At 39.8% G+C, this 142,104-nt stretch overlaps 10 protein-coding genes across 14 annotated transcripts; all 10 read right to left on the minus strand.

Annotated features, from left to right (window-relative positions):
* Positions 1 to 5,905: 5,905 nt before the first annotated feature.
* On the minus strand, positions 5,906 to 7,790 carry LOC118455912 (C-type mannose receptor 2-like). The gene is made up of 4 exons (XM_087839284.1): positions 7,757 to 7,790; positions 7,251 to 7,619; positions 6,742 to 7,092; positions 5,906 to 6,249 (listed from the first exon to the last, which is right to left on the minus strand). The coding sequence occupies exons 1-4, from the start codon at positions 7,788 to 7,790 to the stop codon at positions 5,906 to 5,908; spliced, it is 1,098 nt and encodes a 365-aa protein (XP_087695410.1).
* Positions 7,791 to 19,161: 11,371 nt separating this feature from the next.
* Positions 19,162 to 27,208, minus strand: LOC102784050 (uncharacterized). The gene is made up of 14 exons (XM_087835820.1): positions 27,194 to 27,208; positions 24,410 to 24,638; positions 24,027 to 24,214; positions 23,865 to 23,949; positions 23,693 to 23,775; positions 23,510 to 23,597; positions 23,344 to 23,432; positions 23,095 to 23,211; positions 22,722 to 22,817; positions 22,541 to 22,644; positions 22,347 to 22,455; positions 22,056 to 22,200; positions 21,946 to 21,972; positions 19,162 to 20,689 (listed from the first exon to the last, which is right to left on the minus strand). The coding sequence occupies exons 2-14, from the start codon at positions 24,618 to 24,620 to the stop codon at positions 20,145 to 20,147; spliced, it is 1,887 nt and encodes a 628-aa protein (XP_087691946.1). The 5' UTR covers positions 24,621 to 24,638; positions 27,194 to 27,208; the 3' UTR covers positions 19,162 to 20,144.
* A 3,336-nt stretch (positions 27,209 to 30,544) lies between these two features.
* On the minus strand, positions 30,545 to 44,215 carry LOC102785574 (uncharacterized). The gene is made up of 11 exons (XM_087835810.1): positions 44,164 to 44,215; positions 41,834 to 42,052; positions 41,631 to 41,722; positions 40,729 to 40,948; positions 40,421 to 40,512; positions 33,616 to 33,711; positions 33,423 to 33,526; positions 33,177 to 33,285; positions 32,885 to 33,026; positions 32,777 to 32,803; positions 30,545 to 32,118 (listed from the first exon to the last, which is right to left on the minus strand). The coding sequence occupies exons 2-11, from the start codon at positions 42,033 to 42,035 to the stop codon at positions 31,574 to 31,576; spliced, it is 1,629 nt and encodes a 542-aa protein (XP_087691936.1). The 5' UTR covers positions 42,036 to 42,052; positions 44,164 to 44,215; the 3' UTR covers positions 30,545 to 31,573.
* A 986-nt stretch (positions 44,216 to 45,201) lies between these two features.
* Positions 45,202 to 56,593, minus strand: LOC102784330 (uncharacterized). The gene is made up of 31 exons (XM_087835817.1): positions 56,511 to 56,593; positions 56,089 to 56,150; positions 55,417 to 55,631; positions 54,603 to 54,817; positions 54,174 to 54,252; positions 54,003 to 54,085; positions 53,827 to 53,904; positions 53,644 to 53,740; positions 53,450 to 53,526; positions 53,241 to 53,324; positions 52,917 to 53,012; positions 52,744 to 52,840; positions 52,598 to 52,653; positions 52,420 to 52,476; positions 51,985 to 52,060; positions 51,834 to 51,916; positions 51,666 to 51,761; positions 51,490 to 51,586; positions 51,306 to 51,379; positions 51,093 to 51,182; positions 50,911 to 50,991; positions 50,451 to 50,618; positions 50,175 to 50,256; positions 49,869 to 49,909; positions 49,692 to 49,778; positions 48,779 to 48,874; positions 48,010 to 48,097; positions 47,876 to 47,919; positions 47,614 to 47,712; positions 46,348 to 46,440; positions 45,202 to 45,587 (listed from the first exon to the last, which is right to left on the minus strand). The coding sequence occupies exons 2-31, from the start codon at positions 56,091 to 56,093 to the stop codon at positions 45,579 to 45,581; spliced, it is 2,643 nt and encodes an 880-aa protein (XP_087691943.1). The 5' UTR covers positions 56,094 to 56,150; positions 56,511 to 56,593; the 3' UTR covers positions 45,202 to 45,578.
* Positions 56,594 to 57,650: 1,057 nt separating this feature from the next.
* On the minus strand, positions 57,651 to 60,761 carry LOC102785863 (E3 ubiquitin-protein ligase TRIM21-like). Its single transcript, XM_006809191.3, has 6 exons — positions 60,186 to 60,761; positions 59,916 to 60,011; positions 59,209 to 59,442; positions 58,931 to 59,078; positions 58,821 to 58,847; positions 57,651 to 58,734 (listed from the first exon to the last, which is right to left on the minus strand). The coding sequence occupies exons 1-6, from the start codon at positions 60,759 to 60,761 to the stop codon at positions 58,184 to 58,186; spliced, it is 1,632 nt and encodes a 543-aa protein (XP_006809254.3). The 3' UTR covers positions 57,651 to 58,183.
* A 2,134-nt stretch (positions 60,762 to 62,895) lies between these two features.
* Positions 62,896 to 64,522, minus strand: LOC102786146 (E3 ubiquitin-protein ligase TRIM8-like). The gene is made up of 2 exons (XM_087838256.1): positions 63,851 to 64,522; positions 62,896 to 63,312 (listed from the first exon to the last, which is right to left on the minus strand). Exons 1-2 carry the CDS (start codon positions 64,520 to 64,522, stop codon positions 62,896 to 62,898), a joined length of 1,089 nt encoding a protein of 362 aa, XP_087694382.1.
* A 3,687-nt stretch (positions 64,523 to 68,209) lies between these two features.
* LOC102786434 (E3 ubiquitin-protein ligase TRIM39-like) lies at positions 68,210 to 74,042 on the minus strand. Its single transcript, XM_087839285.1, has 7 exons — positions 73,950 to 74,042; positions 73,057 to 73,640; positions 72,852 to 72,947; positions 72,510 to 72,743; positions 72,170 to 72,317; positions 70,633 to 70,659; positions 68,210 to 70,529 (listed from the first exon to the last, which is right to left on the minus strand). Exons 2-7 carry the CDS (start codon positions 73,633 to 73,635, stop codon positions 69,997 to 69,999), a joined length of 1,617 nt encoding a protein of 538 aa, XP_087695411.1. The 5' UTR covers positions 73,636 to 73,640; positions 73,950 to 74,042; the 3' UTR covers positions 68,210 to 69,996.
* A 5,458-nt stretch (positions 74,043 to 79,500) lies between these two features.
* LOC148104136 (E3 ubiquitin-protein ligase TRIM39-like) lies at positions 79,501 to 80,439 on the minus strand. The gene is given in 3 exon segments (XM_087838257.1): positions 79,501 to 80,057; positions 80,060 to 80,299; positions 80,424 to 80,439. Coding segments are annotated over 3 exon segments (531 nt in total). The 3' UTR covers positions 79,501 to 79,782.
* Positions 80,440 to 82,317: 1,878 nt separating this feature from the next.
* Positions 82,318 to 91,488, minus strand: LOC102779064 (E3 ubiquitin-protein ligase TRIM39). 5 transcript variants are annotated; one of them, XM_087835835.1, is made up of 7 exons: positions 91,413 to 91,488; positions 89,450 to 90,524; positions 86,113 to 86,208; positions 85,795 to 86,025; positions 85,097 to 85,244; positions 84,948 to 84,974; positions 82,318 to 84,853 (listed from the first exon to the last, which is right to left on the minus strand). In XM_087835835.1, exons 2-7 carry the CDS (start codon positions 90,416 to 90,418, stop codon positions 84,300 to 84,302), a joined length of 2,025 nt encoding a protein of 674 aa, XP_087691961.1. In that variant the 5' UTR covers positions 90,419 to 90,524; positions 91,413 to 91,488; the 3' UTR covers positions 82,318 to 84,299. The 5 variants fall into 5 exon arrangements, with proteins under 5 accessions (XP_087691961.1, XP_087691957.1, XP_087691954.1 ...); XM_087835831.1 differs by having other exon boundaries at positions 89,450 to 90,461; positions 91,413 to 91,483; XM_087835828.1 differs by having other exon boundaries at positions 89,450 to 90,393; positions 91,413 to 91,475.
* A 4,324-nt stretch (positions 91,489 to 95,812) lies between these two features.
* On the minus strand, positions 95,813 to 107,207 carry LOC102787045 (E3 ubiquitin-protein ligase TRIM39-like). Its single transcript, XM_006809195.3, has 8 exons — positions 107,135 to 107,207; positions 104,921 to 105,363; positions 104,616 to 104,807; positions 104,411 to 104,506; positions 100,451 to 100,684; positions 99,437 to 99,584; positions 97,444 to 97,470; positions 95,813 to 97,101 (listed from the first exon to the last, which is right to left on the minus strand). Exons 1-8 carry the CDS (start codon positions 107,136 to 107,138, stop codon positions 96,563 to 96,565), a joined length of 1,683 nt encoding a protein of 560 aa, XP_006809258.2. The 5' UTR covers positions 107,139 to 107,207; the 3' UTR covers positions 95,813 to 96,562.
* Positions 107,208 to 142,104: the final 34,897 nt, after the last annotated feature.

Below are 142,104 nucleotides of genomic sequence, written 5' to 3' on the forward strand. Positions count from 1 at the left end.
TTTTCATAATTCTTGTAACCCTACAGCTGCTGGTGTTCACTTCAACATCATATATCTTAAAGGTTGAGGTACTGATGCATAAGTTATCACGAACACGCCTGCCGGAGCCATTACAGATCTTCACCACACGTTTCTCATCCTTCTTCTTGATGAAGGACTGCAGAGGTCTTTTGCAGAGTCTTTCATTCTCCAAGTACCTGAAGAGTCATATCAATGTCCTATGTTAATGTAAAGAACACATTAACCTTTTTTTCTTAAAAAAAACAAACGAAAAAAACCCCATAACACTTACAATAATATAAATAATATTAATAATATTATAGTTATTTTTAGTAAATGCTAAACAGCTCTTACTGGCTATTTTGTTGAGTACACCTGTTCAAAACAAATATAGTCAGTCAGTCACATAGCAGCAACTAAGTGAATTTAAATATGTAATATGGTCAAGATGACGCCCTGAAGTTCAAAACAAACATCAAAATGGTGAAGAAAGGTGATTTAAGTGACTCAAAATGTGGTAATGTTGTGGTTGCCAGAGTAACTGGTTCAAGTATTTAAAAAAAAAGTGCTACAGGTGTTTTCTCATTCAACCATCTCTATGGTTTACAGAGAATGGTCTGAAAAAGAGAAAATAACCAGTGAGTGTCGGGTCATTGCGCAGAAATGCCTTATTTATGTCAGAGCTCAGAGGAGACTAGTCAGACTGCTCAAACTAGATTTTTGAACTAACACTGAGTTCAGTGGGCTTAAATGTCCTCCATAATCACCACATCTCAATCCAACAGATTACCTTTGGGATTTTGGTGAAATGGGAGATTTGCATTATAAATCTGCATCTACTGTGATGCTGTCATGTCTACATGGATCAAAATCTCAGAGGAATGTTTCCAGCACCTTGTTGAATCTATGCCAAGAAGAATGTAAGCATATGGTTTGTTGAAAGCGTACTTGTGTACTGGATCCCATTGTGCTTTGCCAGTTGCACTTTTAAGGAAAAGACAGCATTCTATCGTTCTACCTATCTATAAGCCTTTAACTCACATTTGCCATGCCTCCTTTGATTTTCTGTTGAAGTTTTGCTGAAGGATGTGCTTCTGAACAAATCTGTTGAATCCATTATTGTTCCAGGTCCTCTGACATGGACGATTGTTGTACTTGTTCCGTGGGTTGGAGTTTTGGCTTGGATTGTAAACCATTGCATTCCATTCATGCAGAAGTGCGAGAGTGCACAAGATAGTCGGAAGGACAGCGTTCATTTTATCTAGTGTGTATGAAAAAAACATTGTGAGTACATTTATTCACACATTCAGAAACAATGTAATACATGTCTAACACTACAAAGGTCTGTATTAATCAACTTTGACGTTTTCTTGTTGTTTTTTTAAACAAGCCATTATTTGACTATTAATCAAATTATAGACAAAGATGCTAACGTGTCATGTAACTACTAATTATAGAGCACTAAAGGCTCAGCAATAACCATTTTCATACAAATATTTAAAGGTGGTTATATTTGGCATAAAACTTGCTGCTTCCCTTCCTCTTTTCATTCTATATTTCCTGTCTTTATCTAAGTGTGCATGACTGTTGGACTTTATGTCTTCCGCCAGTCTTTTAGTGCACATGTGTGCACTTACACATAAATTATTGGAAATCCTACTGGTGCTACTGTAAAAGCTCCAGTGCTTCCCATCGTTCTTCAGCAGATCATCCTGCCAGTTAAAACACTTAAACTGTAAACTTAACCATCTCAGGTATAAAGTAGTTCTTTATTGCTTATTGTGAGATTTATGTAACAAAACTGGTGGAAATAAATTAAAACAAATCCACTGTAAGTCTAATATCTACTTTTTCACATCAGGGTCATCATTATCATTGTAGTGGTTTTACTACAATGTTGGAAAATTAAAGGTTTTCAAAAGACTGTTTACTTGATAAATGATAAAAGATTGTCTTTATATGTATTGTTAGAGGCAGAAACTGTGCGTGTGTGTGTGAAGAGGTCTTACGTGATCACATGAACTTCCTATGTTGTCAGTGTAGCTGTTTTAGTATGGAGGAGAAAAACAACTGAGGTTTGAGTCTATGAAATGTTTCCTTCTTTTAAACCAGCATCTTCTCTGGTGTGAACTATAACAACCAGTCATCTCAAATTTCCACTTTCTATAAAGTATATGTTATTGATCATTTCAAGGAAAATAAGTAATGTGTAAATGTTTTTTGACACAAACTGATAGCACACCCTTCTGTTTCTGTAAATGAAGAAGTTCACACTTGTGTCTGGTGTTAGTGTGAAATTTTCCATTTTACACTCACAGTGGGTGGACAACAAATAAACTGAAGTATAGAAAAACAGAAAAAGAACACAAAGCGCACTGGCCACGGAGCTAAAATATTTCACTAGACTGTCATTGAACACCTTTATTATGAATCCATCATATTCCACATGATTGGCAATCAATAAGCAAAATATGGTTGAAGTGTTTTGCTTTGTACGGCATTCACAGTGAGTTACAACAAATTTAATGTGAAGTATTGAATTGTTTTTAACATTATCATGAAATAACACACGCTCACTCAAATGTATACAAGTGACATTAAATAGCAAATTCACTCATTGCACTCCTTTCTAAACTCATGTTTTATTTAAAGAAAATAACTTTTGTTTACAGCAACTAAATTCTTTTCACGAATAATGTGTGACAGAGTCATTGTGGTAGCTATAAAATAAATTGAGTAAAAATGTCTAACATGTTATAGAAATCACACAGTACAGTATCCTTTGCTTATCTTTTGATGTTTTGATCATTTTGTACAATTTTTAGAGCTCTTTTTTAAATCTAGTACCCAGAGCAGATTTTTCTCATATTTTACAAAGCATTGCCTCTTCATAACACTGACACAATGTAACAATCTGTCTTATTTTTATACAAACCTGGAAAAAATTCCGAATTTTTTAGGCTTTAGAAACAAGCAGAAAGCAGAAAGTCAAACTCACTGGTAACATCTAGTGGACGATTGAGGAATAACAGTCTGGAAGAACTACAATGTCAAACATGTTTTATTGTATTATTGGAACCAACATCTTGACAAAAAATATAAAGTTGAAAAAAAAAAAGGTTCTGTAAATGACAGTTTTATTGATTTAAATACATCATATATAATGATCACAACTGTTGCGGACTTTAAACGAAAACAGTTAAGAAAAAGAGAAGAACTCATCATCTTTTTACATATAAATATAATGAATAGCATTTATAGTCAGAGCTTAGAGAAGGGCCTAACGGTTGCTCAAGTATGTGTGTGTCTCTTGTGACTTCAAAAGCATGTCAGTCTTGCAGCTATAAGCTCTCCTAAGAAAGGGCAGACAGTACAGTATAAACTTATTTACACAAAACTGTGTTTCTAACACATTTTTGCAATTCTCACAATTATTGGGACGTAGAGCAGGTCAATTAATTAGAAGGTCAGTAGATTGATCCCTGGCTCCTCAAACCTGTGTGTCAACGTATCTTTGGGCAAGATGCTGACGCCTGAGTTGACTCATGTGCTCCCCCTGGAGGGTGAATGCCAGGGTTAAAGCTTAGACACTGGGGAAAAAAGCACTTGTGTCAATGAATGAATGAGGCTTGTAGTAAGAAACTCAGAGGTTTTGGCTTCAAATTTACTCATGGCATTTACAAAGGACATTGTCCAAATTTTATCAGGGACAGGTGAGTGGGTCTCTTCTGCTTAATCCTGGAGTGTAAACACATTTTTAATTCCAAGTTGGAGAATGACCGGGATACAACAACACAGGGATAATGCCAAGCAAGGGCGTAGATTTGGCATGGACGGAAGGGACATGTCCCCACCAATATCCAGCGATTATTGAATTGTCCCCACCAATAATTTGATCTCTTCGAGTAAAGAAAAACAAAACCCATAGAAATAAAAAAAAAAGCGATCTGTCAGCGTCTCATTCACCCAGCGGTGCAGAAAGAGTTAAATTACGTTCTCTACTGGAGTCCTACGTCATGTGACAAATATGGCCAATGTGATTGGCTGTGCCTTTCAGGGAGCTCTGTTTAGTTTTAGCAGCTGCAAGCCTGTGCTGCGAGGACCTGCACGGAGGAGAGGAGGATGGCAGCAAAAAGAACCTGGATATAAGAAAGTATTTTTCAAAGAAACCTGTAAGTCACTTAAAGTCAAGTTCACTCATAAAATCCGTCCATCATAATAACGTTACAGGCTATGCAACGCAATACATGCCAACCCTCCCGTTTTTTCTCGGACAATCCCGAATTTCAGTGCCCCTCTTATTACTCTTTATGGGTTGCAAAATAAACTTTTAAAAAAAATTTCAGGCGAGAATGTAGCTGTGCAAACTTCAAATATCTGAACCGGGGAGAACAGCAAACTCCCGGCACATCGTTTTAGGCTTGGTCCACATCAGTCTAAAATTGTATGTAACCATGAATAACGTGTTGCCATGTCCACCAGGAGAGACTGGACAGTATAGATGTAAAACAAATATGCCACCAGTTCATCTCAGTTAATGAGAGGAGAAAGCATGTGTGTGGCTCCTTCACATAGTGGGCATTTAGTTGTTGTGTGGGACACCAGTAGTCCATGTCTGTTGCTGTAACAGTAGTTCATGTTTAGAGTAAAACATCTCAGCTCACTGACTTGATCGGGGCAATAGTGCCTAAAATGCTGCATAATTTTGCTAAGAGATCTGTTACTTTGTGGTAATCTTAGATGAGTAGTTTTATGGACAAAAACCAGCAGGTCATTCAGTGTTCCCTTAGAGCTAATGTATAAGAGATGTTGGTGTAACTGAAGTAAGGTTGTTAAGTCCTTAAAGTCATATTCTTTTATTGTCATAACTGTATTTGAAGCTATTTTTATTTTTGTATGATACCTGATTTATATGGAATATGGTTGAAGTAAACTAAAGTATAAAATACTTAGTCGGTCATTTGTTTAATAGTAACTTAACATTATATAATTCACATATAAAACTATGAATTGTAATTTTAAATGGTTTAAAAGCATGTAGAATAGCATATGTAGGCAAGTATATTTCTCCTTTTTTTATCAAGAAAAAAAAGGAAACAGGGCAGAGTTCGGCGGTTGAATCATCCGTCCCCACCAATGCCAAAACCAAATCTACGCCCTTGATGCCAAGAGTTGTCAGGTGAATGAAGCATTTTTGAGAAAGTGACATTTTGTCTCATTAGGGTCGAATGGGTGAGAATTTTAAAGGATTTCCTGTATGCACCAAGAACTACTGTAAGGAGTGTCGACTGTTACACTGGCAACACAGTATTTATTTATCCTGACAGACACAGGTCATCGGTTTACAGCATGTCACTTTAAATAATACATCATTATGAAAAAAGTAGTTAAGTGGTTTTGTGAAAGTTTACAATATAAATACTCTGGTTTGTCACATTAGCTTTTAATATTTATTAACCATTAAAGACTGGAAATATTATCACAAAGGCCAGTTTATAAGTTCATAAAGACTAAAAGATTACAAAGATTAAAAAAAATAAACAACAAACATAAAAACTAAAACAGACTTTTTTTTCTGACATCTATCAACAAAAGTGTAATAATGAAGTAATGCAGCAATAATGAAGAAAGCAATTATGATATCACTGAAACGGAATGTCAAGTAGAACATGAGGAAACCATAATTACCTTAGCGAAGATCAGATTTTACCAATATTGTATCGTTTACAGCTATAGATTTGTTTTTCACTCTTAGTTGAAATTTTGCCATCACAAAAACACCCCAGTGACTCACAGTAGAGAACTACATAAATCACAATTCACTCCAGAATGAAATCTGTAATTAATGGAGATAAGATAAATCTTACTTTGCCTCGTGTCTAAATTCTAAAATAGTTCTGAAGTCTTATTTAAAACAAAGAAAATTGTATTTCTCATTCTCTCTCTGACTGAACCACTCATACTGTCCTCCACTCTGCATGCCCACAGCCCTGCCACACTCCTCAGTCTTTCCCTCTCTGCTCCACTTCTCATAACAGACCAGCTTGTCATTGATCCAGAACCACAGATCCAGAGTGCAGGAGTAGCGCAGGCCGAGCCAGACAAAAGGACTCGAGGCATTCTTGGCTCTCACCTCCGCCCATCTCTGTTGGTAACGGTTAGTGATGGAGACCAGACCCCCGTGAGACTCTCTGCAGTAATCCAAGGCCTCCTCCCAGGTCTTGTTTTCTTTGATCAGGATCAATTTATCTGCCATAAAAACAAAATAACACGCTCAATTGAAGTGAGCTGTAAACATGAGAAACTCTCTATGCTATTTATTTTGTTATAATAAAAAAAAACAAAAAAACAAACAAACCTAGAAAAAGCTTGTGTGTTACTCTGCCCTCAGTAGAAAACAGTATAATGATGTTAATGAACTTTGTGCAGACAGGTCAACAACATCCTCAAATATTTGTGTTTTTAAACTATTAGGAATCCAAAACAACTTCTCTCCATATTTACAGACAACAGAGACTTTAAAACGTTGGTTGAACCTAAAAGTAGCTCAAAGTTATCCCACAGATATTTAAAGTCATCTGACTGTTAAGTAAGTGTATTCATGTTTATGAGATTAATTCAGCATACATGCAGATGTAGGTGGAGGAAAAATATACAACATGTTTAGTTGGATGTTGTCAGTGATTCCAGTGATCCTCCTCTTAGAGAAAACCAGTCAGACACATGTTGATAAAAACTCACCATCATAACAGAAGAATGGTTTTTCTTTGTCACATTCATCAAAGCTCCATTTTCCTGATCTGTTTAACAGAGTCATAGCACATTTCTTGTTGCTTTGTTCATCATTGAATAACTGCATATCCCAGTATCTGAAAGAGAAATCACTCCCATCTGACCACCTCCAGCTGTCTCTGAACAGACCCATCCACACACTCATGGGACCGCCATTGAACAGGGTCTTCATTTCTTCTCCATCTACCTGATCGAGTCCACTGGCCAAGTCAGTGTGATGGTATCTGCAGTAGCTCTGAGCCTCTCTCCAGTTCATTTGTGTTTGTATCAAATACAATGTTTTATTGTCTTTCTTCATTTCTGTGAAACAAACAAAAAAACACACAAAGACATCCCTCAATTATTTCTCACCTGAAATTCTGTCTGTCTCTGTCTTCTCACTTCACAATTATGTGATTGCATTATATTTTTATATCATGATATTATAATATTATTTAATATTATTCACATCTCCTCACCATCATAGCAAATGAACCACATAGGATGGTTACATGAAACATCTACCAGTTTGTCTCTTTTCCTCCCACAGTTTCCAGGTGGCTCATTATCAGTTCTTCCATTCAGATTCCAGCTGCTGTCATTTTGAATGTATTTCACTCCTGGCAGAGACCAATGCCACATCCTGTTTCCACCTGTGTTGTTCAGTCCAATCCAGGCTTCTCCTTGATTCTGTGTGGAGTTACGGAGTCTGCTCATGTCTGTCATGTCAAACACTTTGGCCAGGTCTGTATATTTCTCTCTGCAGTATCTCTGTGCTTCAGACCAGCTCTTGTTTTCTTTAATAAAGTGGTACTCATACAGGCGGCATGTAAAGAAGCAACACTGACCTGAAATACAGAAATATGATATAGAGATTATATGAGATTATTGAATTCACTTAAAAAACAACAACAAAACGTGTGAGGTCATAATCTCATTTTAATTTTAATTAAAAACAGTATATTTGGTAAAACAATCCACTTACCCATCAGAATAAGCAGATACAGACTCCACTGCATCTTTGATCTGACAGATGAAAGAGATATTTTATTGCTCAAGGAAACAAAGATTTGAACAGAACTTCTTTTTTCACTTTATGTCAGGAAAGAAAAGATAGATCAATACAAGATGGTAGGAAACATAAAATACACGTGAAAAAGACCAACATACTTAAAGAAAAATAGTGTGAACTATTATGAACCAGGACAGAAACTATTTTTTGAAAAATTCAGCAGCTCATGAACAAACTGAAAAAATTAATGATTTTACTAATCTTGGAATCTCTTTTTTATTTGATGCTAGTTCATCTTTTCAGTAAGAGTTGAGGTAACAGATATTTTAGTTTTGTTTTTTTTAGTATAACACCTGACAAGATATTTCAGATATTCTCTACACGTCACCTCTACACCACATACATAAAATATATTACAGGTTTTAAACTTACATGTTATAATTTCTTCTCTATTCGGTGTGTTCATGGAGACAGCTCTCAAGTAGATATTGATATACAGTAAAGAGAGCTCTTTTTTGTCAAGGTTAGGATTTGAATATCCAAATACAAGAGTGGGACTATTTTCCCTGAATGAATGGTCCACTGATGAGAGGGATTTGTATATTCCAGTCATAAAAGGTGTCATTTACTTTATGAGTAAACAGGAAAAAAGGGGAAGAACGCACTGCACTACTAACTGTCCACCAAGCAAGAACGTATAAACATATCGTCCTTATGTGTGTTGCTTAATAACTTCATCCATTATCTTGAACTGGGTGTGAGGCACAGTTAGAAATTGATCTGCTCTAGAAAGTACAGGGTATCACTGCTTCAGCTGCAGCTATTCAGACATCATAGCAGGAGACTGCAACCAACAAATGAAGGCATTTATCCAATCCAGTCTACTAATTTTTAATCCAAACCACACCTAAAACTGTGTTTCCTTTTTTTTTTTTTTTTTCTTTGCCTGTCCCATTTGGTTCTTTAGCCGTCAGAATTGTTGTCTGAAGACCAACAAGGATACCCAATGAATTTATTTTGCCAAATGGATCATCATGGCATTGCCGTATTGGTCCATTTGATCGACCTTTGTTTTTATTATTTATTTTATTTTATTTTCAGTTGTTACAGACGGGACAGACATGAGTGAGGGATAGGAAAGGGAGAAAGAAAGAGGAAGGAAAAGAAAGACAGAAGGGGAGAGGGACAGTGAGAAAGGGGGGGGGGGGGGAATATCTCCGGGATCACCTGTTGAGAGAAAAAGAATAGAAAACAAGCAAAAAAAAACAAAGCAACTTACTAAACACAACACCATCGCATTAATCTAGCTAAGTGTAAACAGCAGTAAATACTAAATATTGAATGTTGTTGTGCAGCACGCAGGACAGACAGCGCACAATGTGCTTTGGAGTAGCAGCCAAGAAAGGTGTGATTTAAGTCTACGAACAGTGAACACCTGTGTGCACACCTGTGTGGATCGGTGCGCTTGTATTCAAATGGTTTCCCCATGTAATGGTCTGCAAGAGGATGTAGAGAGCCATAGCCCTGTCCCCCAGGGCATGAAGCAGGCATGGGGGAGATCCAGGCCCCAGACATCCAGAGGCCCCAGAGTGCAAGAGCCCAAGGAGGACCACCGGAGGGGCATCCGTGCCACCTTCATGGGAAGGGCTGAGGATCCCCAGACGAGGGGTCACCCAGTAGCCACCGGGCAGAAGCTAGAGGGGGCTGCTCCGCCGGCAGCCAGCTGTGCCAGAGTGAACCGAGCTGCAGGCACAGAGGCCCGAGGGCCCCCCGCGCCCCGGAAGAGGCCTGACCGAGCAACAGGTGCCAGGCCCCGAAAAGTAGCCACCGGGAGTGAGCTGGTACATACCTGAGCGCCCAGCCCCGGACACCAAGAACCACCAATGCACCGACCCCTGAGGGCATCAGTCACCGGCAGGGAGTGTGGTGAGGGGAGATAGGCCTCCACACTTTGGAGGCCCTGGGAGTTCCCAGAGAGGTGGAGCCTAAGACCCGACCTGACATATAGACACAGACAAACAGGCACACACAGACACAGACATGCATTCCCACCCTCATGCACACATATACAAACACTCAGCACTCACCCAACGTAGGAATAAACGTAAATGGACATGTACACACAATCATACTCCCCAAACATACTCTATACCCCGGGTCCAGGTACCCTCGCCCCCAGAGGGGGAAACGGCACCCAGACCCAAGAGATGTTACCCTTCCCTCCGGGGTGGAGGCAAGCAGACCGTCCCAGGCTCCGCAGCAGCAGGGAGGCCAATCGGACAGCCAGCATCTCCTCCCAGCCCCCCCGCCCCGATGGCTAGTAGAGAACGGGGGTGTGTGAAGACCCCATACCTCCCTCCTCCCGCTCAAGTGTAGTGTTGCTGCGTGTTGCTCTAAAGTGCATTTAAAACAAGGGAGAGCATGGTGCTGCTGCCAGAGAGCAGCAGGTGTTAGCACGGCCCCTCCCGAGAACCCTCAATGTCTACATGGATTTAAAATTGAGAGGTGGGCACCGGCGCCAGAGGTAGGTTTGAATACACAGACCGTGCACTGGACGCCGTTAACGTGCCCACCCTCAAGGCCCTATATATATGTGTGTGTTATGAGAGTGTAAGTAATGTGGATGTTGTTGTGAGATAAAATTGAGGCACAGGTGGCCAGAAGAGGACGGGGGGGGGGGGGGGGGGGGGGGGTGTTTCTAGGTACATTATTTTTTTATATACAGTTACTGGTGTTATCAGTTTATTCAATTTAGGTTATTAGCCCCATAGAAATGAGTCCGATAAGATCTAAAGCAGGTGTATGTAACGATCACTGCTGAGTGATTGTCACTCTAACTGTCAAACAAATCACAAAATTAGTTGAGCCAGCAGATAGACTCATAGACCCGAATAAAGAAAACTGAATGGAATTTCTGCTCTGCTTCAAGTTTTCAGATTTGCTTTGATTGAGATAATCATCTTGTACTTGGTGAAATGATACAGGATTCTTGGATTACCTGGATAAAATTTCAGCTTCCAACATGTAATTTTAATAAAATTGTGAATGGAGGCACGCTAGACTGAGTATCTAATTTTACTTCTGCTTTTGGTTATGTGCAAATTGGAAGCAAATACTATGCTCAGTGAAATAATGACCTTATATTTTGTGGCATGCTTTTATTGTTGTTTTGTTTGTTGTTTTGACTGTGTTGCTGTATGGACTATGCAGTGGAAATGTAAAGAGTGATGAGTGGTGAGAGTTTTGCCTGGGCGTTGATCCATTGGTAGTGCCTCAAGGTAATGCTTCGCGCGTCTCCTCCTTCACTCAATACAGACGAATGAGAGCAAGAGCTGTGTGTCAGTATTATTCATTCATTTCTCCTCACTGCTTCCCCTGTTTAAGGTAACTGCCATCCACAGAACTCTATAAACGTGGCAGCATGTGTTACTGTTAACTGTTAGCCCATTATCATTGTTCATCATAAGGAAAGAGGTGAATTGTGGACTGTTTTTGCTGAGTTGAACTCTGTTGCTGTGTATGCTAGCTTTCTCTATTGCTCCACCATATTGTGTCATGATTTTTCTGTTACTGTCTGTATACGATAACTACTGGAAGACATACAGTACTTTAAGTATTATTTAGTTTCTGTGGAAAGTCAGTGACTTTGTCAGCTAAAATATCTGAGTTAACAAGATTCATTTATCCAATGTTACAGTTCATGTTGTGTACTGTCTAAAGTATTCTCATCAGCTACTACAGAGAATAAGAGTAACTTAGTTTGGAAACTATTGTCCTGAGACTGTGTATCAATACAAGGAGAATGTGGTTTTGATTGTGTTATTTTTGTAAGACTCAATACAGACGAGGGGGTGAGAACTGCATGTCAGTACCATTTATTCCTCCTCATTTCTTCCCCTGTTGAAGGGCAAAACATCTCTAGTGAAGGTTTAGTTCTGTTTTCTTGTTCTTCTCATTTAGTCTCTGTGTGTTTTGTTTTCTTGGTTCCTTACCTGTCATGTCCGACGTCTCTGTGTCAAGTCTGCTTATGTCTCATGCTTCCTGTTTTATTTTGATAGTCCTTGTCCCATGTTAGTGTACCTAGTTTTGCTTCCCCTTGTCTCTTTGTGTCTGATTAGTCCCAGGTGTGTTTCCACCTGTTCCCCATCCTCTCGTTATCTTGCCTGTGTCTTTTAGTCCTCAGTCTTCCCCTGTTTGTTGTCACCTCGTAAACCCTCACGATGCTGTGTGTTATCGCCATGCTCCCCTTTTCCTAGTCTTTTCCTAGTCCATTTCTGTAACCTATTATGGTTATACCCCTAGGATCAGAGACACTGGCCCTTTGAACAGAGAGCCAGTCCAGACTTCTGTACTGACGTAACTGTGATCTTTACAGTAGTTAACAAAAAACTCCAACAGAGTGACTCTAGGAGCCTGTGAGGGGATTAAGGACAATAACGGATTACAAAGAACCAACAACTGGTATGACGAACGCGGACGTGACTCTGGCAAACGAGCTGAACACTTTCTATGCTTGCTTCGAGGCTGCAGCTAAATACGCTAATGATGCTAATGCTAGTGGCGCTAACGGCTGCAGACAGGAAGATACTGCCAATACCGGAAACGTGCTCATCATCTCCGAGCATGACATGAGGAGATCCTTAAAGAGAGTGAACACCAGGAAAGCAGCAGGACCAGACGGCATCTCAGGTCGTATCCTCAGAAACTGCGCATACCAGCTAGCACCTGTGTTCATTGAGATATTCAACATCTCTTTATCTCAGTCGGTGATCCCCACATGCTTCAAAGAGTCCATCACTGTTCCTGTCCCGAAGAAACCCCACCCTGCTTCTCTCAATGACTATCGCCCTATAGCCCTCACCTCAGTAGTGATGAAGTGCTTTGAACGCCTGGTCAGAGACTTCATCATTTCTTCACTACCAGACACACTGGACCCGCTACAGTTCGCTTACCATCCAAATCGTTCCACAGACGATGCCATCTCTCATCTCCTCCACACATCACTTACTCACTTGGACACTAGAAGGGGGAATTATGTTAAAATGCTCTTCATCGACTACAGCTCTGCATTTAATACCATAATTCCCTCCACACTCACCACCAAGCTGGAGCACCTGGGACTCAGCTCATCTATGTGTCTGTGGATCTCCAACTTCCTAACTGGCAGACCACAGGCAGTAAGGATGGGCAGACATGTCTCAGCCTCCATCACTCTCAGCACTGGAGCCCCCCAGGGGTGTGTTCTGAGCCCCCTGCTGTACTCTTTGTACACATATGACTGTGTGGCCACTACAGGCTCCTCCACCACCATCATTAAGTTTGCTGACGACACCGTCATGGTGTGCCTGATCTCTGATAACAACGAGACGGCCTACTTGAAGGAGATTAGGAATCTGGAGAACTGGTGCCAGAGGAACAACCTCCTTCTAAACGTCAGTAAGACAGCTTCAAATACCTCGGAGTTCACATTACACAGGACCTGTCATGGTCCTGTCACATCAACACCGTGGTGAAAAAGGCCCAACAGCGTCTCTACCACCTCAGACGCTTGAAAGACTTCCGACTGCCCTCCAAGGTGCTCAGGAACTTTTACTCATGCACCATAGAGAGCATCCTGATGGGAAACCTGGTTCGGGAACAGCACCATGCAGGACAGACGAGCTCTACAGAGGGTTGTGGGATCAGCTGAGTGCACCATCCGCTTCGAGCTCCCTGACCTGCACTCAATCTACAGCAGGCGGTGCTGGACCAAGGCCAGGAAGATCGTGAAGGACCTCAGCCATCCCCACAACGGACTGTTCTCTCTGTTTAGGTCAGGAAAGCGATTCCGCTCCCTGAAGACCAACACAGAGAGACTGAGGAGGAGCTTCTTCCCGCAGGCGATACGGTCTCTCAATCACACCACCACATAGTACTGACCCACACATATGGTTTTTACACACACACTGAACATTCTTTCATTCATACACTAGTGGCCACTGCACAACTACACTGCGTGGTCATCTAATCGAATCACTTTATCACAAGTCACTTAAATAAATCATAATTCATTCTGTGCTTATAAGTCAAAGTTATATAATGTTGACAGGCTCAAAACAGAGGGACCTTCACATAGGTATAAATACATGGCTGCTTTTGACAAACGTGACATATTTTAAGGTATCAGTTTGTTACCAAAAGCAGCTTGAATGTCCCAGTTTATCCTCCGCACTCCTAAAAATGCTTATAAGTTACTCCCATTTATTTGTACCCCAACAATTATTTAGTATACATTGTCAACACATAATTGTGGAGTAGGAATGGAGGTGATCCCTGTATGCTTCAATTAAATTATTTATTTCAATTTTATCCATTGATCTCACATATTCATATTCACGATTAAGCAGGAAAAAAAGCAAAACAATATTGTTTATAAAGCAATACACTTTAATCATTCAAAGCATTTTAATAAAGATTTTTTTTAAAAGGTATTAAAATACAGTTAATACTAGGCAATGCAATGAAACTCAAATTTGTTAAATTAACATAAACATATGTCTTAAAATGATATCAAATTCAAGAGTGATAATAAAATTAAATACTACAACTTGCCAAAAAGAAAACAAAGGATTTTGTATTAAGCACATCTGAATGTTACAGAAATTGGCTCAATTTGTGTGAAGCATCATATTTAAAAGAAACTCTGGCCTGTCATCCTAAGCAGACATACATTTACTTTTTCTTACGTTTGCATTACCAAAAAGCCACCAAAAGTTGTGTGGTTGGCTCCCCAAACATATTAATTTCAGTGGTATTAGTGCCACTGTGGACCAAAGTCAAGCCACAAAAGAAGAAAATAGAGCGTAAAATGGTAAAATTAATTTTCCAAGCTGTTTTAGCACCGCTCACTCTCTAGACCAAACTGGCTGTTTTGATGTTGTTTAATAATAAAATGTTCTCATCTGTATCTCTTATCTGTTTGTACCAGTTGGACTCTGCAAAGCACAATGAGGAAATTGTTTTTCTACTTCCTGACACAGGTGCTTGATTGGAGGACAGTTTAAGACATTGAACTTGAACATTGTAGGCTGTAAAAGTAACGTTTATTTAGGAACCCGATAATATCCTTTACATTAAATGTATGGTATGATACAGTAAAGGAGTTCAGAATTGGTAAAGAGCTTGGTTTGCTAAAATGGATAGCCTTCGGTGAAGAATTTAGACTAGGAAAATTGGATCTTGGTTTTAAAAATTGGAATGAAAAGGGAATCACAGCAATTTGTTTATTAATCAAAAAAGGAGAAATTAAAAGTTTTGAAGAATTAAAATGGGAATACAACTTAAAAAACAAGGATTTTTTTCAGACACTTACAGGTGAGAGATTATTTTAATTAAAAAAAATAAAAATAAAGGAAGACAAAATCCATCCTATTATAAAAATAATTATACTGGCATATAAAAGTGTTATTCCAAGAACAGTGTCTACCCTATACAAATGTTTGATGGAATCAAGACAGGAATCAACTGTATATGTTAAAGTAAAATGGGAAAGAGAGCTGAGTGAAGAAATCACTGAGAGGGTGTGGTATGAAACATGGAAAGAACATAAGAATACAACTCACTCATTGAGGTGGAAAGAATTTATCTGGAAAAATCAAATTCGCTATTTTATTACACCTAAGATTAAAAATAAGCAAACCAATACACAACAACAATGTTGGAGGTTGTGTGGATGGGATGAACCAGACCATACACACATTTTCTGGAAATGCAAAAAAATTCACACTTTCTGGGTTAAAATTCACTCAGCTCTCTGTGATATATTAGGTTATATAATTCCTAGAACTTGCCTTGTTTTGTATCTAGGGTACTTGGAAGGTACTGTAGATGTAAAGGATCGTTACCTGGCTAAGATTCTCATTTTGGCAGCAAAGAAGGCCATCACCAAAAACTGGCTTAAGACAGAAACACCAGGAAAGCAGCAGTGGGTAGCAATTGTGGAGGACATTATGGAGATGGAGAACCTTACATATAAACTGAAATTAAAGGAAGAATGCTTTTTGAAGGACTGGGGAAAATGGTTGACGTACAACGGAAGAAAAAAAAAAGACTGAACTGAATGAAGATGGGCATACAAAAAAAAAGAGAAAAGAATGTGAAATGAACTATGAAAATGTTTGACACCACAGGCATGTTTCCTTTTTTTTCTTTTTTCTTTTGTTTTACTTTAACTTATTTTTCTAATTATTATTATATATGTATTTATATTTTTATACATATATATATTTCTTTGTTCCTTTTTCTTTCTAATTTCACTGTCTTGAGTTTGTGACTCTCTTTGTATTCTGTTATTCTGAAGAAACTGTATGCGTAATGGACAGGTGAGTTGTTCAAATAAATAAAATAAAAAGTAAAAAAAAAGAAAAAAAGTAACGTTTATTTGAATGGCAGAAATGCCCTGCAGAGCACAAAAGCTATGACAAGGCTTTAAGTGGTTTTTAGGAACTTTAAATCACTAAAATAAATTTATTATGTCAAAGGCAAGGTTAATATGCTTTTTGCAACACTACAGAATTCAGCAAATCTGGTCTACATAAAATATATCATATATTATCTTATTCTCACTCTTTGGGTAATCTAGGAAGGTCAGACTCAGCTTTTGATTTTTTGTTTTATGAGGTTTTTTGTGTTCCTTGGAGCTCAGTTTGATTTTGTTTGTTGTTTTGCCCTTGGCTTACTCTGAGTTTAAAGGGGACATGAAACGCTGCACGTATAGAGTCAATTTACGTTATTGAGCCCTGCTCTCAAAAACTGGCAAGGGTGTAACTCTGTCTGTGAAACTGGATTTAAGAAGTAACTGTTATAGGTCCTGTGTCTTATTAAACACCATTAATTCCGTTATCAACCCTTCACCTACCACACACTTACCAGTGTCTCCAGCTACCTGTGAAACCTTTTTACAGTTTCTTGTTAAAGATAAGATAAGATAAGCCTTTATTAGTCACACATGTGAGAAATGTGTTGTGTCACAGCAGAAAGTGGAGAGTGCAGAGTTACAGTAGCAAAAATTAAGAAAAACACTGGAATAGAACAAGAGAAAAAAGAATACCATATGTCACAACCCGGCTCAAAGGATGTGACAAGTAAGTGGGAGACCACACACAGGCTTTTAAAGGCTGTAAGATATTTTAATGAAATAAAGTAAAGAAACTCAAACACAGGTTAAATGATACAACAGTCATAACTGAACATAACCAAAGGAGCATAATGAGCCCCAGATGAAGAGAAAAAGAGAAACAGAGGTTCATTCAAGGTAGCTTTATAACTGGGACTGGCCTTTTCAGGTGTGCTGTATCCATAATTGGGTCAGCTCCACCAACCACATATCTGAAAGAGACAGTCAACAAGAAAACAGCCCACTGGCTGTCACACATGCTATATACAACAGAATAAAATGCTACGTTGTCAGAAAAAAAATTACACTTAGTGTTATTGCACATGTGTAGATGTGTGTGTTTGGTCAGCTGCGAAGTCTTTGTTGTAGAGTGTGACAGCAGTGGGTAGGAAAGACCTGCGGAGTCTCTCCATCCCACATCGTGGGTGCCGCAGCCTGCTACTGAAGGAGCTGCTCAGTGCTGTCAGAGTCTCCTGCAGCACTGAGCCCCAACAGGGATGACAGCTTAGCCACCATTCTCCTGTCACTCACCACCTCCACTGGGTCCAGAGACACCACAGAGTCACAGAAGGTCCTCAGCAGTGGGTCCTCCACTCCAAAAGACCTGAGTCTCTGCAGCAGGTACAGCCGGCTCTGCCCTTTTCTGTAGAGACCATCTGAATTATGAGTCCAGTCCCATTTGTTGTTCAGATGAACACCAAGGTATCTGTAGCTATCCACAGCCTCAATGTCCATATCTTGGATGTTTAGTGGTTGCAGTGGAGGACATTTGTGCCTGCGGAAGTCTACCACCAGCTTGGCCTTGGGTGAGTTCTCTGTACTCCCTGTCGTCCATGTCAGTGATGAGGCCGACTATTGCAGAGTCATCAGAGAACTTCTGCAGGAAGCATAATCCTCTTCAATGCCAGGTTGGTAGGCAAACTGAAGTGGATCCAGTGATGAGCTGACCATGGGCCAAAGCTTATAATCTTTCTGTTCCAGCAGATTTCTCAGCTGTTTTTGAACACTTTGAGCCTGTTTCTCTGTGCACTTTGGCTGGAGTGGGACCCTCTGTCCAGAAGTCCAGAAGTCCTGTTGCAAAAAATCTGGGAGTGTTCTTTGATGCCATTTTTTTATTTGAGAGAAACAAATAAATCCTGTTGTAAAAGCCAGCTTCTTCCAGCTCAGGCCCCTTACAAAAATTAAGAACATTTGGTCATCTGTTGACTTCAAGAAAGTGATTTATGCATTTATTTTATCCAAGTTGACTACTGTAATAGTCTTTATTTTGGTATCAGCCAGGCTCTGCTCTCCCATCTTGTTCAGAATGCTGCAGCCCGACACTTTACAGGCACTCATAAACACAACCATATTTCCCCAGTGTTTCTCATTCACATTGGCTTCCAGTATGTTATAGAATTGATTTTAAGAGTTCATTGCTTGTTTTTAAGTCTCTAAATGGACCCTCCTACCACTTTGATTTTTAAACTAAAAATACTCCAAATAGAACTCTTAGGTCAACTGAAAAGTTGCTTCTGATTGTTCCTAGCAGCAGAGTAAAACCCAGAGTAAACTGGGACTTTGCAATTGCTGCGCCTAAACTGGAATAGTCTGCTTCTTCAAATTATTACCTCTCCAAAACTCAGCATTTGTAAACCTCGTCCATAAACGCATCTTTATTCCCTAGCTTTTAATTGTTAATGAGCCTTGTTTTGTTCTTTCTCTGTGTATTTGTTTTACTTTTTACTATGTACAGCACTTTGGTCGACCTGTGTTGTTGTTAAATGTGCTTATAAATAAACTGATTGATTGACTGAAACTGACCATCATGAGAGTATTCCAAAGAGGACATGAAATATTTACTTTAACTTTCCATCCATTATCCAGGACTCTCTTCTACATAGCACAAAACAACAATGAAGAATGTGTGCATCCAATTCACTAATGGCATCTAGTGGACAAATAAGAAATGACAGTCTTGATGTCATTTTATTATTATTATTATTATTATTATTATTATTATTATTATTATTATTATTATTATTATTATTATTATTATTATTATTAATAATAATAATAATAATAATAATAATAGTTGATATTTTATGTTCTATTTATATTTTATATTTTTAAAATCTAGTTATAGATTTTAAAGATATCTACTTATCAAATATATTTGTGTTAACACCATGACAAAAAATGCAAAAAAAAAGTTCCTAAATGATAGTTTCTTTAAATTTCTGTCCATTTAATGTCATAGATTATATTACACACATCTTTTAAATGACATACAGCGATTCCTGACCACCACAATATAAGAAGTCTGAGTAGAAAAAGTACAAAATGAAACAAATGGTTGAACAGAAGGAAATAATTACAAAAAGGATCTGTAAAACAGAGCTACAAAGAGTAAGTAAGTAAACAGTTTGTTGATACTATAAGTGATGGACAATCAGCAAAAACACGACAAACAAGCAGGACTTGTAATCCATCCTTTGGTCAACAATTATAACAAACAGCATTTATAGTTAGAGCTGTGGGAAGGGGGTGCTGTATGTGTTTATATGGCGGTGGAGTGGACTACAGCTGTACACAGCAGAAAAGAATCAGCAGAGTCCAAATGTCACAGGCACAGAGATTTCAAGTATTCCAGTCTTGCAACTCTTAGGACATCAGTCAAGACATATGATGTAAGCTAATATTTTAAAGTCAACTTTCAAAAACAGGGCCCCTGTGGCTTAGTTGCTAGAGCAGGCCATTTGCTAATGGTAAGGTTGGTGGTTTGATCCCTGGCTCCCCGTGTGTCATAGATCCTGAGTCCTGAATAACCCTTTTACTTTTACTTTTCAAATGTTAAAAGTTAGAAAATATAGTACATAAAAAATAAAACTCTAAAATTGATGCCTCAGTCAGAGGATCTTCATTAATGCATGTTATAAGAAAAATGTTGAAATTTGACCGATCAAATGCCCGATGGGCAGGTGAGCAAACTGTTACTGCACACTGAATAGAGCATATGGTACATAAAAACTTGAGTCAGGTGATCTTTATGCATGTTATAATAAAAAATGTAGAAAAATGAAAAATGTTGAAATTTGGACAATCTTGGAAAATCTAAGAAAACTCTGTTTGCACACAGAAAAAACATTAAACTGTTACTGCACACCTGGACACATATATTGCTTACCAGTGATGCATTCACTGCACCAGATCCAGTGCTTGTGATTACTACTGCTTTTGCACAGCAGTGATAATCAAAGGATTGCTGTTTTTCTCATTTTGTTTCAGATGTGGACTGAAGTATGGAAGGATCTCACCACCGAACGAACACTCAGTAAATGAGTAGATGTGAGACTGAGACGTCACATCGTAAAAGGACACGAGACCTTCCTCGTAATCTACAAACACCCCGACTTTTTGAGGTTTCCTTTTAGGTGAAAGGCTCACTGGTGGTGTTGTCAGGGCTGAATATTTCTGGTCTTCATAATGTACAGTAGCCCAGTAACCATTGTCAGGACTGATTGAGAGTTTCCCCTTGCGGTTTGCGTCTCGTCTCGCCACACCCAGATCCCACCCGGTCTTTTTGCTGACCTCCACCTCCCAGTATGCCCTGCCAGAGGACAGCCTGTTGAGCCCCAGGATACTTCCAAACATATTAAACCTCTGTGGAGAATCAGGATCTTTCGACATCTTTCCACTATCTCTCACTTTTTTCCCATTATCAGAAATTTCAAGGCTTTGGTGTGCGGTCGCCGGGTCCAGCTTCACGTCCACTGCAGTCAAAAGAACACAAGTGATTAAAAAAACAGAACCGTGTGGTGGGTAGAAGTGTAGAAGCATCACAAGAGTAATGGATAAACTACAATAGAAGACTCCCCTTTCTTTATTTACTTTTCCTATTAAACATTTCAGCCAAAGCTTAGGATTAAACCCAAACATGGTGGTAAGTATTGCTATGGAAACATTAGTAACAACAGGTTTGTCCTCAGTAAGAAATAATATTTGTATATGAAATCTTAAGGAGATGAGATATGAGCATGCATGATACATTAACTGTTCCCTCAACTTTTTTTCACATCTTCCTCCGGATAAAGCAATAAAGAGAGGTTTCACACTATCGACAAGCAGCTAGGCTAACAAAAGAGCATCAGGGCATTGTGTTCGCCATGCTGACCCCTTGAGGTCTTGTCATCATAACAAGTAAACACTACTTACTTATGTTAGCTAACTCACTATTTAATTTTTTCATTGGTAAATAAACAATATATTAATATTTTTTAGCTAATAACTGTGCTAATTTTCCAATATTTTATTCACATAACTCCTGAAATCTTACATTACTGAATCACAGTGCATTCATTTTGTTGAGTTTGCTGCTCTCCTAGAGGTGTCAAATATTGTTCATGTGACATAATTTGAGAGTAATAAAATGTGCCCGAGCTAAACGTGTTCATATCTTCAAAAATAATTATTCATGTTTTTCCATAGACCCTTTTTTCAAGGGGGGAAGTGATTGCAGTTAAGTGAGCAGTTTTAGAAATATATAAGCAGACAAATTACTGTGGGGCAATTTGTTTCCACAGTGACACAGTTACAGTTGAGGAGGAGAAACTTTATGCCTTTGTGTTTAAATAGGAGAAAACTGAAATAACATGTTAAAACTTATCTTTGCCATTTGTTTCTTAAATAACTTTGAAAGAGTACATTAGAAAATTATATTTTATTTTGGAAATCTACATATTAATTTTGACTGCATCCAACTAAACCTTAACAAGACGAGTTCAATTCTGAAAAACAATAAGAGCTAATAAATAACTGGAGGCTTTTTTTATTTTGGAATTTGAGAGAATCCTGCTAAATTTCTATAAAGCTTTGGTTTTTATTTTAAAAATTTTACAACTTTTAAAGCTTATTAATTTTCCATTACAAGGCCTACTGCTGTTCATCAGTATGTATCTGTATTAAACATCAAAATGCAAAACAATCACATTTTTTCATTTAAATAAGGTTTTTATTTTGAAATACACACCTGCAAATTTAGTAATCCTCCTGAGCTCTGTGGAAACAAACATTTTAATAAGTGGCAATAAATCAGAAAATACAGATTTTAATATAAGTATAACAAAATGATGGGCGCACCGATGGATGAGAGTTTTTCCAGTTTGTCGTGAATTTGCTTCATCATGGCTGAAGTCGTAGTTCTCAGTGTGCCAAAGGAGAGTGAAGTGTCAACTTGTACATTTTTCCAGTCAGTAGATTCATTCAGGCCTGTTAGTGGCGAAACCTGTGTTTGCACACAGTAAACATCAGCGTATGACAAGATTAGATTTAATGAGTTTAAGGAAACAGAATTACCAAAGTGCAGAAATGCACTTTTATGCTGAGATGTTAAAAAGACCAGAAGATAGACTTCAGGTCCTCAAAGCTCACCTCCAAGTCTGGGTTTTTGGGTGCTTCAGCAATGGCCTTTTTGAGCACATCAATTTCTCTTTGCAGCTTCTGGATGATATCCTGAGCATCTCCTTTCACTTTCTGTCTCCTAAACAGTATACAAGAGAGTAAAATGTACAGCTCTATAACAGCACACTGGCAATGTTCAGCTGCTCTCCACTGACAGTACTAACCTCTCCTCCAGAGGCTTAAGGGCTTTCTTTCGAGCATCTTCCACAACTCTGATAGCCTCTGAGAAGAAATGATTGACTTCCAACCATTCAGCATCCAGAGTACCCTGAAAAGAGAGTGGATGTGTTAAAGTAACATCAAAGCAAGAAACCAAACAAAGGAAAAATAAATAAACATCCTTACCTTGCAGTCTATTTCCGATGATCTGACTTCTGCCATCTTGAGCTCTCTTATGTGAATTTTCTGCTGCAAATCAGATTTCATCTTTTCCTGTTTTGCCTTGAAAGAGAACAAGTGGTTCAGAGTCAAAAGTCTGATGATAGAAGGACATATCCTGGTCAAAAATGACTCTAAGGTCCACACAGTGGTGTAACACTCTGTGAGGCTTTACTTCCACTACTATGAGTGTCTGAACTGGACCTCCAAGCAGTGTTTGTGCTGTTGGCACCTTTTGGAGCATTTTTAGAATTTCTTCAGTTTTAGTGATTGAAAATTCTACTAATTATTACATTGTTACTCAGAACCACTATTTTAACAACTATTAAAACTGCATTACCTTTTGTAGTTTTTTAGTCTTCTTCTCTTTCAGCTTATCTATCTCCTTTTCTTTTTCTTCGGGGCAGATTGCTGCGTGCTGGGCTGCTTTCCCAGGAAGCTCCAAGAGTTGTACCACCTAAAATATGAAAGCAGTAAATAATGAAATTAATCTTTATACAGTTTAACTCTTAGCAAAATTGTTTCACATTTATACTAAAACCATATTTTACATGCATCTGAAAAACTGTACTTAAGAAATCTGCAGTACCTGCTGTCCACCAGTAGAGAAGTCCAGAGCTCGACGGGCTTTGTCTGAGCTCACGGTGCTTTGATGAGAGCGCTGAGGAGTCTCAAAGACTGCAGAGGAACAAGAGAGTTATTACCAAGCAAAGCTAGCTTGAATTGACATCAGCTGTGAAGATTGTAATGCGTACATGATGTGTCTGTCTCCATCTTTGTGGTTGTGTTGTCTGTGTGATCACTGTGGTTGCTGAAGGTCTGTGACACAGACATGAACACAGACTGTAAAAGGAAAGTAGAAGTGGGGATTCAGTGGGTGTCACTTGACATGTTATCCTAACACTTCTTTGATATGTTTGAAAAGAAAATCTGTGTACCTGTGCACCAGAGGCAAAATCAAGCCCCTGATATGCGCCCATGTTTGAACCTGTTGGCACAGACTGTTGCTGAGTTTCAACCACTGTAACAAAAGAGGATTAATGGTTAAATTAAGCCACCTTGCTTTTTGGGAGTGCTGTCATTATGAACTAACTAAATTAAAATGCGTACATGATTTAATTATCTCTACAGCAGAGGCTTGTCTGACTGGAGAATCGATTTGGGGGATGAAGCTTGATGGCAGAAACATATTCTGCTGGAGAAAACAGATGTGATTATACAGTTCGATGCTGATCCAGTGTAATTTCTCATATTTCTGTGAAAAAGCCATACCTCCTCCTTGACTGAAGGACTGAAAGTTGGTCTGCTGCACTTTTGATGAGATTCTTCCTGATGATTTCTCCAGAGTTGAACTTTGTTCTCCTCCAGTTGATTTTGTGTCGATCTCATCCCTCCCTGGAGATCTCTGAGGTCCTGATCAACTGTGATTCTGGGCCAGCTGTAGTAGCTTGCGTTTGAATCTGTTGTGTTTGTGTGACACATTAAGGAATGATTATTTTAACTCTTCCTGCATATTCTTTGTTTATTTTTTAGTAAATCATTCCTTAACAATGTGAGAATACACTGTAACAAACTGTCAAAGTGACAAATTTATCCTCGGCCTCTGCAGCTGCACAAAGTGTAACTAGGGGCAGCAGTGCAATCAGCGCACTCACCAGACTTCACAGAATTCTTGAAAATATCCATAAATGGGTCTGTTAATTTGATCTGAGGACTCAGGATAGTCACTGTAGGAAGGTAACTGAATTTTTCATGTTCAGGGATCCTCATTCCCTTTGGTGTACATCCCATCTTTCCCTGGTGAACCCTGAGGCCCTGGTAACTTGTGTTTTTGGACCAGCCACAGTGGCAAACCTGAAGACTCATTTTGGATGAGTTGAGTATCTGAAGTAGACAGAAAAGGGTGTAAACAACAGGGAAACCAGTAAGAGTTCAATTATTAAAAATACATGCACTGTTTAGAAAATGTGGTTTTAGATTTTAGCAGGAATAATATGAGTAATGTGTGACTTATCAGTGAGGGTAGTTTATCATTAGTTTGCATTAATAATTGATTTTAATGCTATTCTTTCCAAACAATTTGGTTATTATTGTTTGTCTTCTGCTAATGAGATTAAAAAAAATAAATTTTCTTCTCTCATGATCCCAGAGTTTTGAGTTTTGGGGTGTTTTGCAGGTTTTTAATTTATTTATCTGTATTACAGTTCTGTATTGTTGACATTCTGGCATTTTTATGGTTCACATCTTAGTCCTGTTCTCAGTGTTTGTTGCCTCATGTTTAATTTTGATAGTCCACGTATCAAGAGTGTTTTTGCTTCCCACTTTCCAGCCCGTTAGTCTGATTCCATTCAGCTGTGTTCCCTGGTGTTTTGCATCTCCCTGATTTCCTAGTATGTAAACAATGTCTGAGTCCTCCTTTGTTCTTTGTCATTTTCTCCCTCAAGGTGTGTTTCCTGTGTGGTTCCAGCTTATCTTGTTAAAGGCTTGTTGTGTGTTCATAGTTTCTACTATGGTGTATACTCTACACCGGCACTGTGTGGAACTTTTAGAGGAGTTTTTTTACTATGTTGTGCTTTTCAGGTTAAAAGTAACCTTTCAAGGCATTACTGTTATGATATCCTGATGTCCTTATATCAGAAAGAAATGATGACCATATTGTTTTTGCCCCTCAGTTACCCACCATTTCTCTGTTCCACTTTACAAGACAGACATATAAAATACTAAGACGAATATCTTACCCCTTACATAAAAATACTTTTTTAAAAAAGTGAAACTGTCAAAAATTACACCTTGGACTCCCTTGTGTTAAACAGTGATTAGGCGCCCTCTAGTGGCACTGAATGTGCAGCAAAAAAAACACTGATATTACAGTTTTGTGTCTTAGTGTGGAGAGTTCATGTCAGTAAAGATATACATTGAAAATGTCACCATTCCACTGAGATTTTAAAAAACATTATCAAGCTACAACATGTATGTACTTATACATAATATTGAATAATTTAATTCAATTCAATTTTTATTTATATATCACAACAACAGTAGCCTCAAGACGCTTTATATTGTAAGGTACAATAATACATACAGAAATCAATCATATGACCCTTATGACGAGCAAGCACTTTGGCGACAGTGGAAAGGAAAAACTCCCTTTTAACAGGAAGAAACCTCCCACAGAGCCAGGCTGGGGAAGGGTGGCCATCTGCCTAAATAAAGCATAAATGTGGTGAAATATCGATCCTATACATAACACATAAATGTAATTAGTGTTTTATTATTTTTAATAAACCTTAAACGTTAATTTTAAAACGCATCTCCCTTTCAAACTTTGACCACACATAACACATAATTATAGGCAAACACTCACGTCCTGACATTTAATCTGGACTAGAAGGAGTTAAAGTGACTCTCCAAGAGTAGTATTTGCATTTCAGGTTGGATTTGTTTATTCCTGTCATGGAAAGAAAAGCAGCCTAGTGGAAAAAAAGCTTAGCACACACCCTGCAACCTGCGGTTTAATTTTATAACCATGACAGCTTCCTTATCCTGAAAAGATCTGTGTAATTAACTGAAGTTTTGTTGTATAAGTTTCGGCTTATATAGGGTTTTTTTTTCTGGGATTTCGCGCAACCCAGGAAAAAAAAATTAATACATAATGAGCTTGGAGTGACAATATTATGAAGGAAATGATCTTTATCTGGAAGCAACACCCCCCCATTCGACAGGTTGTGTGTGAAACTTCAGCGCAGCAGCAGCAGCAAGTAGGCGCACCGAGGGCCCTCGCGCTCAGTTTTCGAGTGTGTGTGACAGAATTTAGAAAACACATCGGTGCAAATTATAAATCTGGTGTTTTTGTGTCCGTTGGTTTGTTTTTGTTTTGTGAGCTGGTTATTAGATACCGCTACACCGAGTCAGAGAATACCTTGCCGCCCCGCCCCTCTCCTCCCTGTGCAGCAAGCAACAGGCGCACCTCGCAAACGGAGGGCGCCCTTACTCGCCACAAATGGGCAATAGAAAACTGACTGGTACCCATGCAAGCACAAAAATGCGTTGGCAGCATTGGTGCCAGCAACTATTTTTGCCGATGCCCATAATCCCGCCCCCACCACGTCGCCCATATCAAACCCCCCAACTGTATGTGTCTATATAACGTTGTGTGCTGCACTCTACAAAATACGAGTTACCTAACAACTTTTTAGATTTTATTTCACACGCAAGATGACGTCACAGCATCTACACAAAATAAAATACATATAAAACATATATATAATACTTATAGTATTATACAAAGGAGTAATGATTTAATATTATCTGATTCTTCTACAAACAAGGCTTTCATTCATGCAGGCACGAGAGTGAGTGGGTCAGTGAGACTGCCGTGTTATTTTATCATGAAGCATTTCAAAAAGTTCAAAGTAACACCAAAGTGCAGAGCAGCCTACCTGCGCTCCTGCGTATCTCGATGCTCCTCTGTGAGATCTGCTGCTTTCTCCACACTCTGCTCCTCTCTAATAAAGATTCAGCAGTTTCAGTTTCCTTTCGGCAAAATCAATCCCGAAACTGTGAGGAGTTGCGACATATCACTGCAAAATACTTGGTTACTGCAACGTCATGGAAAAGAAACAAACAAATAAACGTTATGAGGGGGAAAAAAGGAACAACGTTCATTCATTCTTTAAGAAAAACGAGAGAGAGAGAAAAACAAATACAAACAGTTGACATATAGATGCTAAAATCTATTTTTGATACCTAAAGTGTAAAAGTGGAGGTGTTTATCAGGTGGGGCTTTGTGTGCAAAGGACACTCCTCATTTAGCACGCAGGTCATTTAAAAAATGTTTTTTTAAGCTGAACACATAAAAGTGTCATATCCTCCTCACTGGACGATAAAGAAGAGAGAGGCAGAGAGATAGATGAGTTTATTTATTTTCCATTTCCAGCATGAAGCAAAAGCAATATGTGACAGCAGACTGGGACTGAATGATTTACCATTAACACCCGGGTAGAACCCCCGCACGTGCTTCAAACATGGCACTTAAAGAAAAAATATAATAATAACAAATGCACATATACACAAATCAGTTCACAAAAAATACCACACCCATGCATAGTTACACAACTAACTTGACATGACTCATGGAACACAGAGGAGGCACAGTAACAAAGCCTGAAGATTAGAAACTAACAAATATAACAGGGGAGAATTAAGGAAAATATAAATACAAATAACAATGCCAAGAACAATGCTAAATCAAAAAATTATTCAAAACCAGAAACACGTAAACACTGGGTCCCCAGACTCAGAGCAATGAAAATTTTGATCTGTGTTAACTACAATAGGATTATCACTTGCCCCTGCATACACTTCAAAAACTTTATAGAGCCCATAAGCCAATGCTTCCTTCTCCGCTATCGAGTAGTGTGGACCGCAGAAGCCACCACAGCCCTACAGGACTGTTTTGACAACACGGTTTGGGGTATATTTGGAGAAGGAACAGAATTGGAGGGCCACACACCTCTCATACTCTCACACATACTGAGAGTGTAACAACAACAAAGACTGTTAAAGTGTTCTCATCACCATCTTCAACCTCTCACTGCTACAGTCTATTATACCATCCTGCTTTAAGTCACCCACTATCGCTCAAGTGCCCAAGAAGAACATGGTGAGCTGCCTGAATGACTATCGTCCAGTTGCATAAATGCTTTGAGAAACTTATCGGCGGCCTTACTCCCAGCAAATGGGCGATAGAAAACATGAGTATGAGCAATTTTTTTTACATTTTGTTTTGCTGATGCCCGTGATGCCACCCCCCACCATGATGCTGCCCCAGGCAACCGCCCGTGTCGCCCGTATCAAAAACCGCTACTGCCTGCATCTGAACACAGCCAGTAACCTTTTAACAAGTCAAATTTACTGACAAATTTTGCTGAGACTATCCCGTCCACACAGTCATTGACACGTGACAATGGAAAGAATCCATCTTTGTGACCTGGTTAACTTTACGACAATCGGTACAGGGTTGAAAGGTCAGATCTGGTTTTTGTACAAGCATGGGGATGATCAATTTGAACATGAAGTTACGGCATTACAACAACAACAACAACAAACTTTATTTATAGAGCATATTTAAAAACCAGCGGTATACCAAAGTGCTTAACATAAGAGACAGAGAAGTAACACGAGTATTATAAGGCCTTAGCAAAGTATCAAATATACTCACAGTCACAGGTCAATGCCACTAATACACGGGGGTAATATAAAATGCATATCAAAATAAAAAAAATAATAAAAGCACAAGCCATAAAAAAATATGTATAAGAAAAAATAGAGTAAGTCTAAAAGTCAGGTGTTGATTATTATCAACATGTACTTCACATCAGACTTCAGTTGATCTTATTTTTCCAGTAAAGTGTGATAGAAACGCTGCCAAACATTCCTCCCCAGTTTCAACCCTCCCACTAACCAACCCCTTTGAAAGAGCTGCCACAACAATTGATGTCACATCCTCTGCACCACATACAGGAACATGATAGAGATTTAACAGGTTTACATTAAAAAGTTGTGATTTCCTTCTGTGTTCAAGAGTAGCAACCAGGTAATTTTGATCTGACACCTGCTGCAGTACAGAATATGGACACATTAATAACAGAAAGCAGTACCAACACTTTGTCCCCTGAACTAAACGCAAGTGTTTCAGCTCTACAGTAAAACAGTTTTTTCATCTGTGTTCAGTTGAATTTTTGCCTGTTTTACAGCTTCATACAACCTCCTTCTAAAGCCATTAACATAGTCTGCCAGATTTACAGGAGGTGGGAGGATCTTCCAATCATCCTGTAAAACTGCTCCTGCCCTGAACAGTGTGAACAAAAACCAATTCATATGGGCTGAACCCAGTACTACCTTGGGTGACTTCTCTTGCTGCTAGCATGAGCTACGGCAGTCTCTCCTCCCAGTCAGGATCCAGTTCTGTATAATAAGCATGCAACAAGAACATCAGGGTTTGATGGAGTCTTTCAATAACTCCCTGCCTTTGTGGATGGTTCTAAGGAGAACCTGCTACACGATAATAGAGAGGACCAGGTGAAGGGGAACTGTTTGATGAGAATCACAGGTCAGAATGAAGCTTATAATGGTTCAAGGAGCCTTATTCTAGGCACATCTGATCAAGCAAGATATCTAAAAAAATAACTATGAGAAAATTAGGTAAGTGTTTGTGACAGAAACAAATAAAAGGGCAGTAAAGTCAGAAGTGAATATTGTAAAGATAAACTGTGGTTATTGGGACACATTTCAATTCAAAGGAGATGAAAGCAGCATCACCCTGTTGTTACTGCCACGTTTACCTAAATGAGATCATTATTATTATTATTATTATTATTATTATTATTATTATTATAGTTATTATTATTGTTATATTATTATTATTATTATTATTATTATTATTATTATTATTATTATTATTATTAATAATAATAATAATAATAATAATAATAATAATAATAATAATAATAATAATAATAATAATGATACATTATATGTATATGCCAAAAAACCTATTTGTGGTAACATCATGACAAAAAAATGCAAAACAAATGTTCCTAAATGACAATTTTATTCATTTCTGTACATCTGATGTCATAAAATATATTACACACATCTATTAAATGGCATATAGTGACTCCTGAAGACCACAATGTAAGAAGTCTGACTAGCAAAACTACAAAATGAAACAAATGATTGAGCAGATTGAAATAGTTACAAAAAGGATCTGTAAAACAGAGGTACAAAGAGTAAGTAAGTAAACATTTTGTTGACTCAGTAAGTGATGGGCAATCAGCCAAACACAACAAGAAGAACCCGTAATCCATCCTTTGTTATACAATTAAAACAAACAGCGTTTATAGTCAGAGCTGTGGGAAGAGAGTGCTGAAGTGTCTGGGTGTGTGCATGTTTAGACACCTTTTTAGCACATGAGATTGGCATGCTACTGTACTTGTGGGGACCAACAGATCACTCAAGGGGTCAAAATGCCCAAAGCACCTAGGATTAGGTATTAATTTTTCATGGTTATAAATATTTTTTGATTTTTTTTATATGAAAATGAGTATGTGTGCATGTATGGCGGTGGAAGGGATCACAGCTGTACACAGCAGAGTCCAAATGTCACAGGCACACAGAGATTTCAAGTCTCGCAACTCTTAAGAAAGCACACATATGATATAACCCTAATTGCACAAAGTTAACTTAACATTTTAAAGGCCCCTGTGGCTTAGTTGGTAAGCCAGGCCATCTGCTATTGGCATAGTTGGTGGTTTGATCCCTGGCTCCCCTGTGTGTCACAGATCCTGAGTCCTGAATTACCCCAGTTACTGGTGATCAGTACGTAACATCATTTGATCATAATATGTCCTAATGTTTTTTCTTAAAGAAACAGGAATGGTGTCTAAAGTGTTTTAACAGCTTTATCTTTATAAAATATTTTGTCATTTCTGTCTTTTGCAAAAGGTGTTTCAACACGCATGTTAACAATTGTTTCTGTAAATTCATACATTTGCACTGCTGTATGTAAGACTTAGTTTTTACTTTTCAAATGAAAATAAAAGTGAGAAAATATAGTACATAAAAACCTGAGTCAGGAGATCTTCATCAATGCATGTTATAATGAATAATGTTGAAAATTGGGCAAGCAAAAGCCTGGTAGAGAGGTAAGAAAACTCTGTTTAAACACAGAAAAAACATTAAACTGTTACTGCACACCTGGACACATATATTGCTTACCAGTGATGCATTCACTGCACCAGATCCAGTGCTTGTGATTACTACTGCTTTTGCACAGCAGTGATAATCAAAGGATTGCTGTTTTTCTCATTTTGTTTCAGATGTGGACTGAAGTATGGAAGGATCTCACCACCGAACAAACACTCAGTAAATGAGTAGATGTGAGACTGAGACGTCACATTGTAAAAGGACACGAGACCTTCCTCGTAATCTACAAACACCCCGACTTTCTGAGGTTTCTTTTTAGGTGAAAGGCTCACTGGTGGTGTTGTCAGGGCTGCATATTTCTGGTCTTCATAATGTACAACAACCCAGTAACCATTGTCAGGATTGATTGAGAGTTTCCCCTTGCGGTTTGCGTCACGTCTCGCCACACCCAGATCCCACCCGGGCTTATTCCTGACCTCCACCTCCCAGTATGCCCTGCCAGAGGACAGCCTGTTGAGCCCCAGGACACTTCCAAATACATCAAACCTCTGCAGAGAATCAGGATCTGTCGACATATTTCCACTATCTCTCACTTTTTTCCCATTATCAGAAATTTCAAGTCTTTGGTGTGCGGTGGTAGGGTCCAGCTTCACGTCCACTGCAGTCAAAGGAATACAAGTGATTAAAAAGATGATTTTATTGTTACAGTACGACTAGAAAGAGATCATCAACAGAAAAAAATATAACTCATGTCATACAGTTTCAACACCTCACCAGCTACTTGTATTAACTGGATAAAAAGATAACAAGTGAGAAAATATTAAAATTGGTAATCTTAAAATGATCTTTTACATTGTTTTCTAAATGACCTTTGAATATTACATAAGAAAATTAGATTTTAGTTTAGTAAACTACATATGAATTTTCATATCTAACAAAAACTTAGCAAGAAGAGTCCAATTCTGGACAATAAAAACTTTTATTACATCTAATACATCACAAGAGGTTTTTATTTTAAATGCCGGAGTTTAAAGAATCTAAATACCTATACTGTAAGTATCATGGGGATTTTATTTTGAAATCAGTTATAACTTAGGTCAAACATGATAATTTCCCAAAGGATTTTTTCCAATAAGAAACTGAGGATCCATCCTTTCAACATTTGAGCCGCACCTGTTTCCTTCTGTTAGTCAGTGTCAACATCTGGGACTCGTCTGTTGTCCATCAGTGTGTGTCTTGTGTGTATTTACAATGAAAATTTGGAACAATTGCCATTTCTTTCTATTTTAATACTGTTTTTAATTTGACATACACACCTGCAAATGTAGGAATCCTCTTGAATTCTGTGGAAGTAGAAATCTGAGTAAGATGCAGCAAATCAAGTATAGATTTTAACACAAGTCATGATGAATCAAAAGACTCACCGATAGTTGAGAGTTTATCCAGTTCCTTGTGAATTTGCTTCATCATTGTTGAAGTCGTAGCTCTCAGTGTGCCGAAGGACAGTAAAGTGTCAACATGTACATTTTTCCAGTTAGAGTCATTCAGGCCTGTTAGAGGAGAAACCTGTATATGTGTGCAGACATCATTAAATGTAATGATTTTAAATGAAGCAGAACTGACACAGAATAGAAATTAAATGTTTCCTATTTTAAGTGCTTTTATGCTCCAGTATTCAAAAGACCAGAAGATGGACTTCAGGTCCTCAAAGCTCACCTCCAAGTCTGGGTTTTTGTTTGACTCATCAATGGCCTTTTTGAGCACATCAATTTCTCTCTGAAGCTTCTGGAGGAGATCCTGAGTGTCCCTTTTGACTTTCCGTCTCCTAGAGTGTGCACAAGAGAGCCTGTTTTATTCAAATGTACTGCACCATAGCAACACAAAGGATCTCCGTGGTGATGTTAAGCTGTTCCTCACTGATGAACTGAGAGACTAACTGCAACATAATCTCATAGGACCAACCTTTCCTCCAGAGGCTGAAGGGCTTGCTGCCGAGCATCCTCCACAACTTTTATTATGTCTGAGAAGAAATCGTTGACTTCCAGCCACTCTGCATCCAAAATAGCCTGAAAGCCGTCAAACAGAATGGAGGATTTTGAGCAAAGATATTAAAGCAAACAAAACAAAAAAATCAAACATATGTTACAGTCTTTACCTTGCAGTCTGTTACTGATGATCTGACTTCTGCCATTTTGTGCTCTCTGATATGAATTTGTTGCTGTAAATGAGCTTTCCGTTTTTCTTGTTTAGCCTTGGAAGAGGACAAAGGACACGTATAATATTTACAAGTTATAATGAGATTAAAAAAAAGAGAGTCGACTGTTATGCTGAGATTTGCTGGCACGAGTTTTGTGTTTTTCAGGTTTGCGAGCATTTTTTTTGCCTGTATTTGTATAGCACTTTTAAAAGAGTTCCTGCTTTGAGCTTGTACCAGAGATGATAGCACACATGAAGCATGTCACTGGACACTGCAAATGTTAATGTAATGGTGGATAAACAATCCAATCATTAATCAACCTGTGAACTGATTAATATTGGGCTGGAAAATGAATTCTCATAAACAGCAGTTCCTCAAGCTGTCACTTGGTGTTCGCTCGCTCTGTGGTATAGTATCGCTTCCTGTTCCTGCTCAAACACAGTGGTGTTTCTGAGTAGCTTATTTGCTTAGCAGTTTAATTAACAACTTTTAAATACATTCTTTTTTTTCCCACAGTATAATCTTCACGTGCTTCATCCGAAGCACACTTTCTGTGTACTCACTACCTAATTTATAGCCAAAGTATTCACTCACTGTCTCTGTACTGTTTCGCTAGCTTAGCTCGTAGCCGACCCGTTAGCACCATGGCTACTTCACCTGTCCCTTCTGCACTTTCTTGCTCATTGTGTCAGATGTTTAGTTACTCCTCGGCCTCCTTTAGCAGTAATGATATCTGTAACAAATGTAGCATATTTGCAGGTCTGGAGGCCAGGATTACTGATCTGGAGACTCGGCTTTGCACCCTTCTCTCACCCTTAGCTAGCCAGGCCCCTGTAGCTGGTGCAGCCGAAGATAGCGTAGGCCCCGCTAGCTGTTCCCCGGCAAATCCCAAGCAGCTGCGGAAAGAAGGCGGCTGGGTAACGGTGAGGAGGAAGCATAGTCCTAAACAGAAGCCCCAGGTACACCACCAACCCGTTCATGTGTCTAACCGTTTTTCCCCACTCGGTGACACACCCGCTGGGGGTCAAACTCTGGTAATTGGTGATTCTGTTCTCAGACATGTGAAGCTAGAGACACCGGCAACCATAGTCAATTGTCTTCCAGGGGCCAGAGCAGGCGACATTGAAGGAAATTTAAAACTGCTGGCTAAGGGTAAACGTAAATTCAGTAAAATCATAATTCACGTCGGCAGTAATGACACCCGGTTACGCCAATCGGAGGTCACTAAAATCAATATTGAATCGGTGTGTAACTTTGCCAAAACAATGTCGGACTCTGTAGTTTTCTCTGGTCCCCTCCCCAATCAGACCAGGAGTGACATGTTTAGCCGCATGTTCTCCTTAAATTGCTGGCTGTCTGAGTGGTGTCCCAGAAATGATGTGGGCTTCATAGATAATTGGCAAACCTTCTGGAGGAAACCTGGTCTTGTTAGGAGAGATGGCATCCATCCCACTTTGGATGGAGCAGCTCTCATTTCTAGAAATATCGACAAATTTATTAAACCCCTCAAAACATGACTATCCAGAGTTGGGACCAGGAAGCAGAGTTGCAGTCTTACACGCCTCTCTGCAGCTTCTCTCCTCCTGCTACCCCCCCAAAAACCCATCTCCATAGAGACTGTGTCTGCTTCCAAAAAGACAAAAAACAAACTAAAAACCAGCAACAAACAACTTAAACATTTACAAAGAAAGAACAATACAGTATCCACATCTGAACCAAAGAGTAAAACAGTGAAATGTGGATTATTAAATATTAGGTCTCTCTCCTCCAAGTCTCTGTTAGTACATGACTTAATAATTGATCAACAAATTGATTTACTCTGCCTTACAGAAACCTGGTTGCAGCAGGATGATTATGTTAGTTTAAATGAATCAACACCCCCGAGTCATTCTAACTACCAGAAATCTCGAAGCACAGGTCGAGGGGGCGGTGTGGCAGCAATTTTTCACACCAGTCTATTAATTAATGAAAGACCAAGACAGACTTTTAATTCATTTGAAAGCCTGATGCTTAACATTGTCCACCCCAGCTGTGAAACTCAGAAACCAGTCTTACTTGTTATCATCTATCGTCCACCTGGGCCTTACACAGAGTTTCTGTCTGATTTCTCAGACTTTATATCTAATTTAGTTCTGAGCTCAGATAAAATAATTATTGTGGGTGATTTTAACATCCATGTTGATGCTAAAAATGACAGCCTCAACATGGCATTTAATCTGTTGTTAGACTCAATTGGTTTCTCTCAAAATGTAAAAGAACCCACCCACCACTTTAATCACACTCTAGATCTTGTTTTAACATATGGCATAGAAACTGAACATTTAACAGTGTTTCCTGAAAACCCTCTCCTGTCTGATCATTTCTTGATAACATTTACATTTACAATAATTGATTACGCAGCAGTGGAGAGTGGACTTTATCAAAGTAGATGTCTTTCTGAAAGCGCTGTAACTAAGTTTAAGAATATAATCCAGCCACTGTTATCATCGTCAATGCCCTGTACCAACACAGAGCAGAGCAGCTATCTGAACGCTACCCCAACAGAGGTCGATTATCTTGTTAATAATTTCACCTCCTCACTACGTACGACTCTGGATACTGTAGCTCCGGTGAAAACTAAGGTCTCTAATCAGAAGTACCTGACCCCGTGGTATAATTCTCAAACACGTACCCTAAAGCAGATGACTCGTAATCTGGAGAGGAAATGGCGTGTCACAAATTTAGAGGATCATCATTTAGCCTGGAGAAATAGTTTGTTGCTTTATAAGAAAGCCCTCCGCAAAGCCAGGACAGCTTACTACTCATCACTGATTGAAGAAAATAAGAACAACCCCAGGTTTCTCTTCAGCACTGTAGCCAGGCTGACAAAAAGTCAGAGCTCTTTTGAGCCAACCATCCCTTTAACGTTAACTAGTGATGACTTCATGAACTTCTTCACAAATAAAATTTTTATCATTAGAGAAAAAATTACCAATAATCATCCCACAGATGTAATATTATCTACAGCTACTCTTAGTACCATTGATGTTAAGTTAGACTCTTTTTCTCCAATCGATCTTTCTGAGTTAACTTCAATAATTACTTCCTCCAAACCATCAACGTGTCTTTTAGACCCCATTCCTTCAAAACTGCTCAAAGAAGTCCTGCCATTGATTAATTCTTCGATCTTATATATGATCAACCTATCTCTAATAATCGGCTATGTACCACAGGCCTTCAAGGTGGCTGCAGTTAAACCTTTACTCAAAAAGCCATCTCTAGACCCAGCAGTCTTAGCTAATTATAGGCCAATCTCCAACCTTCCTTTCATATCAAAAATCCTTGAAAGAGTAGTTGTCAAACAGCTAACAGATCATCTGCAGAGGAATGGTTTATTTGAAGAGTTTCAGTCAGGTTTCAGAGTTCATCACAGCACAGAAACAGCTTTAGTGAAGGTTACAAATGATCTTCTTATGGCCTCTGACAGTGGACTCATCTCTGTGCTTGTCCTTCTTGACCTTAGTGCAGCATTCGATACTGTTGACCATAATATCCTGTTAGAGCGATTAGAACATGCTGTAGGTATTACAGGTATTGCACTGCAGTGGTTTGTATCATATCTATCTAATAGACTCCAATTTGTGCATGTAAATGGAGAGTCCTTTTCACACACTGAGGTTAATTATGGAGTTCCACAGGGTTCAGTGCTAGGACCAATTCTGTTTACATTATACATGCTTCCCCTAGGCAGCATCATTAGAAGACATAGCATACATTTTCACTGCTATGCAGATGACACCCAGCTCTATCTGTCCATAAAGCCAGATAACACACACCAATTAGTTAAACTGCAGGAATGTCTTAAAGACATAAAGACTTGGATGGCCACTAACTTTCTGCTTCTTAACTCAGATAAAACTGAGGTCATTGTACTCGGCGCTGAAAAGCTTAGAAATATGGTATCTAACCTGATTCTTACTCTGGATGGCATTACCTTGGCCTCCAGTAACACTGTGAGGAACCTTGGAGTCATTTTTGACCAGGATATGTCCTTCAACGCACATATTAAACAAATATGTAAGACTGCGTTCTTCCATTTGCGCAACATCTCTAAAATTAGAAATATCCTGTCTCAGAGTGACGCTGAAAAACTAGTTCATGCATTTATTACTTCCAGGCTGGACTACTGCAATTCATTATTATCAGGATGTCCAAAAAACTCACTGAAAAGCCTTCAGTTAATCCAAAATGCTGCAGCAAGAGTACTGACAGGGACTAGAAAGAGAGAGCATATTTCTCCTGTTTTGGCTTCCCTTCATTGGCTTCCTGTTAAATCCAGAATTGAATTCAAAATCCTGCTCCTCACATACAAGGTCTTAAATAATCATGCCCCATCTTATCTTAATGACCTTGTAGTACCATATTACCCTATTAGAGCACTTCGCTCCCACTCTGCAGGCCTACTTGTTGTTCCTAGAGTATTTAAAAGTAGAATGGGAGGGAGAGCCTTCAGTTTTCAGGCCCCTCTTCTGTGGAACCAGCTTCCAGTTTGGATTCGGGAGACAGACACTATCTCTACTTTTAAGATTAGGCTTAAAACTTTCCTTTTTGCTAAAGCATATAGTTAGGGCTGGACCAGGTGACCCTGAATCCTCCCTTAGTTATGCTGCAATAGATGTAGGCTGCCGGGGGATTCCCATGATGCATTGAGTTTTTCCTTTCCAGTCACCATTCTCACTCACTATGTGTTAATAGACCTCTCTGTATTGAATCATATCTGTTATTAATCTCTGTCTCTCTTCCACAGCATGTCTTTTATCCTGTCTTCCTTCTCTCACCCCAACCGGTCGCAGCAGATGGCCGCCCCTCCCTGAGCCTGGTTCTGCCGGAGGTTTCTTCCTGTTAAAAGGGAGTTTTTCCTTCCCACTGTCGCCAAAGTGCTTGCTCATAGGGGGTCATATGATTGTTGGGCTTTTCTCTGTATCTATGAAGCGCCTTGAGGCGACATTTGTTGTGATTTGGCGGTATATAAATAAATTGAAATCTAGTGGCCACTGGAGGATGGCTCCGAAAGTGATTCAGTCCCAACAGACAGACTCTAGTGTCAAAATGTCAGGCTAAATAGGATTAAAAGACATGTTTAAAACCAGGTACAAAACTACAATAGTTGCCCCCTTCCTAACAGTTTTCCTGTTAAAAAATTGGCTATATGATCTATCTATGTGGATATTAATAAGGGCCTAAAGTTAGGGGTGTGGTGGCTTTGACTGAGCTGTATGCAAACACAGAGCTTTCTGTTTAAGACTGATTGCTGCTTACTGAGCTGTGAGCTGTGCCAACTATAAGCTACAACAAGAGCAACAGAGCGCAAGGGTCAACTTTGACCTTACGCTCAAACAAAGAAGGTCAAGGTAAAATGCTTAGTCATCCTAGTTGCTCATGTCCTCCAAGGCCTATTGTAGTGAAGTTCTGTTCACCAAAATGAAATCGGCTGGAGCTGTTATTGGTATCAACCATCACACAAAATTTGAAAATGATATTGAAAACTAACATCTTGCTAAGAAACAGAAAGACAGGAAGACAAACAAACAAATGGAACTCGTTACATTGTCTTTACCTTTGGAGGAAGAATGAAACTAATGTTTATGTAGTTTTACTTTGAAGTCAGCAATGAATCTGTTGAACGATGCAGCCAAAGGCCTGGTAAATTCTTAGCAAATGAGCAAAATGATGCCTTTGGCCACCTTGTGCTCTTTAATGAGTCCATTTTACATGCATCTGAATGGTCGTCCACTGGAAGTCCCAGGCTTTTCTAACCCAAGTCAGCCAAGTGGAAGCTAAATCGGCTAATCTTTTAGCATCAATTCATATGTAAATTAGGTTGTTACTTGAGAAGTGGGGGAGTGGGGGTGTGTGAATGATTGCTGATTTCTAACTGCCAACTGCCTCTTTGTTAGTGTGTGGGGGTGGGGAGCTGCTAAAAGCTGTGAACTTCCTTTTGTGTTGAGGTCAATGAAATTGTCATCTTGCGGGGTTTACTAGGGTTCCATCACTACATGACTGCTGGTCAGCAAACCTGGGAAACCCACAGTATACACCCATGTGTGTTGATTTCTCCCTAAGATGGCAAACTGAAATGTACTCACTTTTTATTATTATTTGTAATAAGCTTGCAAGAGAGTTGGCTCTCACTAAAAAGTGAGTACATTTCAACATTTTCAGCAAGAGAGCCAACTCTCTTGCAAGCTCCACCAGGAAGTCCACCTGTCCGAGATTTATTGATAAAAACAATAAATCCAGGGCTAGGTGTGGAGGGTTGTGTGTTTCAGTGGACCATTGATCAGTGGTCCATTGTGGTATCAATCAGACCACTGGTCTTTGATAATTATGTTGAAATGTACTCACTCACTTTTTATTATTATTTGTAAATATGTGTACAAATGGTTGGGGTTTTTTTGTACTGTTTTTATCAATAAATCTCAGCAACAAAGGAAATACACCCATGTGTGTTGATTTCTCTCTAAGATGGCAAACAGAAACACAAGTTTCCTTGTGGGTTATGGTTAGGGTAACCCAAACCAACCCTAACCCTAACCCTCCAAGTGGCTCAGCACCACCTTATTTACATAACAAAAGCAGCAGTTCACAGTTCAGTTCAGTTCAGTTCAGTTCAGGATATTAGCTAAAATCCTACCAGCCATTTGGCTGGTAGGCGGGTTTTAAATGTAGAAAAGCCAAACGGCTGCTCTCTGGGAGTCTAGGTGTTTTAAGAAATATTCAGTACCTGCTGTCCACCAATAGAAAAGTCCAGAACTCGGCGAGCTCTGGAATCTTCAAGTTCAGTAGTTAGACGAGAGCGATGTGGAGTCTCAAAGACTGTAGAGAAAGAAGACTGTCACTGTAAACTGTTCTATGCCTGTTATCAGTTATAAATGGTTTAAGCGTGATGTTGGGGTCACTATACTGCTAAAATACATAAAATGCTGAAATACATCAATTGTCACTGTAAACTGGGATGGAAACAGAAGTTTTAGTGAGGATATTTTTCCTGGTCCTACATCATCACAAATGCTGTACCATCAGTGCACTCACCAGAACTCTTGAAGTCATCCACAAAAGGCTCTTCTGTTTTGATTTGAGGTTCATTGTAGCTCGTTTTATGAGAGAACCTGGATTGTTCGCTTTGAGGGATCCTCATTCCCTTTGGTGTGCATCCCATCTTTCCCTGGTGAACTCTCAAGCCGTGGTAAGTTGTATATTTGGTCCAACCGCAGTGGCAAACCTGTTCGTTCATGTTGGATAAGTTGGGTGTCTGCAACAGAATATTATCAACATATTTGTCAGTGAAGCAAAAATGAGCAGCGTATGACTTAAGGATGTAGTTCGTGTCTAATTTAGTTTAACAACATCCTTAACTCTATGTCTATCCATCCCTAAATTTCACCACACCTCTGCACTCTACTGGTAAGCAGTTTGTATTTCATCTGTTTGCTTATTATCATTTCTTTTCATTTTTGTAGGCAGGCGATCAATAAAACTTAAATTAAGAGCTTTATCATTTCTATTTATTTTTTGTGACCATAGTAGTCGTGGTATAGACTGCATACTGGCTGTATTTAAAACCGTCAGAAGGGTAAGTGTTGTTCCAAATTATTTGAAGTATCGTGCTTTTGTTAACATTTTGAACCAAACTCAGAATGTGATACTAAAGGTACAGTAGTTGAATGGGTTTAATAAGGGTTTCAGGTTACATACTCTTTACCTTTGGAGGAAGAATGAAACTAATGTTTATATAGTTTTACTTTGAAATCAGGAATGAATCTGTTGAACAATGCAGGCAAAAGGCCTGTAAATTCTTAGCAAACTGGAAAAATTATGTCTTCGGCCACCTTGTGCTCTTTATGAGGAGCTTTATTTTGGTTTGATAATGTATACTTCTGTGTAAGTACATTTTACATGCATCTGAATTGTCGTCCTTAAGAAATATGCAGTACCTGCTGTCCACCGATAGAAGATTGCAGAAAATTACGAGCTCTCGAATCTTCAAGTTCAGTAGTTTGATGAGAGCGCTGTGGAGTCTCAAAGACTGTAGAGAAAGAAGACAGTCACTGTAAACTGGGATGGAAACAGAAGTTTTAGTGAGGATATTTCTCCTGGTCCTACATCATCACAAATGCTGTACCATCGGTGCACTCACCAGATCTCTTGAAGTAATCCTCAAAAGGCTCTTCTATTTTGATTTGAGGTTCATTGTAGCTCAGTTTATGGGAGAACCTGGATTGTTCGCTTTGAGGGATCCTCATTCCCTTTGGCGTGCATCCCTTCATTCCCTGGTGAACTCTCAAGCCGTGGTAAGTTGTACGTTTGGTCCAACCGCAGTGGCAAACCTGTTCGTTCATCTTGATAAGTTGGGTGTCTGTAAAAAAATTTTGTCAACATATTTGCGAGTAATACAAAAATGAGCGGTGTATGATTTAATGATGTCTAATTTACTTTAACATCCTTAACTCTATGTCAATCTTTCCCTAAATTTCACCACACCTCCACATCCTCTGGCAAGAAGTTTTTCGTTCATCTGTTTTCTTATTACTGTTTCTTTTCATTCTAATAGCCAGGTTATCAATAAAACTTAAATTGAGAGCTTTATCATTTTTATTTTTATTTTGCGTGTGACCATAGTAGTTGTGGTACAGACTGCATACTGGCTGTGTTTAAAACTTTCGGAAATGTAAGTATTCTTCCAGATTATTTCAAGTATTGTGCTTTTCTTAACATTAGGAACCAAACTACTTGTGCAGTAGTTTAATGGGTTTAATACGGGTTTCAGGTTAAAAATAGCTTTTTCGGTGCAATGCTGTCATAGTTACTAACACAGATGTCCTTATATCAGAAATACATATCCATATGAGATTAATGAGATATTTATTTATTTCTCTAGCCAAGTGAAAACAGGAAGTTAAAGAGTTTTGTCTCAGTAAGATTACATTGTGATTACATCAAGAGTGACCTGGGCTTAAGATTAAACAACATGCAACATGATTGACCTAACATGTCTGTGTACTGTGGGAGGAAATACCCCCCCAGGCACAGGGAGAACATGCAAACGCCACACTGTCCCCAGCCTGAATTCAAATCTAAGACCCTTATACAGTGCGACAAAAGTACTATTCAGTGGTTCATGTGTAACAGTGACTGTTACACATGAACCGTTTGGAGTTGTGTTGCATAAGTTTGTGTCTAATTCCAATCAACTTGGTGTAGGAGAAAAAATGTATGTGTATGTGTGGTTATAGTGTACATGATGTTTAGTCAAATATAAATGTACAAAGACATGGGTCGTGTACATAACATGGGGATCTACATAAATGCAATTAGCAATTAGTTTTATTGATGCAAGTCATCATAAAACATTAATTTATGGTTATATCATGTCTCTTTTTATAAACCCATACATAAAACTATCTTTCAGTGTTTGACCATGCGTGAGGAAGGAGGAAGTGACATTTTCCTTTGCACAGCACAAACACTCACACCATGACACCTGCTCTGGACTAGAAGGAGCTAAAAGGACTCTCCAAGAGTAGTATTTGTATTTCAGGTTGGATTTGTTTACTCCTGCCATGGAAAGAAAAGCAGCCTAGTGGAAAAAAGTAGTTTGTGCACACACCCCGCAGTAACAGCTTCCTTATCTTCAAACGATCGACATGTAATTAACTGGAGTTAACTTTGTGTCTATATAACGTTGTGTGCTGCACTCTGCAAACTACCAGTTAACGATCAACTTGTTAGATTTTAATTCACTTACAAGATTACTTCACAGCATCTACACAAAATAAAATACATATAATATATAATATTATACAAAGTCTATCCATCTTCATCCGCTTTATCCAGGGCCGGGTCGCGGGGGCAGCAGCCTAAGCAGAGAAGCCCAGACCTCCCTCTCCCCAGCCACCTCCTCCAGCTTATGGGACACCAAGGCGTTCCCCGGCCAGCCGAGAGATATAATCTCTCCAGCGTGTCCTGGGTCTGCCCCGGGGCCTCCTCCCGGTGGGACATGCCCGGAACACCTCACCTAGGAGGCATCCTTGTCAGATGCCCGAACCACCTCAGCTGACTCCTTTCGATGGGGAGCAGCAGCGGCTCTACTCTGAGGAGGAAGCTCATTTCCGCCGCTTGTATCCGCGATCTCGTTCTTTCGGTCACTACCCACAGCTCGTGGCCATAGGTGAGGGTAGGGACGTAGATCGAGTGGTAAATTGAGAGCTTCGCTTTTACACTCAGCTCCCTCTTCACCACGACGGACCGGTGCAGCGTCTGCATTACTGCAGCTGCAGCCCCAATCCGTCTGTCGATCTCCGGCTCCCTTCTCCCATCACTCGCGATATATACAAAGTCGTAATATTTTAATATTATCTGATTCTCCTTCACTCATGCAGGCACGAGAGGGAGTGTTAGTGAGACTGTCAGGTTATTTTGTCATGAGACTTTTCCAAAAAGTAAACACCAAAGTGCTGAGCAGCCTACCTGCTCCTTCTTATCTCGCAATGTCTCGATCCTCGGCTGTGCGATCTGCTGCTGTCTCCAAACTTTGCTCCTCTCTGGTTCAGTTTCAGTTTCGTTTTTTCCATATTAATCCCGAAACCAGCCCTTTAAATTCAACTGTAAGGAGTTGCGACACGTCACTACGAAATACTCGGTTACTGGAAACGTCACGGAAAAGAAACAAACACACAAACGTCATGAGAAAAAAAAGGAAAAAAAGAAAGAATAACGACAGAAAACAAATACAAACACAGCTGACATCTTCCTGTTCCTGATATTTTGAATATTTTTAACTGACTTTCTTTTTATAACAGTATTTAACGTAGCTTACATTACAACAGTAGCACAATACATATTAAAACAAGCTTCTGATAAAAGCCGTTTAATGTGTAAGACAGACAGTCAAGGTGAAGTCATAATGAGTTTAATCAGTTAATTAGTTTTTCATGCCGACACTTTTTTTCGTGGTTAGAAGTGGATTGTTTTTACCAATATTATAATCCCCCCAAAAAAAGTTTAAGTTTAAAACTGACGGGAAGCCTGATGCGATCTTTTACATGACATCAGTTAGAACGATTAGGTGGGCATTTAATGTATTTGATACTTTTAGACAGTAAAGTGTAAAGGAGAAGGTGGGGCGCAAAAGACACTCCTCATTTAGCACGCAGGGCTTTTTTTCATGCTTTTCATGCTGAACACTAATAAAAGTGTAGTAGCTGCACTCTGTAATTGTCATATCCTCCTCACTGGATGATAAGGAAGAGAGAGACAGAGAGATAGATGAGTTTATTTATTTTTCATGAAACAAAAGCAACAGCTAGGCTTATACATGACAGCAGACTGGGACTGAATGATTTACCATTAACACCCGGGCAGAACCTGCGCATATGCTACCAAACACGGCACTTAAAGAAAAAATATAATAATAAGAACGGCACATATACACAAACACCCATGCATAGTTACTGATGGTAAGCAGTGGCACCATCTTCTTTAATATGCAAACTGAAATAGGCGTGAAGTTCCCCAGTAAACAAACACTCTGTGGTTCGTAGAATGACACAAAACCTTCCTTGTAATCCACAAAAACTCCAACGTTTGTGAGGTTTTCCTTTGGGCAAAGGAAGCAGGTGGTTCTGTGAGGACTGTGCAGACTTTGTCATCTTTTTGTGATCACCCAGGAATCATTTTTGGGGTTTTGTGAGAGGTTCTCCTTACGGCTTGTGCTGGCTTTTATTACACCCAGATGCTCGTGTTGCTAACCTCCACCTCCCAGTAAGATTTCGCATGGATCAGGCTGCTGAGCCCAAGCAGATTGCTGAATTACGTCTAAGCCTCTGGAGCTTTCTGCTTCTCTTCTCTGGCTCTCACTTGCTTCCCTGTGCCCGGATCCAGCCTTATATCCACTACAGTTACAACAAAAACAACACATTTGTAAATATAACAATGCCAGGAAACAGGAATCATACCTGCTATGAATACATATGAGACATGATCAAACTGTTTTTACTTTTTTTTTGGTCCCTCTCTCCAGGCCATTAGGGGGTACCCAAAGGGCTGACACATTTTAAACTACATCAGCAGTAATGTGAAAAGTTTACAGTGACAGTAGGCAAGACCTGACCTCCCTTAAAGGGGTCCCAACCTGCCTCCACTCATGCTTGTTGCAAGTGGCACACATAATTCTGTTTAAACAAACTCCATGACAACAATGATGCAAACAAATAAATGTAAACGAGAGGATTCATCCTTCTGGGAATAATAAGAAAGAAGGAAAAAGAGGATGAGGGGAACAAAGCAACAACAGTAGTGATGGGGCAAAAGCTTTACGTTTGGAGTTGCAGTCACAGCACTGCTTGTTAAAAGCTATGATAATATTTCATGGTCTTCAGCTTCCTACTTGTTAGCTTTCACAGCTAAAAAGAACCAAAACCAAAACACAGTTACCTAGCTGCTAACACAAACCACAACTCTTTCATATTAAAAGCATCAGAAAATGTTAAAAAGGATTTTATTTTGAAACAATAAGACATGTTTGAGACTTGAGTTTCCACGTTTCCAACAAATCAGCTGCCTATCGAGCACTGGCTGCAGTTCTAAAACTCAGGACTAAAAGCTTGAGGAAAAATCTGGAACAGATTTTAAAATATGAAATGTGTGCCGTACCTTTGAGTGGTTTCGATCCTTCGTGTCTGGGTCTTTCTCTTTTTGATGATCTTTAGTTTCCCCGGCTGAAAGCTTCTGGATAAGCAGCTTCACCTGAAAGATAGTATCCACTCAAGTATCCATCGAATTATCACCTAACCATGGACTTTGTGGTAGAGGTGGGCGGATCCAACTAAATATCGATGGTATGGATACCACCGGTATTTGTATCGGATCAATTCTTGTGTGATAGGATTGTTACTTTGTTACTAGGCTAATTAATAGTGTTGAATAATTTTTTTTCTTGGAAATGAAAAAAACCTTTGAACATGCAGTATGAAACATGTCTGAACCTTTTTGTGTTGACTACACATCTATTTTATTGTTAGCTTACAGCACAGCGACCCAAAGTCCTTTAGAGACAGACACGTTTACGGGTCCATGTCTCCAAAATAATCCAGTTTCAGAACACATGAAAACCCAAAAGGTGTGTTTTGTTAACTCATTATTGTACAAAATAAAAATCACAATGATTTAGTGTCCAGTAAAATGTGTTCACAATGTTTCAATTAGTGATGATTAAGCTCATAAATCATGAGACACTGCTCTCTCCTACATAAGCTGCCTTTATAGGTTGAAAGCATCAGTATTGACAGTACTAGTATTGTATTGGATCAATAGCAAAATTTGTGTTATTACAAAGCACTACTTTCTGATCGGTGTCCAAATGTAGTCCCAGACCTGTTCTGGTCTTATAGAATTGGGGAGTTGGAAGAGCTACAACAAAAGTCCAGTTTACTTTCTAGCAGCTGCTTAACAGACGGTCATTTTGGTCTTTTGATAAAAAAAAGGTCAAAGTCAGCAGTAAAGATGATAAAACAACATCTTCTTTCCCACTTATGCCACATCAGGTCAGCCGAAAGAGAACATGAAATCTTCACACAGAAAGTGTAAAATAAGAAAACATGTGCTAACCCCGGCACAGTTGTGCTATCTCAAAATGACTTTTAGCTCTTTTTTTAAACTTCTTGGTCAGATTGTGGTGAAGTCAGCGCAAAACAATAGAGGAAACAGAATTTGTTAAAAACTAAGAATGACCCTCTTTGGTGGTTGCATAACCCAAAAAGGGAATATATGTTTCTGTTTTCACTCATACCAAGAATATCATCAGAAGAAAAACCAACACTTCCTGCTTTAGCAGCATTTCCTGCTTCACGCCTCTACAGCCTCTACAGTGCATACCACATTATGCTCTCTGCTTTCTAAATGACATTGACTGTGGTTTACCCCGTTTGCAGGTTTCTGTTCTTCTCTCCGTTTCTCTTTTAGTCCGATTGTTTTCTCCTGTGTTGTGTTGGCTGAAAACATCCGGGCCAGATCCTTCACCTAAAATGCAGCAAGCAATAAGAACTGAAAACAACCAAGCAAAGAAAACAGATAAAACCTCTTCTGTAGTAAAGAAACACTCAGGTGCAGCAGCTGCAGTGAAACAAGCTGTCAGGTCTGGCTGAGCGAGTGTCAGACGTTTTTCGTGCACAGGAAGTCGTACCTTCAAACCAGAGGAGAAATCTGAGAGTGGTGCATTTTCACACGCTGTAGAAAAAGATGATAGTAATCATCAGCCATGTTTTTTATTGTATTTTTCTCAATTTTATATATAAACATTCTCATATTGTGACATACATAATTTGGGATCCTTCTCCGCTGTTAGTGATGCTTTCGCTGCTGCAGAATTGATTTCGATGGGATCGCTTTTTGAATCTGTCACCATCTGTCAGAAAAGGTGGATAATAGTTTATAACGCATGAAGAATTTCAATACAGCTCCCTGTATTTGTCTCCTGTGATATATTGCAAACATATATGATATATGTTTGCTTCATGATGGATTCATCTAGCTCATGGTTTTCTGTAAAACGTGCCCGCAGAGGGGCGCGGTTCTGGCTCAACTGCAGGTGGAGGAGTGGTGCAGTGCGGTGCAGAGAGCAGGTGGAGTATTTGGGACACTGCCGGTGCATTCCCTAATTAACCTGTGCTTATTAGGCAGTTTGCCCAGACCTGGAGATGGACACATGCCCACACAGAGGTGCTGTAGCTGATCTGCATACCTGACAGTGAGAAGCAAGAGCTACTGCTGTAAGAGAGAGAGAGAGCACCCTGAGGCCGGGCGCATCGAGGGTAGCGACTCTTTCCTGTTATAAATGTGTGTGTTCTGTAAATAAAGAGTCCGTGCCTGATGATGCTGCATCAACACGGACACAAAGCCTTGAACTACAGAAAGAAAAACAATGAACTCCAACATAAAAACTTTAAATGTCATATTTTGCTCAACCAGCAGCTTGAAGCTAAAACAGGATCCACTCATGACTTATTTGGGTACTTCAGGCTGGATCAAAGAGCTAAATGACTTTTCCACTGATGGATGAAAGGCAACAGAAGCACTCGCCCTGCACCTGTGTGGGTTTCTGCTCCTCCCCGTGCTCCTCCTTTGCTTTGGCTGCTGTTTCCTGGGCAGAAATGACTGAAAACCTTTGAGCCAGCAGTTTCACCTGAAAGATATTGGACATATTAGAAAGCCGTGATTCATTAAATGGTGTTTGTGGTGGGTGGGAGGGGGAGGGGGGGTCATCGTAGACATGATTAAAGATTCTATATTTTGTGTATTTTAACCTTCAGGCTAGAGCACAGGTGTTGGTCCGTGATCATGGTCATGTCCCATGTTTTACATATTTGGCTCCTCCCATTAACGTATGTGTGGGTTTGTGTTGACTGTTGAGACAGGTGGAGACTGCTGATTGGCTGCTTTGAGTGCGTATTTGATGACTGGATGGACAGCAGCCTCTCAACCTCCAGCTGGCAGCCAGCAGAGAGCTGTTTACTGGGATCTTGAAATGTGAGGACTGAGCAGCAGTGAGCAATTGATTTGAGAGCCGAGACGCTGAGAGAGCATTCTGAATTCTGTTTTCAGCTGAGTGCATTTTGGAAATTATGAATTGTAAATAAATAAATTGCTGTACATATTAAGCACCTCAATGTCGTTCAACCGGAATGTAAGATCCTTTTTTTGCTCCTTTTTCCCCAGTTGGAAACCGAGGTTAAAGGACTGTCAGCACGACTCTTTGCGTGAAAATTGTAAAAAATAAATTGCAGAAAAGGTTCTGGTAGCATAATTCACAGACCTGTCTGTAGTTATAAAATAATAAGTTAAAAATATATGACCTCCTTCACATTTTCCAAAAACATCTAGTGGGCTGGATTGAAGTCTTTGCCAGGCCCATACAGGACCGTGGCCCTTATGTTTGACAGCCCTGTTCTAGGTTATCCCTAACTTGGGAATGTAGTACAGGATATAAGAGGGCGTTCTACCTGAGATGGTTTTTGGTTGGCTCCGTGTTTCTCCTTTGTTGAAATCAGCGTTTCCTTGGCTGAAAACATGCGGGCGAGTTCCTTCACCTGAAAAAACATCCATAGCAACAACCAAACTCAAGCATTCCCATCAGAACGCTCTGCAGTGTCACAACTGTGATATGCAAGACTCTGTACCTTCACACCACTGGAGAGCTCAGCCTCTGCAGCGTGATCCACTGCAAACACAAACACAACAGCTAGATCATTGAGCATGAGCATTACCCTGAAATCATAGAGGGGCTCCTCAGTGTCAACTATATATATGTTTCATTTTGTGTAATAAGCTGGGATATTTATAAGTAGAGCTATTTTGTTATATGTTTTAATATTTCATTTAGTTGAGTTAGTTACTCTTACTGTCTTGAGGCACATCATTTCCTGTGGGATTAATAAAATATTCTGATTCTGAATGTTTATCGACTGAACCATACGATCACATACACTGTGTTGGATTGTCCTTCGGTGAGACGTCCACTGCTGCAGGACTTGTTTGTGTGTTTGCACTCATTACATCTGAAACGTTCTGTCAAAAAACGAGAGAATGGCTGTTAAAATTTGAGACATTTCAGAGTACAAACTGTATCTCAAACATTTGTAAGATGTTTTCAACGACAATGCTTAAAAAGTCTTCGATTAAAAGTTCAAATGTAGCTAAATTAATTAGATTAATTCTGATCAGGTGCCGTTGGTGACTACATGCTACAGCTTCCTGTTTACCTCTGGTCTGCAGGCTCGGACTTCACAGTTCTTCCCCTCTGTCATCTGAAGTTTTGGCTGTAATTCAGCTTTGAATCTCTCCAGCCTTTCCTTGAATAAAGCCGAATGCTTCTTCTTCGGCGGGACCGGAGGTGGTGCTGTCGGGTGGTCTCTGGCTGATTTGCTTGCCTGGAGGTTTAAAATTGAAACATTTGCCGTAATGTTCAAAACAACCAGAAATAAAGTGAATGAATAAAATAATGTTTCTAGTATACGTCACAAGAGGCTCGATTTTATAAAAGAAAGGACTACACTGGCTTAAAAACATGCATAAAGCTCATTCATTACTTAAAGGGGGAGCTACTTTTTTTTTGTTACAGTGGTGGATGTTCATTGTAGATACGGTCGAATTTTCTGGCAATTCATATTTCAGGCCTTAAGGGGTTAAAGGTCATCAGTCTAATGTGTTAAATTGCAGTACCTGTGAAAATCTTTGATTCTGTGTGTGATTTTCCTCAGCTTGGCCTGCTGGTGCTGGGTTTGTGGTTGCTGGACTCGTCATCTGAAAGATGTTATGCACTGTAATGCAAATGTTGACTGCTAATGACTAAAATTTGACTAAATGCCTGAACAAAGGTCGGCCTCGTACAGTCTATTCAGTACCTGTCTCTGATCCTTCATCTCTTTCTTTTCTAGCAGCTCTGCTGTTTCCGGTTCTCGAGTACTTGGAGGTTCTCCGACAGATCTTCTAACCTGAAACATTTTTAGAGAAACACGTGTTATTCTTGTTTTACCAAAACACTGCTTCATGACACCAAACTCTGGTGGTTTATTACACAAGCCGAAACATTTTTTGAGAAAGTCACAGGACTCTACCTTCAAACCCGTAGAGAATTCCTGCTGCTGGTCACTGGTGGCTCTTTGGAAAGATGGTTGTGAGGTTGGGGGTGCTGTGAGGAAAAAAGGATTGCTTAAGGATTGCTTTATTATTTTTTTCCCCAGACAATTTTTTTAAAAGTAATTTGTCTTGACTAAACTTTATTTCTTTGGTCACACATACGTGATTTTGGCTTCTCCTTGATTTTGGCTGCTGTTGTTGCATAGTCTGCAGATGGGTCAATGTTTATATATCCTGTCATTGCATTACAGTCTACTGCCTAAGAGAGACAAAACGTTTCTTAAATTGAAGAAACATATGTAAAACCTAAAGTCCTAAAGTCTAAAACAGTGACATACATGTGATAATGGTTGTTGCTTTATTTGTTCCTCCTTAGATTGGATTACATTTCCTGGGTATGGCGGTGCTGAAGGCTCCCTGGCAGGTGCAGTCACCTGTAAAATATGGATTCCATTTACATGCTGCTGTTTACTCACTTTAAAGTACTATGAATGGATCCATTGTACCTGTGGAAGGGTGGGGAACTCGTAAAGTTGATGGTCTGACTTTGCGTTATTGGCTCTTTGGGTGGAGCGTTGTGCAGAAGCTGCTGTAAAAAGATCATAGTTCCAGCTTTCGCTTCTATCAAAGTCATACTCATCGTAGCTCTGTACACACCTGATTCGTATTCATCCTCTCTGAACGTTGCTGCAGAGCTGTTACTGCTGCTTGTCTTTGCTGGTCCTGGTGAATTCTGTCAGGTTAAAATGAAACTATTTGAAAACTAGCTGCCGTTATTGAAGACTTTTTACTATAGAATGAATGAAAAAAAACAACAGCCACGCTAACTGCTCAGTGATGCTGTCAAAGAGTAGACTAAGATGGGCTACATGCATGTTAATTATGATGATCATGATGCCAGCTTGGCTAACATTTTCTGCTTTGCATTAAAGTACATGAGGATGATGTGATTAGTTGGTTTGGTGCTGGACAGTCCCTCACCAAACTCTTCCTCTGAGGGATGTTCCATAGTCAGTAACTGTACTATAGATGTGAAATGCTAATGATTAAATACTAAAACAAAGGTTCTGCTTCAAGAAGCCCGTCTGGTACCTGTGTTTGATCCTTCCTCTCTTGATTTTTGAGCATCACTGCTGCTTCCAGGGGAACCTGAAATATAGAAAAGAAACACAGCTTCTTCCTCTTTTTCAAAACACAGCGCTAAGTGATACCAAACTCTGCTGTTTTAGCAGACAAGCTGGAACACTTAGAGAAAATCACAGTACTCTACCTCCTGCTGCTGAACGCTGGTGGCTCTTTGGAAAGATGGTTGTGGGGTTGCAAGTGCTATAATAAAAAGGAGGTTTATTTTAGACAGGTTTAAAAAAAAAACTGTTCTTTTGTATACATTTTGTTAATTTATTTGTTTATACATACGTGACTTGGGCTCCTCCTTGATTTTGGTTGTTCTTGTTGGATAGTCTGCAGAGCAGTCAATGCTCAGATATCCTGCCACTTCTCTACTGTCTTCTGTCTAAGAGAGACAAAAAGTTACTTAAACTGGAAAAAACAAAAATACAATAAACTTAAAATCTAAAACAGTGAGGTACCTGTGAAAATGTTTGCTGCTTCACTTTTTTCTTCTTAGGCCTGACTATGTTTCCTGGGTATGGTGGTGCTGAAGGCTGCCTGGCAGGTCTGTTCATCTGAAAAATATTGATTCCACTGACATATTCACTTTAAAGTTATTTGAGCAGATATTTCCATCCTGAATCTAAATAGCAAAATACCATTAAAAAAAAGTCAATGCTAAATCTTAAACTGTATTACCTGCTTTTCCCAGTGTTTTACCGTAGCTGGGACTGATTATATGGTTGTTTAAAGAAGTCAAGGATAACTAAAACACAAAAGATACACTTCAATCTGTTTTGTACCTGTGTTTGCTCCCTGCTGTCATTTTTCACAGGCAGCACTGCTTGTTCCCGTGGTGGAGGAGTTGGAGGCACAGATCTTTGTATCTGAAAAACAGAAAACAGTAACACTTTAATTCCAGTGATATTGTACTTCAAAAAAAAGTGTCAGCAGTAAACTTTGGTGGTTTATGTCACATGCTTAAGCATTATTTAGCAAAAAACCACAGTACCTCTAAACCAGGAGAGAACTCCTGTGGCAGGCGACGGCTGGCTCTTTGGAAAGATGGCTGTGGACTTGTGTGAAGTGCTGTAATTAAGAGCAGATGATTTTTTTATCACACTTTTTTAATCTATTCTTAATGATTTGAAAAAAACTTGTCTTGAATAAACTGTAACACTTAATTCTTTGTTTGTTCGTACTTACGTGATTTGGGCTCCTGCTTAATTTTGGTTGCTGTTGTTGCATAGTCTCTACAGAGGTCAACACTCAGGTATTCTACCATCGTGCTCCTGTTTTCTATCTGAAGGATAGAAAACAGTTCTTCTTTTAAACTTTCTTTTAAAGTTTAAAAGAAAAATAACTTAATTTGTAAAAACAAAAAGGTACCTGTGATAATGTTTTCTGCTTTACTTTTTTCTCCTTAGGCCTGACTACTGCTGAAGGCTCCCTGGCAGGCCTGCTCACCTAAAAAGTATTGATTACATTTATATGTTACTGTTTACTCACTTTAAAATTGGCTGACTATTAACTCTAACTATTATTATTAACAATAACTGTAGTACCTGTGGAAGGGTGGAGCGTTCCTGCAGCTGATGGTGTGACTTTCTGGCTCTTTGGGAGTAGTGCTGTGTATATGCAGAAGCTGCTGTAAGTAAGAACATAGCTCCAACGTTAGCCTCCACATTTTGTTGTATGAGAATCATGTTTTTACTAAATTCTAACTGCGTACATACTCAGTTTGTATTCTTCCTTGAATATGGCCGTTGCTCCAGAGTTGGCATAGCCATACACGCTTGGTGACTCTGGAAAATTCTGTCAGGTTGACGGATAAAGTTGAGAAAAAGTTGATATGTAATGAAAACACTAACATGGAAGTTTTTGTACAGTGATCAAAAGTAACACAGCCAGCTAGGAGCATTTAGGGGGATCTGCAAGTTACTACACTTTCGGTGACCTTGATTATCAAAATGTTGGGGTCGTCTGTTCACCACGTGATTTAACTACACATCAAGCAACTAAAGTCATTAAGTCATCCTCTACTTTCATAAATTATTTTTTTTTTTGTTATTTTTCATTCTGAAAAAAAGAAAAGCCGGTGGTGGTGGACAAAGCTTAAAGTGCTTCCTGTCACTCATTTATTGGCCTAAAAAGCAAACTCATACCTCCTTCTTTACAGTCGCCTTCTTAGCTGGTTTCCAGTATTCTGTGTCCTCCTCCCACTGATTTTTCCACTTGTACTGCTCTTTTTGGGGGATCCTCACTCCGTTTGGTGTGCATCCCATCTTCCCCTGGTGAATTCTTAAACCCTGGTAAGTCGTAACTTTGTTCCATCCACAGTGACAAACCTGGAGGCTCAGGTTTGAATATTCTGTTGTTTCTGTTTGTCACATAATTCAAGAGTCAAATGAAGATTTTAAATTGTTTTAAGCAAAAATAGAAATTTATAGCAATGAAAATAATTTTTTTTAACTAATTCCGGTTTGGTTCGCTTTAATCTGCTGATATGGGAGCCCGTTCTCACACCTGAGGCATGATATATACGTCCCACGGCATTCCTGAGGAAAACAAAAGGTGACCTTCTGCATTTTTATGGTAGGTGCCAGGTTATGGAGGAAATCCAGGAGAATGACGCTCCCTCAGTAATAGACATTTCAACCATGTATTCCAGCCCTAACCCTAACCTTAACCACGACTTTAATGATGTTAGATAGTGTTAGATAGTAAAATAAAGCTACATGTGTAGATTCATTCCAAACAGTTCTCATGTTTCCTCATTTTTCTCATAATATAGGGATGTGTTGGGTGCCCGGAAGCGTAATATACCGATGATTTGTCACCTAGCGTAAAATGTTACACTTTGGGAGTGAGAACATGTTGGATCAGGTCTTTTCCTATTGGGGTGTTTTTATCAGTTTGAAAGAAAAGTTATAATCTTGAACTCACACAACATAATATTTAAAAAACAAACAAACCTACCAATCTTGAAAGAGGTGTGGACATCTAGCCTGAGGTCCATTTGAGTTTTTGTGTGTCCCACATAGCTCTGTGTGTAATGCTGTGGAGGGTCCGAAACCCTCACACCCTTCGGGGTGCATCCCATCTTCCCCTGGTGAATTCTCAGGCCCTGGTAAGTTGTCACTTTGGACCATCCGCAGGAGTGACAAACCTGGAGCTCCATTTCTGCTGCGTGTCTGCATTAGACACACAACAAAAGACACACAGAGGATGCTGTGTGACTTCCTTTTTGCTCTAAAAATAACTTTGCTGACTACACCGAGCAATTCACAAAACACTATCAAGAACGTACACTTTCTATGATGGTTATTACAGTGTTTATTTTACCTCAAATGTGAGAACAGTTATTTTAACTTCAGAGTTTTCTTGTGTTGTATGCACAAAAACCATGAAGTGGTCTTTTTCTTTTCAAAATATGCATTAACATCTGGATCATCATATAAATGTTTAAAAACATCCAAGCTACAACAGCTGCAGCGGCTCAGGTAGCGAAAGTGACACGTTTCCCTTTATCCACAGCTGCTGCGGGTCCATCTATTCTACTGTAAGTCGTCACTTCCCTAATATCAGAAAACAAAAATTTTAATTGCTAATATTATTTACCTAACTGGCTTGTGTTGGTTGCAGACCTACTGCATTAAAAGCAGCAGGTTGGCATCAAGAGGCAGCCACTGGGTCGTCTTCCAGGTAACTGTCTGATGATAGACAACAGGAAAGCACCGTAAAACATCAGTTTCATTACTTCCCTTTTCAATTTTGACGTGACTACAGCTAAACCTCTATGTGTGTCTTCTCCAACACCTACTTATAGTTTAAATCTTAGTTTAAATTGACTAAATAATAATAAAAAGTACAATTTTTTAATCAATTATAATTCCTGCTGTACCTTACAAATCAAATTCTAGCATCACACCAAAATAAGCTGTGACTTGATGACGTACAGGCTCCTCATTATTTAGGGCACTGTGGATTCCTGATTTTGCTCTCCTCTGTTTTCTATCGTAACAAACAATAGCAAAAATCAGCTGGATAAATCTGCTCTCTGTGTTACTTACAATAGAATCAGGGCGATGGATGCATGTGGTGCCTCTATTGCGCACTCTTCTCTTCCTTTGTCTACCGTTACCTCTGTGCTGATGTGATGTTTGGTATGCTTTGTTTTGTGCTTTTACTTTCGTTTCCGGAAAAAAAGAAAGAAGAAGAAAAAAAGCCCGCCAACCGCCCCTGATAGATTTGCCCAGACATGATTCAACTGCATATTTTCAGGACACACAAACATGGTCACAGCCATGATGAATAAAAAAGGAGAGACAAAGTTATATTATACAGGGATTTTATTCATTAACACTTACAACTGTTTGACATTGCCTGACAACACTGAATATCATTCATTTAGCCTGAAATTTGACTACTTTTCTGGAAGCAAGGCAAAATAAGGAAAGGAAAGCAGTTTACATTTTTATGTTGTTTTCAGATGATGCATCGTTCTGTACGCTGAGGCTTTTAGGAAAATCTGAAACTGTAAAAGTGTACATTTGATATTTGTGTGTATTTTTTATGGGACAGTGGTGACACAGCTGAATATGGACCTTGACTCAGTTACAAGAACTGTCTGTGCTCTGCTTTAATTATCTCAAGTTCCAGACTGACCTCAGTCACCACTATCCCATAAAAGATACAGACTAGTTTGCAATACAAAAAACTTCAAAATAAAATAAAATACGATACAATACCCTTCAAAATACCCCCAAATTATTAATTAGAACACATTACAGAAAAATTGGGAATATAATTAAAGTATATGTTTTTGAAAGCCCCCTTTGACACAATATTTTATTGCTGATCTTTATTGCCCATACATTCACATAAACACAGACTGTTGTTGCTGCTGCTGCTACTCAAGCTAGAGGTAGGTTGTGTTCAAGACTGCAACAAATCATTATAAATTAATCTGCTAACTTCATTTTCGACTGATCGACTATTTGTTTATAAACAAATCTAAAGCTAAATGTATTAAATGTTCAGGATTTTTCTAAGAAAAAATAACTTTCTGGATTAAATTGTGTAAGCAATTTAATTGTTTCATCTTTGGATATGTTATCGAATAACCTTTGGTAAAAAAAAAAAAAAAAAAAGCCAAAGTATCAAGTAAGCAAAACTGTCACAATGTTGAGTACATGTACAAAGTCAAAACAAAGAACTCATGTCAAGTACGTGTAGTTTCTAATAGTGTCTGATGGATTCACAAAGTTCTAGGATCCATTTTGGTCCTCCAACATGGTGTAAAAAAACACTCTTCTTACTAACTGCATTATTTTAAGCTTCTTGTGTCTAAATTACAGTTAGATCAAGAGTTTTTGTTCTGGCTCAGGTTGTAAGTCTTGACTGGTTCACATGATGAATAGCAGTGTGAGCACACTGTAGCAGCATTGTTTTGTGTTATGATTCTGATTATCTCAACTAGTAAATTGGACCAAACCAGGGGTTACAAAGACTGCTTTAAAGGGCTTTTGAGTAATAAAGCAAATAACGGAGAAAAGATAAACGGTTACTACTTAGTTTACTATCATTGTTCTGTTACTAGCTGCTAAACGTAAAGATATATATGAAAAAAAAAGTCTAAGGTAAATGAAATGCCTGATAATTCCCATTTTCCTCTATCGGAAAAAGAAAAACAGGAAGGTAGTGGACCAACAAACTTTAGTATATTGTAGTTAAAATGCATTTCTTAAGACTCCACTGGTATCTCTCTACAAATAATCAAAGGCTCAGAGTTTTTCTCTTCTTGTTTCACGTGTGGGCTGAAATATGGGTAAAGCTCAGCTTTGAATGAACACTCAGTGAACGAGTAGATGTGGGACTCAGCCTTCACATCGTAGAAGGAGACGAGATCTTCCTCGTAGTCCACAAACACTCCCACCTTCTCAGGTTTCCCTTTTAGGGGAATACGAACTGGTGGTGCTGTGAGGGCTGCATACTTTTCTTCTTCATAATGTACAATAACCCAGTACCCATTATCTGGGCTGAGTTTGAGCTTCCCTTTGCGGTTTGCACCGCCTCTTACTAGGCCTATATCCCACCCCGTCTTGTTGTTGACCTCCACCTCCCAGTAAGACTTCCCAGAGGATAAGGTATTTTGCCCCACAACGCTGCTAAATATATCAAATCTTTCAGAGACATGGGGTAGTTCCTGATTCTCTCCTCCATCTTTCACTTCCTTCCTATCTTCAGACAGCACGAGGCGTTGGTGTGCAGAATCTGGATCCAGTTTTACATCCACTGTGAAATTAAAAAAAAATGCAAAAAGGTCTCTATTTTAAACAAGTCACCTTTTTGAAAGAGAGCAAATAATATGAACCACATACCTGAAAACCTTGGGATTCTCCTCAGTTCTGTGAAGAGAAGAAGAGTTTTAGATTGATTAACTCAACATTTCACCTTTTAGTTTTCACTGCTCTTAACTAGCTGCTCTTACCAATGGAAGTTAGTTTATCCATTTTATGCTGAACTTTTTCCAGCATTTTTGTTGTGATTTTCCTGATGGTGCCAAAGGACAGCGATGTGTCCAGGTTTACCTCATCCCAGTCTATGATGTCTCCCGTGTCTGTAAGAGATGGGTACTTCTGCAAAACAGAAATACAACCTAACAGTTTGATAGCAGTGCTGAATAAAATGTCAGTAGCTAATCAGATATGTTTATCCTTCAGACTGATTATGAATGTGCCACATATACCATCCCAAAGTTTTCTCTACCTGCAGGAAAAGGATGTGGTCCTCGAGAACAGAAATGTTATCTAGTTCAGAGATGGCCGTTTTAAGTTTGTTGATCTCTGCTTCCAACTCATATTTAAGGCCATTTGCTTCTTTTTCCAAAACCTGCCTCCTGTTATCTATTGGCTGAAGGGCTCTGGCATGGGCTTCTTCCACAATGGCGATCACAGCGTTGAACACATTGTCAATATCCCACCACTCATTTTCCAGCTGGTCCTAAAAATGGGAATGAAACAGCACTGTCTATTTGACTGTTCACCTCTTTTCCTGTATTACATAGAGTAACACTCTACTTTTTGACTGGTTTAGTTAGGGAAGTTCATTCTGAGAAAGGTTTAGCATTCAGTCAGTTACCATAAACACAATTTTTATCTTTGAAAAAACAAACTGACATGGTAGATTTTCACTTTGACTCGTCTGATAGCAGCTGGATAGTGTAGTGGTAAGACTACACACATTCGGAGTGAGTGTCACAAGTTTGATTCCCACCTGGTATCCAGTGAGGGTCCTGGCTAGCCCCCCCAAGCTAAAACCAAGTCCTGGAATGGCACGGCTATGTCTGCAGCCTGTCCGCAGTTCGGACTCAAGAATTTCACTACATGTTGTACTGTGTATAATTGTGTATGTGACAAATAAAGGTTTGTTGTTTGATTGACTTTTCTCTAAAAGTCAGTTTACTTGCTGCTTACCTTGCAGCTCTTGAAAGCTTCATCAATCTCAGCAGTCTTTGTTTTTCTCTTGCCAATGTTCTCATTTAACTTTGTCTTGGTGTTGTCAAGTTCAGACTGTAGGAGAAACATAAAATAATACTTTAAAAATTTATTTTTTCCACGTGTACTCCTTTTTTGTGCACTTGAAAATTCTTTCACATGCCACAATATAGTAAGTATAGTCAGTAAAATATATACAATGCTGTCAAGACCCAAATCACATATTTAGGGGTTGTTATGGTAACTTACCCTTTTCTTCTTCCATTCATCTTCAGTTGAGACAACCTCCTCCTGACCTTCCATGCAGAGAACACAAATGCATGCCTGCCGCTCCCTGCTGTACAGCTCCAAGGGGCGTCCATGCTTCAAGCAGGCCCTCGCATCCAAATTCTCCACTGGCTCCACCAACTTGTGACCCTTCAACCTTTCTGTTGACAAATGATTGTCCAGGTGAACTGAACAATACGATGCAAGACACACAAGGCAGGACTTCTTGGCCTTCAGCTTTTTGTCACTGCAAACATCACAGGCCACCTCTCCAGCAGCTCCAGTGTATTCTTCATCGTTGTCTTCCTGCTGCATCTCTTTCATTTGTTTTACAATGTCTCTCAGGACTATATTAACATCAGGGATCCTGCTTATATAACTCTTGCATAGTGGGCACCCTTTGTCACCGATATTACAGTGCCGGATCAGACACGGCTTGCAGAACGAGTGACCACAAGCTGTAGTGACAGGATCTGTAAATTCGTCCATGCAGATGGGGCAGTGGAAATGCTTCCCCAGCGAGCCAGGCTCACTGGGTGATGCTGAAGTAGGGACCATATCTCCTTCAAGAGAGGACCACAAGGTTATTCACTAAGAAAAGTAACAGTGACTTTTATTTTGTCAAATAAATTTTCCTTGGAATTCTCGTTTTGGATTCAAATGTTGGAATATGCGTTTTGTGAGTTGCTTCTAACATAAAGGAAACTGTAACCTTGTAAGGGGTCATCGACTTCATAATGTCCTTTATTAAAGAAATAATAACGATAGTGGACAATGTGTACCAGCTCCACCCACAAATCCCCGTACACTTCTATGTAAAATTGCTCAGCTTTGAAGCAAAAACTAAATTTTGGTGTATGTGGCTTAGGTAAACCTTCCTTGCAGCTTTAAAGCACTTGGTTGATATGACACTTTCTTAAATTACTTGAGGCTTAAAGTTATGCATTGCTCGGGTTGTGTCTATTTCCAACTAAGCCACATGATGTATAGTCGTCACCTAAACAAACTGAGCTAACTGAGCTGGACCTCCCGGCTCCCAGAATTAATTGTACTAATCATTCAAAGAGTTTGTGGTCACGATTTGATGTATGAAATTCTGCCATGTCATGTTAGGTAGCACTACTTAGCAGGTTTCTGTGTCCATGTGATACACCTGGTTTACCAAGCTTGCTAGCACTATCTGATGATTTAGTGCTCTAATCTCTAAATGTGTAAATACAGTCGCTTACACAGAAGAAGATGAGCTGAAACAAAGGCTTCAGAATCAGTTTACAAATCCACTTCTGGTTACTTCTAGTGTAAGTACGCCTAACTGAACAAGATTGCTTATTAATTCCACTTTGTAATATCATTTAGTTAAAGTATTATGATTAATATTATTTACCAGGACTTACTTAAATTCAACAGAAGTTATTTGCTAATATTTAACATGTGTGCAGGTCAAAGTATTCACTTTATAATTAATAAAGTCAGCAAACTAAATAGAATTACATACACTGTAATTTGTGGGCAATGTGTTGGATACAATGACAATTTATTCTCTGAAACTTTCTACTGGTCCCTCTTAAAAGTAAGAAGTAAAAACCTCTGAATACTAGTGACACACCCTGTAAATAAGCCTCACAAATGAGCGTGCTGAAGATTGGAGGAGGAAACTCTACACCAAATATAAAGTACCGGTACACACTGTATTTTCTATTACAGTACAGTTGATTACACACATTTGATTCAAATCTATTGCTGTAAGCTAACTGTATATTACATGTAATATCTGTCATTTTAGCATCAGTCTTTTTATATGAAGTTTATGCAAAAAGTACAGCATTACCTTTCAGCTAATGAGATCTCACAGGCGTCTGTCTCCGTTTCTCTTTACTCCCGGTGTGTGTGTGTGAGTGTGTGTCCTTCCTTTTGGACTTCCTCCTAGAGTTTAAGTTTCATTTCTGTTCATACTCCCAACCGTTCACATTTTTCACTCCAGAGACGAGTTGGCATGCAAACGCATAAACAAATGATCTGTGTGCCTGCAGCAGGGCGTGTTGTGTGTGCTCAGCATGTTCATACAGATCAAGTATTGAATTTTGCAAGATGGTTTTATTGCACAGGACTTCGGTCAAAATACTGCCTATTGCTCATCATAAGTTTTATTTTACATACATTTTATTGGTTAATCAAAAAGGAAGACAAGAGCATTTTGGCACTGAATAGCAGTTAATTGCATCACCCACCCAGTAATAAGTTACATTCATACAACCAAGTTCAACGTCCCTGAGGTTTCTAAACTTCACAGTTTCTTTAAACCCGTATAAACGATTCATTTTTAAATATAAAAATATAAAATTCAGTGCATTCATTGGATTTCTGGCAGAGTGATACATGAGATCAGTACCATTTACATTAAATGTATGACCACAGCCACCGGCAGCTTAGCTTAGTTTAGCTTAGCAACAGTTTAGCTTAGCTTGGCATTGGAAATCCTGGGAACTAGCTAGCTTTTCCTTTTAAAAAGTATTATTGAGGTTCAAAAGTATAAATAGTTCAAGTTTGTGTTTCACTGTAGGCTAAAAGTCAGCTGGTTGTATCCTTACATTAAATGCAAAAATAATTGAGTGGCACTTCTCATCTCTTTCTCATGAATCAGAGCGTACTTTTCCTTGAAAGCTAACACACCCACCCAGCTGAGATTACATAATCATTTTATAGCTAAAAAACAAACAAAACACATAAATAAAGACTTGATGATCAGCATGTTTCTTGAATCACAAAGCAGCATAGAGAGATCTCTGCAGAGACAAGAGAGACACGACACTGAAATTAGTGTTGTGTTTTGTGTGCGTGTGTTTAATGCTGCAGTTGGTGTTAAGTTTACCAGGAAGCAAACCTGTAAGAATAAGAGATCGTCTTCAATCTTCAAGAGCTGTTCTAGCTCAGCATTTCTCCTCTGGAGCTTAACGATTTCATCTTCCAGCTGTTCGAGCTCTTTATTTGTTTGCCATTCCTCTTTTGGACTTTGTCCACTGAGATCTACAGTGAGCTTGATTTTCTCAGCTTCACTCAGTCTATCTTGAACCTCTTGCTGAAGTTTCATCCTCCTCCGTTTTACAGTAACCTGTGGGGAGACACTGCATTAGCACAGCTGAGCTGACAAACTGCAGGCACACTTGTAACATTTTTTATTAAATCAAGTCGTCGTATGGTCTCCTGAGCTTCTTCTGAAGTATGTTGCAATCCTGTGCACCCCGTGATGACAGTTTCTTTTGCTTTGATGGATGACACAAAACAAAACTCCATCAAGAGCTTCAGTTCACTTTTTGATTACAAAAAGAGTCAATTTTTTGACCCCCATCCAAATTTACAAAAGTAATCAAAAAAGGGAATGAAAAAATGAAATGCTAAGGCAAGAAATGGCTGCCAAGATGTAAGCTAATTCTTACTTTTGTTGTTTAATTTGTTAACAAATATAACTTACTAAACAGCTTTAACACTAATTGTCTGAGATTATTGTGGGATAGCGTGTGAATCCAACTGAGTGGCAAGTTTTTTAGTCTTTTTTTAAGCTGAAATTAGAGAATACTTATTACATTATTGCCAACAAAAATTATTTGTAAGTACTTTTTCTAAAAAAGCTTAAGCAGAAATTTCTTTACCTTCTTCTTAAAGGCTTCCCGGCTAATAGAAATGATGTTGTGGCTCCAATGCTCTGTCTGTGCACACATAGCACAAATGCACGCCCGGTCGCTTCTGCAGAACTTCTCCAACTTCTTCCCATGCAGTTTGCACACAGAATCCTCAAGGTTTTTCACCACACTGACCAGTAGATGGCGCCCAAGCTCTTCAGTCTGGTAATGTCCTTCCAGATGAGTGGTGCAGTAGGAAGCCATGCACATCAGGCAGGATTTGACTGCAGGACGTTTTGCAGAGCAGGAGTCACAGGGAACCTCTCCAGGTTTTAAAGGTTGAGGTGCTTTCACAGTATGTAGTGTCTGGTCTGTTTTGAGCTGTGGCCTGGTAGGAAACAAAGTCTTGCAAAGGGGGCACTGGCAGGCCTCGTTGATTTTCCAGTATTCTCCAATGCATCCCAAGCAGAAGACGTGTCCACAGGGGAGGGACACAGGGCTTGTGAACTCATTCAGACAGATGCAGCAATTAGGAGGGTCTGACATCGGGTCTTTATATGCCTGTGCAAATACAAGCAAACCTGCGGCCTGTTTTAGTTTGCTTTTTGCACAGGTGATGATTTGTTCAAAGCAGTATGTCTGACAAGAAAAGAGAGGTTTTATTAGCACACATTCAACATCATTCTTCACAAAGCTTGACATATCAGAAGGAAACTACACAATTACACACTGCACAGAAAACAGCTTCTGGTTTAAAACTGTCCAGAGCTACTGTCATTACAAAGACTGTCCACTTTTTGTGCAAAATACCATAATACATATACCTGTTTGTGACTGACTTTGGCCCTGCAACCCTGATAACAATAACTGAAGGAGAATGGATGGACAGAACCATACTGATTGTTTGAGCCATCGATGCCCATCAATGGACTGGTGTATCACTGACTATATGGAAATGCACAGTACACCAGGCTTCAGTCTGTATTGCTTTGGTTATTCATTAGAATTAATTTAATAGCTAAATATGGCAACAGATGCCAAACAAACACTTTTTTTCCTCATGTTTCGTATCACTTGGCAGGATCAAACAGTAGCTGGCATTTGAATAACACTTACTCCATCTTTGTACTGCTTTGTGTTTCCTTACTGGAAGGATTAATGTTAAGATCACATGAACAGAAGAATGTTTTTACAGGCTTCTCTACTTAAGTACAATTCAGAAAACTGGTTGGCTTTAGCAAACATCCATTCTCTTCAACTTATCCATACCTTTGTCTGGAGCCTATCCCAGCTACTATAGGGTGAGAGGCAGGGTACACCCTGGACAGGTTGCCAATCTGACGCTGAGCTTACACACAGAAACAGGTAACCATAATCACTTATAGGCCATTTAGAATCACCAGTTAACCTAACCCCACTAACCACATGGTTTTGAACCCACAGAAGCATTGGAGTCAAACTCTGGACCTTCTTGCTGTGAGGCAACAGAGATCATCACTGCTCCACAGGTGCTGCCCAACTTTAGTAAACACATTAATAAAAAGTAAATGTAGTGCAGTGCAAATATCTTCAGCCATCCCTAATTTCTTTGGATGCCGCAGTTTGCTGAAACGTGTGCAAGCATTCACGTAAGGCAAAAAGATTTTTTGGGTTTTTTTTGTTTTGCCTCTTCCGTTTGGTTCTTTACCCATCAGAAATACTGTCAGAAGGCCAAGAAAGACACCCAATGATTTACTTTGCCAAGTGGATCATCATGGCCTTGCCGTATTGGACCATTTGATCGACCTATGTTGTTATTATTTATTTTATTTTATTTTCAGTTGTTACAGATGGGACAGAGATGGCTGGTGGATGGGAAAGGGAGAAAGAAAGAAAGATCGGTAGGGAAAGTAAAACCAAGGGGAAAAGGAACAGTGAGAAAGGACACTTAAAAAGAAAAGATCACCTGTTGAGAGAAAAAAAAAGAAAAAATGGGAAAACAAGGTGAAAAAGAGAGCAATATAATAAACGCAACACCATCGCATTAATCTAGCTAAGTGTAAATAACACTAGATACTAAGTATTAAATGTTATTGTGTAGCACGCAAGATCGACAGCGCACAATGTGCTTTGAGGTAGAAGCCAAGAAAGGGGTAGTTTGTGTCTGTGAACAGTGAACACCCATGTGTACACCTGTGTGGATGAGCATTCTTGTATTCAAAAGGTTTCTTCATGTAACGATCTGCTAGGGGGTGAAGCCATAGCCCCATCCCACAGGGCATTAACCAGGCATGGAGGAGATCCAGGCCCCAAACATCCAGAGGCCCCCAGAGTGCGAGAGCCTAAGAAGGACCATCGGAGGGGCAACCGTGACACCCTCCTGGGAAGAGCTGAGGAGAGCTGAGGAGAGCCCCAGACAAGGGGTCACCTAGCAACCACGGAGCAGAGGCCACATGGGGTTGCAGTGACGTGCCCGCGGGCTCTGCTGGCAGCCAGCTGTGCAAGAGTGAACCAAGCCGCAGCCCGGAGGCCTGAGAGCCCCCCACCCCACAGAAGAGGCCTGACCGAGCCACGGACACCAAAAACCACCAACACTTGAGGGCATCAGCCACCGGCAGCGAGTGTGAGGGGAGAAAGGCCTCCATACTCTGGAGGGCCTGGGATTTTCCCAGAGAGGTGGAGTCGAAGACCTGACCTGACATATAGACACAGACGAACAGGCGCACACCTCGGGCCCCTCCCGAGAACCCTCAATGTCTACATGCATTTAAAAAAACCATGCCCAAACCCAAGGCTCTATATGTTTGTGTTATGGGAGTATGAGTAATGTGGATGTCTAAGTTATGGAATAAAATTGAGGCACTAGTGGGCAGAAAGGGACAAAGGGGGAATGCCTCCCCTGCACCCTGGTGACACACCTGCACCCTAAGGCCCTGCATGTGTGGGTGGCATGTAGTGGAGCAGTTGGGGATGGGGAGAGAAGGAAGGGAGGGGCAAGCAGCCCCTCCCTGGGGCCAGCTCCCCCGCTGACCCCAGTAAGCACCCCCACCCTCCGGGACCCACCAAGGCAAGGAGGCCCAGGCCTATCCAGACCAGGGCCCACGGCAGCAGCACCACCAGGGCAGCCCACCCGACCCCACCGCAGAGGAAACTGTACTCACCCCATTATCCAATCATCTCCCAGACTACACAACACAATAGACACCCAGGTTAAGTTTATTCTCAAAAAGATTTCATAATTTCTTGAAGTAGTCTTCATTAATAGTTCTCCGGGCTTTTTTGAGGGACATTCAGAGCTATTGTTGAATTTTGGCTCACTTTAGATGACCCCACTGCTTCACTAATACTGTCTGGGCTCTGGGGAGGGCTATCTGCTATCGATAGTGTATTATTGTATTTTCTTTCTATTCAGGTTTTTGGCCGTGTGTTTGGGTGGATCAAAATGGTACTTTTCTTCATCCATGATTCCATCAATATTCACAAGATCTCCAACACCACTGGCTAAAATGGAGCACTAAACCATGACAGAGACACCACCTTGTTTTACAGATGTCTTCAGACTCTCGCTGTTGGACCTCTCGTGGCCTTCTCCCTGCACACTGACAATGATTTGAACCGAAAGTTTTGGATTCATCGCTCCATCAGACCTGATTTTCTGTTGCTCACTTAATTTGGTATACCTCAGCCTTCTTCACAGCCGCCCTTCCAACGAGATCATTTCTGTTGAGACTTCAGTGAACAAGACATGTATCAACTAAAGGGCCAGATGCTTCTCTCAGGTCCTGCGTCAGGTATTTTCTGGATTTCTTTTCCTATTTCTAAAGGAGTTCTAGATACTGTTCATCTGCTGGAGATAGTTTTTTTGCACACCATGCCAAAATATGCCAAGTTTTGACCGTTGTAAAATTAAATTTTTGCACCAATAATGTGATTACCATATTGCTTTATCTTTGGCATTTTTAAGAGATTTGTTTAGTGACAGGGCGACAGTAACAAAGTGCCCAAAGATACGATTTAAAATGAGATCTTTACAAAGATGTTATGTGTAGACACAAGACTGGTTCATTCCTTGAGTTACGTTTCTGATTGAATAAATGATAGGTCTGTTAAGTGGCTTGACGAAACGAAAAAATAACTTCCTGTAAAAATAGTCAGGTATAAAGACTGGACTGAACATGAGTGAAAAGCAGCCAGTGTCCAAATAAAAACCTAAAAGATCTTTAGACAACTATTGCTCAAAATCAAGTAAGGCTGGCTCTTTGGAAGTAATATATTTAAAAAAGATTTGTTGGCACAAAACATTTGCACAGTATTAAATAAACGACTTCAGTTTGGAGGTCAGTCAAATATCCCACAAAAATCGATCTGAAATGTTATAATGAAACACTGTTCATGAAACAAAGTCTGATAACTTTAATATAAAGACAAAAACAAACATTACCATTACCAGCATTTTGTCACTGATACAACAAACAGCAATGTGGAAAAGAAAAACCAAATATGTATATAAGGCAGTTCAAGAGAGCAGTAAGAATATTACTCACATGTAACCATATGAGGTAATGAATGAGTTTATAGGCTCAAGAGCAAAGGTATGTCCAGTCAATCAAACTGTTGATCAGACTTGTGTGCAATACCATATTTGTTCTGAAGTGGCATGCCACCGTAACAGTTTGTTCAAAAATTCATGCAAAACTGGATTTTCCTGCTTTCATTCGAGCATATCTGCACTAGAGGGGGAAAAGGTTCCTCCTCATTCATACTGAGAGTGAAAGAATTCTGAGTGTACGTCACAAAACATCTGTACTACGTCAGAGCCATGCAGGAATCTTGAAGTTTTGCGTATCCTCCAGCCACTCAGCACTGAGTATTCTCTATGAACGTAACAGCATTAATGGCTACATTTGTCACAATGACACAGCCTTCAACCCAAACTTATTTTAGATTGTGGCTTTTCACTCCTGAGCCTGAGAGTAATACGCATAACATGAAAATGACTCATTCACCACTCACACGAACTATGAACAATGTAAACAAGTTCAACTGAGGTGTGTACCTCCACAGAAATCTCATGTAATGGTCAAAAGCTGTCTTCAAAATACCAGAAAGCAAAGAAATAATTCATAAAACATACTTACAATTCTTTTCTAACTGCCAGCTTGTGTATCCTCAGGCTCTAACAGCACTTAGCTACAGACTGCCGACTTGGTTCTCCACCCACCTCCATCCACCCATAAACACACCCACCACTGCTAGGAAAGGGGCTGGCCCTTCTGGACAGCATACACCCATAAACTCAGGCCCTGTTAATAAAGCTCAAACCCTGGCGAAAAAAGCCCCAAATAATTAAACATATTAGAGTTAGATAAATGTGTTTCTTTCCTGCCAGAGTTACTTAATAATTTGTAAGGTACAGCAAATGATGATATCTTTATATTTTAAGTTGTTTGCCTTCATTTTAAATGGGTTATAGCTATTTATCACTGTTTTCTCCTTACTTATATACGATTATGCCGAAGTTGCTTGTTATGTTAAAGACTGAGACTGGTTAGAATTTGTTATTACATCTGTACATTGAAAAAACTGCAGAAAAAAGTAAGCATTTAAAGTAAATATCTAAAAAAAGAAAAGACAAAACCTTTCTCTATTAAACAAACCTCCTAGCCATTCATGTGAGTTTACGAGGTTAACTTAAATGCACCATAAAATTCCTGTTTTTACAGAAGCAGCTGTGGTGACTACCATACATGGTGCTGTACTCCGGAGATCCTACGTCAAAGATTTTGACCCCACTCAAGTTCCTAAATAAACAGGATGCGTAATAACATAAAATTGATGCAAGTCTTTCAAGTTTCCTTAAATGAAAACTCTGAAACAGACAGAGGATGGAACTAACACTACATAATACTGATTAGTTTGTTATATACTGTGCACGCACTCTACAAGCGCATATTTAAAACATAATTTGCATGGTTCATAGCCTGGAATTATGAACAAATTGTACGTGGTATTTTTATCTGTGTCATAGTTTATCACAATGTAAAACAAGGCAACAGGAACAACAGTCGGTGTTAATTATTAACCTTAAATTGGTCATTTCCGAATACCTTTTATTGATGTTCAGCTTGCGCAGCACTCTGAGTTCTAAACTTTGACCTTATTATTCATTTATCATTTTGATTGTTGAAGGAAGTGAATTAGAAATAAAGACAATCCTTAATAAGCAAAGGCTCAGATTTCTTTGATCCACCTTGTAGATAAAAGTATGGAAATAGTTTCTCTGTGAAAGACTCTCCTGCGAAAGAGTAAATATGCAAATTCTCATTCACGTCAAAAAACGAGACTCTGCCTTCTTCGTAGTCCAGGTACACTCCTATTAACCTTGGCCTAGGGAAAAGGTAGAGAACTGTGGAGGGTGTGGAGTGAACTTTATAGACCGAAAAGCTTTTTCCTATGGCAAAGAATCCATTTTCTCTTTTCAAAAAAACCCTTCCTGATCTGTTTACAGTTTCCTTGGCAACACCCACATCCCAGTTGTTTCTCAGGCCCACTTGGACTTCCCAGTAGTGTCGGCCAGAGGTGAAGCCCTTCGTCCCAAACACCATGGGACAGTCAAACCTCCCAGAGTCATCAGACGAGGGGCTTGCTGCTCTGAAGTACTTCAGACGTTTCCCAGATTCTGTCACCACAAGGCCCTCGCCAGCAGTGGAAGGGTTAAAGGTGACTGACTCTTAAAGGAAAAAAGACATATGGTCAGTTACATATATATATTAATAGTTATGTTGAACTTTCATATCTTGGAAAGTAAACTAAATATAAATCTATGAACTCACCTTTATATTGCCTCATCCTGGTCAGTTCTGAGAGGAAAAAACATCACAGTAAGGCAAAACATAAGTGTAAAATCACATACTTGTACTCTGAGATTTGCATCAACAAATTAAAAGAAAACTCTTCTTCAATGGCAGCCAAGAATATGAATATGCAGACAATTCTATGGGTGGTGTAACTTGTGCCAAATCAATCACATGCTAGTGTGAACGCAGGAGAACAACTACAACTACGTGCAGTAGCATGAGCAGATATTGCCGTGTTGGTGTTGTTCCTGGATCAAAACTACAGAGTTTTGCATTGTAGAAACACCATCACACTAAACACCAGACTCTAACCCTAACCGTAACCCCTGTAACCCTAACCTTACTGTGATATCCCAGCAATGTGATTGGTCACTTGGAGCATTGAACCTGGACCAACATTAGTTTTAATGATCCAAGAACAAAACCAACACAGGGATATCAGATGCACCACAGGTAATACTGGGATTAAATGAAATAAACTCTTCTTTATTTATCCCACAGTTAGCGAATAGCTGTTTCACTTGCCCAAACATAAAGATGTGGAGTACTCATAACTATGTAAATGAATCTGGCAATGTCATCACATTTGCTGAGTTGAGCATTTTGACCATTGCCATCTTGCTGTTTTGAAAGAGGTTGTCACAGTTAAAGGTTGGATCTAAGTGAGAAGTCAAGGGACAGTGAATGCTTAAAGAGTAACTCCCTGTCAGTCAAAAAGGTCACCTCTTTAAAATTTATGTATTTAATAAAATGTAAATGTAGAGACTAAGACTATAAAAGTCTTTAGGAAAAGCTTTACAAAGGTCATTCATCATGTAAGAGGTCATGTTTCCATAAATGTCAAGTGAACTTTTTGTAACCAGACAGACTCGCCCTCTGCTGGCCATTTAAAAAAAATGCCGGTAAAAGGAACTTCTGCTTTGGCTGTTTAGTTTCATGTCATTTCTTCTAAATAATCCCATGCAGCCATTCATTTCCTTCCATTTATCCAGTTCAGGCTCACTGTTGGGCTAGAGTTAATCTGAGCTGTAATGGGGCTGGAGCACGACCTATACAATTGTTCATTCACACCTACAGCCAATTACCAGTTAACCCCAATGCTGTGGGAGGAACCTGGACTACACAGGCACAGTGAGAATATGCAAGCGTCACACAGAAAGACACCAGCCAGTGGATTAGAAGACAGGACCTTCTTTAAATTATTTATCCCTCTTATGAAGAGTTTTCACTCAGCTGGCGGAAGCTATATTTTCCATGCAGATGGCACTGCCCAAGAGCAGCATATTTTTCCAGGCACTGACGTTAAATGTGATGTGGTGTCGTTTCATGTTTGCACACGCTGAATTGTCGGCTTCACAGCAGAAGAACTGACTTTTGTATGTGCACAGCAGCCTCCACGACAATCAGTCAAATGCCGTGATCATCATTTTAATATGCTACGTTAACGTGTACAAACAGAAGTATCCAAACTAGAGAAATCTTCACACATAAAACAAACGCTGCAGATATTTACCTGCTTTTGTGAGAGTTTTCAGTTCAGTTTTGAAAGTGTGCACAAGATGAGCCATGGCTCTCCTCGCCGTCTGCACACACAAGTCTGAGTAAACCTTGATCTTGGACCAATCCTTGGAGGCTGAAATATTGCTCAGAGCCTTCAAAGTCTGAAATGATTCATAAGGACATGATAGTGAGTAGCAGCTATTTTCAGTTGGACCTTTTTTGGATTGGGGCAGGGGTGAGTGAGGAAAAGATACAAAGCGATGGATAAAAGATGGAGAAATTTGTTGCACCTGGCTTTAAAAGAGATATATTTTATTATAAGATGCTTATAGGTCACAGTCTGTACAACTTACCTGTAAGAGCCACAGGTGGTCCTCATTTTGTGAAAGCTCGTCCAGCTCTGAGTGTTTTCTCTGCAGTTCTGCGATTTCGTCGTGCAACTCCTGAATTACCGCTTCGTCTTTCTCATGTGACTTTCTGAGCTTGATTTGAATGTTTGATCGTAGTTTAGCCTGCATCACTTCTACTTGGTTTATCAGATTACTGAATAGTGTATTGCTCTCCTCAATCTCTTGGTCTGCTTTTACCTGCAGTAGAAAGAAAAGGGCTCCATTGGTAAACATGTAGGTGTGCACTGAACACCCTAAACCTTAATGTGACAAATTTTGCATTTGGAAATTTGCCTCAATACTCACGTTCCGCAGTTCGGAGCCCTCATTAAATTCCTTTATCTTTTCCATCCTCTCCTCAATCATCAGTTTGATCTTTGCTTTTTGAGACTCAATATTTTCCTGAAATGTACAATTTTAAGCCATTAAATTGGGTGAAGCAGTCATTTTCAAGGATCCGCATTCTCATTTTAACAAAAATGTAACAAAATAAAATTCAGCATCGTCTTACTCTCTGCTGAGCCCCTTCTTCTTCAACAGGTACTGTCTCATGGTCTTTGTGGTCTATCTCACTGCACAGCAGACAGATGCACACCTGATCATCTCTGCAGAAAAACTCCATTATCCTCTCGTGTTTCCTGCACATCCTCTCCTCCAGATTCTCCACTGGCTCGATCAGCTTGTGTCTCATTAAAGAAGGAACTCTCTGGTGAGGCTCTAGATGGGCTTCACAGTACGACGTCTGACACACCAGGCAAGACTTCAAGGCGTTGAACTTTAAATCAGTGCACACGTCGCACGCCACTTTCCCCGGTGCATCCATGTCTTCAAGTGTCTCCACCTTCCTCTTCTTGATTTGGCCTGAAATCTCTGCGATGACGGTGTTTGTGGAGAACTCGGGCCTCACATAGAATCTTTTACTGCACGTTGGACAGTGGCATAACTCACTTCTGTCCCAGTGCTGAGTGAGGCAGGTCCTGCAAAAGTTGTGACCGCAAGGTGTAGTGACCGGGTCACTGAAGACGTTCAGGCAGATCGTACAGACGAAATGATCCTCTGGCAACGAAGCGAGGAAACCAAAAGCTGACATGATCTCTGTAGATGAAAATATCATTGATATGCTTTACATTTCTGTTCTTTCAGGCTTTTTATATCATATGAAATATAATGTAACACGTTTCTGAATAAAGGGAAAAAAATAGCTAAATAGATAGATAGAAATAGATTTGGCACTAAGTGTGTGTTTTGGCTGTTTCCAGTGAGAGCCCTGACACACCCAATGAGTCATAATCATATCAATCTCTTTGCTTGTTTTAATTTTGGATCACATACTTACAGTTATGCATTTATAGTAGAAGCAAAAACAAAAGAAAAACAGCTCAATTTCATTTTAAATTGACTCACCTTATTTCTAGTAACTCAGTAATTCCAACAGACTAAACTCCACATTCGCATTCAGATATAAAAACCTGCTGCAAACTATTCACCACTCGTCTCTCACACGGGAAGTAATATGAGTGAACCTTGAAGAACCGGGGAAGCTCCAGTCACTTCAGTGGGCGTGGTCAAACTACATAATTTGGCTGAAACGAAACTTAATGCTGTAGCAGAAAAATAGCATCATCTGGGCATATTTGGAAAAAAACCCAAACATTTATTGGTGTAAACATTTCTCCCAAAGCATGTTTGCAAGATCAGTCACTGTAAATAGCAGCATGCAATCATGAATTCAGATTAAAACAAACCACAATCTCTTCTTTTTTTTAACATGATGCATTTAAAATTAATGTCTCATTTGTGTCATACATTTTATATTTTGCCAAAACCCATATGAGAAGCTCAATACTACTCTGGTGGACTGACTGTGGTGGATTGGAATCCATCTGGATGCTATTTTTGCAGATTAAACCTAAATATTGTTTTAGGTCAATTCAAATTTTATTTTAAATACTGTAAAAGTATTCAACTTTATTTATTTAATGTTTTTTGGCAAACAAATCATACTTCATATCAAAGAGTTGGAGTCAGTGTGCAATCATAACTTCATAATAATGCAAAAAGTACAATTACACAGTTATTTATCATATGCCGACTATTATTAAACGAGTCAATATCAATGGGTATTTATCCCTAAGGAGAAGAACTCATCCATTAGCCAGTTTCGCCAGATCAGCCTGCTGAACGTAGAAGGAAAGATCTTCTTCAGCGCCTTGGCCCAAAGGCTATCTGCTTTCCTGCAAAGAAACAACTATATTGACACATCAGTGCAGAAGGCCAACATCTGGGCCTTCTCAGGATATCTGAAGCATGCCAGCATCGTCTGGCACCAAATTCAAACTGCCAAGAAAGAACGAAGAGACCTTCATGTGGTGTTTTTAGAACTTGCCAATGCCTTTGGGTCAGTTCCGCACGAGATCTTGTGGACCAAACCACATCACAGGACTGGTCAAGAGCTACTTTCAGGATCTACAGTTTTGTGTGACAGCTGAGAGCATCACCACAGCCTGGCAGTACCTGGAAATTGGAGTAATGGCAGGCTGCACGATTTCCCCTCTGGCATTTATCATGGCAATGGAGTTGGTCATGTGGGCATCCCGGTGGGTAGTGGGAAGTGAGAGACTCAGGAGTGGCCTTCGTCTTCCTCCCATTAGGGCCTACATGGATGATATGACCATCATTACAACAACTAAACCATGTACTAGGTGATTGCTACAGAAGCTCCAGGAAAACATAGAATGGGCAAGGATGGAGTTTAAGCTGAGTAAATCTCGCAGCATCTCCATCATAAAAGGAAAACCGACAGCTGAGCAATTCTATATCAGTGAAGAACCAATTCCAACAGTCTTAGAGAAGCCCCTAAAGAGCCTGTGACGGTAATATAATGCAGACCTCAATGATACGTGGCAACTAGAACAACTAAGGGAGAACCTGGCTGATGACCTCAAGCGGATTAACAACACTGCACTCCCAGGGAAACTTAAGCTCTGGTGCTTCCAGTTTGGGTTATTACCCAGACTACTGTGGCCGTTGACAATCTACGAGGTCTCACTCAATCATGCCAATTGACTAGAGAGGCTAGTGAGCTCCTAGGTTAAGAAGTGGCTCTGACTTCCCAAGTGCCTCAGCAGCGTTGGACTCTACAGCCCGTTGGCCTGTCCCGTTTGGCTCTTTTGCCATCAGAATTATTGTCTAAAGGCAAAGAAAGATGCCCAACGGATTTACTTTACCAAATACACCATCCCAGCCTTGCCGTAATGGTCTATTTGATTCACCTTTTATTGTTTATTTTATTTTATTTTCACTTGTTAAATACGGGACAGACTTGACTGGGAAAAAGAAAGGGGAGAAAGAAAGAGGGAAAGAAAAACAGCGGGGAAGAGGGACGGGGATAAAGGGCAAAAAACAAAAAACAACATAATAAGCAGACAAAAAATACATATATCAATCACCTGGAAACTAGCGTCACTGAATGAACAATTTCTCAACATTTTTTTCTGTTGAGAAAGAAAAAAAGAGAAAACAAGCAGAAGAAAAAAAAGAGCAACATAATAAACAACATCACGATGATCTATGGGAATATAACAGTAAATACTAAATATTAAACATTATTGTGCAGCACGTAAGATCGACAGCGCACAGTGTGCTTTGAGGTAGGAGCCAAAAAGGGTGTAGTTTGTGTGTGTGAGTCCCTGTGTGTACACCTGTGAGCATGAGCGCGCTTGTATTTAAAAGGTTCCTTCATGTAATGATCTGCTAGAGGGTGTGGGGGGCCACAGCCCCGTCCACCAGGGCATGAAGCAGGTATGGAAGAGATCAAAACTCCAGACATCCAGAGGCCCCCAGAACACAAGAGACCAAGGAAGACCAACAGAGGGGCAGCTGAGCCACTGTCCCAGAAAGAGCTGAGGAGAGTCCCAGATGAGGGGTCACTCCGCAGTCACGGAGCAGAAGCCAGGGGGGGTTGCAGTGACGTGCCCGTGAGCTCTGCCAGCAGCCAGCTGTGCCAGAGTGACTGAGCCCCAGGCCGAGAGGCTGAGGGCACCCCACCCCTAAAGTCGCCCGAGCGAGCCCCAGGCTCCAGGCAACTCAACTCTCACCCAACGTGGAGACAGACATAAATAGACACTGTACTCACAATCACACTCCACAAGCGTACTCTAAGCCCAAGGTCTAGGTACCCTTGCCCCTAGAGGGGGAAACTGCACCCAGACCCAGGTAATGTTACCCTTTTCCCTGGGGTGGAGAGAAGCAGACCGCCCCAACTCCACAGCAGCAGGGAGGCCCCAGACCCCAATCGGACGGCCAACTCCTCCTTCCAGACCCCCCGCTCCAACAGGCCGCATAGAACGGGGGGGAGGGGGGGGGGGGGGGTGAAGACGCCAAACCTCCCTCCGCCCGCTCATATGTAGTGTTGATGCATGTGTGTTCTAAGGCAGCGGTCCCCAACCCCCGGGCCTCGGACCGGTACCGGTCCGTGAGTCGTTTGGTACCGGGCCGCGAGAGTTGAGGCTCAGGTGTGAAATGTATGGTTTTCAGCGTTATTTTGTTATTGTTTTTATCGTTTACTCTGTTTTCCTTGGTCTTTTCACGTGTGTTATGAATAAATGTTCTTTTTTTCGGTACCGGTACTAGTTTTATTTTGTTGTATTTATCCGCGACACATTAAAGGCCGGTCCGTGAAAATATTGTCAGGCATAAACCGGTCCATGGCGCAAAAAAGGTTGGGGACCGCTGTTCTAAGGTGCCTTTAAAACCCAGGAGGGCATGGAGCTACCTGCCAGAGAGCAGCAGGTAAGCGCATAGCCCCTCCTGATAGCCCTCAATGTCTACGTTTATTTAAAATTGAGAGGTGGGCAACGACGCCAGGGGTGAGGTGTACGCCCTGATGGTCTTTTCGATACCATGTAGCGTGCCCACCCCAAGATCCTATATGTATGTGTAATGAGAGTGTAGGGCTGTGCGATATGACCAAAATCTCATATCCCGATATAAGAATTCTATCGTCCCGATAACGGTATAAATCACAAAAATGTAACATTTTCTGTAAATTCTGTGAATCTCGGGCAGCTCGACTTGCGGGAAGTGTTTCCAGCTGCGCGTCATGTAGCAGGAGTCGAGTGTTTTAACCGATGCATGAAACGATACATTTTTAGACATAAGTTGTAACACCCGCCATTTTCTTTGTGAGTATTTATTACACGGCGTGCTGCGGGGAAAAGCCTGTTCTAACGTTTGAGTCTAAGGTTTATTTATTAGCACCTGACAGCTCTTTTTTACTTCTCATCCTTAAATAATCTGCTCTTTCACGTGATTCAGTTTATTTTGAAAAGTCTCAACAGGATCATGAGCTTTATTGTGAAAGGTTTATGTGGAACATAAACAAGCGGACACGCGATGGTGTTAACGTCGTTGTTACTAACCATAACGCATAAAAACAGGCGCTTGTTCGTCCGTAGTGTGGTTATATAAAATATAAGAGAAAGAGAGAACTTTAAGAAATATATATAGCCACTACAGTGACCATCAAAACGATGAAAAAATATTGCCATAAACAGTTTATTTTGCAACACCACAAAACAAATGATAGCGTAAAATGAAACGATAGACGTTTTTATATTGTTATCCGATATATATCGTTATATCGAACAGCCCTATGAGAGTGTGAGTAATGTGAATGTCTAAGTTGTGAGATAAAATTGAGGCACAGGCAGCTAGAAGGGGACAGAGGGGGGGATGCCTCCCCTGCACCCTGGTGACACACCTTTACCCCAAGGCCCTGCATGTATGGGTGATTGTGGTGGAGTGGGAAGAGGCAGCTGGAGATGGGGTGCACCCTGGCGCATACACCCAACCGCCCACAACCCCGGCAACACACCAACCGGGACCCAAGCCCCCAAGGCCCAGCCAGGGCCCCAGCCCAGAGACAAAGCACCCCCAGAACCTCACGCCCGTCCCGGCTTTCTGCTCTATGCTTATCTGAGGGCAAATATATGCAGTTCATGAAATTGACTCACAAAAATATTTGAATAAAATTGTTAAGTATACACGTGAATTATAGCTACACCTGGGAGGAGCACCTCAAACATCTAGTAAAGGTACACGAGCATCTCAGAGTAGCTGGACTAACTGTTAATTTGTCAAAATGTGATTTTGCCAAAGCTGAAACTGAATACCTGGGATTTGTCATAGGAAACGAGGTGATGAAAGCACGTAAACAAAATCAGTACCATTAAATCCTGCACTTTTGCCACTGATTTATATGTGAGTGATTTATATGAAGACATACCACACAGTGATGCAGTTGGTGAGGATACTCCCAATGTTCTTCTGCTCATAATGGTGGTTGAAATATGCAAAGTTTATGGCTAATAGCTCTTTGGCCATTGTAAAATTAAATTTTTGCACCAATAAAGCACTATGGTAATCGCATTATCTTTGGCATTTTTCAGAGATTTGTTTAGTGACAGGGTGATGGTAACAAAGTGCCCAAAGATACGATTTAAAATGAGATCTTCGCTAAGATGTTAGGTGTAGAGACAAGACTGGTTCCTTCCTTAAGTTACGTTTCTGGTTGAATTATTCGTGTTAAGTGGCTTGACCAAAAAAAAAATTTTCAAAGCCAATATTTTGTTGGCTCAAAACATTTGCAGTGTTAAATAAACTTCCATTTGGAATATCACACAAAAATCGAGCTGAATGTTTATAATGAAACACTGTTCATGAAACAAAGTCTGATAACTTTAATGTAGAGACAAGAAAAAACAAAAAACACCAAAACCCAACACCATCAAACATTAGCATCACCAGCATTTTGTCACCGACACAACAAACAGAAATGTGGAAACAAAAAACAAATATGTATATATGGCAGTTCAAGACAGCAGTGAATAGCGTATTTACACTCACATGTAACCATATGTGGCAGTCAATGAGTTTATAGGATCAAGAGCAAACTGTTGATCAGACCGGTGTTTTTCCAATCAAAACCACGTTTGTTCTGAAGTAGTATACAACCGTAACACTTTGTTCAAAAATTAATTATACATGAATTAAACATGTTACGTATCTGTGTCAGTATCTATCACCATGTTAAATAATTATGTTTATTTTTTTAAATAATCTTAAATTGGTCATTTCCAAGTGTTTTTTGATGTTCAGATTGCGCAGCACTTATCTGAGTTCTAAACTTTGATCTTATTATTCATTTAGATTGTTGAAGGAATGAATTAGAATTAAGTCAATCCTTGATAAGCAAAGGCTCAGATTTTTTTGATCCACCTTGTAGATAAGAGTATGGAAATAGTTTCTCCGTGAAAGACTCTCCTATGAAAGAGTAAATATGCAAGTTCTCATTCACGTCAAAAAATGAGACTCTGCTTTCTTCGTAGTCCAGGTACACTCCTATTAACCTTGGCCTAGGGCAAAGGTAGAGAACTGTGTAGGGTGTGGAGTGAACTTTATAGTCCAAAAACCTTTTTCCTATGGCAAAGAATCCATTTTCTCTTTTCAAAAGACCCTTGCTGATCTGTTTACAGTTTCCTTGGCAACACCCACATCCCAGCCATTTCTCAGGCCCACTTGGACTTCCCAGTAGTGCCGGCCAGAGGTGAAGCCCTCTGTCCCAAACACCATGGGACAGTCAAACCTCCTAGAGTCAGACGAGAGGCTTGCTGCTCTGGAGTACTTCAGACATTTCCCAGATTCTGTCACCACAAGGCCCTAACCGGCAGTGGGAGGGTTAAAGGTGACTGATTCTTAATGGAGAAAAGAAAAATGGACAGTTTAAAAGAATATGTATGCACATTTTGCACAACAGTTGAGTTGAGTTATTTTGTCTTGTCAAGATTTATTAAATCAAATATAAATCTATGATCTCACCTTTATATTGCCTCATTGTGGCCAGTTGTAAGAGGAGAAAACATAAGCAAGCATAACTTTTGTGTAAAACGTGTGGTGTTTTACATGGCACACTTATTCTTAGATTTGCATCTGTTGGCCTTCTTTCTTGGCCTTTAGCAATCAGAATAATTGTCTGAAGTACCGAACAGGACGGGAAGAAAAAAAAAATCTTTGTTTTATTTGTTGATGCAAAACTTTCAATGGAAGCCAACAATATGAATCTGCGGACGACTGCATGAGTGGGGTGATTCATGCCAAGTCAGTCATAGTTGTTCAAACTAGCTTATTTGCAGTAGCAGGAGGAGATCTCGCCATGTTGGTGTTGTTCCTGATCATCAAAATTCCCATTGGTCCAGGTTCAACGTTACAAGTGACCAGTCACATTGTTGTGATGTCATAGTTGGGGGCGATCGTGGCTCAAGAGTTGGGAGTTCGCCTTGTAATCGGAAGGTTGCCGGTTCGAGCCCCGGCTTGGACAGTCTCAGTCGTTGTGTCCTTGGGCAAGATACTAATCCCATGTTTGCCTACTGGTGGTGGTCAGAGGGCCCCGTGGCGCCAGTGTCCGGCAGCCTCGCCTCTGTCAGTGCGCCCCAGGGTGGCTGTGGCTACAATGTAGCTTGCCATCACCAGTGTGTGAATGGGTGGATGACTGGATATGTAAAGTGCTTTGGGGTCCTTAGGGACTAGTAAAGTGCTATATGAATACAGGCCATTTACCATTTTACCATAGTTATGCATTACAGAAATACCTTCAGACTACACACCACACTTGAACCCCCAACTGTAACCCTAACCCCTCTGTCACAATACAATGAAACACTTCACATGGGATTGAAGTCACATTAGTTTTGATAATCCAAAAACAAAACAACACGGGGATATCAATGCACCACAGGTAGTACTGGAATAAAATGAGACTATATCCCACAGTTAGTGAATAGCTGTTACACCTGCCCAAATGTAAAGATGTAAAACCAAATCTATATGAATGTGAAGACTTTTTTTTTTAAATAAACAGAAAAGAAGAAAAAAGGAAATTGGCACAAAGTCTGTTTTTGCTCCTGCAGTGTCACCACATTTGCTGAATTGAGTATTTTGACGATTGTCATCTTACTGTTTTGAAAGTGGTTGTCAAAGTTGAAGCTTGGATCTGACTGGGAAATCAAGGAACAGTGGCTACTTAAAGAGCAACTCACTGTTAGTAAAAAAAAAAAAAAGGTTACCTCTTTAAAATATATTTAATAAAATTTAAATGTAGAGACTGAGTGTAAGAGGTCATTTTCCCATAAATGTCAAGTGAACCTCCTTTTGTAACCTGACAGTTGCCCTCTGCAGCCCATTAGAAAGAATGCAGACCTAAAGGCTACAGCCATTTCTTCTAAATAATCCCATGCATCCATTCATTTCCTTCCATTTATCCAGTTCAGGGTCACGGTTGGGCTAGAGCCAATCTGAGATGTAATGGGGCTGGAGCACGACCTATACAATTGTTCATTCACACCTACAGCCAATTACCAGTTAACCCTAATGCTGATGTCTTTGAACTGTGGGAGGAAGCTGGACTACACAGATAACTGGCACAGGCACAGTGAGAATATGCAAGCGTCACACAGAAAGACACCAGCCAGTGGATTAGAAGACAAGACCTTCTTTAAATTATTTATCCCTCTTATGAAGAGTTTTCACTTAGCTAGTGGAAGCTATATTTTCCATGCAGATGGCACTGCCCAAGAGCAGCATATTTTTCCAGGCACTGACGTTAAATGTGCTGTGGTGTCGTTTCATGTTTGCACACGCTGAATTGTCAGCTTCACAGCAGAAGAACTGACTTTTGTATGTGCACAGCAGCCTCCACGACAGTCAAATGCCGTGATCATCATTTTAATATGCTACGTTAACGTGTACAAACAGAAGTATCCAAACTAGAGAAATCTTCACACATAAAACAAACGCTGCAGATATTTACCTGCTTTTGTGAGAGTTTTCAGTTCAGTTTTGAAAGTGTGCACAAGATGAGCCATGGCTCTCCTCGCCGTCTGCACACACAAGTCTGAGTAAACCTTGATCTTGGACCAATCCTTGGAGGCTGAAATATTGCTCAGAGCCTTCAAAGTCTGAAACGATTCATAAGGACATGATAGTGAGTAGCAGCAATTTTCAGTTGGATCTTTTTTTTGGATTGGGGCAGGGGTGAGTGAGGAAAAGATACAAAGCGATGGATAAAAGATGTATAAATTTGTTGCACCTGGCTTTAAAAGAGATATATTTTATTAAAAGCTTATAGGTTACAGTCTGTACAACTTACCTGTAAGAGCTACAGGTGGTCCTCATTTTGTGAAAGCTCAAATTAGTCTGCAACTAATTTATTAGTTGCAGACTGACAAATTCTCATTTGTCAGTCAAATGAGAATGTTGAGGGTAGAGACTGTAGTTTGAAAAGGTGGCTGAGTGGTTAAGTCATGATAAAAGGAAGTGTGTGGTTTATTGTTTCTGTTTTATTTGTTTTGTTTTGTTTTTTGAGAAATACTGTACTCATCAAGATGATCTAAGGATTTGGAAGCGATGTAATAGTGAAACCCAGGAGATGGCAGTAGTGCAACATCTTTGGATTCAAGCTGCCATTAAAAATGAAAGAAGATTTGGGCAGGTCAGTTTGAGTTATGTTTTGTTTTGGCTTTTGAGTAGAAGTTTGTTAATTTGATCTCTTTTATGGGACCACGTGGGTTTTAAATAGTTTGTCATTTTAAATATTTGTAATAATGTTGTCCTTTTTGGCTATACTAAAACTCACGTGTGAAGATTACACCTGTGTTTTTATGTTCTTGGCTGCTATGATAGTCTTTTATTCCTTATCAGTTCTTTAGTAAACAATATTATTCCTTCCCACTGTCTTCAAAGTGCTTTCTCACAGGTTGTCATCTGGTTGTTGGGGTTTGTCTATATATTTTAAGGTCCTTGCAAATTAAAGTACCTTGAGGCAACTGTGACTTGGTACTATAAGTAAAACTGTCTTGAATTGAACTGATTATCTCATTCTGTGTGCCTAGTATGGTTTTATAGATTAAACAAGCTTAGCATAAGGCCTGGGAACAGGTAGAAACGGCTTTCTTTTAGACAGTGCTTGTGGTGGTCAAAGGGCCCGGTGGCACCAGTGTTCGGCAGCCTCGCCTCCGTCAGTACGCCCCAGGGCGGCTGTGGCTACAATGTAGCTTGCCATAACCAGTGTGTGAATGAATGTGTGTGTGAATGGGTGAATGACTGAATGTGTAAAGCGCTTTGGGGTCCTGGGGACTAAGTAAAGCGCTATACAAATACAGGCCATTTACCAATTCTTTCAGTCCTGCTAAAGTAAACCCAGAAACATGCATAAAACTTCTGAGGTGTAACATACTGTTGAGCAAAAGACCTCCCGTCAGTAGATTTTGGGACTTCTAAACATTTTGCTGCCATCTTTAGAGAAACAGCTAACTGAACTTTATAGATCAAGATCTGTTTCTACCATGCTTATATTAATGTAGTAACTAGTTTTCCATGAAATCTTCAGCAAGAAAATAATTGCACTTACTCACAAAATAAAATTACTCTATTGTTATGATTTGTCTTCCTGCACACCCAGTTTTTAATGCTAATCAAATCACAATGTATTTAATATGCAAACAATCTTGAAAACTAAACTTCTTATGAGACCTTCTGCAATAATGTCAACACTGTTTCTTTTTACCAGAACGTCATTTGAGGTTTGTGTTTTACAAACATGTTGGCTACAAATTCACAAGATGTATAATTAACATATTTAGCTACAGTTCACATGTAATTAAATCGGGTATAGCTACAACAACTTTTGTTTTTATGTCCTTAGCTTTGCTTGATCAGATGTTTCTCATTCACAGGACAGATGATGATGGTGTCAGAGGCTTTGTCACAGCAGTACAGGTAGAAAAATGGAAGAATTTTTTCAGTGAAGGTATCCTCAAAGGTGTAAATATGGGTCCGTGCTCTCACATCATAAAACGACACTTGGCCTTCTTCGTAGTCCACATACACGCCCACTCTCTTGGGCTTAGGGTCGAGGGAGAGCAGTGACGGTGGGGATGTTGACGCTCTGTATCCCTGGCCTTTCTTCATGGCCAGAGCCCAATAGCCTTGGGTGGTGCTTACAGAGATCCTGCCCTTTCTGTTAACAGATGACCTTGCCACACCAAGGTACCAGTCATCCTTTTCCCCCACCTGGACCTCCCAGTAGTGTCTGCCAGAAGTGAAGCCCTCATGGGCCAATACTATAACCACCGTGTCGAAGCGATCAGGGTGGTCCGGGAGGTCCTGCCAGGCGCCCAGGTGTCTCACCTGATGTCTATCCTGAGAGAGCTGCAGCCACGGGTTGGCTGTGTCAGAGTCAAGAGTGACATCCACTGCAGAAGAACAAGACAGAGGATATATTTTGTTGGAGAGTTTAATGATGAAAACACAAGAAATAAAAATAAGTTAAAAAAAAAAAAGCTTTACCTGTATATTTCAGAACTTTTTTGATCTCTGTAAAAACAAAATACAACATTCTCTTAAGATATGTTTCATATACATCTTTACTTTTTTAAAAATAAAACAAATAGTCACACAGTAATAAAGGTATTTTTGAATATTTATGGAAGTCCTACCACTGTCAGACAGTTTGTCAATCATTTCAGTCAACGTCGCCTCTAGTTTGGACACTGATTTTCTGATCATGCCAACACATGTGTCAGTGGGAACACTGGTCTCAGACCAGTGTTTAACAGATGGTGGAGTGCTGAGGGCCGGGAAGCTCTACAGAAAGATACAGCCCAAGGGGGGGAAACAACTTAGAAACAAGTTATTGACTAAAATAAGATGACCATAATTACAGTCATGGTTCTTTTCAAATAACCACAGATCAAAGATTTTAAGGCTTCTAACTAAGAAACAAATATGGTTGTAGAATTATTTCCAAATTAAGAGACTCAAATGCTCAGGGTTGCATCAGAATGGCCATTATTTATGAAACACTGCCAAAACAAACATGCAAAGCTACTCTTTGATTGGATTGCAGGTTTTGGAATGCAATACAGTGCAGAGCAGAAAGAGGGCGCTGTTGTCATTTAATTTAGCTTTAAGTGAATACTGTAAAAGGCACCTGGTTTCACTGCAAAACAGAGGGTTAACAAAACGCTGGAAGTGTCATTTTACCATAAAAATCCTTTGAAATTAAGAAAAAAATAAGGAAAAATTAGAAAAATATCCACGAACTTGAACAACTTGCACAGTAAAATATCAAGTAGCCTACCACAACTTAAATTTAGCTCCCCGACACTGAGCACTGAAACAAAGCCTCTCTCACCTTTAAGAAATGAATGTGGTCAGTCCGAGCTACGGTTTCCAACTCTGTGTTCCTCCTCTTTAGCTCAGTGATTTCCTGTTCCAGTTCAGCAATGAGGCCTTGAGCCCACCTCTCCGTCTGCCTCTGCTTCTCCTCGATGACCAAAACCAGCTCGGCCTGAGTTTTCTGGATGGAGCGCACCAGCTCCGAGAAGACCTGCATGCTTTCCTCAATCTCTCTTTGAGCACTGGCCTGTAAGTACAAAGCAAAAAGCACATGTATGTTGAACAACCATGTGAGTGTAGATTGTGACGTGGCCATGCAAAGGTAAAAACTCACTTTATTAAGCTCCACAGAGTGTTTGATCTCCTCCACCTTTTTCACTCTGTCCTGGATCATCTGCTGAACGTCTATTCCTGTCCTCTTAAGCTGTGCCTGCACAGTATCAGATCACACGGGCATGACTCGTGGTAATTATAAACTTGATGATGTGAAAAGATTATTAGTCTTTAGTTGTAATCAGGCAACAGAGAAGATAACATCATAAAGACACTGTGGACCAGCTTGCTGTACAAGGTGAGGTCTGTGCAGCATAGTTGTTCGTGTTAATGTTTCCTTAAAATCCTGGAAGGTTTAGGTTGAATCATTAGTTTAGTAAAAGTAAACAAAAAAAACAAAAATTCAACTCATAGACTCACAAACAACAGAACCTGTTGTATCACCAAACCTTTGAGACATGTTAAGGGCACAATAGGTCAAAGCTTGGTGGTGCCAAGGGGTCATTTAGTGCTTAATAAATGTATTAGACCACCACCCAATATAAGATTTATGCCACAGCTGCCCTAAATTAACAGTACTTGTAATTATGAAAATATTTTTTTATATTTTTGTAATGGCTAATCCACCAATATGTGCAAGTTCTATTTAAATCTAAATCAGAGGTATGCAGCTCCAGGCTTCGAGGCCCGTTGTCCTGCAGGTTTTAGATGTGTCCTTGATCCAACACAGCTGATTTAAATGGCTAAATTACCTCCTCAACATGCCTTGAAGATCTCCAGAAGCCTGGTAATGAACTAATCATTTGATTCAGGTGCGTTGACCCAGGGTGATACTAAAACCTGCAGGACACCGGCCCTTGAGGCCTGGATTTGCCTACACCTGATCTAAATGATATTTCTAATACTAAATTTAGCCATAAATCTTAAAATTTTGTCAGGGCCTGAGTGACAAAACGCTTCTCCCACTGAAATGAAACGTCTAAATCAGGGGTCGGCAACCTGCGGCTCCAGAGCCGCATGCGGCTCTTTAGTCCTTATACTGCGGCTCCGCGTGGTTTGGGAAAATAAATTAGTATTTAGCTGAAGTGTATTTTATTTGTGTTTAGTTCTTTTTTTTTAACTTGTAGTTCTAAATTGGAAGATTATTGTGATATTGAAATATAAAAATAAAATTATATTCTATTATTTTTTCATCGCTCAAAATAAGAGTCACACTCGCGGAAGCCGGTGTACCCGCCGAAACGCCGTGCATTTATCGAGACTTTCAACCCCAGGTAGGCCAATTATGGATCTTCGGATCCACATTATGTCAGCAGCTATTCTCCACCATGAACTACGTTAAAGACAAACACCGCTCACGCCTGACAGATGACAGCTTACAGTCCTGCGTAAACTGACTTCGTACAGCCCCGATTAGCAGACGCTGTGCGCAGAGGTTCGGGACCATAAGTCTTATTGTAAACATATCACGGCAGACCGACGATGTTTGCATGAACACGCTTTTCAGCATCTCTTTATTGACCACTTTTCACACACGGTTGCTGTACGCATACAGCCGGCTATAGCTTTTCACCTCACAGCCCGACATACACCACCAACAACACAACAGCACAGATAGCGCAGACGTAAAGGCAGCGAGGCATGATTGCGGGTGTGGCTCAGGTGCGTCCGCCTCCCCTGCAGCAGCGCTGCAGACCACGCCCCACCGCACGCATTAACCTGGTAAAATACATATTTAGGCAGAATTTTGCAAATATCTACTTTTAATTTTTCAGCAGCATAGTGCTTTTTTATTTTTTAAAAGTCAGGTCAAGGCTCCAACAGCCCAAAGGCGATATAAGGGTGGTGGCTGAGAACAGTTTTTGTTTGCTACATGGATCATTTTAGTTCAGGTTGGTGTCTTTCCTTTTGTTATATTTCTTTAAGAGTTCAAAATGTGTTGATTACATAAATAAAATTTAATTTTCTCTGTAGCACTTCATGGATTTCATAAGCAACACACCTTAGTTGTTCACACAAAGCATAAAGGTAAAAAAACAATATATACAGTGTTATCTTCATTTTAGATGTCAAAAAGTATTTGCGGCTCCGAGTGTTTTCTTTTGCGTGGAAACCGAGTCCAAATGGCTCTTTGGGTGTAAAAGGTTGCAGACCCCTGGTCTAAATGAACAGAATCAACTTTCAGGGGTTAAATGTGACACTTAATTAATTTCTGACTTCCCAGTGAAGTCCAGAAATGTCTGTATACAAACATTTTTGACAAATTTTGAAAATATTGATCTTATAAATCTGTTAAGCACTCTACATAATATTTTTTTATGTGGTTTATCTATCTACAGTGCATTACTAACGATACGATTAACAATTAACAATGAAAAATGTGCATCATAACCATCATTTGAATATCTTTCACCATTTTGAATGTGGGAATCTGTGAACTTATGACATTAACTAAAGATAAACAATTAGCTGACTATAAATAGCAGAGAGGGTGTGTACTGGGTGCCATCTGAGCTGATCCTTTTTTCTTGATAAGACAAAAAAAAAAACAAAGAAAGAAAAGAAAAGAGAACTTCTTGCTGAGAAATGAGGGTGCATAAATAATTCAATGAAAATATCTTGCTCTGCTTCCAGCGCATACAGTAGTATGCATCCAAAAAAGGTCATATTTATTCATATTAATAACTAAAGAATCCTTTGGAAGGAGTCCACAGAGTCTGGCGAATGAAACTGGAGTGTTGTGGAGCCACAGATTTGAAGGCTCTGTCCCATCCTAGTCTTCAACCATGTACAAGGAACAGTAATACATTTTGAGCCTGCAAACAAACACTGCAAGCAGAAGTGTGTTTAACAAAAGTCTGAAGCTTTTCCATTTAGTCCTCCGTGTGTAAGTATGAGAGTTTATCTGTTTTATCTTTGGCACCAATCACCTGATTTAAACTATCTTAAAGAATACTACGTAAATCGTACATGACAAGGTGTAAACAAAATATCAGTCTCCTATCTGTATAACTGTGCTTTCTGCAGTTCTCCACATCTGATGTCAGCGATCGTGACTTCAAGCATCCATCATTTTATGTTAACTCTGGCTGCACTTGCAAGAGTCCATATTTATAGAACAGTGATACCAATTTTTTACTCTAAACATTTTGAAGGACCTAGGTCAAGTGGTTTTTTAGATAATGGAATTTGAAACTATCCTTCCAACAAAATAAAGAACAGCGGTAGTAAGACGTGAATCTTTCCACTTGAGTTTCTTTAGCTGAGTCTGAGCTGGTCCGGGGGGAGGCAGTTGATGAACCGGCAAGAATTGACCCGCAAATATCTTGAAATCTTTTCTAGCACAGATAAACATTTGGTCCCTGTCCTATATTTGGATGGCAGCGCATCTGTCTCACCTTTTTCTCTGTCCATTCTCTCTCCACAGGGACTGTGTAGTGAGCCCTGTGGTCCGTCTCGGTGCAGAGGACGCACACGCACATCTGATCCTTCTTACAGAACAGCTCCAGGAGCCTCTCGTGCTTCGGACACATCCTGTCCTCCATGTTGGCAACGGGCTCCATCAGCTTGTGCTTAGTGAAGCGGGCTGAGTGACATTTCAGATGCTCCTCGCAGTATGAAGTCAGACACACCAGGCAGGATTTGACCGCCTTCGGCCTACCTTCCCCAAGGCAAACGTCGCACAGGACTTCCTCCCAAGATTGAGATGGGAGCGAAGAGAAAGGAGGAGATGGTAAGGTCTGAGGAAGTTGAGAAGCAGAGATTTGAGGTGAGGGTGGGGGTGATGTTTGAGGAAGTGGAGGTGGTGGCTCTTGTGCTGTGGCTTGGTGTACCAGTGGAGGAGAGGTCTTCGGAGGTGAAATTGGAGGGATTAAAGGTGGTAAGTCTTCTTGCTGTGGCCTCTTCTCTCCTTGTTTCTCCTTCACTCCCTCTTTCTTTCTCTTCTCCTCTTGTTTCAGCTTCAGCTCCTCCAAAAGCTGCTCTTTCTGGTCTTTCTCCAAAAGCCTCTCCTCATCCTCCCTTTTCCTCCTTTCTATTGTCCACTTCCTTTCTTTCCCTTCTCCCTCTTCCTGGCTTCCCTTCCCTTCCATGCTTTTAATCCTAATCTCCTTGAACTGCTCTGCGATTTCCCTCAAGACAGTGTTGACACTAATATCGGGCCTTTTGTAGAAGGACTTCTTGCACATGGGACACTGATACAAAGGACTGCTTTTCCAGTATCCCAGGATGCAAATCTGGCAGAAGTTGTGTCCGCAGGGGATGGACACGGGGTTGGTGAAGACGTCCAGACAGATGGAGCAGTGCACCTGCTCTTCTGAAAGGTTCCCAGTAGTGGCCATTCCTGCACGGCGGAGAGGCAGGGTCATTTTCAGTGCAAGCAACCAGCCTTTGAATGGGTCATCAAACCTGCTGTGATATCGAGGTCGCTAGGATTAGATGGCATGACCTTAATGATGTCGTCTACAAGCAGATCTACAAAGCAAAGCATGGCGGGACTCATTTATCATTACATGCTTTGAAATTACAGGTCATAATGTTTTAGGTAAACATTTAGAATAATGACAAATGAGTCCCGATTAGACCCGACTCATTTTAAGAGCTTACATGCATATGTTAATATTTAAATACAAAACATAGTCAACGTCTTTCATAATCATTATTTATATTAAGATATTTTGAAAATATTTAAATATTGTTACTGCCCTCTTGTGGCCACATATTGTAATAGTCACACTGCTTTTAATTTCTGACCCAAGAAATATATAGATAAATACAACTATAATAAGTTTATCAGAGGACGACAATTAATAGAATCATCACATGAATTTTAACTCCTAATCTTTTCTTTTTAAAAGCAAACTCCATATCACAAGCTAAATATTATTATGTCTCTCCTGCACACTGGTACACTGCGACACAAATGTATCTGTGAAGCTGCAAGTAAGCAGGTTTGACCTATAAGACAGGCAGCTTCAGGCCTAGGTGTTCGTGACAGACCAGATTAAGATTTTTCCAAAAATACTAGCGTACCGCATGACTTGTCTTGCAGTGCTGGCAGCGCTTAATCTTTCTTATTTTGACAAATGAACACCTAATACCTAAAAATATACAAACTTATAACTCTGCAATTGAAGTCTTCTCTTGAACTATTTTAATCTATAATTCCCTGCCTGCAATGGAAAAAAAGTCCTTACCACAGGTCAGCGCTCTTTAGAATCAAAATGTTATTGGAAAAAAAATCCAACAACAATATTCCCCTAAGAGTTATGTCTGTGTACAGAGAAGCAGATGATACCCTGTGGAAATTAAAAACACAGGAGGTGAAGGGAGAGACAAAAAGCAGAGATCTGGGAAACTCACCAGAGAGCAGCTGCCTGGAGACTCCACAGTGCACTGACATATGAGACAGGCTGTAACCGCTGCCCCTTACAGCCGCCCCCCACACAAACACACACTCAACTCAGACCCAAAATATACCCCGCTCCCTCAGTCTCATTTTAACCTAGATACAAATATTCTCTGGCCATGACCCTCAAAGCTCCAGGAGGAATAGCTTTAAGTCTTCAGAGAATACAGCACATTAGCTAGGGTCAAATTCAGGAGTTTGACAAAGAAATTAAAATAGCAGAAGTAACACTAAAATCTGAGAAAGCTTACATGTTGAGAATTTAATTTTTTTGTGTTACTATTATAGGATTTTCAAATTGGCAAAATTTAAAACACAAAAAAATATTAGACTTGTAAATTATCAATATAGGAAAAAAGTACTGAGCAACTGTTAGCTTAGCATGAAGATTAGAAGCACAGACAATATAAAAACATGGATGTAATATGCAGGTTTTAAAAAAGAATAAGTCAACGTGGAAGTGTCTTAAACCTGCATTCTACCTGAAGGCCACCAGAGAGCGATAGCTGTGGTTGTAAAAACCAAACAAAAAATTTGGGCCTGATAGAAGGCCATGCTTTCTGCAAACAGTTTGTGGACTCAGTCACTGATTTCTAGTCATACTGAATCAAAAATCTATTTATAAAGCTTTATAGTTTTTGTATCATTGCATATTTCAAAATAGAGCCTTAACCATGGCAACTGTTCACCGGCTAATGACGTGTGACTGGTAAGTAGTTTGCCAACTAGCATAGTTTCACAGTCAAACCCGTCCCTCCTCATAGCGTCCATTCTTTTGAAGATGGTGACAGTAAAAATGCCAACGTTGAGGCTTCAGAAAAACATGTCAGAAACCAGTGGATGACATGTAGCTACTACAGTCTATCCCCTTCATGCTGTCTATGACTAAAAACACTTTCTTCTCTCTCTTTGCTGGCATTGCTAAAGTTTAACATTACAAGTGTAGTAAAACAGACAGCTGACACATATATTTTGTGGCGATTATATATGATATAGATCACTGATTTTTTTTTTTAGCTATGCTAAGCTAAAGGGATCCAGAGGATGCCTTAGACAGAGGCTTTTTTATCTTCTCTTATACCAGAGGCCTATTTAACCAACCCAAAAGACAGAGCTCACATTTCAAGGTTGCTTTTGTCGATTTATAAAAAAAGTAAGTTCAGTGTAATTCCATCTCCTGACAGTTTTTTTTAAAATGTTTTGTCTACATAAACCCTCGAAGAAAAAGTAAACAATGTGATAGCCACTGCAAAAAAAGTGCATGTGTTTTAATTATGTTATGACTCCATCAGGAGAGTTCATGCTTTTTGTGTAATCTTATTTACTGTCGTGGCTTAATGGACAGTTAATATGAGTGAGATAAAATAAAATAAGATATAATTTTTTTAGTTTCTAGATCAAGTGGCTTGAATTGTCCAATGACATAGGTTTAAAAACAAAACAGACTGTTAGGTTACCAAACATGGGCGTGTCTAAGGCCCTAAAAAGTAGGAGAGCTCATGTCTGCCACTGAAAAAATGACAGGCATGGTTAAGTGAAAACTTGAGTTATCTCAAAATTATTGATTCAAACTGCTGAGTAAGCAAAAAAAAAACTTTAGATACCCAACTACAAATTTTGAGATAATTACCTCAAATTTTGACCTATAGGCTTTTTTTTTTTCTTTGTCAGTTGTTGGTTACCCTGAAAGTCCAAATTAGAGGGGTAATAAGTTCAGCAGGAAATTCAGCTTAAGTCACTCATTTTTTTTGATGACTGTTGTTGTGATTCATATATATATATATATATATATATATATATATATATATATATATATATATATATATATATACACATATGTGTGTGTGTGTGTGTGTGTGTGTGTGTGTATATATTAGGGGTGCAACAATACTCGCATCGATATTGAACCGTTCAGTGCTCTCGGTTCGGTACGCATATGTATCGAACAATACAAATTTTTTCATTTATTTTATCAACTTTCCTTCTGATGATGCTATGCTGTCTGTGTTGAGCGCTCAGTGGATCTGCGTTCGACAGTGCAGCCTAGGCGGAGTAGTCGAAAGCAGATTCACTGTAGTGATGGGATTTCCGGCTCTTTTTAGAGATCCGGCTCTTTCGGCTCGGCTCACTAAAAAGAGCCGGCTCTTTCGGCTCCGAACCGGCTCTTCAGGTTGTTTTGTTGCTTTAATTATTTAATCATTAACAATAATATAAAATTATGCAGAAAAGGAATTACTAATGTAAAAAAAAGTGGTTTTATTTATATATGTTTATATATGGCCCCTAGAGACAAAGCAGGTACAAACTCTAAAGCATATACAAACTCCAAAAAGCACGTACAAACTCCAAAACACATTTCTAGCATGAACTGAACTTCCAAAACAGAGCTACCCAGATCACTTAAATTACACAATTGAAAGCATGTGTGTATTGTTTGTGTATTTATAGACAAGCACTCATATTTATTCAAATAATTAAAAAAAAAAAATCATTTATCTGTTACTACCACACACCAAATCCGGTAGTTGATACTTCCTGGCTTGTGTAGCCACTAGGAAACAAAAGCTCAACACTGCGCCCGAGCATCCTGGAGCACTTCTGTTGGCTTTTGTACGTGATTCTGAGTTTGTACGTGCTTCTTAGTTTTTACGTGTTTTGGAGTTTGTACGTGCTTCTGAGTTTTTACGTGTTTTGGAGTTTGTACATGCTTCGGGGTTTGTAAGTGCATATGAGTTTTTACGCGTTTTGGAGTTTTTACGTGTTTTGGAGTTTGTACGTGCTTTGTCTCTAAGGGCCATCATAAATATACTTTATTTATTCACTCCACATAAAATGTAATAAATAAATCATATAATACAAAGAACAACTATTTACATTTTAAACTTTTAACTATTTAAATTTTCAGCTTTTTCCTTTTAAACAAATTTAACGTGAAACAACACAAAACACTGCAAACCACAACACAATTAAATATAAATTAAAATATTAAAACAAAAAGAAGATGCACATTCTCTGTCATATGGGCCTGCATGATTTCTGAATCCTTTATCATCTGCAACTGAAAATAGTGGATGATTACTATACCTTTCTAATGTGACGTTGTTGTCCCTCGCTCTCTTTCTCTCTGGCTCTGATCCTGTGCTACTGCAAGTGTAACTAACGCCCCTCCCCCCTCTGCCCAGCGCAAAGTACAGGCCGCGCGTGCGAGTTTAGCGGAAAAAAGGGCGAGAGAGAGGGTGAGAGAAAGAAAAAAAAAAACCCTCACGGCTCCCAATAAGGAGTCGGCTCGCGTCGTTCACTTCAAAGAGTCGGCTCTAAGAGCCATTTCGTTCGCGAACGACCCATCACTAATTCACTGAGCGCAGGGCAAGCTAGGAGACAGAAGTTAAGCTTGTTGCAACATGGCAAATTGAACCTCCCCCACCCTCATTCAGATCTGGCCTTTGGAACTATTTTGGTTTTCATGTGACGTATGACCCTGAAGGTAAGCGCCTCATGGTAAAATTAAAATATTATGTCGGATGTGCCACGCAATGCTCAATTACATGGGTGGGAACTAGTGCGTTAGCGCAGTTAGCTCGTTAACGTGTAGGCCGTCCAGCCCCACGCACGGGCGATCCGTGGTAGCTCGTTAACGGAGATTTGCCGTGTTGTGGCGTTAACGTCATTTCAACGAGATTAACGCTAACAGCACTAGTGGGAACACAACGAATATGACTGCACATTTACGCCGACATCATCCTAGTGCAAAGACAAGTGGAAGCAGACAAAAACAACAAGCACGCATGCTACAAACTTTACCCGAGTCATTTAGACAGCCGTTAGCACATGATTTTCCTTTTGGGGACCTGATATGTTTGATATGCTGCTGAGAATATAGCCCAGAAGAAGCGTATAGTATAGCTTTTATTTTGGAAAGAGCCATTTCTCTGTAATAAACTCTCTTTTCCAAAGATGAGTGATTCCTCAATCAGATAGATTTTTTTTATTACTTTGTTGTTTCAGCAACATTAAATTTAAAAACTGTACTTTTGAGTTAAAATATATATTTATAATTTTAATAAATGACAAATTAAAAAGACATGAACATTTTTTGTGTCGAAAAAATATCGAACTGTGACACCAAAGTATTGAACCGAACCGAACCATGAATTTTGTGTATTGTTGCACCCCTAATATATATATTATATATATTATATATATATATATATATATATATATAATGTATATGTGTGTGTGTGTGTGTGTGTGTGTGTGTGTGTATAAAATTCTGTTGAGTTGGTTTCTTCTTTAACAGGAAGTCATGCATTTTGTGCCTTAATCAGCTTTATTGAACAAGTTCAGTAGACGTTACAAAAGTAGAAACAGAGAACTTTTCCATGGCCTTTAAACAGGTGATCCTATGATTTTTTTTTTAAAGTAGTGGAGATCAAAGTCATTAAATATATACAACATTAATACAGATTCTGTTATATGAAAAAAGCAGATAACTGTGTTTTATATTACTTTTGATGTGCAAAATAGTTACAGTAACTAAAGCTGTAAAATGATTGCACTGGTCTCCCCATGCTATACCCACTTACTGTGTGTCTATATTAGTTTTTACAATAATGTCCACAGGATACAGTCTTAATTACAATAGGTAGGTACAAGTACAAGAAACCTTGATTTGATTCCCCAGGCAAAGTCTAAATCACTAGAAACGAAGTTTGCATCTGTTAACTTCATTACTTGGCTCTCCGAGCCTTAGAGTTGCAGTTACACAAAGACTTACAGAGTAGGGAAAGTGCCAGCTTTACTCAAACTCATCTATCATCAAGTAAGAAGCAAAAAAAGAATGATTTATTGTCCTTCACATGTTTTCACACCACTACATATTTCTTCTTTACTGTAATCCAAGTTTGAGTTAACAGATGATAGTGCAAAGAAAAAACTGGCTACATTTAAATAAATTGTAAATGTACCATTATAATACATGTATCAGTCAATAAAGAATTTACCTCAGAAAATAGCCAGTAATATGCTGAGAAAGTGATGGTGGTGTGTATAAAAAATGTTTTATATATAAACAGAATGCATAACCTAATACCGACTGACTATACCCTCAGCTGTGTTTAACATGGGTTATGGTGAGTGGGGCATTATTCTTCCCCTCCTGGGTGAGACAGGGGCTGAAGATGGGGTACAGGTTCTCACTGAAGCTATCGATAAAACTGTAGATATGCAGACGAGCCTTCACATCATAGAAAGAAATCTGGCCTCCTTCGTAATCCAGAAAGATTCCTACTTTACTGGGTTGGGAAGGCAGCACTAGTGGCAAGCGGGGCGACGCCAGCACTTTCACCTCCCCGTTCTTCAGCCACAGGCACCAGTACCCACCCTCGGGACTCAGCTTGATCTCACCCTTGCGTCGGGCAGAAGCGCGGGCCACGCCGAGCGTCCAGGCCGTCTTTCGCGATACGTCCACCTCCCAGTAGTGTCGCCCCGTGCTGATCCCCTCCCGGCCCAAGACAAAGAGGGCCGGGCTGAAGCGCTTTGGACCCTCAGAGTGAGTGGACTTTCGCTCTTCATACCTCACCTGCTGACCATCATCAGTCACAGTCAGGTTCCTCTGGGCCGTGGCAGGGTCCAGAATCACCTCAGCTGAAAAGGAAGGAGCAGAATATGAGACAGGGAGAAAAATCTGCATTATTTATCGCCACTTCTGCTTAAAAATAAATAAATAATGGGCTCCTTATTCCTGAACATGCCACAAGGGTGTCTGTAAACTGGCAGCAATCTACGGGAGCAATCCCATCTCTGCTGTGAAGAATTACTTCCATTTTGTGGGCATTTAGAAGAAATGAGCATCATCATCTACTCAAGAGAGGCCTCCTGCTTTCCTTTAACACCCTTATGTACAAGTGGCACGAATGTGCTCCCTAGAAGAATTATAGCTACAAACCATGGATGTCACCCAGCTAACAGAGTAGAAGTGTTACTCACATGCGTAGTTCTGCACCTTCCGAAGCTCTGGGAGAGAGAGAGAGAGAGAGAGTGTCAAAGTCACAGCAGATGGCACGTGTGGGTGGTAAACACACAGATCTGAACCAGAGCTCTAAATGCTCGATGCATGTGCCGCTGTCAGTCAGCTGCCTCTTCCAGCGATCCCAAGTGGATGATCTGCGGCATCAACACTATCTCCATCTGTCCAACCGTCTTGCATGTGTGACCGTGTGAGTGTGGCGCGATGATGAGTCACTTTTCCATTCCAAAGTGTGCGTACAGTGACCTACATATCACCGATTTGGATTTTGCACAGGATGTGTGGTTTGTATTAGACAAGGGACGATGGATTGTACTAGAACTTTGCATTCATTATCCCATGCAGGGATCCCAGCAAAGCCTGCTGCGAGTTTGATTTTCAGTTTAAAGGGGTACTTGAAGCTACGGAACTGTATGCAGCGTACGCAGAATGGAAAATACTCATCGTGACTATGAACATTTTTCAAAACACTCTTTTCCAAATGATTGCACGCATGTTGATTTGCATTTAATACATAAAACATGAGCCATTTCAGATCGCTCATTTTTAAAAGTGCTTTCAGAAAAAGGATTCACAAAAGATTTTGCTGAATATGTGCTAATATTATGTAAGGTATTTATTTAAATGTTTCTAGCCCTGCATGATATGCACTAGGGTTTAAATGATGCTTTGTTGGAACTAAAGGGCTAAGATCCATGCGTTCATATTGTTTGCACCTACACTCTGAAATCATGACTTATCAGTTTAGGCAACATTTTTTCCAGTTTTCTATTGTCTAATTTTGATGAGCCTGTGTCAGTCATAGCCACATTTCCCTTTTCCCAGCTGACAGGAGTGGGACCTGGCATGGTCCTCTGCTTCAAGCAGTGGCGGTCCTAGCCTGTTTGGTGGCCTGGGCAAACACTCCCTCTGATGAGCTATTGCGAGTTATTAGATGCTGCTCCAGCCACCAGTGAATCCCACGCCGCCCTGCCCACTCTTCCCTGTGCCGCAAGCAGCAGGCGCACCTCGCAAACGAGGATGCCCTTACTCCCAGCAAATGGGCGATAGAAAATCGATCGGTGCCTATGCCATTCCCAATATGCGCTGGCCTGACGTCGGGGCAGCATGAGTATGAGCATTTTTTTTGTTTGTTTTGGCCGTTGCCCGTGATGCCGCCCCGGGCAACCGCCCGTGTTGCCCGTATCAAAAAACGCTACTGGCTTCAAGGTTTGACTTGTTGTCTACTCAGACATGCTCTTCTGCAAACCTTGTTTGTAATGAGTGTTTTTTGTTGCTGTTGCCTTCCTATAAGCTAAACGCAGTCCAGTCATTCTCCTCTGACATCAACAGGCATAAGGCATTTTCTCCCAGATAATTGCTGCTCACTGGATAATTTCTCTTTTTCAGACTTTTCTCTGTAAACTGTAGAGATGACTGTAGATCAGCTGTACTAATATTGAGCGCATCTGGCAGCATTAACCATGTTGCAAGTCGCTTCCCCATTTTGATCTTCATGGTTTGAAGCTCAGCTGACATGTGATTGGCTAATTGGGTATTTTCAATTAATGAGTTTTTGAACCGGTGCACCTAACAATAATAATAATAATTCCACAGACCCGCCCGCATCGCATTTCTGTGGAACCCAAGGAATGGAAAGAGACGGCGAGGAAGACCCAAAATAACGTGGAGGAGTACTTTCCTTGAAGAATTACATTCAGTTGAACTGTCATGGGATGAAACAGTAACCGCCGCGATGGACCGTTCTCTTGTCGCCCGATGTGCCGATCGTTGCGGGAGGATCTAAGTCTAAGTAAGCACCTAATAAAGTGGCAAGTCTATATGTAAACCATGCTCTGCTTCTAGCATTGTAGGCATGATAATGCTGCACTAGTTGTTTTGTACAGTTTCTCAAATACAAAGGTTATAATAGCTGCATAAGTGCATTAGGTCACAAGTTTGGCTAGCCCTTACCTTTCCCATATATTCTTTTAAGCTCATCCTGGAACTTATCAATGAGGCTGCTGACCGAAGACCGGATGGTTCCCAGATACAGGTCAGTATTGATGCTGACCGCTGACCAATCAGTGGGCTCGGGTAGGGGTGACAGTGATGTCAGGTTCTACGTGAAATAGAGAGGTCATGCAAGGTAAGATGAATGGTGCGTCAAAGGAAATGAAGTAAAGTTTACAATGAAAAGAACACACTAAATATGACGCCAACAGTGTGCTCAGTGCTGTCCTATTTAATTTTGGTAATGGGAAACACAGAACAGAGACACATTATTGCTCTGACGGGAAAATAAGAGAGAACTCAGTACAGGGCATTGTCCAGATGTGGTAAGTAAATTCCCTGTTTATCAAAAAGAGATGCACTGGTCTGCTTACTCTCAGCTTTGATGTGTCTGGGTATTCGAGGCTTCATGCCTTCACTTCCATTGATGCTATGTAGAAAACCTCTAAAGTAGCAACTTCAAAGACATCTATTCATTCACATGGGGGAATGGCCATAACAGGCTCGGTCTGCTCATGGAGGCTTTTGATGTTGTGTCTCAAAATCTCTGAGCAAACACAGCTGGTGCAGCCACAGAGGTAAATAATTGGCTTTGCAATTAAAAGTAAAGCGTGTATACAGTTTTCAGAACAGGAAAACAGAGATATGTTCAGTATAATATGATCCATATGATATTATTCAGGCTTTTCTGGTGAAATCACAAGGGTAGAAAGTCTTGTGTTTTAGATGCCTGTGAGATTTCCATTATTGTGAAGTCTTTAGCCTTCTAATAAAATTCTCTGCCCCAAATGCACAGTAATTGCGTTTTCAGTATGTAGGCCAAGCTGGAAAAGCAAGAACTTTAAAGGCTAGCTATATTTAGTACAGAAAAATAAAGTTAGCATCCAAAGCATCCAGAGCGTGAAGATACTCTCTCAAGACCTGGACCTGTCTGCATGCCAGTGTGTGTTAGACCCACATGGAGCGCTGTAGTACCTGAAGGAAAAGCACTTTGTCGTGCATCTGTGCATGGGCTTCTAGCTCATTGCTCCTCCTCCTCAGTTGGCTGAGTTCATTCTCCAAACCCCTGGCCATTTCCTGGGCGTGACGCTCCGCCTCACGTTGCCTCGTGGCTATCAGCTCAACCAGCTCCGCCTGACTCTGCTCCACCAGACGCTGCAGCTCTGCGTACACCTGCCAGCTTTCCTCCAACTCCTTCTGAGCACTGGCCTGTGAATGTGAGCACCACATGGCCAGTGTTACCAGTGTGAACATGAGAAAAGCTCAGTCCAGATCAGATTGTGTTCAAGACCGAAGACCGGGTTTAAGGAGGAATGCCTGTGTATTCTTAACAACAAAGTTCTTACAGATTAACCAGAGTCTAGAAGTTACTGAGTAACACGGCTCCTTTTACAGGGGAGCTTGGAGGACAGGTTGAGATAGTGCTAATCCTGTGGAAGAAGTTATTTATTGTCTTGTACGTGGCGTTAATGAGGTAGAGAACATTCTATACAAACATTACTATATAAACTGCATTGTGGGAATGCAGGATCTTTGAGATTAACTTGAGCCACAACTCTGAGAAGCACATGAAAATGCAAATGTTTGATGCAGCCGCATCAGACATTAGCCTTTAAAATGCCAGCTCTTTTGCACAAAGTTCCAGTTATATTGGCTTGAATAGACGTATGTTTATGTGGGGAACAGTTGCTGTGAGTATGCATCATACATGCCACCTTCTGTGTTCTCTACCTAGACACCACCCTACATTTTTAGGACCTCATGTTCTGTAGGAAATTTTAGAGAGTGTCCAAACCTGATTTCACATGTGAAGTCAGCTTATGCTGAATTATTTCCTTTTATTGTTGCACTCCCTGATAGCCATCGCTCCATTTGAACTCTTTTTTTCTTCCAAATGACAAGAGCATAGGGTCACATTTCATTTAAACATTAAAATATGTCATTTGTTTGAGGTGAAACGCCTCAAAGGTTCTCTTTATCGCCAAGGCTCACTTTGGGAGTCACTTTCTGTCTGCAGACCCTTCGGCCGGTGTGTCCTTGTAGGAACTTAACTATTGTTTTACACGTGGAGCTTCACAGCATGTTATTCTGCACCTTTAAATCTTTGACATGAAAAACTAAGTTCCCCATTAAATGAACTTGGTTTCCACTCACAATTACGACTTTGCACAGAACAACTCTCATGTTGCAATTTAGATGACCGGCATCTTTATTTGTTTGTTCTCTTCAAAGTTCAGGGTTTGACATGAGTAATTGCACCTTATTTAGGCAGTTAGAGTGATAAGAGACAAGTATTACATAAACATCTTTATGTAACATACAGATTTTTATATACCTGGAGCAAACCTCTGGAAATTTTACTTTAAGTTTTCTGCTACTGTTTCTAAATGACACTAAATGTGGAGTTGCTCCTTTATTTATCACACGCTAACACAGCATTATTTTTATTATTACTATTGTCCTGCACATTTAATGCTAGCATGAAGTTGTAGACTCCTGATAAAATGTCATTTTATATCAAAGGTTTCTTGTTTAAATGTTCCTTTTTTTAATGATGTATTTGTCTCACCTTTGGCCTGGTGTTGATTGTTGTTGATTGTTGTATATATGTTTCTATACGAGTCTCTGTTTGTTTGACGTAATGATTGACAGAATTAGAGGCATTAAATAAAACTACCAAAATGATTCTAGCAAATAAACATGTAAATACTGCAGTTTGAAAAAAACAACCAAAAACCAGATGTTTACTTAGTCAGTTGCCTGTTAAGTGTCTTTGCGCGCCACTTGTGCAACTGGATTGACAGGTTACATCTTCCATTAGGTCAGGTGCTGAAACCACCAAATTTTCCATCTCAAACTGATACATTTGTTAGATGCTACATTCATGTTAAACTTACTCAATAAATTCAATGTGTTGTTTAGTCTGTCAGCAGCATGTAGCTGGACACGAGTCCGTGTGTTTGTACAGTAAACACAGAGGGAACTGTGGGAAAAAAGGTTTCCAGAAAGAGGAAACCAAGAGTAACACTGAAACCAGGAAATTTCACTCATGAATGTTTTGCACATGTGTCATCAAATTCAAAACTACCCAGATGTGACAAGATGTGAAAACCTAAACATAGGACAACTGATATATTTAGTGTTACCCTGGTAAAACCTGTTACACTCCCAGCATTATTAGTGTAATTGTCCTGGAAAACCACTCAGGCGTGTTATCTTTTCATTTCTTATTCCAAAGTAGCATTTTACTGCAGGGAGGCTGTGGCTGGAAACAGGGTGTGTGAGAAACTAAATGTAAATGTTTACACTGGTCTCACTGGTTGGACGGCCTCAGACATGGATCTCAGTGTGTGTACACAAGACAAAAACAAATGACAATCGTGCTCCACCTTATCTGCTACTGCAGAGCATGAGAGGTATGAGATGTGGGTGGCATCCCGCCTCAAATATGTCCTGCTTGTACTGGAGCATAGGTCTTTTAGTTGGCTCACCTTGCTTCGATGACTAATAAAGATGAATCTACATTATTAGGGGTAAAACTTAAGTGTCTGTTGGCTTTCAATAAACTGCTGCTGGTCTTCTTACAGCTGCCCTTGAGCAACAGCTTTTTCTGGATCACAAAGCTGCTTAAAGTGCAAATAAGGCTTTTGAGCTTCAGCTAATGAAAAGCATTATATGAGAGCAGACTGGCAAATATTTGAAATGCACTTTAAACATATTTACAACAGCAACGATTAGACTGGTTTTCAAATACATGTACAAGTGTAAAAGGACTGGCCTGTTTGTATCAGCCACTTCTGATAAGATGCCTTTGGAAATGCCGCACTGGTGCGACACTTAAGAATTCAGCTTGCAATCTTTCTGAGATAACAACACGTGAGTGGAGTTTTAGATTGAAAAAAGTATCGTGGACACAAATGTGTTTCTCGAATCATGCTCCAAAACACAGCACTTGAAATGCTTATCCCTAGTTAGACTTCAAAACACAAGCAGATAAAAATCAGTGGCATACAAAATGTATCCAGGAAACAGACGCATTAAAAAATACCAGACTCCAAACAAACTCGAACGTAGACCAACTCCAGTTATAATGACACAGCATAAAATAGAAGACAATAGATTATTCACAACTGCATAGTTGATTCTGATTAAAAAACTGTTTCAGTTTGATTTTAAATGATCAGTGTCCAGCTTAAGTTCTGAAGACAAAAGAGCTGTACATGTTAATGCATTCCTGAAAAGAAAAATCCCAACAGATGCTGTGTGTGTCACACATACCAAAACCACGAGGTCAGTGAGTAGCTGAGGAGTATTTGCATATTATTGTAGCTTTGGGTTAAATTTAGGTTTTCAATTGTAATGAAACTATAACTTAAAAGGTTTCAGCACAAAATGTGTACAATTATAAATTGGAAGATTGTACACTGTTAGGGTAGAAATGGGAAAAAAAAATTTGTTGTATGGAAAATTCATATTGAAACAGTAGATTGCGTTTTTACAAGTTTTTAACAGTGTAGATCATCGTAAAAAGCTTAATTGTTGTGGACGCTGTTTGTGACCAGGAGGTTACACAAAATTTACATTATTTTTTACAAAAAAGGACTTGTAAGGCAAATCCACGATTTGCTTTTTTAATTTGGATTCAAAGCTTGACTCTTTACTGAATAGAAAACTAGACAAAAATTACATAAAAACAGTTCTTAGCACTGACTGTCGATCAGTCAGCCAAATGTCGATACTGACCAATACTGGAAATGTTGGCTGAATGTTTACCATAATCAATGACCGATATTTATGTTATATTCTATTATTTTTGTGATGTCTGGATGTTCAAAGCTAGTTTGATGAAGGCTTGAATACTTAAAATTGTTAAGTTAATCTCTGTTTCTTAGTAGCTTAACCATGATGTCACATGCAGGTTTTTATTAGACTTACCTTTATGACTTTGATGGACTGTTTGATCTCGTCAAGTTTCTTGGCTCTCTCCTTGATCAAATGTTTCAGCTCTGATCTCTTCTTTCCCATGTTACCCTGTGAGACAAAAAAAACCAGAGGTGTGTCTTACAAAATGTTTCTGCTTTTATATTATAAAAATATCTCAGGAGTCATTTTAATGATCTTGTCATACAGGGATACTGACCATCTTCTTCTTAAATTCATGGTCAATGGAGACAATCTCATGGGATTTGTGTGTGGCATCGGCACAGGCAGAGCAGATGCACATGTGGTCGGTCCGGCAGTACACATCCAGGAGACGTTCGTGTTTCTTACAAATTTTGTCTTCCAGGTGGAAAGTTGGTTCAATCAGACGATGAGACATCATTGCCCTGACCTGGAGGACAGTATGGGCAAGAGTGGTACAGAGACATAAATACAGTTGCTCTTAAAATTGATAGAAATATTTGCTTTTAGGTTATTTAATTAATTAACATTTAACAAACCCACCTTCTTATGATGCCTGAGGTGGGACTCGCAGAAAGACCCAGGGCAGTTCACACAAGATTTCAGCGCCTTTAACTTCCTTCCAATACAAGCATCACAAGAAACATCCCCAGGCTGGGCAAACTCTCCGGTATCCTTCACTGGCGAGCTGCTCTGGCCCGTATCTGAGCTCAAATTCCATTTGGATCCATGAGAGGCGGTGCTTTTAGCCACCGTCAGCCCCTGAAACTGGGAGGATATTTCAGCCAGGACCCTGTTGACGCTCATCTCAGGCTTTCTAGAGTAGCTCTTTTTGCACATTGGGCACAGGAACTTCTTGCTGTGGTTCCAATAGCCCTGTAGACAGGCCTTGCAAAAGCTGTGGCCGCATGGTGTGGAGACGGGCTCCACAAATATCTCCAGACAGATGGAGCAAGTGAACTGGTCCTCAGAGAGAGAATTAAAGCCTGGAAGACAGAAGGAAGTGTGAGAGGCTTAGTACATGTGTATTTATAATATAATTAGAACAGTCAGTACAGACACCGTTTAAAGCAGATCTTAACATTTGACTTTTCATCTTTTTCTTTTTTTTAAAGATATGTGGCACATGACTCACTTGAGTCGTGTGGAAGCCTAGACAGAAACCTGCATAGAAACAGCTGTGAAACTCACTAGGAAGGGACCTGAGGACAGCAGTTTAATCTTCTTATAAGTGACAGCTTTTCTCTGGAGACTTTACATATTACATCATTTTGAATCCTAAAAATGATTTGGTTAGGTTTAAGTTGTTTTTGTCGACTTCGTATCTGGTTTTATCCGTCCTTATTGGATAAAAATGAACTTGGAGCAGTCGAATTAGGGCAAAAGGAGCCACAGAGGAGATGAGACAAAATTATATGTGTAATGAGGTCATTTTGTATCGTGACCTGAAAAATCTACAGTGCTCAATAAATTACCCACCTGTCACAAAAACTAGAAGACACAAATATTTTAGAAATCTATTTAAAATGTTCAGTAATACCTGTCAATAACTGTAATTGGATAAATAAATACAAAATAAAAAAAATCTAATTTATTTTACTTTTTTCTGCTTTTTTGTATAACAGTAAAATATAAAATTCATGGATAATATATTTTAACATGAAAGATATTTCTATTAAAGGTCTTAAACAAACTGGTTGATTAAACATTACAGAAACATTAAAAATGATTCTGTTCATTATCAGTACAGTGCAGTATCATTTAGTGCAGCTGTGACATAAACCTGACATTTAGTGATTGGCTGATAATTTCTTTCTTTTTTTGACCTCTGTATATCTGTCTGAGGCTTATGTCAGGAGGTGGTAAATTTCCATTCAGAGGTAGGGGGGAAAAGGGCTAATTCAAGTATTCTACTTTTTTTGTGATTTTGTAAACTGATTAGAATTTCTGAGGTTTCTATATAAAAAAAAATGCAATTCACAATTTTCTTATTCATCTATAAGACACACGCTCACAAATAAATGGCAGTAAACTAAGATAATAAACTGCAGTGGATGGGGAGGCAGTGGAATCATCTCCCACCCTCGCACTAAAAGTCACTGCAACTTTTTTTTGTCCAATGTCTAACTTCCAGAATACACTCCCTAATTTTGCTGTTGCTGTTACCTCGAATTCAAAAACTGATTGTTCAAAGCACAAAACAGTAAAAATGAAATTAGAATTTCTGATTACACGCAAAAAAAATCGACTGCCACTTTAAATCTAGTACAGGTGTCAAACAAAAATAAGGCCTAAACTGATCCACAGCTTGTCCTCAAAACAAAGTAAGACAAAGCCAGGAAGACACAACAGTTATGTGACATCCAGTGAGAAAGTATCACCACAAACAAGGAAGTGTCTGCAACAGTGTCACTGTGTCCTGTTGTGGGCGAGAAACTATCTGAGGAATGCAGATATTCTGGACCTTCTGCACCTGCATCATACGTTAAGCTTAGGCATGAGCCAAATGAACTTTTCCACCAAATCTGCTACGACAAACAACCTCTATACGTCACGACATCTGCACTGTTTCAGTTTAACCCAAATCTAAAATGTTTTTTTAACATATGTAGATTTAAACTAAGCAAGTAAAAAGTCAGGTACCGTCAATTCCCGACATCTGTCTGTCTACACCTCCTGTAGTGTCAGCATGGATAAAGTTCCTATCATTAGATAATAAACTAGCACTAAGATTATGTTAAAACAGGTACAACTCACTCATGTTTTTCTTTGACCTCGAGCGGTGCACTCCTTCACCTCACGTACTTTGCTGTGAATCACACAGCTCGGGTGTTGAACTCTTCCTGAAACTTGCAGTGGACCTCCCACTCTCAGTGGGACACACCCAGACTCGCACATAAACCCTTCTTTTGTTATTGCTCAGTGATTTCTCCTGCCCTGCTCTGCGCATATGCAAAGCGCTTAAACCAACAAAGGTGTTGCATTTTTATCATTGCAGAGATCTGCCCCTGCTTTCTGTGGCTTTCTGCCACTGTATCTTCACAAAAGACTTGCTCTTCAAGAAGTCTCAGACAGAGGTGATCACTAGCACTGTAATAATACTGAGACAGATACTAAGGTAAAAATACTAAAGAAGTTAAAAAACATAAAAACAACTACTATTAACTCAGAGGGTGTTTTTTGTTTTGTTTTGTGTCATTTTGGGGGTTTTGGTCTATATTATACTGTACATACATCATTTGGTAATATTATCTTTCCTCCCATTACTGTCTGTGTGTGTGTGCAGGTCTCTCTCTCCTACCTTTAGGCTCTGTGTTTGAACGTTTTTGTATGATGCAGACACAGTTGGAATCATGTGATTGGCTCTTTCAATGAGTTTGCTCTCTCTGGATTGGATCGTTGGTTGATAGCAGACTTTTAAACTTCTTGAAACAGCTGACATCTACTAGTTCTCTCTTCTTCTGCTCCCAGCAAATGTCTGCAATTTAGATCTGTGTATTGTGTAAGTGCAGTCACCGTGGACGTTTGGAAATAGAGTTGGCAGATTATGGTAGTCTTGTTAGCTGTGAGCTTATACTTCTATTTATTATTGTTTTGGCGGCTTAGGGTGGAAATTTGTCCTTCACTGTTGGTGGAAAGTAGTACTTATTAGCAAGATTATGTTTGTTGTTTTGGTCATTAATCACCCTGAAGCTTTCAAACTGGTCCTGGAACTCAAAAATCTCACATCAATAGAAGGCAAACTGATGACTGTGAAGATTAGTATTTGAGTTACAACATTTTGATATTCGTCAAACCATTCAGTGACCCAGTCGTGCCATATGGACAATTCCTATGGACCTTACAATGTTTAATCAGAGAATAAAGGCCATAAGTCAGAATAACTCCATACAGACTTGTAAGCTCCTCAGGCCTCAGGGCTCAGATTACAGGAGCAAAATGCCCTCAACAACAAAACAACACCAGCAGATTCCAACACTGTAGACATAAAGAGCTCAGATTTTTCCTTTAATCTAGAGCCTGTCTGTACACACAGACATCAATTTACCTTTTTAGGTTTTATGATTGTTTTAATAAAGATGTTAGTTAGAGTCTGGCTCTTTCTAGTCGTATTGCTAAGGTGATCAGCTGCTGATGGCAGCTTCACAGGATGTATGACAATGCCTACAGTCCATTAGTCCAATTTGACATGCCCCACTGAAACATAATGCTCAATTCATGCTTCAAAAGGACATTAGCAAAAATATTTTATGTAATTTTTCATGGATAAGTTTTGTGATTTGAGATAAATTGATAATTGATTTCTACATCTTTTGCTTGAGCTGTTCAAACTAGTTTTTTACTTGTTTTGTTTTATTTTTATTCAAAACTCTTCTCTTTTCTGTGACCCAGCAAGGGTCATATATGGATTAAACCTTTCCTGTAAAGAAGAATGACACCTGCCTCTCTTCATAATCCAGAAACACACCCACCCTCTAGGGAGGTGGAGACAAAAGTGAAGGGTAAGTCTTTTGCATTATTGCAAAAGTGCTCGCTCCTTCCCTGTGACCCTAACTGTGACTAACAGTTGTTTTCTGGGCTGGGAGTGATCTGTTGTCTTCTCATCAAAGAGCCAGAAGTAGATCCCAGCATGCAGTTGGATTTCCCCTTCATTCTGGCCTCCCAGTAGTGCCTGCCTGTGGTTCGGCCTGGAGTTGCAACAGCAAAAGTGTTTTCTGTGAACCTTGCTGGACTAGCTGGAACTTTCTGACCGGCAGATACAGCATCGATGATTATGTTGTCTGTTAATAAACAGAATTTCTTTGCATCACATATTGTATTCTAAATGTAATTTGAACATAAAAATCTAAACTACTGTAGGGGTGTTCAGGAAAAAAAGGTGACGAACCTGCAAACTTCATCCCTGCCTCAAAGTCTGTGGGTGAAGACGGGAGATAATAACCAGGGTGATAAATTATACTGTTGATGTTTTCAGTGATACATGGCAGGGAATAAATTGCCAAAAATAGCTCTATTTATCAAATCTCCTGCTGTGCTCAAATCACCTTTCGTGACAACATAGTTTATCAGTTCCTTTCATGTGCATTTCCATCAAATCCCCTTCCACCCATTACACTGTCAAAGACATGGGGTCAGAAACAGTCTAAAGCCAACATTTTTCAGCCAGTCTTTAACTCCTTCTGTCATCTTTTTAAACCCCATTTTAGGAAAATCAGCATGCTCTGACCAAGACAAAGTCAGGGACCTACTTCACATAGACAGCGTTGCATCTTAAGTTCATCCAATTTGTATGTCTTTACATTTGATGAAAAGACTGAATAGAAGAAGCAAGTTTTGTATTATAGCTCCTGCTAATGTGATGAAGTGCATATGCTTGTGTAATGAGAATGGTGTTAAAGTTTTAACTTATTCTAACCAGCAAACTAGTTAATGTTAACATATCGAGTATGTTCACCTGTTGTGAGATAAAGACCCCACAACGCCATGCAAAGAAACTCCAACAATCCAACAAGCTCAGCTACATTTAAGAGAAAGAAAACTCAAGAGAACAAGGCCACCTGCTCAAACCAGTTGGAGGTGAAGGGAAAGAAGTGAGGGGGGGAAAGGAGAAGAGAGAGTTGACAAACTATCAGGCTAAATTTCCCACTCTTGAGACTTTTTTAATCTGGTTTTGTCCAGCCAATATTTTCTTGTTTTCTAATGTGTTAATTATTTTTAAATGGCACTTTAGAGCTTCTCTGTTTGCAATCCAAGAACTTTAAAACTAAAATTGTGCTCCCCTCAGTTTGCATATTGGGTGGTTAGCGTTCATTTTGGTGGCGGGCACGACATAGCACACCAGTTGGCTTATTGAGGCCTCAGTCACACAGGCCTAGAGACAGGTCAGCAACTGTTATCAACCACTGGCTGCTAGAGAAACATGTGTATTGGATAAATGTGTGGGTGAAAATGGTTGCAAAGAGGGCACTACACCAAAAACGTACTTATGATTCTTTGTTTGCTAGCAGATTGCTGTGATTGCCCATATTTTGCATGCAAGTCTTTGCCTGCAAAAACAATTAACAGTTGTAACTTATTACTGAAACCAAGGCACAAATTTTACTTTGAAGGCAAACTCCCTGCATTTCCTGTTTCACTACTGTGTGTGTGCAACTGGCGAGTATGTGCAGACAAATTGACGACAGTTATGGATGCCTACCTCCTAGTGCAGTGTTTCCCAACCTTTTGGAGCCACGGCACATATTTCACAATAGAAACACACATTGCACACCACCAAACAAAAATGTCACAAAAAGCATATTAATCATTTTTCCCTGTGCATCAGGTATAGTGGAAATGGTTCGGTTTGTCCCCAGTATTACTTTTTTACTTTCTTCCGACCACTACTCATGCTAGGGCCTACTACCAACTTTACTACGTAATTTCTTCTGCAGGTAGTTGTACTGCCCTCTAGTGGAAGAGAATGTAATTATTCTGCCTGTTCAGTTTCAGTTCAGTTTCAGTTTTATTTGTCATATGCAAGTTAGCACAGGGTCAACATTGCAATGAAATGTGTTTGACGAGCAGCAGTCACTCAGCAGCATGATACAGTAGGAGAAAATATAATAAAATAAAATAAAATAATAAAAAAATAGAAAAATAGTAAGGAGCAAAATATTAGAGAGACATGGTAAAAGAGAAAAGATGACTAAATATATATCTATCTATAAATATAAATATATGTACACTAGTGATTAAATAAGAAAATCTTGAAAAGAAATATGACGGGAGGGCAGATGGGATATTGCACAGGAATGAGCAGCAGAAAATTACAGTATTGCACTTTTAAATATAAATATCAACGACAATAAAGTGAAGTGACCAGTGCAGATTAAACAGAGTACTTGTGAAGCTGCAGGTCGCTTCTGAGTGCTGTGTTGTGTGTGTTTAAGTGTTGTGGTTGAGGTGTCGTATGGCTTGGTGGTAAAAACTGTTTTTAAGTCTGTGACTCACACCGCTCACTTAGAGCAGTAATCAGGTGGAACCAGATCATCTTCCACGTCACACCAGATCATTTGTCACAGCACACCTATGTGCCCTGATACAGTGGTTGGGAAACACTGTCCTAGTTTTCTCCTAAGGAACAGTGGGTGCCAACTGGTTTGTAGGCCTGTGTGACTGAGGCTTAATCAGATGCCTGCTGCAGTTGAAATCTGCACCAATAAAAACAGTCACAGTGAACTACAGAAGCTCAGGTAAAAGTGCGGCTCTTAGACCTCAAAGATGATAATGAACAGCAGAGTATGGGTAAAGCTTTTTTCTCCTTTCCATTATTCATAGCAAGTGTCTTAAAAATGATTAAAGTTTAAAACTGACCTGTCACATTTTCTGATGTGTAATGAGCTTTATAACCTTGCATGGCTGCTTGGATGAAAATAGACTTTCCATCTTAGCTGATGCCTCAATACAGGGTATACATCCACTGATGATGGCGTAAAGTCAGATATTAAAGACCAGGCTGTATCACTAGTGCACTGACCTGCAGGATGTGGTCTTCGCTTTGTGACAGCTGCTGCAGTTCATTGTTTCTCTTCTCCACTTCTTCAGTCTCTTGCTTCAGCTCTTAGATAAGTTCTTCAAGCCTCTTCTGTTCACCAGCACCCCTCACCTAATTCTACTCTATCAGCTCTCTGTGGGCTCTTTCCATGGACTTCATCACAGACTTGAATATCTGAACACTTTCCTCCATTTATTTCTGTGCATTCTCCCAAGAATCATTCATAAAAACTACTGGATCATTACAGCAGAGACCATGTAGACTAAATCAGCACTGGAAGAGCGTCTGAGAAACTACAAAAGTGGACAATTTTTACTTGAGTGTGTGATATTCTGAATATTTTTAATTGAACTATTTGTATATATTAGAGGTATTTCTTTGTAATGTGTTGTATAATTTCAATTAGTTCAGTCTGTTACTGTGTTTGTTGTCTTAGAGTAACAGTGACCACATAATTTCCATAGGGATTAATGAAGCATTGTGATTCTGAGGATGATGAAAATTCATGATTTGTGATGATTAATCACACTGCCTGTAGGTGTGCCTGAGCTAAAGCAGATGTGTACAGCTGTAACAGGTGCTAGCTGCTGTCTGTTATGCTCTGTTTCCCTCATCTGAAGGCCAAAAAGTTTTTTGGCAGTGCTGATAAATGAGTAAAACTTTTTCTATTTAAGTTATTCATAAGTACAGGCATTTTGTTTAAAGCTGCCCTCGTATGTTTGCTCAGGTGGAGGATTTCTGCATTTTTCCTTTATAATAACCGGTACATACAACTCATTCCCCTACAAAATGAATCTGAATCTAGAATTTGCAAGGAATGTTAATATAAACTCTTAATTATAGGGACTACACTGTAAGAAATAAAATCCATAACAACAACAAGAAAAATAATATTCTTGCAGCTAGAGTACTGTACTGTAAAATAAAAGAAATTTTCCATTTAAAATTAGAAATTTTCCATACTCATTATACAGTTTTGTAGCTTTAATTTACATTAGAATTTATTTATTTTTACTGATGTTTTCTGTTTTCTGAAATAATACAAATACTTGGGGTTAAAATTATAGAGAAGTCCTTGTATTAAAATATGTACATTTAAAATTTCATTTAATATAATAAACCATACACCGCCCATTAAAAAGGGTTAAAATATTAATAATGTAACATACCAACTGGGTTTATAATTACAACAAAGCAACATTTTTGATTAGATCAAAAGTAATTTTGTAAATGTAGCTTTGCACAAAAATCATCTTCATCTTTACTCTTAAAAATGTATTGCCACATACCTTTTTAATGCATGTATTTAAAAAAAAGTATGAAAGTTTGGTCACACCAAAAGGTAGCGCAGCAAAAATAAGCTTGGTGATGTTCTGACTCTTTGGATTTTGAGCAGATGCTGAGCTAACCTCTAAAATCTAGTGAAAGTGTGTTACTGACACGATCAGTCCCAGTAGTTCACTCACTGTTTTCTTATTTCTTCTGTATTATGTGGTTTGATCCCTCCTTTGAAGAGTTTTGTTGGAAAAGAAAGCAAACTGATAAAATGAAAATGATTTTCTATAATCAAGTTCATGGTAAATGTAAATGGTCTGTATTTGTATAGTGCTTTTCTAGTCCCTAAGGACCTCAAAGCGCTTTACATCCACCCATTCACACACACATTCACACACTGGTGATGGCAGCTACATTGTAGCCACAGCCACCCTGGGGCGCACTGACAGAGGCAAGGCTGCTGGACACTGGCGCCACCGGACCCTCTGACCACCACCAGTAGGCAACGGGTGAAGTGTCTTGCCCAAGGACACAACGGCCGAGACTGTCCAAGCTGGGGCTCGGACCGGCAACCTTCCGATTACAAGGCGAACTCCCAACTCTTGAGCCACGATCGCCCCTCTTTGTATCCAGAGGTTTTCCACCTTGCTGGCTGTCATCTTTAGTATTATGTTTATTTCCCATAATTAAATGATAATTTCATGCATCTTTTAAACATAAATAAAACTTAAAGTTACCATTTTTCCACCTATGTTGCTGTGATCGGCGTCGGCACAGACCTGACAGCTGATTTTGTCATGCTTCTTACACACTCGCTCCTCCGGGTCCCTGACTGGATCAGTGAGCTTGTGCTGTCTCATGAGTCTCACACTGAGACATCATACACATCACACAGGACTTTGTGGCCTTTACTTCCACATCTGTGCAGATATCGCACATCCTTTCCTGCTTATCACTGGGCCTGCAGTGATCTTAGCTGAATTCAAAATGATTCACAGTACATAGAAATGATGTGACAGTGAATATCAAATGCTACTTGTACTATAGTGAAATAGCCAAAGAGTGTCTGTGTTGTGCTATGTTGCTTCATGTAAATGTAAACTAAATACGTCTTTACCAAATAAATGCAATCCACATATCTACTAAAGTGTGGTAAACCAATCTTAAAGTTTCTTTGTCTGAGAGGCATTTGTGAATAAACTAAAATACCGCACAAATGAAAGTTTGAGCCTGATGGTGGATCAAGGTGAACCACTAATACAGATGTGTTAAATAAACCTGTTTACAGCCTGGAACAATTTTTTCCTTCGTGACAACTGTGCAGGAGGTGAAATCTTTAGTTAACTCACCCATTTTATTGTGTTAAGGCTTAAAGTTGTGTAGGAGTGTGGGTGCTCTGAAGGGGGGTTGGGACGAGTTCTTTGCTAGGCAAATTTAAGTCATTTGAAATCAATCAATTCATTGATAACTTTATTCCCTCCTCTACTGTACATACGATCTGGCATATATCGCATGTCGACAGTTATAATGCTAAAATTAAGGAATTAAAATGGGAGCTCACAGAACAACGGTTAACATCATGGTGATTATGTCCATCTTTCATTTACAGTCTATAGCAATTACACTCTTTATTATGACCTGAAGAATCTTTGTCTGTGTTACTTAATGTGCAGCAATGGCAAAGCTTCACAGAAACACAATATTTTTGTGATTTTCTTTTAAGGCATTGAATGTAATTTAAAATAACTTTTCAGTTTTTAAACATAACATTTTATTTATTCTCTTTTAAACATGATTTGTGTGGTCTTCAATGCAGATACATATGTACCTGCCTTAAATGCATTAGAGACTGTCATGCTCTATCGCATCCACTAGTGGGCGGTCTTGCACTGGCACTGAGGAAACACCCCCCCCCCCCAAAAAAATCTAGCAGACACTTTACATTCATCATGCATTTTTAGCATATATGCTGTCACCCATGGCAACGTTTGAGCACAACACCGGCTGAGAATGGTCAAACAGTGCATCCAGCGAGCACAGCTGAAGTCAAAATGCAGTTTGTATACTTTCGCAGGACATTCTGTTCTTTGGATTCTGACCTCGAATCCACAGACACGGCCAAGGTCTCCCAAAAAAGATTTATTTCTTCTTTACACTGCAGCATATTGACAGAATTAGGGTCAATAACGCTCTAAAGAGGGGGGCTCTGCTCCAAAAAAATGACCACCCCAGGTCTCTGAGATGATATTGATCCCCTTTCCCTTCCAGCAAATGTCACAGTGTCTCCATTCATCACATTTTACTGAACCTCTTGTGTTTTCCTTTGACCATTTTCTGCGGTGGATCTGTCTCCTGCTCGTCTTGCTTTTACCGCACCGCTTACAGCTCCTTGCTTGGAATTTGTGTCAAGAGGAGTCGTCTCATTTTATTTGAGCTATTGCAGCAAATCGGCTCTCACGTGTGCTTTGAGATGTCCCATATGATCTGCGCTGGTTTCAAAGCAGATGTCTCATATGCAAAATTGCAAACATGTGATTATCTCTGTATGTGTGTGTGTGTGTGTTTGTAAATGAGGGCATGCATCTGTGCATGTTAAAATTCAGTGTGGCCCTACAGCAAATCCACCACAGTGATTATGTTGCATGATGTTATGGAGCTAGAATTTCTTTGAGTTGGGGGGGAGTGTGTGTGTGTGTGTGTGTATAGTGGGGGGATTCTGCTTTCTCTTACTCTCTGTCGCAGTGTCAGTCAAGGTAAATGTATTCCTCCTCCCCTCCTTTCCTCCCCTCTTTCTCTTTCTCTCTCTCCAGCTCTCCTTTGTATCCATCCATCTTTTCATCTTTCACCCACCTGTCTGTCTCCTGTTTTATTCATCCTCTTTGTTCTTCCTCACATTGTTTTATTTTTCCATTACTCCATCCCAGTGTTCTTTTCAGGTTTATAAATAGAAGCTATACCCTTCTCTTTGTCTTTGTCTGTCTGTCCCTCTCTTATTCTTTCCATTGCTTCCTGTTTTCCCTTTTCTCCCCTGCAATCCGGCACTTAGCCGACTCTCTGCTTGAAGCTACACTGCGCCGTTTCCCCCCACACCCCCCCCCACCCCCACCCCTCCTTCTCTCCACACCTCTCACTCTAAACTCTCTTCGTGTTGCACCTTCGTCTCCCTCTTTCATGCTTTAATTTGAAGAACTCTTACATTTTTTTTAAAATAGCCTGCTTGCAAATAGGCACAGTCCTTAAGAAAAGGGAGCTTTAGGTAACCCACTCATCTCCCTTTCCCCTCTCTTCCCGCCTTGCCTCTAAAACACAGATAATGAAAAGGGGGGGAAAGAAAAACAGCTCATTCTCCTTATAGTTTTCTCAGCATGGTGCTGCTTCCCCTTGCGTCCTCCCTCCTCGGGCTCTGTCGTCTTAATTCCACCCTCCTCCTCCGCCTCATGCTCTCTGATTTCTTAGAGGTGGTATCAGTGCTCTCACCTCCTTCAAGTTGATACGGGAGCACCAGCGAGCATTATTGATAGTCAGTGCGGATAGTGTCACACTCTCTGTGTTACTGATAACCTCGCCGTGCCCCCAGAAACCAGAGGACAAAACTCTCAGATGAACTGACGCCGCCTAGATCTGATCATGTGACATCTCTCAGTGGAGTAAACACACAATTGCGCTCCACCATCAGTACTCCCTGCGAGGCTCATTATTGTTCTAGAGATATTCTCCTTGGACTTTGTAGAGGAAGCAAAATCAAGAGTTCATAAAGTCTCTTGCATAAGGGCACTAAAGCAGAGCAAGCTGACTTGAAGGTTTGATTATTATTTTTTGATTTCTGAGTTCCTGAGTAATTACCTAACCCTGCTGCCATATGGTTATGTAACAGGTGCAGACAGATTGATTGTTCCAAGTGTTGTGGAACCAGTGATTTGTTAATTAGTGACATAACATGTTGCATTAGGAGCTCCGACACCCGACGGCTTCATTATGCAGATCACCCCATGCTGAGTGCAAATCTGATGTCTAAAGTTACTCACTCATGCTGAGAGTCTATCATGTATCCAACACCCTGAGCGATTCACTTGCTTCGTAAAAGGAATTAGTCATAGCGAGGCGCGCACAGCAGCTGGTTAGTTAAGACTAGCAAATAGGTGGTAAACACTGGGACCAATTATTAGTGTTCAACTCCGAGGGCAGCAACTGATCTGCAGATACTGGATGGGTGATATTGAGGCCAGGACTTTCTGTTCCTGTTGCAGTGGTGACTATTACTACAGATACATGTAAAAATGTATGTAAAAAATGCATTTCTACTTTATTTGCACATGTTTACCTACATGCAGCGATTGGATGGTGCACCTCACACTAACAACACAAATCCTAAAGCTTCTCTGAGAAATTTCTCTGAGAAATGAATGAAAGCACCTACAGTCTCAGGCTACGTCCACACTAATGCGTTTTTGTTTGAAAACGCATCGTTTTCTCTCTGTTTTGGCCTCCCATCCACACTGAGACGGCGTTTTCGCTCAAGGAAAACGCAGCGTTTTGAAAACGTTCTCGAAAATGAATGCATTTGAAAATGGTGCTTTCACGTCACAGTGTGGACAGCGAACCCGGAGCCTTTTCGAAAACGATGACACATTGCAGTCATGTGATGCAGTCATGCCACCAATTAAACTAAGATAGCGGAGGGCATTATACAGCTGTTGTTTTGTTTGCGCTCAATTTTGACAGCCCTATTAAAGATTAATATCAGTCTGTACATGCTTCAGATAGCTTTTCTTCAAATTTTTTAATTCTCACTCGCTTTTGCAACTTTGTACTTTGTGTTACTCGCAGCAACAACTCCACCTCATTGTTAGCCAATTTAAAAAACTCGGTGCTTTTCCTCGACATTTTGCTGCGATGTTTCAGAGAGCCGGAAAGTAAATAAATGGCAGACAGAAATGAGGCAGGTTGAATCTTCTTGCGTTTCACGCATACGCAGGACTGGAACGTAAGCGCTTTTGGCCGTTTCAATGTGGACGCACAACTCTGTGAAAACGACTGAAAACGCTAGTGTGGACGCAGAGCGTTTTCAGACGAAAATGCAGTTTTCAAATCTATCTGGGCGAGTGTGGATGTAGCCCAAGATTTCGACATTTTCTCAAGAGGTGTGGCTTCTTTACACTGTATAACTTCAGCTAATATTCTGTATTGTACTTCATTTAACTAGATAGATAGATAGATAGATAGATAGATAGATTTAGTCCTTTACATTTCTTACACTGTCTTCTTAGTTTTATTTAAAACTCCAGCTCTCTTTTTAACTGTAAAATATACAGAAGATGATATGAAAGAGAAACACGTCATCCATGTTTTAAGACAGCAAGATTGAAATCTTACAGCAGCGATGAAGAAAACAATGCACAGAAATATTGGCAGCTTTTCTGCTCCACCATCCGTACTTCGGATCCCGCAGCTTCAGCAGCCAGACGCATGCGGCTGAAGAAAAGCTACAACACTGCAGTGCTTCATTCACATGCGGCACTCAATCCGTGAGCTGCTCCTCTTCCTGCTGCTGCATGCTCTCTCTCTCTCTCTCTCTCTCTCTCTCTCTCTCTCTCTCTATCACTCCCTGTGTCTGTGCAGTCCCTGGACAGAGAGGGGCTGACTTCTTTCACTCTAATATGTGTATCACACCCGTATCAGGTAATACCTTTTCATGCATCATATGGCTTTTGTCCCTTTCATGACTTAATCTTTTTTTTTTTCAGTGTAATTGAGACATGCACACACGGGCCAATGAAGGATTTTCTTAAAACCATATTCTGCTTAAACTGCCAAACACAGCTCAGTGGTTGACAGCGCCATTATCCCCTCTCCCCCTCAAAATGTGATCTGATCTCATCTGATGTCGTCTGATCTGATCGCGCGTCTCATCATCTCGTGCAATTCCACGTATTATTCTCCGCATATGTCTTCGTAAAGACACTGAAAGCCATGCAGCATATCTTATGATTGCGCCAGGCATTTTGAGGCCAACAACACGGTGCTCAATGAAATCCGAGGCTTAAACGATGAAGTCCAAAAATAGGACTATTTAGCAATGATGCATTTCAGCTGCAGGATTTTCTCTTTAAGCTGAGTAAAGGAATACACGATCAAAGAGCATCTCAGGTTGGAGGCAACAGGCTCACATGGAAGTCCGGATATTTGGAAACAACTGTTTTCTTTTGATTCTTCCTTCTCTGAGTAAGTCGTGTGTATGAAGCATCACTTTGTTGGCCTACCGCCAAGAGCGCACTTTACTTATGCTCTCCTGCCTTTTACCTGAATAAAGAAGATGACCTCTGACCTCCTATAGTACTCTTTCTTTTACATTACAGTGTATGCACTGACCACAAAAAGGTCTAGAGTAGCACGAGCCTCTCTTATTTCCTTTGGCAGAAGCCTCTTGCTTTTAAACCCTCATACAGAGTCTGTGAAAAGGAAGAAACTAATTGCACTTTGCATGTGAATAAAAAGCCACTGCAGGCAGTATAATCTCTGCTTTAAGGCTGAGGTGAACCTGACCTTTTTATCTTTCAAGGTTTTTCTTTATTGACAGTACAAAAAGAAATCATCTATCAGTTTTTCAAATTCAGGGGATGGATGAAGACTTTCCAGGCTGTCATTGGGCAAGGGTTCATCCCGGACAGGCTGCCAGTCCACCAAAGGGGTAAAGTTCAGAGAATCATTCATGCTCACATCCACATCCACACCTACAGCCAGTTTCAAAGGTTTTGCATACCTTAGTGAAAACAGGAAATTGATCTGAAATTGATCTCGAAGTGGCTCGAGAGGGGTGAAAACTCAATGAAGAATTGATGGGAACAAACAACAACAGATGGAATTCAGTACTGAGTTTATTAGCATTTATTGACATGTGGGTTAAGTTAAAGTCACCAGTTTAAAAAAAAAACAAAGCCATTTTGTGTAAAGAAATGACACAAACCTACATTGGATTTCTTGCATTGGATGCTTTTAATTACATATTTTTATGGATTTAAGTCTGTTTGTAGACTAAAACTGCTGTCTTTTTTAAAACACAAGACAAATTTGCATTCTTTTACTCGCTGCATATATTTTTTTTTCATGTTTTGTCTTCAGTTCACTAAAGCATAGGATATGTAAAGTAACCATTGGCTGCACACATCTACACACATACACATATTGGGCCACCTACACCTACAGGAGCTGCTCATCCAAGCAAACCTCGAGGTCACGAAGCTCCCGGAGGACAGTCCTTGTGCTGATGTTAATGCCAGAGCAGGTTCTGGAGCAGAGTCAGCAAAGCGTTGGAGACTTTTACAGCACTCTGTCACTTTTAGTTATTAAGTTATTTACTGAACAGAAAAAAAAGGTTTTGGATTTGAATTTCACAATAGGAATTTAGTTTGTTATTTTCTTAGTAAATAAGCAAATATTTAGGCGATCATGGCTCAAGAGTTGGCAGTTTGTCTTGTAATCGGTTGCCGGTTCGAGCCCCGGCTCCGACAGTCTCGGTCGTTGTGTCCTTGGGCAAGACACTTCACCCGTTGCCTACTGGTGGTGGTCAAAGGGTCCGGTGGCGCCAGTGTCCGGCAGCCTCGCCTCTGTCATTGCGCCCCAGGGTGGCTGTTGCTACAATGTAGCTTGCCATCACCAGTGTGTGAATGGGTGGATGACTGGATGTAGTGTAAAGCGCTTTGGGGTCCTTAGGGACTAGTAAAGCGCTATACAAATACAGGCCATTTACCATTATAACTTTTCATTTCATTCTAATTATTTTTTTGCTTTTATGAAAGGTGGTCGAATAAATTTGTTAAGCAATGCAGCTATTTATTTACTGTTACTCACTGCATATTTTTAGTGTATTTATATTATATAACTTGGCCATGAAGAGGCAGAGTCACAGAGAGAGAAGAGAAACAGCACGAGGAAAGCCAAGAAAATCATACAACTATATATTTAAATATATATATATATATATATATATATATATAGAGAGAGAGAGAGAGAGAGAGAGATATGTATATGTAGCTAAAACTCTTACTCAGTAACTCACATGAATCAATAGAATGACAAATATGCTGTGAAATTTTGTCCCTGTGTTTACATGTTTAATGTAAAAAAAAAAATGTGTCAAGGGGATACGCAAAGACATGGAGTCCTATTTATTCTGTGTATAATTGAGTGCTCCCAATTCCTAAATTCCAGTTCAGTAATGAGCAATGCATTCTCCGTCGTGTCATCCATGAGTCTGTTTGAACTGGAACAGCACCCAAAGGGGGCCTGGATTGAAACTAGCTTCTAGGGAGACTTGTGGCCATACTGGCATCCCCTGAAGAAACGGGGTCAGAAAGATCTCCTTTAAGCAACTGAAATTACTTTTGGAGCTGTACATACAGATTTCATGTTTTCTTTGTTGCTGCTTCTGTTTATGACACAGCAATTAAAGCACTGTTAAATTACAGTAAGGTGCTGCTAAATAGATTTGACATCATAATGCTTTGCTTTCTGTAATCTTACAGTAAAAATGTGTGTAGTGTCCTGTATAGAATCCATTCTTAATAGTAAAATACTCCCAGTTTATTTTGTATTTTAGTGTTGCCTATAATGTGTGTATTTGTTACATATAGAACCACATGACTTTCCATTCCCCCTGAACTTTATCAGTATAGTCAATTTTTGTGATGAAATTTTATGAGCTAAACCTTAACTAAACCACATCACACCTCTGCAACATTCACAATACTGGATAAAACACACACATACACACCATTTACAGAGCATGTTGCATAATTATGCACAATCTCCTTTATATGATGCAGGAATTTGTTGCAGGGAATCTATTTTATCATCCGTCCTCTTCCACTTACTATTCACACCTGTGGAAAATTTAGTATAAGCACTAATTGCATGTCTTTGGACTGTGGGGGGAGGCCAGATTACCCAGAGAGAGTCCACACAAACTCACACTAAATTCGAATTCAGGACCTTCTTGCTGTGACGCTACAGTGCGTACCATTACATGACCGTGCTGCCCTAAATGTATCTGACAGAATCGGTTATTAGCCTGCAAACATTTTGGATAATTCTCAGCATTTACGGAAGCTTGTTTCTGTCACATCATTTTGATTAATTTTGATGTTTTTTATTTGGAGGTTGAGTTAGAAAATCAAATTTTTAGACATTAACCCAGAGTTTTGTCCTATGGATGGAAAAAGAAATGTATTTTTTCTTTTTCAGTGGTGGAAATGCTTCTGTATTTTATTGATTAGAATACTTATTTACTTTAAATTTAAATAATATCATTCCTGATTTTATGATGCTGCCATGGCAAACAGACAGGGTATAATTGTAAGTTTATCATGCAACAAATGAATTATAATGTATATGTACAAAACTGTAAATAGCATAAAAGTCTTGTTTATTTATTCATTTAAAACGCAGCCGCCATTTGTCTGCTTGCAGAAGACATTGTGGTATGTCTGTTCATAGCAATGCACTAACCATAGTAGCTGTCGTTGTTTTAATGCATGTACTTTTTTTTTTTTCAATAATCTGCTCGATATTTCTCACTTTTTATAAAAGATGGTCTAGCACAGGCCCGACCAGTGAAACTCCATTTTCTGTCGGTATAAAGAAGTTTAACTGCACACATAATCCCTGAGATAAGTGCATGACAAAGTAATCCTGCTTTAGCAAATGAAATAACATTTCTCAGCATCACTTTGCTTAAATTGTAAGATATAAATGTGCATATTATTTTTAAAAAGGACAGAAAGAAAGAAAGAAAGAAAGAAAGAAAGAAAGAAAGAAAACTGTTGTGGACACACTAAAAAACAGACATTTCTATAGTTGTGAGAAAAAAAACCCAGGAAGTCTTCTGTTATTAATTACTTATTTATGGCTTTGGTATAATAAGAATAAATTAATGGCCATGGTGGAGGTTTGTGTGAGCAAGAAAAGTTGTAAAAATACAGTTAAAAGGACAAAATTTATGCTCTCCTTCACTTCTTCCAAAGCTGTCCAGTGGGCCAGATTGGAGTCTTTGCCCCCGGGCCTTATGTTTGACTCCCCTGGTCTAACATGACCTTTATTGGACACCTGCGTGGTTCAGTTTTTGGCATTGACCAGTTTTGACCAGTGAGGTGATTTTAGGGTTTGAACCATGTTTGTTGAGGGTCTTTGAAGGTTTTAAAAAAAAACAAAGAAGAAAACAGTTACACAGTTGTTAGTGTTGAAAGCAGTACGCAGCAAATTTTATTTAGTGCAGAAAACACAATACAGGGAGTGTTCATGTGCATTCTCACCTCAGCTACCACTTCTGAAAGTCCAACAGCACAACTTAGATTGCAATGGCAAAATACGCAGAGGGAGTTCATAGTCTACAACATACAAATATGGATTCCACATGCCTCGACATAAGAAACACAACAAAACAAGTGGGAGAGGTTCACAACAACATAGGCAACTATATAAGTTACACAAACATAATTCAATAAATAAAGCCTCAATCGTCATGGTAGAAGAAGTAAAGATGCATTAAGAATATTTGTGATTTGTGGAATGGGGCCCTGTAGAGCTTCCTGATTGGCAGATGCCTCCCTGAAAGGACAGTGGTCACCGATTGGCCACGCTGTGAAGGGTAAGCCAAAGCCTCGGTGCCACGTTGTGAGCGTACAATCATCTGAAAGACGAACTTAAAACCTACTTCTCGTGTTTTCGTCATAGTTGGGGACAAACTGCCTGTTGAAAGCATGCTTTTTGGAGCCTGCTCATTACAGTGAGTTATATTAATCATTTCGGGTGCTTTCACTGTTGCTTTACGCAACTACAGATAACATAAAGAAGGGATCTACACGAAGAGATTATCTAAATATGTGTTTTTTGATCTTGAAAGTATGGCTTTGATGTGGTTTCTAGGCTGTAAAGCTGAGCCCAAATATCTGCACCAATTACTTCCCTCTATTCAGCACATTATAGTCTTGTCAAGCATAAGAAGTGGATATAGATAAACATATGCAAGCAGGGGAGAATATTGAGTTAGCAAGCATGGATTTAGGGAGACACTGTACAGACGATGCGGTGTGAATGATATTTACAAAAGCTTTGGCCGCTGTTTGCCAAGCTCTTGTCTGCCGTGACGTCAGAAAGGGTTTTTAAGGAGAACATGGGGACTTCTCTTAAGCCAAACTATATGCAGCTTTGCTCCATTCGCGATCACAGCAGTGAAACAAGCTTTTTATTCCACGCATCTTCCCTCATTCACAGTGAGCAAGCTGTGCTCGCCGAGGCCCGTATTCGGTTGCCTTCGGGGAAAGTGAAATGAGGTCAGGCTAACAAAGCAAAGCGAAAAACACAGCATTGGCAAAGAAAGAAATAAAGAAAGAGAGAAAAACCAGTGTCTTTACATATGCTATGCGTGCAAGGAGGAGGTAAATATCTAGCCAAAACACTGGTTTGGAACACGGGTAATAAAAAAAAAAAATATGACATTTGATATGAGTGACAAATCTGACCTGAAGCATCCTGTTGAGGCATGTAGCCACACTTTGAGCAACGCGCTGAAGTCAACATAGCAGCATCAGTCATGTGATAACTGTAGTAAGCAAAGTGCATCCACACGAATGGCTTAATAACAGTTTAATAATAGTTTAATAAAGAGCAGGTTAGTGAATTAGTAAAGGTTCTGGCGTTTGTGATATCGCAAAGAAGGAAAAAAGAAAGGTGTGATCCCTGCCTGATTGTAGGAGAAAGTCATACATAGAAAGAATGGAATTGCATTGAAGATTTGACAACATGCAAACGCATGACCGATCACAGAGAACTGCAACTTCGATGGCTTTATCACCTTTACCTGTTAAGCTGAATTTGTATCAAACTGCTTTTTCTCCCCCATAAAACTTTTACGCTTAGAGTCGAGGCATTTGGGCTCCTGCGCATAAAAGAACAGATGTTGCTCGAGGCCAAAAGACGCGTGACCGTTAACTCCAAGGAGGATCAAACCTGCTTGTCACGTGTCACCTCTGTCTCACAGCCTCAAATCCACAGGGATTTTCTCAAGTCACATTTCACATTGAAATGACCACTTTACTCTTACTTTCTTGAATCGTGTCTGTTGCCAAGCAACATTAATGCTCTTTAGTTTCTGACAGGTAGCTATTTACAGCCTCCAGACTCTGTTTTCTGTTACATCTGGCCCCTGAACAGCACCTACAGTGACAATTCAGACAGCTTACCTTTTTATTTTATATGTACACATAAGCATGCGTCACAAGGTTATTCTGACTTATTCTTATGTTAGTCTTCTGTATATGTGACTGTAAGGAAAGTTACATGTGTGTTACCATTATGCGTATAGAATTCATATGTATTGCCTTCCTCAGAAATAAAGGAAAAGCTTACTGAGAGCAGCTGGAGCTGAATGTTTTAACTTTGCTTTTAACAGCGAGCCGTGAGAAAGAAAAAGAGAACAACTATATGATTTCATGTTAACTTGTCAAAATCGGCTTCTTTAACAAGATGGCTCTTAATTGGCATCGGTAGTATTTGCATTTTAAAAATCTTCATCATAAACACTTCATGCGCAAAGTCAAAGTCTTATTTCATTTTAATTTCATTTTCTCCTTAGGTTTAAGACAGAGGCTATGATGGTGTAAACGGCCTCCAACTATAGATATCCCCTCTTTATTATTGCAGCACAATTTCATGACTGATTCTGCAGACACTTGTGTTTCATAGTATCCATGGCTTTCACCTCATTGGGAGAATTTTGGATCCGCACTGCAGTGACTCTGGATTTTACAGTAGTCTATAAATTTCCAATGCAGTCATTTCAGTGGAAACTGGTTATTTTAAACAGCCTCTTTTTCCATTGAGTTGTTGGGACATTTTTAGAGGGTAAAATGCATGAAATTATTAAACAGGAACATGAGTCAAAGCAGTGTAATGGCCAAGCTAGATAACGTAACTTGAAGAAATTCAGCAGACTGATTAGGCAAATGCTTTTCTGTACTTTCTCCTTCCCATTGGAAAGATTACAAATTTTCCAAGGATGGTGTTCTCAAAGTAAGCGGAGCTATCAAATGAATGGTTTCCATCCATCATGTGATGGTAACAGATCATTTAGTGGGCAGTTAAGAGTCTTGTAAAAAAAAAAGTTTTAAATTCCCTCAATTATTCACTATTTGTCTGAAGCCATCACTCACATAGTAACAAGATTACACAGAAAATAGAGAGATTTTACAGCGCTCAGAGGATATACTGGACAGCAATATTTTCAGACAACATGTGCCACTCAAATTCTTTCCTAAAGCTGGGTAATATCTCACAGGTACACATAAAGGTGGATGAATCCCAGTGCTGTCCACTAAGCCCGGCTGTGCTGTATTTTTAACTGGGTAATCCCATCAGGTGAAGCGCAAATGCATTTACACTGGATATGCCCAAACAGATTTAAAAGAACAGTATTATGTGAAAGCAATGTTGGTGCTTCATGTGTCTATTCAGCATGCCTGCCAAATCAAATCCACCTAAATCCGCATTACTACATGTATGTCAGGTAATTATGTGAAAACCGTGTCCAATCCAGTTAGGGGAGAAAAGGGGGTTTGATATCAAAGTCAGGTGATGACATCAACATATTTCCTTTACGCTGCTGGGGGTGGTGGGCAGGAAAGGAAAACGGCGAGGCCGTGATAGAGAAGAGTGTGCGCGCAGCAGCTTGTGCCGGTTGCACTGCTCAATGTGCTCGAAATAGAAAAGAGGTTACATTCCAATAATAATTCTAGTAATTAGTGGAGATTATTATTATAGCAATGGAGAGAAAGTCTGGCTTTAGAAGCAGTTCAGTGTGCTACATACATTGAAGAGGAAAGGGGAGGGTACATGGATGTGTGTGTGTGTGTGTGTGTGTGTGCATTGACCCATTATATATATAAATATGTGTGTCACATCATAAACTGTACATGTATGCTGAAGGAATGATACATTTGCACAGTGTGCTTATATAATTGCCATAACTGTGTTTTCTTCTGTTTTTTTTCTCTCTCTTGTTTGGCGTCTTTCTTTCCATCTCTGCCCAGTAGCTGCAGTGCGTCTGATCTAAAGGTGAGAGGGCTCAAGTTCACGGCTGGCATCCGTTTCGAATCATTATCAAGAGTTTATTTAAGGATACAAAGGTTTAGGTTACTAAGGGACACTCAGTAACCCAACACTTAGCATGGTTGAAAGGCGGAGACAAACTCCTTAAATGCTGTGAATGTGACAGCAACACGATGCTTGTTATATAGATGAGCGAACGTCTTTCAAGACAAGTGACACGAGACCTGGTTTCTGACCTGCTGGCGTTCAGAAAATTCTTGGCTATTCAAAGACACTAAATCTGTGGTGATGACAACAACAATTTATACTTTTTACTACTTTAAATATTAAATATTAAATTACTTTTTAATACTTTAAATCAATATAGTCACTTGTTACAACATTTGCAGAGATTTGAACTGCATCTAGTCTTCCTCGGTGGATGGAGTGTGATCATTTTAAAGCGCTAGCATATAATGTGGTGGTCAGTACTTAAGTTTTACATTTAACTTAATCAAAATGTCCTCAAAAACGTTATTTTTAGTCTTTACGTATTTTCTTTATGCCTCAGCTTTAAATCTTTACATGTAAAACTGCCTAGCAAAAAGAACAACAATTATTTGAACATTTAGGAGTTTATCTAGGCCTATATAGTGCATAGTTTAAATATTTAGCAAGCTTTTAAAGAAGTGAACTACTTTAAAAGTGAGCCTTTAAGGGTGAACTCTATGTGACACTAACGTTCCTTTGTCTAAAACTTTTTTAAAAATCTACAAATTTTAAAATACTGTTAGTTTTAGCTAGCTAGCTAGGGTCACAAGTTTTAGCTAACACATCAAAAGAAAACATCTTACAACTAAAATGTGAGAAAAAGTCTGACCTTAGACCTTTATTTAAATTAAAGCAGTGACAATTAGCCTTTTTTCTCTTTGCTTTTAGTCCTCGGATTCAATAAACGAGGAACAAATTGTGACGTTAGCCACAAGCTTAATTTCAAGCGACATGATTTCTTTTTTTAATGAGCATGTATGAATATTTGAAATCATTTCCACCGGTGGCGCAGTGCTCGATGACATTTCACTGCATCATATTTCACTTGGAGACTGTCAAAAGCTGAAATTGTAGTCACCTAAACGTTCATGAGCATGAATGTCACTCATTAGCGGTGATGCGTGTGAGGGGTATTAGCGACTCGTATTATCAAGCAGTGTGCCAGCTCTCCATCACATATTGATCTCGCCTGCAGCAGACTGCCTCCAACTGAGCGAGTTAGTGGCCTTGTTTCCATGACCACCACCTCAGTCACCTTTGAGATCAGACTTGCTATTCAATATCTGGGCTACACAAGAGGCGATCCAGAGGTGATTTTACACCTGAGCCAGTTACTCGGTGTTATTTTCATCCTCGCTGAGAGAGACGCAGCGAAAGGAATAAAAGCCTTGTGACGGCAAAGGAGGTGGAAAGAAAAGAACCTGGAAACTAGAGAGTGTGCTTCCCTTCTGTTTGTGCATTCCTGTCTCGCCAGTGTTGAAGGATGTGTGCTTATTCTGTCAGTCAGCAGTCAGTTTGCCTGTTTGTGTCTCTGTGTGCTGGGCTGCAGGAGGAGCAGGGTAAAGAGCCTGGGGGGTAGTTTGCATGTTTGGGAGCATCGAGGGACAAACAGGTGGCATGTAGGGACATCTGCAAAGGTTAATGTGGTGACGGGAGGTTACAGTATTTCGTCATGCTAGATTATAAATTCCAAACCCCGGCCCACTTTTTTCCCCTTTCCCTTTCTTTCCCCTCTCAAAGCCGGCCAATCTATCATGCAAAAAGGTATTTAATGACACTTTGCATAATAAGACAATAAATCCAGAACGATTTCAACCCCTGCTCGAACCCCCCATCCAACCGCCCACCCGCTCTCAATCATTGACTGTAATTTTGTATATCTGTGGAAAGATTTTTTTTGTTGTTTGTTTGTTTTTTTTTTCTTTCTTTCGTTCTTTTCTGTTATAATCATTCAGTCACTCTACTTCTTTTTCTTCTGGAAGCGCCTGAACTGGTTCTGGATGGCAAGTGCTGCCTTCTCCGTCTCCGGTGCCTCCAGGTCAATGTCGATCTCCTCCTCCTGCTCCTGAGGCTTCGCTGCTGATGCTTTCTCTGGAGAGGGTTAGAAGTCAGAGGGGAGGAGTTAATAATAAGCAGAAAGAATGGTCAGGAACTACCTGTTTATTACAAAGATTTTCTTGGCCGCGCTTTGATTGTACAGTAAGTGGAGAAATTAAAGGCTCTAGAGGAGATAAAGGGAGTGATTTCAGAGAAGTAAAGTGCCTATTATCACACAATGCTCCAAAACCTTCTATCACAGAAGAGAAAAGTGACAACAAAGACTGAAAATGTGCTCTATAAACTGCACTGCACGTTGGCCTGATCTGCAGTGAGTGGATGAACAAACAGCACATCCAGCAGCGAGGCCTAGTGGAGTAGAAAATCTCCTAAAATACAGTGTTTATTAAAAACCTAGGAACATGATGTGAAACCAATGATGTCGCTGTTATTTTTCTGACACAAAGAAAAGCTCATTCCCCATTTAAAAGGACCGTAGCATACAACATGTCCAGTGAACTATTAAATGACTTTGTCGGCAGAGTCTGATTGGTACACTGTGAGACTGAGCTGTCCTCGTCTTTGCAGGGCTTTAGGACTGAATGGTTTTCAGTGAAATTAAATAGTTGTTATTCATGTGAGAGAAAAATTCTCTCGCAGTCAACAAATCCTGTAAATGCCACCTGGAAGTTAATTGCTTGTCAATGAAATGACAGTAATCTGGGGAAATTTAAAACCAAAAGTTGCAGCCAGATAAAAAAAAAGTTTCAAATGTAGAACACCTTTCTTCTTCTGCTTTGAGGTGTCAAATAGGAGATTACAGGACGTCATCAGCATCAATCAGCATCTCAACTTGAAGAAAGACATCATTTTAAACTATCATGAAAACTTACTTACATAAACTTTGATCTGTGTTATGATCCTGTAGTTTCTATTAAACCTCCAGGTAATTATTAGTCTCCATGACTCTGTGTTAGTTATTTGTCTTTTTGGTTTTACGTTAAAGATGAACTTTTTCATCTATCTTATTTTACTGTCCATCCTTTGGGAATGTCTGTTCAGCATGCCCAGGTTGCTTTTCCCTTACATGGATTCATATCCTGTAATACTGGCAAACAGGGGTCACACAAAGCTGGTTAGCAACTTGATAAGTTAACCCGGGGTTTCCTCAGCGCATTAACATGACAGGGATGGCAGCAGTTGACTAATCACAATATGGATACACGCACTGGCAAAAGAGCAACTGATTTTATAGATGAAGCTAAAACTATACTGTGGATAAAAATTTGAATAGGTTAAACATACAAAACAGGCTAAAAGCAACACAGCTGCTGTAGACATGGCAACAGGTTGTATGAGGGAAAAGCTGTGTACAGTTGTTCAGTGTGTGCACTTTAATCATTTTGTTTAGTCAAACTGGAAAAGAGCTACTGTGTTAATACATTTTAGCCTATTTAAGGCCATTAAGCACAGGTGGCCAAAATACCAACTGTAGGTTAACAAACTTCTTAATATCACAGCTGTATCATTAAGGCAAAGGAGAATGAATGTTTTATATCAAGTAGTTTATTAAATTAATGTTTAAAGACAGTAGGATTTGATGGTTTGAAAAAAGCAAAAAAAAAAAAAAGCAGAAATACGAAAATCAAATTCAAATGTGGGCTTAGTCTACGTGCTAATTCGATATAAAGTCCAGATAGGTGTCCTGTTTTAGGATCTTGTAATAAAACGTATAGAACAATATTACTATTGATGCTGCCAGGATCACTATTAAAAACCTCGTTCTGTTCAACTCTCCTACAATCTGTCAACAGAGGTTAGAGAGGTCTTCTAGGAATGGCCCTGATTGGTCAGTAGGCGATGATTTCATACCCATCGATCTCTAATTTGGACTGAACAAGTTATCATAGATGATCTAGACCAGTAAGAAGAAAACCACTGTTGTTGTACAGAGAACACAGGGTTACCCTGAAGCTACCTGGATAAGTCCTGCTCTGCAGCACAGACTCTGAAGTGGTGTATCTTTGATGTTACAAGTAAAACTAAAGGCTGAAGGACTACGAAACAGGAATTGAGCTAATCCAGGTAACTTCATAGTTAGTTTAGGATTCTAAGTATTACGAAGGCAGCTCACCTTTTACTGGGTTACGCTGCTGTACTTGAGCTTGCGGATCTTATATCAGATTTGTATGTAGACAAACACTAATTTGTTTTTTATTTTTATTCTCTGCTTGCTGCCACAGTGTTAAAACACTAATGTGGCTGCAACTGAAGGAATTCAAAACTAAAACGATGTTACGCACATCTAAAAATGTATTTGAATAAATAGTAATCCATCAGATTGTGCCATATCTTAATAACAGACTACTGGGAACTCCAGGCCTCAAGGGCCGGTGTCCTGCAGGTTTTAGATATCCTCCAGGGTCAACACACCTGAATCAAATGATTAGTTCATTACCACAACTTCAAGATATGTTGAGGAGGTAATTAAAGCCATTTAAATCAGTTGTATTGGATCAAGGACACATCTAAAACCTGCAGGGACACTAGCCCTCGTGGACTGGGATTGGGGACCCCTGGTGGATAGCTAGCTAGACTGATAAACCCTGGACTAACTTATCAAATAGATAACCACATTTGTGTGACCAGTTAGCCCAGTTGTTAATGTTCAGGTGAATAAAGCCAGATAACAGAAAGATATGGGGTATACTGAGCTTGTTTCCTGGTACACAGCCCTGGGAAAGGACTGTCTGACACAAACTTAAGTAGTAGAAGCACTTCAAACACAGTCTAGACTTAAACTGATTATAGTAAAGAAAAACAGAATTGTTTATTAAAAACTGTGAGAGATGAAGTCACATCACTTGAAACTGCCCCGATCTTAACCAGCCACTCATGAATTTTACTACTTGCTATGTTCAATTTCAATTCAATCCAGCTTTATTTATATAGCACCAAATCACAACAACAGTTGCCTCAAGGCGCTTTATACTGTAACGTAACCACCCTACAATAATAGAAAGAAAAGCCCAACAATCCCCTATGACCCCCCCCGTGAGCAACAATTTGGTGACAGTGGGAAGGAAAAACTCCCTTTTAACAGGAAGAAGCCTGCGGCAGACCAGGCTCAAGGAGGAACAGCCATCTGCTGTGACCAGCTGGGAGTGAGGAGAGGGAGATGGGATGAAAGACACACTCTGGAACAGAGCCAGAGATGTTGTCAATAGGAAAAGGGCTAAAATGCTGTCCTCGTGCTGCTAACTTCACACTGAAACTGTCGACACAATCAGCTGCAAAATGTAAATCAGCCAAATCCAGTTTGAATGTAGGCCATGTTTGAAGTGCTTGCACTGCTTCGTGTTCTGTCAGGAAGCCCTTCCTGACCTTTCTCTGAAGCCTTTCTGTTGGTCTCATCGAAGCCACCAGACTCCTGACAACAGCTGTCATTTTACGTCACAGAGCGCGCCACCCACTGGTTTACCGTCGCCCGCTTCGGTTAGTTTTTACGGTGCAACTTTGGGGTGTGAACACATTAGTCGATGCAAGCTAATACACCAACATTGCACAGCTTCAGGACAGCAACCACACTGTTCTGCGAGGTAAAATTAGCGTTTCTCTCAGTGGTGTCTGGTGGCTTCAAGCAGCTCCAGCAACATTTCAGAACAGGCTGTCTGACATCAAGAGAAGCAGTTAAAAGAAAAAGTATTACAACATATCCATCATTTGACCAAAAATAGAGATCATGCCATTTTCATTGTGTACAGAGACATAATTATGCAACAAAAGGAAGAAAAAAAACTGAACTGGGTTAGACTCCACTGTGCAGCGTGACTACAGACTTTATATAAGCTTATACCTTCTCCCGCTGCACCTCTGTGTGTGTCTGATTAAGTATGAATCAGAGCGCTATGAGTAGCCCTGGGGCATCTACATCATCTGTACATTCCCGCCATACTGTATATCTGTGTTAGCTACAAGATACTACAGTCATTACAGCTGGGCAACCTTGCCTCGGGGCTAGAATGGAAAACCCTTATGTGAGATTAAATTTAGGTGCATTCAAAAAGAGAGAATGCAGAGAGATTAGAATGACAGGGAAATATGAGTGAGTAGCACAGTGAAAAGTGAAAAATGGAGACAAGGCAGGAGACATGGAAAAATGGAAACTCTAAGTCACTGGTTTTGATATTATGGAATATTTTATAGGATAGAAGAGAAAGACTCGGGGACATGATGGAAGGAACAGAAGCTGATCACATGTTTTGTTGGTGCAAACGTGATTGATTGTGCATTTCCCAGTGCTGGAATTAGTTATTGATGAGCAACATTGGACAAAAGTTACGCTGCAGCCAACTTTTTTTTTCTTGCTTGACGCACTGCTGATCCCTGCCAGAATTCCTTCTTGCCCCCTGGTTGCTTAGCGCATGGAAAATCAGCAGTCTGATCCCTCCATAGAAAAAAGTGTCACTTTTCTAATAATATGGAAGAACAAAGAGGAAGAGCAGGATGCTGAACGAAAGAAATAAGCAGGAAAAAAGGCTGTGGAAGAGATATGGTTAGCGACTTTGTCACTATATTTAATAATGCTTCTGATTTGCTCGACAAGTTAATAACTCCAGAGTGACGGCAATTTTAAACTTGCTCATTAACCACAGAAAAGAAGATACCTTTGCTTCTTTCTCTGCAGTCTTTATGAGCTTTCTCTTACTTTAACAGGCAGCGGTGAGCCCAAACGAGCCGTCTGAACCTCTTTCTAAAATTCTCTCGAAAAAGCTATTAAACATCTAATGAATAAAACTGCCACAGTAAGGTCTGAGGAGTTGCCAAATCTGACGGCACTTAAGAGAACAGCAAAAATCTGCTGATGCATATGAATCTGAAGTAACTGCATTTGACTCTAAGGTCCCGAGAAACCTTGTGTCCAACCAAATCCATATAGCATTATTTTAACCTCTTAAGCCCCAAGCCTACCTGATCTCCTGCCTTTTGCCCCCGTATCAGGGGGCGTTGGGGCTTAAGAGGTTAAGGAACCTCTGTTTTGACCAGAGTATGTCCTTTATCTCACACACTCCAATACATATCATTACTCAAATGATGAACTATCATTAAGCGTCCTTAATGATTCTTAATGATCAGGTCTCATCAGCACCATATTATCCCAGTACCTTAGGCTTACTTGGGGGTTCTTTAAGAAGTGAGAAAGAAAGTGGTGGAGGCCTGCAGATCAGGCTCTTCTCCTGTGGCACCAGCTCCCAGTGTGGATTCAGGAGACAGAAACCCTCTTTACTTTTAAGATCAGGCTTAAAGCTTTCCTTCTTTTATAAGGCTTACAGTTAGAGTTAAACCAAGTGACCTTGAAGTATCTCTTAGTTATGCCACTGGAGGTCAGCGCTGCTGGAAAATATCTCCAGTCTCATCCTTTTTCTTTTCACTCCCCACTGATTATTGACATGCTTGCTTTGCGTCTTCTTTATGGTTTGGTTTGTGCTTATTTCTGTTCTTCTTCTTTCTCTTATCGTTCTTCTCACACATCCGACTGGTGGCAGCAGATGGCCGCCCCTCCCTGAGTCTGAAATGAGGGTTTCTTCCTGTTAAAGTCGCAAGTTCTCGTTCTGAACCGCCGCAGTGTTTTTTTCTTTCTGTTTTAAACTCTTTACCACATAAAGTGCCTTTGGTTACCTTTTGTTTGGATTTTGCACAGATAAAAGTGAACTGAATATGATGAATGCAATGCAAACAATAACATGCAAATGCTGGAGAGCAGGGGCGTAATTTCCAGGGGGGTTAGGGGGGTTATGACCCTCCCCAATAATCAGACCCAACCAATATGACCCCCCCAATAAAATTATGAATTATCTACATAAATAGGCTGTTGATTTTCTTTACTTGTTTCAGGTATTACCAGCAAAATAGTTGCATGTTTAATCATTTACCCAGATTTATTTAGACAGAGATCTTGACCCCCCAATGTTCAGCACAAAGTTACGCCGATGCTGGAGAGCAAAAAAATACATCCTGAATTTTATATAAAAGAAAACATTTTAAACCAAACAAAACTAAGACCTACCTTTGTTGTCAGCTGCAGTTGTCTGACTGCTGTTAGCAGAGTTGGTGGATGCCAGCTGTAGAGGAAAGAGAACACTTTAAGCATTTTGTACTATAACTGCATGCATTACATGTATACTTTAAAGAAGTAAAACACAAGCTAAACCACGGGACAGTCGAGCAACTGATTTTAGGTTCGATTTTAAGTGTTTTGAGTTGCCAAACTGCACAGTGTGATAATCGTATATTTGTTGCTCAGGAGCAGTTCCTGGCAGATTGAGATGAGAAGCAGAAGATGGCACGAAGTCTTCTCTGCGCTCTTTAAATGACTGAAGGCTTCAAAATGACACATTCACTGTGCAGAAAGAGCAGAAAAGACGAAGCTGAATGAGCGCGTGCATGTGCGGGGCTCTTCAGCAGCTTGTCACATGGCACGTTCGCCTCATTTGGGCGCTCAGCAAAAGCAGTGCGAGGCAGAGGCAGATGCATCTCATTCTGTTTTGTGTCGCTAAAATCCAGTTTGTTTTGCAGCCGTCTGCCTCGCTTCCCTCTCCTTCTTGTTTCCACTATTTGGGTATGTTTGCTTCTTTGCCGAGCTGTGGTGCTGTATGGTTTTTGTTTTTCTTATCAAGCGCAATCTGGAATGACCCCAGTTATTTAACTGTCACACTTTTTTCTTTCTTCTACACTTCCCTTTTTTCCCTTGTTAAGACATTAGTCGTCACACTTCTCTGACATACTTCTCTTTCTGGTCTTTCTTCTTGCATCTCGCTTATTTTTCAGTCACTTACATGTCCTTAAAGCCATCAGGAAATAGCGAGTTGGGGAAAGTGACAGAGGAGGAGATGGCCAGAGAGAAAGGGGGGAGAGATTTAGACAGATTTTGAGATTATGCAATGCTGTTTCTGACAGAGAACAAAAAAAAAAATTAAGTCCATGCCTGTGCCTGAGTTTGAGTGCGTATGTGTCTGTTGCTGCTTAACTCTGTCCTTATTGCGCTTTATGATCCATGTAACAAATGGCCCGTGCATAACCCAATATTCAGCAGAGCGTGAATGAGTTGGTGAAGCGGGGCATGTCACTCCGGCCCCGCCAATAACTCAGTCTCCTGCCATGTCTTCAAGCACGCATGAGTGTATGCGTGTGCTGTGTGTTGATTTGTGTGGGAGTTCTTCTGTGCCCGTACAGTGTGCAGGCATGACGCGTAAAAAGCCGTCAACAGCCAACCCAGGGTCAAAGCCAGACTCTGAAGAAAGCTGTGCAAAATGTCCAGACACTGCGGGTGTATACAGTGTGTGCCTACAGTGTGTGCCTGGTGTCTTTGGGGAGAGAGAAGCAAAGGAATGAGAGATATAGAGGAGTTAGGAAAAGGAAAAAAGAGCGAGAGGGCAAGGCAAAAGAAGAGCGACAAAGCATTGGAGGGAAGAAATTCAAATGACAGGCAAGGAGGCAGCAGTAGAGACGGGGATGTTACAGACCAAGAAAACAAATGCATGAAAAGAGTGAATGTGTCTGGGAATATAATCACTTTTATACCAAAGGTTTTTCAATTTTAAAGGTATAAAAGCTGAAATCCCATAGCAAACGGAGTAGTATGTCTTAATTACAGCGCTTGGCAAATTTATTAGACCACCACCCAATGTAAGATTTATGTCAAAATTGCCCTAAGTTCACATTATTGGTAAATTATCAAAATCATTTTTTATGTTTCTGTAATGGTTAATCCAGCAGTATACAATAGCTCTCAATAAAAATTATATTCTTATTGCTAAAAGATATTTATTGTTGTTATCAATGAATTTTAAAATTCACTGTTTTACAAAAAAGCCTGAAAGAAATAGTAAAGCACTTTTTTAAATTACAGTTATTTATGTCCATTTCTGAACAGAAAAAAAAAATGTTTTCATGCTTGAATGTTACACTTGATTAATTTCTCACTTCTCAAAGAAGTTCAGTGTGCCGACTTAAATCTGAGCATTAAACGTCAATTCAATTCAATTCATTAAAAAGAACTTGATACATTTTTAATATATTAGCATTCTTTATATTTGTATTACATGTGGTCTAATACATTTATTAAACACTGTATAACCACGGTGACTTTACTGTAACAGTATTACTTCCATCAATCAGCTCTCTCTTTCTTTGCAAACATTTGTGAAACAATAGGTAGTTCTAAAGAGGTCACTGAAATTGAGTGTGTTACTATAATTGTGGCTGTCGCAACTATGTCACTAGAATTGATACTTAGAGTACCATTCTATACCAAAATTTTGAAAACACAACAGTAGCTTTATTTGGGTTTTGTAGGTACTTTAGGACAGCGGTCCCCAACCCCCGGGCCTCGGACCGGTACCGGTCCATGAGTCGTTTGGTACCGGGCCGCAAGAGTTGAGGTTCAGGTGTGAAATGTATAGTTTTCAGGGTTTTTATCGGTTTTCAGCGTTATTTTGTTATCGTCTTTATCGTTAACTCGGTTTTCCTGGGTCTTTTCACGTGTATTATGAATAAATCTTCTTTTTTTCGGTACCGCTACTAGTTTTATTTTGTTGTATTTATCCGCGACACATTGAAGGCCGATCCATGAAAATATTGTCGGGCATAAACCGGTCTGTGGCGCAAAAAAAGTGGCCGCTGCTTTAGGAAGTGTATGTACCAAGGCGTCAATTTCTCCAAACCTGAAGGGGGCAGCATACAGCTACAAACATTCTTAATCTAGAAGAAGAAGGAATCCAATAGGCACAGGAAAAACTACAAATCGCACATGAAAAATTACACATGCAACTAGTGCAGCTATTGCGATAGCTCTGCTCCAACTCATTGATCAGAAAGGGAGTTGACTAGAGAATATAATACAGTGGTCCTTTGTTTATCGCGGGGAATACGTTCCAAAAATAACCTGCGATAGGTGAAATCCACGAAGAAGCCAACTTTATTTTTTACAATTATTATAGATAAAACCCCTCACTGCACAGTTTATACACTTTTCTCAGACAGGTGTGAACATTTTCACACTCTTCTCTCTTGTTTAAACACTGTCAAAGTTCAAACCTTCATAGAAAAATAAGTCCAGTGTTATAGAAGAATGAAACCGAAGGCACCCGCGGTTGCCTTAGACGGTGCAAAACGTTTCATCGACATTGTTGTGTTTGTTGAGGAGAAAACATACAGTGCAGCACTTCAGAGTCACACTGCTAGCGATCGAAGATTTATGTAAATTTGACAACCTGAACGCATTCTGTACTGTACAGGAGACACGGCACGAGATTGATTGACAATGGTCTACAGCCAATCAGGATGCAGAACACAATGCGCTGTAAAAACAAAAAAAAGCATGTAAAATTGCACAAAAAAAATCAGCAAAACAATAGTGAGGGACCACTGTATAGAAATAGGGAATAGAAATGTCCAAAGAGAAGAAATACCTCTAATTTACCAAAGCAGCTAAAAGCTATATGCTAATGTGATGTAAGCGTAACAATAGTAACCATCCTAACATTTCACTCTGTCTGTTTGTTTCGGTATTGAATTTGGTATCAAGAATCATGTAAGTCTATTGGTACTAACTACTAAATTTCTGGTATGTTGACATACCTAATTGCTGCAGATGACTTTCTAAAATTGCCTCCCTCCTAAATATTCCACAATGCAAATGGTAATATTCTGAAGTGGATGCATTTAGGATGCATCACAGTAACTCAGCCACAAAGTGTCAGACCACGTAAAGTTACAGAGCGGGGCTTCAGAGTGCATAAAAGTCACCAATGCTCTACGAGTGTACACTGATTATTTCCAGCAGTGCAGCCTTTTTCATTTTGTAAGACAACTATGGAAAATAAGATAACCCGATTCTGTCTGAAGTTTACATGTGAAATCCTTTATTTCTGCTGTGCTTAATGTCAGTTACAAGCCACTGATGTTTCATGCCATTGAGATCAGAACTGAGTGTCCACAGGGGCAGCTCTGACTCAGGAGGTAGAGTGGTTTGTCCAGTCTGTGTGCCAAAGTGTACGCAGGCGAGGCATTGAACGACAAATTGCCCCCACTGCATTCATCCCTGTTTGTGTGTGTGCATGATTGATAATAAGCACTTAAAAGAATAAAGCAGTGTATGAATGTACATGTGAAAAGAAGACACTTCTAGTTAAAAAGGTGCTCAGTGTAATAATTACTGTGTTATACTTATCGTCAGTGAGTTTTAAAATAAAATGAAAATTGTCTGTGTCAAGTTTTATAATAAAAGATTATCTATGTTCATTCCTACATTCATATTATAGCTGCTAATATACACTGTTTGTGGGGGTAAAGTGGCTTTTTTTTCAATAAAGATGAGTATGAGTATTTTTGTGCTGCCTTTGCAATGTCTAAAAGCAAAGAGGTATTCTGTAGAGTACAACCAAAACAGTTTGAGAGAGCACTCTAGCCAGTCAGAAGCTGTGATGTTGGAGCCACTAATGAAAACAACTTATTTATAACTATATAAACCACATATAAAGCTATTCAATTTCAATAACATAAATCCACCAATCAGACATACCATTGTGACCACCTGCCTAATATTGTATTGAGCCCCCTTTTGCTGCCAAAACAGCCATCACCCATAGAGATGTGGACTCTACTAGATCTTTAAGATGTGCCTCTGCTGTGGTACCTGCCACCAAGATGTTACCAACAGATCCTTACGAGGTGGGACCTCCGTGTATTAGTTTGTCCAGTATGTCCCACAGGTGCTTGTTTGGATTGAGATCTGAAGAATTTGGACACCTCAAGCTCGTTACATTCCTCAAACCATTCTTGAACCATTGTTGCGGCTTTCTTTCTTCCTGTAGTGTTCTTCAGGTAACCAATGCATATGCACCCAGCCATGATGCAAAAGAAAGCATGATTCATCCATCTTTCATGGCTCCGTGGTCCAGTTCTGATGCTCATATTTTTGGGGCTTCCAGCAGCGGGTCAGTACAGGCACCCTGACTGGTCTGCAACTATGCAGCTCCATATGCAACAAACTATGATGCACTGTATTCTCACAGATTTCTATCAGAACCGGCATTGACAATTTTCAGCAATCTGAGTTACAGTAGATCGGACAACATGGGCCAGCCTTCGGTCCCACTTGCATCAGTGAGCCTTGGCTGCCCATTACCCTGTTGCTGGTTCACCACTGTTCCTTTCTCGGATCCCTTTGGATCAGTACTGACGACTGCAGACTGGGAACAGTCCACAAGGCCTGCACTTTTGGAGATGCTCTGACCCAGTCGTCCAGCAATTTGACCCTTGTTAAACTCACTCAAATCCTTATGCGTGCCCATTTTTCCTGCTTCTAACGCTTCAACTGTGAGGACAAAATGTTCGCTTGCTCCCTAATATATCCCACCCACTAACAGGTGCAATGATGAAGAGATAATCAGTGTAATTTACGTCACCTGTCAGTGATCATAATGGCAAGCCTGATTGGTCTAAACTGTGGTCCAAAACACTGGCATAAGATGTCTTCTTCAACTTATTTTGCTCCATTTTACAGGGAGAAAAAAGCCCATTTAAATTGCTGCAATAGTGGTGAAACATCAGCAATAAACTACAAAACCTGAAAAACAAAAGTGAAACAAAAAGAAAAGAACAAGGCGGTGAAACAAAAAAAAAAGGCGATGGGGAAACATAAAAAGGCGAAATGAGGGAGAGACTGCAGAGATATGAGTGTTTCTGCAGCAAGAGGGTGAAACACTGCAGAGAGAGGGGAAGGCTGTATGTTCACACATTGCACAGTGAAGTGCAGGAGCTTTTAGCGAGGGCGGCACTGAAACAGGCTTTTACTCAGAAAGAATCCCTTCCTAACGGTGTGTTTGATAAGCTGAGCGAGAGAAAGCGACAAGGACTGAATCTGGCCTTGAAAATATGACTATGAAAACCAAAAGTCAAAGGTTTGAAAGAGGATGCACACAGGGAAAAAAAGCAAAAGATAAAATAACAAAGTGTGGGTGACAAATGAAAGGAATAGCGTGAATAAATGTGTGGAGGAAGGGTCACTACATGGTTTGAACATTTTTCAACCGATTGAGCCAGTGCAGTCATGGCTTTTTTTCCTGTGAATGTCTGGCAGGATGTGGGAAGCTATTTGAATGAAGAAATTAAAATGGTTGAAACTTGATTAGAGTTAGAGCATGATGGACCTGTTACGATAACCAGAGTACATCTTTATTATCTCATTTGGATCGCCTCAAATTCCCATCCTTTTCTTTCAAAAGACACGTGATTGTCAGAGGTATTCGGGCTTCTAACTGCAGCTAAATGGGATGGAGGAACTCATAAGTGACAGAGTCAGAGAAATTCAAGTACGAGAGACAGAGAAAATTACACGAGGTAACACTGTGGTAACACTTAAACTTAGAACGTGAGACATAAAGATATAATTTGACAGATCTTAACTGTGAGTTGACTTTAATCTGACCTAAGGGAGTTCTTTATGAACTTGTTAGCTGGTAAAAAGGATACATTTTGGCACAACAAATCACTTATTCTATTAATAACAGGAGTAGCTGATGTGATAAGTAGTTACCAAATTGTATCAGAGTAGGTTTTTAGTGATCCAGGTCATGGTAATATAAAATGCTTGAGTCAACGGCACGTGGGCCTTTTTTAAGTTCTTGAAGGTTCAGGTTCTGTTTCATCTTCAGAACTGAAGAAGCTGTCTACGTGAGTGGTAAAA

This window comes from Neolamprologus brichardi, chromosome 3, assembly GCF_056152115.1.
Source record: "Neolamprologus brichardi isolate AB-2024 chromosome 3, ASM5615211v1, whole genome shotgun sequence".
Lineage (NCBI taxonomy): Eukaryota > Metazoa > Chordata > Actinopteri > Cichliformes > Cichlidae > Neolamprologus > Neolamprologus brichardi.

What these genes read in the sequence shown, in the direction of transcription:
- LOC118455912 (XM_087839284.1), bottom strand. Translation starts at nt 7,790, where the DNA reads ATGCAGTGGAGTCTGTATCTGCTTATTCTGATGG. An exon ending in GTGGTTCATTTGCTATGATG is followed by an intron (nt 7,093 to 7,250) that starts GTGAGGAGATGT and finishes TTTGTTTCACAG; the next exon opens with AAATGAAGAAAGACAATAAA. An exon ending in ACCATTCTTCTGTTATGATG is followed by an intron (nt 6,250 to 6,741) that starts GTGAGTTTTTAT and finishes TTTTTATGGCAG; the next exon opens with ATAAATTGATCCTGATCAAA.
- LOC102784050 (XM_087835820.1), bottom strand. Translation starts at nt 24,620, where the DNA reads ATGAGTCTTCAGGTTTGCCACTGTGGCTGGTCCAAAAACACAAGTTAC. An exon ending in ATTTTGCCTCTGGTGCACAG is followed by an intron (nt 23,598 to 23,692) that starts GTACACAGATTT and finishes TTCCTTTTACAG; the next exon opens with TCTGTGTTCATGTCTGTGTC. An exon ending in GGAAAAACTCTCATCCATCG is followed by an intron (nt 21,973 to 22,055) that starts GTGCGCCCATCA and finishes TTGTTTCCACAG; the next exon opens with AGCTCAGGAGGATTACTAAA.
- LOC102785574 (XM_087835810.1), bottom strand. Translation starts at nt 42,035, where the DNA reads ATGAACGAACAGGTTTGCCACTGCGGTTGGACCAAACGTACAACTTAC. An exon ending in TTTCTATTGGTGGACAGCAG is followed by an intron (nt 33,712 to 40,420) that starts GTACTGAATATT and finishes TCCTCTTCCAAG; the next exon opens with GCTAAACAAGAAAAACGGAA. An exon ending in GAGGATTCCTACATTTGCAG is followed by an intron (nt 32,119 to 32,776) that starts GTGTGTATGTCA and finishes CTTTGACTGCAG; the next exon opens with TGGACGTGAAGCTGGACCCT.
- LOC102784330 (XM_087835817.1), bottom strand. An exon ending in ACAGCAGGGAGCAAACACAG is followed by an intron (nt 53,013 to 53,240) that starts GTACAAAACAGA and finishes AATATTTTTCAG; the next exon opens with ATGAACAGACCTGCCAGGCA. An exon ending in AACAGAAACCTGCAAACGGG is followed by an intron (nt 46,441 to 47,613) that starts GTAAACCACAGT and finishes ACTATCTTTCAG; the next exon opens with GTGAAGCTGCTTATCCAGAA.
- LOC102785863 (XM_006809191.3), bottom strand. Translation starts at nt 60,761, where the DNA reads ATGGTCCCTACTTCAGCATCACCCAGTGAGCCTGGCTCGCTGGGGAAG. An exon ending in ATGAATGGAAGAAGAAAAGG is followed by an intron (nt 60,012 to 60,185) that starts GTAAGTTACCAT and finishes TTTCTCCTACAG; the next exon opens with TCTGAACTTGACAACACCAA. An exon ending in ACCACATCCTTTTCCTGCAG is followed by an intron (nt 59,079 to 59,208) that starts GTAGAGAAAACT and finishes TCTGTTTTGCAG; the next exon opens with AAGTACCCATCTCTTACAGA.
- LOC102786146 (XM_087838256.1), bottom strand. Translation starts at nt 64,522, where the DNA reads ATGTCAAGCTTTGTGAAGAATGATGTTGAATGTGTGCTAATAAAACCT. An exon ending in GGGAAGCCTTTAAGAAGAAG is followed by an intron (nt 63,313 to 63,850) that starts GTAAAGAAATTT and finishes GTCTCCCCACAG; the next exon opens with GTTACTGTAAAACGGAGGAG.
- LOC102786434 (XM_087839285.1), bottom strand. Translation starts at nt 73,635, where the DNA reads ATGTCAGCTTTTGGTTTCCTCGCTTCGTTGCCAGAGGATCATTTCGTC. An exon ending in AAGAAGGGGCTCAGCAGAGA is followed by an intron (nt 72,948 to 73,056) that starts GTAAGACGATGC and finishes TGTACATTTCAG; the next exon opens with GAAAATATTGAGTCTCAAAA. An exon ending in ACCACCTGTGGCTCTTACAG is followed by an intron (nt 72,318 to 72,509) that starts GTAAGTTGTACA and finishes GAATCATTTCAG; the next exon opens with ACTTTGAAGGCTCTGAGCAA.
- LOC102779064 (XM_087835828.1), bottom strand. Translation starts at nt 91,452, where the DNA reads ATGTCAGTGCACTGTGGAGTCTCCAGGCAGCTGCTCTCTG. An exon ending in CTCCAGGCAGCTGCTCTCTG is followed by an intron (nt 90,394 to 91,412) that starts GTGAGTTTCCCA and finishes TCCGCCGTGCAG; the next exon opens with GAATGGCCACTACTGGGAAC. An exon ending in GAGAATGGACAGAGAAAAAG is followed by an intron (nt 86,209 to 89,449) that starts GTGAGACAGATG and finishes GATACTGTGCAG; the next exon opens with GCACAGCTTAAGAGGACAGG.
- LOC102787045 (XM_006809195.3), bottom strand. An exon ending in AGTCCATCAAAGTCATAAAG is followed by an intron (nt 100,685 to 104,410) that starts GTAAGTCTAATA and finishes TCACATTCACAG; the next exon opens with GCCAGTGCTCAGAAGGAGTT. An exon ending in ACAAAGTGCTTTTCCTTCAG is followed by an intron (nt 99,585 to 100,450) that starts GTACTACAGCGC and finishes TATTTCACGTAG; the next exon opens with AACCTGACATCACTGTCACC.